This window comes from Fusarium oxysporum, chromosome VII (genome assembly GCF_013085055.1).
Source record: "Fusarium oxysporum Fo47 chromosome VII, complete sequence".
Taxonomy (NCBI): Eukaryota; Fungi; Ascomycota; class Sordariomycetes; order Hypocreales; family Nectriaceae; genus Fusarium; species Fusarium oxysporum.
In genome coordinates, this window is record NC_072846.1 from 2,112,179 (window position 1) to 2,249,392 (window position 137,214).

At 48.7% G+C, this 137,214-nt stretch overlaps 33 protein-coding genes across 33 annotated transcripts; 16 read left to right on the forward strand and 17 right to left on the reverse strand.

The window, feature by feature from the left end:
* Positions 1-3,321: 3,321 nt before the first annotated feature.
* FOBCDRAFT_241851 (uncharacterized protein) lies at positions 3,322-4,318 on the forward strand (the record flags this gene model as incomplete). The annotated part of the gene is made up of 6 exons (XM_059610410.1): positions 3,322-3,508; positions 3,560-3,579; positions 3,634-3,670; positions 3,722-3,756; positions 3,843-3,887; positions 3,941-4,318. The coding sequence occupies 6 exons, from the start codon at positions 3,322-3,324 to the stop codon at positions 4,316-4,318; spliced, it is 702 nt and encodes a 233-aa protein (XP_059465387.1).
* Positions 4,319-8,713: 4,395 nt separating this feature from the next.
* FOBCDRAFT_140589 (Up-regulated during septation-domain-containing protein) lies at positions 8,714-10,763 on the forward strand (the record flags this gene model as incomplete). The annotated part of the gene is made up of 5 exons (XM_059608096.1): positions 8,714-8,794; positions 8,866-9,169; positions 9,225-9,982; positions 10,085-10,660; positions 10,689-10,763. The coding sequence occupies 5 exons, from the start codon at positions 8,714-8,716 to the stop codon at positions 10,761-10,763; spliced, it is 1,794 nt and encodes a 597-aa protein (XP_059465388.1).
* Positions 10,764-13,983: 3,220 nt separating this feature from the next.
* FOBCDRAFT_251822 (uncharacterized protein) lies at positions 13,984-16,889 on the forward strand (the record flags this gene model as incomplete). The annotated part of the gene is made up of 6 exons (XM_059610969.1): positions 13,984-14,144; positions 14,212-14,266; positions 14,331-14,654; positions 14,691-14,837; positions 14,899-15,084; positions 15,135-16,889. The coding sequence occupies 6 exons, from the start codon at positions 13,984-13,986 to the stop codon at positions 16,887-16,889; spliced, it is 2,628 nt and encodes an 875-aa protein (XP_059465389.1).
* Positions 16,890-21,730: 4,841 nt separating this feature from the next.
* Positions 21,731-24,251, reverse strand: FOBCDRAFT_227858 (uncharacterized protein). Its single transcript, XM_054705798.2, has one exon. The coding sequence runs from the start codon at positions 24,173-24,175 to the stop codon at positions 22,130-22,132; it is 2,046 nt and encodes a 681-aa protein (XP_054561773.1). The 5' UTR covers positions 24,176-24,251; the 3' UTR covers positions 21,731-22,129.
* Positions 24,252-25,737: 1,486 nt separating this feature from the next.
* On the forward strand, positions 25,738-29,023 carry FOBCDRAFT_262689 (frequency clock protein). Its single transcript, XM_054705799.2, has 3 exons — positions 25,738-25,793; positions 26,004-26,330; positions 26,390-29,023. Exons 2-3 carry the CDS (start codon positions 26,165-26,167, stop codon positions 28,762-28,764), a joined length of 2,541 nt encoding a protein of 846 aa, XP_054561774.2. The 5' UTR covers positions 25,738-25,793; positions 26,004-26,164; the 3' UTR covers positions 28,765-29,023.
* Positions 29,024-33,014: 3,991 nt separating this feature from the next.
* Positions 33,015-34,152, reverse strand: FOBCDRAFT_241856 (uncharacterized protein; the record flags this gene model as incomplete). The annotated part of the gene is made up of 3 exons (XM_059610411.1): positions 33,015-33,835; positions 33,887-33,936; positions 34,091-34,152. The coding sequence occupies 3 exons, from the start codon at positions 34,150-34,152 to the stop codon at positions 33,015-33,017; spliced, it is 933 nt and encodes a 310-aa protein (XP_059465390.1).
* A 4,235-nt stretch (positions 34,153-38,387) lies between these two features.
* On the reverse strand, positions 38,388-39,020 carry FOBCDRAFT_204254 (RGS domain-containing protein; the record flags this gene model as incomplete). The annotated part of the gene is made up of 1 exon (XM_054705801.1): positions 38,388-39,020. The coding sequence occupies one exon, from the start codon at positions 39,018-39,020 to the stop codon at positions 38,388-38,390; it is 633 nt and encodes a 210-aa protein (XP_054561776.1).
* A 7,388-nt stretch (positions 39,021-46,408) lies between these two features.
* FOBCDRAFT_262690 (uncharacterized protein) lies at positions 46,409-47,656 on the reverse strand. The gene is made up of 4 exons (XM_059611307.1): positions 47,406-47,656; positions 47,115-47,348; positions 46,980-47,054; positions 46,409-46,909 (listed from the first exon to the last, which is right to left on the reverse strand). The coding sequence occupies exons 1-4, from the start codon at positions 47,615-47,617 to the stop codon at positions 46,486-46,488; spliced, it is 945 nt and encodes a 314-aa protein (XP_059465391.1). The 5' UTR covers positions 47,618-47,656; the 3' UTR covers positions 46,409-46,485.
* Positions 47,657-48,822: 1,166 nt separating this feature from the next.
* FOBCDRAFT_186461 (Carboxylesterase) lies at positions 48,823-50,247 on the forward strand (the record flags this gene model as incomplete). The annotated part of the gene is made up of 1 exon (XM_054705805.1): positions 48,823-50,247. One exon carries the CDS (start codon positions 48,823-48,825, stop codon positions 50,245-50,247), a length of 1,425 nt encoding a protein of 474 aa, XP_054561780.1.
* Positions 50,248-53,561: 3,314 nt separating this feature from the next.
* On the forward strand, positions 53,562-54,156 carry FOBCDRAFT_204257 (uncharacterized protein; the record flags this gene model as incomplete). Its single annotated transcript, XM_059609113.1, has 4 exons — positions 53,562-53,564; positions 53,605-53,889; positions 53,952-54,074; positions 54,136-54,156. 4 exons carry the CDS (start codon positions 53,562-53,564, stop codon positions 54,154-54,156), a joined length of 432 nt encoding a protein of 143 aa, XP_059465392.1.
* Positions 54,157-55,545: 1,389 nt separating this feature from the next.
* On the forward strand, positions 55,546-55,880 carry FOBCDRAFT_139764 (uncharacterized protein; the record flags this gene model as incomplete). The annotated part of the gene is made up of 2 exons (XM_054705807.2): positions 55,546-55,601; positions 55,667-55,880. Coding segments are annotated over 2 exons (270 nt in total), but the record flags the coding sequence as incomplete, so codon positions are not given.
* Positions 55,881-58,840: 2,960 nt separating this feature from the next.
* FOBCDRAFT_276924 (uncharacterized protein) lies at positions 58,841-59,357 on the forward strand (the record flags this gene model as incomplete). The annotated part of the gene is made up of 2 exons (XM_059611531.1): positions 58,841-59,287; positions 59,337-59,357. The coding sequence occupies 2 exons, from the start codon at positions 58,841-58,843 to the stop codon at positions 59,355-59,357; spliced, it is 468 nt and encodes a 155-aa protein (XP_059467564.1).
* A 926-nt stretch (positions 59,358-60,283) lies between these two features.
* FOBCDRAFT_241860 (Alpha/Beta hydrolase protein) lies at positions 60,284-61,699 on the reverse strand (the record flags this gene model as incomplete). Its single annotated transcript, XM_054705808.1, has 4 exons — positions 60,284-60,376; positions 60,424-60,709; positions 60,768-60,960; positions 61,009-61,699. The coding sequence occupies 4 exons, from the start codon at positions 61,697-61,699 to the stop codon at positions 60,284-60,286; spliced, it is 1,263 nt and encodes a 420-aa protein (XP_054561783.1).
* A 644-nt stretch (positions 61,700-62,343) lies between these two features.
* Positions 62,344-63,725, forward strand: FOBCDRAFT_241861 (uncharacterized protein; the record flags this gene model as incomplete). The annotated part of the gene is made up of 3 exons (XM_059610412.1): positions 62,344-62,961; positions 63,036-63,341; positions 63,384-63,725. 3 exons carry the CDS (start codon positions 62,344-62,346, stop codon positions 63,723-63,725), a joined length of 1,266 nt encoding a protein of 421 aa, XP_059465393.1.
* Positions 63,726-67,749: 4,024 nt separating this feature from the next.
* Positions 67,750-71,865, forward strand: FOBCDRAFT_138774 (ABC-2 type transporter-domain-containing protein; the record flags this gene model as incomplete). Its single annotated transcript, XM_054705810.2, has 4 exons — positions 67,750-67,864; positions 67,917-68,312; positions 68,370-71,020; positions 71,080-71,865. 4 exons carry the CDS (start codon positions 67,750-67,752, stop codon positions 71,863-71,865), a joined length of 3,948 nt encoding a protein of 1,315 aa, XP_054561785.2.
* A 161-nt stretch (positions 71,866-72,026) lies between these two features.
* Positions 72,027-74,313, reverse strand: FOBCDRAFT_241865 (uncharacterized protein; the record flags this gene model as incomplete). Its single annotated transcript, XM_059610413.1, has 4 exons — positions 72,027-73,722; positions 73,774-73,904; positions 73,972-74,113; positions 74,195-74,313. 4 exons carry the CDS (start codon positions 74,311-74,313, stop codon positions 72,027-72,029), a joined length of 2,088 nt encoding a protein of 695 aa, XP_059465394.1.
* A 1,083-nt stretch (positions 74,314-75,396) lies between these two features.
* Positions 75,397-76,098, reverse strand: FOBCDRAFT_139593 (uncharacterized protein; the record flags this gene model as incomplete). The annotated part of the gene is made up of 3 exons (XM_054705812.2): positions 75,397-75,480; positions 75,549-75,734; positions 75,814-76,098. 3 exons carry the CDS (start codon positions 76,096-76,098, stop codon positions 75,397-75,399), a joined length of 555 nt encoding a protein of 184 aa, XP_054561787.2.
* A 1,063-nt stretch (positions 76,099-77,161) lies between these two features.
* On the reverse strand, positions 77,162-77,329 carry FOBCDRAFT_140657 (uncharacterized protein; the record flags this gene model as incomplete). The annotated part of the gene is made up of 1 exon (XM_059608100.1): positions 77,162-77,329. A coding segment is annotated over one exon (168 nt), but the record flags the coding sequence as incomplete, so codon positions are not given.
* Positions 77,330-77,338: 9 nt separating this feature from the next.
* On the reverse strand, positions 77,339-77,750 carry FOBCDRAFT_276931 (uncharacterized protein; the record flags this gene model as incomplete). The annotated part of the gene is made up of 2 exons (XM_059611532.1): positions 77,339-77,570; positions 77,623-77,750. The coding sequence occupies 2 exons, from the start codon at positions 77,748-77,750 to the stop codon at positions 77,339-77,341; spliced, it is 360 nt and encodes a 119-aa protein (XP_059467566.1).
* A 442-nt stretch (positions 77,751-78,192) lies between these two features.
* Positions 78,193-80,009, reverse strand: FOBCDRAFT_139223 (uncharacterized protein; the record flags this gene model as incomplete). Its single annotated transcript, XM_031193180.2, has 2 exons — positions 78,193-78,660; positions 78,717-80,009. 2 exons carry the CDS (start codon positions 80,007-80,009, stop codon positions 78,193-78,195), a joined length of 1,761 nt encoding a protein of 586 aa, XP_031029801.2.
* A 775-nt stretch (positions 80,010-80,784) lies between these two features.
* Positions 80,785-81,365, reverse strand: FOBCDRAFT_139649 (uncharacterized protein; the record flags this gene model as incomplete). Its single annotated transcript, XM_059608057.1, has 2 exons — positions 80,785-81,086; positions 81,146-81,365. The coding sequence occupies 2 exons, from the start codon at positions 81,363-81,365 to the stop codon at positions 80,785-80,787; spliced, it is 522 nt and encodes a 173-aa protein (XP_059467567.1).
* Positions 81,366-82,695: 1,330 nt separating this feature from the next.
* Positions 82,696-84,669, forward strand: FOBCDRAFT_241868 (lysophospholipase catalytic domain-containing protein; the record flags this gene model as incomplete). The annotated part of the gene is made up of 4 exons (XM_059610414.1): positions 82,696-82,750; positions 82,804-83,565; positions 83,614-84,560; positions 84,598-84,669. The coding sequence occupies 4 exons, from the start codon at positions 82,696-82,698 to the stop codon at positions 84,667-84,669; spliced, it is 1,836 nt and encodes a 611-aa protein (XP_059465395.1).
* A 792-nt stretch (positions 84,670-85,461) lies between these two features.
* On the reverse strand, positions 85,462-86,015 carry FOBCDRAFT_227871 (uncharacterized protein; the record flags this gene model as incomplete). Its single annotated transcript, XM_031195262.3, has 1 exon — positions 85,462-86,015. The coding sequence occupies one exon, from the start codon at positions 86,013-86,015 to the stop codon at positions 85,470-85,472; it is 546 nt and encodes a 181-aa protein (XP_031028841.2). The 3' UTR covers positions 85,462-85,469.
* Positions 86,016-87,847: 1,832 nt separating this feature from the next.
* FOBCDRAFT_241872 (uncharacterized protein) lies at positions 87,848-89,717 on the reverse strand (the record flags this gene model as incomplete). Its single annotated transcript, XM_031195264.3, has 4 exons — positions 87,848-88,321; positions 88,374-88,665; positions 88,714-89,057; positions 89,151-89,717. 4 exons carry the CDS (start codon positions 89,715-89,717, stop codon positions 87,848-87,850), a joined length of 1,677 nt encoding a protein of 558 aa, XP_031028843.3.
* A 4,076-nt stretch (positions 89,718-93,793) lies between these two features.
* FOBCDRAFT_204269 (uncharacterized protein) lies at positions 93,794-95,011 on the reverse strand (the record flags this gene model as incomplete). The annotated part of the gene is made up of 5 exons (XM_054705816.2): positions 93,794-93,826; positions 93,881-93,986; positions 94,242-94,308; positions 94,347-94,503; positions 94,796-95,011. 5 exons carry the CDS (start codon positions 95,009-95,011, stop codon positions 93,794-93,796), a joined length of 579 nt encoding a protein of 192 aa, XP_054561791.2.
* A 4,540-nt stretch (positions 95,012-99,551) lies between these two features.
* Positions 99,552-102,144, forward strand: FOBCDRAFT_227873 (frequency clock protein; the record flags this gene model as incomplete). The annotated part of the gene is given in 2 exon segments (XM_059609757.1): positions 99,552-99,770; positions 99,784-102,144. Coding segments are annotated over 2 exon segments (2,318 nt in total), but the record flags the coding sequence as incomplete, so codon positions are not given.
* Positions 102,145-104,235: 2,091 nt separating this feature from the next.
* FOBCDRAFT_227874 (fungal-specific transcription factor domain-containing protein) lies at positions 104,236-107,196 on the reverse strand. Its single transcript, XM_054705818.2, has 5 exons — positions 106,912-107,196; positions 105,668-106,827; positions 105,486-105,604; positions 105,195-105,429; positions 104,236-105,142 (listed from the first exon to the last, which is right to left on the reverse strand). The coding sequence occupies exons 1-5, from the start codon at positions 107,119-107,121 to the stop codon at positions 104,476-104,478; spliced, it is 2,391 nt and encodes a 796-aa protein (XP_054561793.1). The 5' UTR covers positions 107,122-107,196; the 3' UTR covers positions 104,236-104,475.
* A 957-nt stretch (positions 107,197-108,153) lies between these two features.
* FOBCDRAFT_164901 (uncharacterized protein) lies at positions 108,154-108,913 on the forward strand. Its single transcript, XM_059608424.1, has 2 exons — positions 108,154-108,347; positions 108,395-108,913. Exons 1-2 carry the CDS (start codon positions 108,212-108,214, stop codon positions 108,814-108,816), a joined length of 558 nt encoding a protein of 185 aa, XP_059467568.1. The 5' UTR covers positions 108,154-108,211; the 3' UTR covers positions 108,817-108,913.
* Positions 108,914-110,235: 1,322 nt separating this feature from the next.
* FOBCDRAFT_114269 (uncharacterized protein) lies at positions 110,236-111,048 on the forward strand (the record flags this gene model as incomplete). The annotated part of the gene is made up of 1 exon (XM_059607720.1): positions 110,236-111,048. A coding segment is annotated over one exon (813 nt), but the record flags the coding sequence as incomplete, so codon positions are not given.
* A 246-nt stretch (positions 111,049-111,294) lies between these two features.
* On the forward strand, positions 111,295-112,496 carry FOBCDRAFT_139950 (uncharacterized protein; the record flags this gene model as incomplete). The annotated part of the gene is made up of 2 exons (XM_054705820.2): positions 111,295-111,849; positions 111,912-112,496. The coding sequence occupies 2 exons, from the start codon at positions 111,295-111,297 to the stop codon at positions 112,494-112,496; spliced, it is 1,140 nt and encodes a 379-aa protein (XP_054561795.2).
* A 216-nt stretch (positions 112,497-112,712) lies between these two features.
* FOBCDRAFT_241877 (uncharacterized protein) lies at positions 112,713-113,668 on the reverse strand (the record flags this gene model as incomplete). Its single annotated transcript, XM_059610415.1, has 3 exons — positions 112,713-112,775; positions 113,011-113,248; positions 113,394-113,668. 3 exons carry the CDS (start codon positions 113,666-113,668, stop codon positions 112,713-112,715), a joined length of 576 nt encoding a protein of 191 aa, XP_059467570.1.
* An 8,890-nt stretch (positions 113,669-122,558) lies between these two features.
* On the forward strand, positions 122,559-123,383 carry FOBCDRAFT_276944 (uncharacterized protein; the record flags this gene model as incomplete). Its single annotated transcript, XM_054705823.1, has 1 exon — positions 122,559-123,383. The coding sequence occupies one exon, from the start codon at positions 122,559-122,561 to the stop codon at positions 123,381-123,383; it is 825 nt and encodes a 274-aa protein (XP_054561798.1).
* An 8,103-nt stretch (positions 123,384-131,486) lies between these two features.
* FOBCDRAFT_296034 (uncharacterized protein) lies at positions 131,487-135,489 on the reverse strand (the record flags this gene model as incomplete). Its single annotated transcript, XM_031195490.2, has 2 exons — positions 131,487-131,606; positions 131,668-135,489. The coding sequence occupies 2 exons, from the start codon at positions 135,487-135,489 to the stop codon at positions 131,487-131,489; spliced, it is 3,942 nt and encodes a 1,313-aa protein (XP_031028554.2).
* Positions 135,490-137,214: the final 1,725 nt, after the last annotated feature.

Consider the following 137,214-nt stretch of genomic DNA (forward strand, 5'->3'; position numbering starts at 1 on the left):
GGAGCAAGTCCAGCTCCTCTAAAACCTCCCTTAATATTGCTTTCTGTAATAGCAGCTTGGTGGGCGATATGAAAGGCAGGAAAGAACTCGGTCTTGGTAATATGGGTTATAAAGCATCTGATCAGATGCTCTATTTCTCGACCGTATGCCTTTTTCAGTGGCCCAAAGCACCCTACGTCAAGAGGCTGAAGTAGATGAGAGGCATGAGCAGGCATACAGAGCGTGATAATCTTGTTCTCCTTGCAATATTCCTCGAATTCGACGGAGTGGTGACTTTCATGACCATCAAGGATCAAGAGGCGATAGCGACTGTTCGTTCGCTTAGCTGTAGCCTGATCAAAATGCTTTAGCCACTCAAGGCCCAGCTTATTATCAGTCCATCCTTTCTCACTCAATGCAATAACCCAATCGCCGGGAAGGTCGCATTCTTGGTACCAATTGGCGAGGTGATCCTTACCTGCACCAATGATAAACGGCGGGATCGATTGGCCTTCCGCATTAATCCCCTCGATCACAGTAATCCATTCGCGGTTTCCAGGCTGTACTTGCTTTGGTCTTCCTTGCCTATAGGAGCTTGTAACGACTGTTCCGGGCTCAATTACGCCCATCATAAAGCCGGTCTCATCAAAGTTCCAGATATCATCTGATCGGATACCATATTTTGCGATTGTATTCTCTACGAGCCGAAACCAGCCACGAATAATAGTCGGATCTTCGCATTTAGCTCTCTGATAGTCATATCTCCGAAATTGACGTGTCTTTAGCTCTGGTTGTCGCTTAATGAAGTTATAAGCCCAGCGCTTACCAACAGGTGGTATATCGCGGTTGGCACATAGAGAATTCGCGATATCTTCCACATATGATAGTCGCGAGGGAAATCCTCGCGAATCTAGGTCTAAAATGAATTGGACTATTATCTGCTCTTCCTGATCAGATAGTTTCCGTGACTTTGTGGGAGTATCACGCTTTGAAAGAATGCCATGCTGGCGGCGACCTAAGGTACTACGGTTGACATCGTAGATATTTGCCGCCCGTCGGACTGTAAGTTTAGGGTTATCTTGAAGGGCCTGAAGGGCAAGAAGGATTCTAGCTTCATTTGAGGACTGTGGCATATTTGTTGGTTGAGATATAGCTGACTGAATTATAATGTTGTTAGGTGAGGGATTTTTGGCTCACTCGCTTGTCTGGCTCACTCGCTTATCATACACGTTATATGATATTAACTAGCTTATATAATTTTTTACGGAATCATTAAAAAAAATTATATAACGTGCATGATAAACATGCGCGACAGATAAGCATGCGCGGCAAAAAGGCGGCATATAAAGCGTAATAATATCATTCTCCTCGCAGTAGATCTCAAAGTCGGCCGAGTGGTGACTTTCGTGACCATCGAGGATCAGAAGACGATAAGAACCAATTGATCGGTTAGTTGTGCATCGATTAAAGTGCTTTAGCCACTCGAGACCTGTCTCATTATCGGCCCAGCCATTTTGGGTCGTGGCGATAGCCCAATCACCCGGGAGGTGCTGCAACTACGATAAACGGCGGGACTGCCCAGCCTTCTGCATTGATTGCTTGAGTCGCTGTAACCCATTTTCGATTTCCAGGCTGGATTGATTTTGGCTTTCCATGCCTCTCGGCCCGTGTGATAACTATACCGCTTGAGACCATACCCATTATAAAGCCGGTCTCATCAAAGTGATAGATATCATCTAATCGGATGCCGTACTTTACGATTGTGTTCTGTACGAGCCTGAACCAATTGCGAGTAATAGTGGGATCTTCACATTTGGCCCTCTGATAGTCATATCTCCGCTGGAAACGCGTCTTGAGCTCTGGTTGCCGCTGAACGAAGGCTTGCCAACTGGTGACGCATCACGGTCAGCAAGCAGTCGATTCGCCATTTCTTCAACACCACATGGTCGTGGAGGAAATCCCCGCGGATCTGGGTTGAGAATATGCTGAAATATGATTCGTTCCTCTAGATTAGGTAGTTTCTGTGAGTTAGGGATAGTATTAGCCCGGGCTTGCATTCCGTGCTTTCGATAGAAGAGGGTTGTATAGTGAACTCTGTAAATATTTGCGGCGCCTCGGAGGCTTAGTTTTGGGCTATCTTGATAGGCTTTAAGAGCAAGAGACATATTGGACTCTACGTAATTGAGGCGTGGTAGGTGGTTGAGAATTAATTGACCTAATGCTGACAATGTATGTTGAGGGATTTTTGTTCAATTCGCTTATCTGTTCAACTCGCTTATCATACACGTTAGTCTTTTCACTTATGTCTGTGAGGTTTCTTAGGTTAAGCATAACTCTAGTGAGGAGGGAAGGCCGTCAGAAATGATACGGTGACTCTCTATTATACATTGCGTGTAGTATTCCATCATCAAACCGAAGCGATTGAGGTTCTCCGGTATGGAATTTGAGTTCAACAGAGTTCCCCGGTTTCTAGTAAGTTACGCAAGGAGGATCCGGTGCTTAAGTCGTATCTTTCCATTGGCAATGTCGAGAGTTTGAAATAAGTGGGAATCTGCCCCGCTATCACGGCACGTAACCCTTCTTTATAACTGTTGATAAAGATTTTCTGGTCTGGTATTTAGAGAGCGTCAATTTTCGCACAAGCCCAGGATGATAAGAGATATTATAGGAAATGAAGTCTTGACCTTTACTAATTTCTGTCGATGATTTCCATAAGGTTGGGAAGCTCTAGGTAAATACTTTGCGGGTCAGCCGAATACGACTCTATGATTGAACTGACAATCCAAGCTTCTTGCACAAACACTTCAATATCGCACGCAAGACATCGGGCTATGTATCCGCAAGCACCAGCACCATTCAAGAAGGTCATTACAAGAGCTTTAAGTAGTTCATTTGTCTTAGGACACCACATGAAACCAACTTGCCGAACATGTTTCGTTTTTAGCGTTCTCCACCGACTAAGATATCTGTGCCGATCCCCTCCTTTTATTGGGAACTAAAGTTGCGCTTGAAAATTTCCTCCAACACTAGCCAAAGGTTCAATGTAACGTCGACGATGCATGTCCTGATGATCTTGCTTCATGATCGGCATATCGAACCCACAGTTATGCCGAGTTGTCTGAGGAACTGCCAAGAAAGCCCGAGGCTAAGACATAATGAACCACCTGCCCCAAGACATGTCATGTAGAACCTGAAAAAGTTTGATGAGAAAACTGGGCGCCTCTCCCGCCTTTAGAGGCCGTCGTTCCCACCCTCACCACCTCGTGGCTCCTTTCCTGAAACCTCTTGTTGCTCTCTTTGTATGACATGTAGGTGGTCTATTAAGATCTAGCCTTCTCGACCATGAGCTTTCCCGGTGCAGCGCCTCCACCCTCGGGCGTGGAGCTGAACCTAAATCATCCACAGGATGTGCTAAGGTCACGCAATTATGCCAGGCAAGCTCTTACCATTGCGTTTGTGTCCGCTTTCGTTGTGACTCGTTTTTATGTCAAGACAAGAGTTATGGGAGGAGGGACAACAAGAAATGACTGTGAGTATTGTTGAGGAAGGCCATCATATATTGAACGCTGACCCTGAAGAGTGGCCACTTATACTTCCTACGTATGGCGCCGCAGCTTCCTATGTCTTGTATCTGTGAAGCTCATCTCGTTCTAGGCGTGGATGATCGGGTATTGTATCACAGCCTGCGTTGGTATATCCATCTGTTCTCAAGCCGTTGCTGTTCTTGCTAACACCTCAACAGCTGGGACTTACGGTGGCGGGCTCAATCAATTGGAAGTACGAAAGGAATACGCGCCGATTTCTTTCAAGTAAGTTAAATACACATAATAACATAACTAATCTCTAATATTATGGTGTTACAGTCCGGATATGATGCCACTATCTTCTACGCTCCCATGGCCCTGATCGTCAAACTTGCTCTCCTCTTCATCTCATACGAGTCTTCGGAGATGTCCATAAGGAAACCATGATGGGCATCTCCATTTTTATCGGCATGCTTGTGGCATACTATGTGTCGGGTCTTTTCATCAAGATCTTTATATGCTGGCCGATCAGCGCGTACTGGAAAGGAGAGACAGACAAATGCTTAAACCAAAGCGCCATCATTTTCGCCGATGCTATCATCAGCGTCATCAGTGACTTGGTCATTTTGCTACTCCCGACCCCGCTCACGTGGTCACTACAGCTATCTAGACGGAAAAGACTCCTAGTCATTGGAATTCTTTGTGCTGGAGGCGTCGCGACAGCTTTCAGTATCTACCGATTGGCAATGATCCTGCACGAGGGCAAGTCTGTAAACCAGACCATCGTCTTCATAAAGGCGATATTATCTGGGTAAGAACATCACCCGATTTAGTGAACAGTGGGACTAATGGTCAAAGCAATGCGGAGGCCGGGATCGGCTTTGATATGCGCCTGTCTTCCATCTATAAGCGCTCTCCTAGTTCGACGTAAGAGATAAGCCTACTATAGAAACTAAAGTCACGCAACCCACGGAAACGTTGGTAGACGTGGAGAGATCGTGACGACCCGATCCTTCCACGTCGATGCTGGAAGAACAGACAAGGAGGTACACCACAACGCTTACGACTTGGGGCATGACGAGGCTGGATTATTTGCTAGCGTTCAGGCCAACTCAAAGAGCAACTGTTCGAGTCGAAGAAGGTCCGAATCTACTGGCTGAGCCATTCTACCGCACTATTTAGGCTTATCAGTACAGCCGTTATGCACATGACGAAATCAGACCTCAGAATCGAGGACGGCTACAGTGTCGATTATCAGATTGGTCCATATGGAGTTATTACCTCTGGTGTTAATACAGAAACTGAAACAAACAAAGGACAAAGACTATCAAGGAGGCGGGGACATAAAAGACCTTATTATAGTATTTAGTAACACCAAGAAAGTACTAGCAGAGGGCCCACGTTTTGCACAAGAATCACAATTCTGGAAACAAACTAATGCGACGGTGTCTTGGATGACGTTAAATAAAACAATTGACAGACTCGGCTTTAGCCAGTTAATAAGTACTAAGTAGAATTGAAACCCAGATCATACCCAGAGGAATTGCCTATACCTCAAGGAAGCGGCGGTGCCCTGATTTGCAAGTGTGCTAGAAAGGCGGAATGCCTTCCCCATGAACACTTACGACCGACTGCTGAGAATAATGATCTCTGTTCATAATGAGGGGCTAGAGCTCGCTAGTAACCAATGACAAAATCAACTCTTAGTAGAGTAAAATTTGCATCGTCTTATTTTTACCTAGTAATCTCGGGGATTAATAGATAAGTTAAAGCTAATGCATCCCGCCGCTTATTATACTTAATGGGGCCTGCTACCTTATAAATTTATACTTCAAGTGCAACCTCCTAATAGATTAGGTGATTAAGCCTATTAAGGATAAGTATATAAGTAAAAAGAAAGGCCTAAAACACAGTTAACATTTTAATAAGTATATAGCATATCTTAAGAATGGCATCTATCGCATATTAGTGATTGATAGTTACTTACGCTACCTCTCCGCTGGTTTCGACCGATTCTGCAAAGAGAATAAGATTATCATAAGCTTTATGCCTTCTTATTTATCTCATATTCTTTAACCTCTAGATGATAGATATTTCGGCCCTCTGAAGCGAGCATATAGTCAATAATCGAACAGTTAGTCAGGTCACATATTAACCATATAACCAAGGTTAACTTCTTAATTACTTTTAAGGCCGCCTTCTTTGCTATTATAGGAGAAATAAATATCAAGTCAGGATTAGGGTATTGGAATTAGTACCTCTGGGCCCGGCAGTTATCCTATCAAAGCAAGATATCAAGTTACAGACGCTAACGTCCTGAGTAAGCCTAGTAACAGCGGCGGGACCTTGGACTTCCCAGATACCTCCCACGGGAGCTATTTTATAATCAACGCTAACCAAATATCGAATTGCTCGACACCAGAGTAACTCACAGATACCGATATATAAGGCCATAGACGTGCTTGCGAAAGGTACACAAGCTTTAGCACATTGAGTAACGCTTCTCAACGACCAGGTCTATTCACTATAAAGGACTAATAAGGCGCTTAGTAGGCATCGGAAGGCAAAAAGAACAAGACTATAGCTTAGTGAGATGACTGCTATTCAACTGGGGCATGACATAATATCTCAGAAAGGTACCAAGAAGAGGATCGAGAAGGAAATAGACGGGAGTGGTAGCCAACCTGGAATAGGCGAAGCAAGTAAAGGGAACCGCGGAAGGTACGGCAAGCCCAGAAATAACATGCGGACAATGAGTAAGAGGGAGATTTGATTTACATATATAATTCCGAGTAGCAGCTTGGAATTAGATATGTTGTGGTGGTGTAATTAACGTTGACATAGATGGGGTGGTGGAAAATCCGTCGTTCGCTTATATCCGCTGCTCGCTTATACAAAACGTTACATGTTTCCAATGTTAAAAGAGTACAAATTTGCACCGCTATTGCGTTGCAATCGTTTTGGACTAAATGAGGGGAGATGGGGATTTCGTCGAGACAACTACAGTGGGGTGCAATAAGTTTGAATACACCTAGAGGTACCGACGATCGAGGCTAGCCGAAACGGGCAGCTGTTATGCTGCTGCTGTAATATTGTAATTTTGACCTAACAAGGTCAATTAGAACAGCTTCAGTACTTTGTATACCAACCTTCTGCAGTAATTACAGCAGTAACACGGTTCGGCATAGTCTCACAAAGGTTCTTCAAGACCCTATCTTTAATATTATCCCAAGCCTCCATTGCAGCTAAGACTAAGGCATGTTGTGTAGTAACTGTATCCTCTGCGTGAGCCAGTTCCGGATGTAACCGATATATCTCTGCCTTCATCAACGCCCACAGATTCTCTATAGGATTCAGGTCAGGCGAATAAGGCGGCCAAGTCATCAGGTCAACCCCTAGCTCTTCTAACAGGGCCTTGACGATCCGGGCCGTATGCACAGAGGCGTTATCATGCATAAAGATATCGCCTGATTGAAGGAACCAGGGCAAGATGAAGCTATACAGCTCGTAGATGCCGATGGCGTTGACGTTGCCAACGAGAGGCACTAACAGCGTACGAGACCTGTGACCGAAGGCAGCCCAAAACATCTGCCGCACAGCTCCTAGCCTCCTAGCTTCTTGAACATCCTGTACGCGTAAGGCCTCGCGAGGCGAGAGGAAGGTCCAGATAGGCCTCATGCCCTGACCGCGGCGTACCATACACTCATCACTCCATTTGACCCTTCTCCAATCGATCCCTTGATATCGTATGGCCCAATCGAGCCTTTTGCGAGCCTGTAGCGGCGTCAGGGCCACGCGTTTCTTCTGTATCCATTTCCTCTTGTTTATCTCACGTAGAAGGTATCGTAGGGAACGCTTCTTGATAACGTTATCAACGGAATCAAGCAAGTATCTCGTCGTCACAAGCGGATCGATTATGACGGTATCATATATCTGATCGCGTTGCTCTTCTGTGAGCTTTCGAGGCGCGCCTGACCGTAGCAGGGTTGTGTTCTCGGCTCCACGTTGTGCCTCGCGGCGGCACGTCGTTTTAATCGTCCCAAGAGGGATATAGGGGAAATGCTTGTGAATTTGACTATAAGAATAGCCCTGCTTCTTTAATTCACATATTCGTGACCGTAATGAAGGCGTAAGTTCCTTGCCTCGAGGCATCGTGAGGCGTTGTCAGGCGTTGTGATGTGTGTGTGGAGGAGGAAGAAAGAGCGGCATTGAAAACGCGGTCCCGATCGGGTTAGGCCGGACCGAGATACCTGCAGATGTATTCAAACTTATTGCACCCCACTGTATGAAGACGACAACCCAGAAACCGAGAGTTTTCCCCGTAAAGCCGAAGCACAGCACCACTGGAAGCAAGGCCCGAATAATTGGCATAAAGCTCCGCCGAAATATTCGTGCTACTGGATCCAGGTCGATCTGGATCATCGGTCATGTCGGAGCTTTGAGCTTTGAGCATTGACAAAGGCTGAATCGAGCTCTGATCTAGCAAGTTAAAGTAACGATAATTGGCCAATTCTAGACCCTTAAAACTTGAACTTGGCTCTATTCGAGATAACGCGACCAAGAAAGAGGCAAGATGTTAAGCGATGTAACCCAATGGACTAGTTCGGCACCAGGTGTATCTCCCTCTTTGGCTCTCCTTCCAGATTTGACTTGCCATAAAACGCACCTTCCCCGAGCGCCACTGCCTCGGAACAGGCCCTGCCAATCTATCCCGCTTTTAGCTACGAGCCCGACCCTTGGCAGTTTGCACCCTCCTATGTGGGGCTTTGTTTCGGGCCTGTCAGCCTCCTCTTGGTTCTTGTCCCGCGTCGTCCCCTGGCCATGGCTGTGGTAAAGGGCTCCAATTATTCAGTCATGGTCATCAACAGGGGCAGATGAATGAAACAACCTGCCTTCCGGTGACTGCACGCCTAGCTATCAGCGAAAAGACCAAACTCGACGGCGCTCGATCATGGCGTTAAACCAGTCTTCGGGTTGCCGTCCACACTTTCGATTTGTTATATACCCTCAATTCCACAATCGACGTTGCACTCACGTCCTACCAGTTTCTTCAAAGCCGGAATACTCCGCCCTACAGCATCCCCATTGACGAGTGCTAGGCTCGCCGCCCTAATATCGACAGCATTAATATATTAAGCCGGCGCCATCGATCTCTAGCACTGATCTACCCCCTTTCTAGCCCCTCGACTAAATCGGATCATTTTGACACAATGGCTCATATTGCTGAATACATCGTCAGTATTGATGTTAACCATATAACAAAACCACCCTCTCAGTCCTCAAATGACTTAGTATGAACGCAACTCCCTCGACACTTTAAGTCTTTCGTTTTAGCCCAGGCTTACCTATCCTGACTCTTCAGAATCAGCTTCATCCAGAGAAGCCATTTACTTGGGGAGTGCGACAGCCCGACCCACCGCGGAAATACCAGTTCTTCCCTAAGGAGAGGAGGTTGCCGGTCCTTAATAGCAGGACTAAAGGCGTGGACGTCGAGAAAGCTATTTCTACACCTTCGCTGCCAACGAGTGATAAGATAGACAAGCTCGCGCCAGCTCCCAGTGGCCTGAAAAAGAGGCTCAATCAGTATAGTTTGGTCCGACAGCGCAAAATCAGTGTACCAGAGCTTGGGCCTATGACAGCAGTTCAAGAACTTGACATTGATTCCCGTATGTGATCCAAGCCTAGCATTTGACTTGATCTCGTGAACTGACTGAATACCAGCGGCTATTCCTGGACGCCCGCCGCCCTCACGCGCGCGCTCCACTAGTGTCCCTAATAATTCGTTCGGAGAGTACCAGCTTACGGATACTTTCCTTTACATCTCCAGCGCTGATAAAGGTTCCCAGTCTCAGTCTCTCGGCAAAGAGGCTCCTCAGGCATGCCCTCAAGGCATAGCCACCGTCTCGCCGAAGTGCCTTGACCCTCTGGTCAACCCCAAGTCTGATGTACCATTACCCTTACTGCAGTGCCTGCAATCCCTCAACTACTTCCCTACTAGGAATGAATCTCCTAGACATGGCCGCATCAATGGATCCCCTCAAAGCCGCACGGCCTCCATACCCAAGTCTTCTATACCCGATCTCACGGCACCTAAGTCAGCATCGACCAATGCCACGTCCTGCGGCACGCCAGCTACTCTTGTTTTAGCATCACTAATGGAGTCTAGTGCCGCAGATCTTAACCTATGGGATGGAAGTTACACTCCTCCCACCATCACGACGGAAGTAGGTAATGCCTCCCGAGGCCACCGAAGGGGTGACTTGGAATCATCGGGGACTATGGGCAGAGGCCTACCGAGGGAGGGATCTGGCTTAGGCGCCAACAACGATCCATTCATCCAGAGACCAGAGCCGAGGAGAGGCAAGAGCTTGGAGCAAAAGTCCTTCGAACCGTTGCCTATTGGTCTGAAGCAAGCCGATGCCTTTGAGCAACTCGAGCAGTCTGAACTTACGTTACTTCAAAAGAAAGCGCTCGACCAGGTAAGACGATTTGATATTCTTAAGCCAGTGGATGTCGAGACGCTTTCTAAGGTCAGTCATATAGTCAGTATTGCCAGCGGAACCCGACTAACAATTATACAGGAACTCCATCACTTGGATGAGAGGATTGAATACTTGCGTCATACCTACAATGCTCTTCGCATAGGCCGCCGGAACCTCCACTCACGCATCTGCCAGTACCTGCGCTCTTCTAGTATCGCCAAGTTCAGCCATGAGTTGTTGCTGAAACAGGAGGAAGTACTTGCGAGTCTGGATGCCTCTATTGATGATTGGGTGATGAAGCTGGATCAGGCAGAGAACCGACGAACCCGCGTTCATCAGAAGCTTCTCGAGCATATTGCTGGAGCTGCATGCCTACCTGTTGGCGGATTGACCACTACACCGGAGCCACAGCAGACCAACACTCCTGCTTCTGGCACCGGTGACATATCGACTCCTTTGCGAAGCCCCTCCAAGGAAATATTCACATCCGCTCGTCCCTCAAGCACCTCGCCCTCGCCTCAACGCGCCGTAGCTCGGGTTCTCAGCACCGTCGTGGAGCAGTCTATTATCAGAAAGGTAGCAACACGAGAACCTGAGCAGCATGTGACAAGGACTGCATCTCCGAATCGAGCCGATGTGAACATCATTTGCATCTATGCTGGTGATGATTTGTATGTTTGACGAAAGGAAATCCTGATGCCAGGGCCATCTCTCCTCTAGCGTTACCACCAATGAGCCTGTTGAGGGCGTCATCTCCCTTCTCGCAAATTTCGTCTAATATGGTCTGTAGAAACTGGGCAGCGTCCATCTTTGTCCTTAAACATATGCAATAGATGAGTTGGAAGTTATCGGGAGCGAAGTTGGTGCATGCGTTGCTGCCCATTGCAAGACGATGTATCCTGAATCAAGTCTTCTTTCCTCAACAACAGGCCCGTGCATCAGGCATTTTTATTTCGGCTCGATTGGTGGCGAGGCTAAGCAACGCCACATCGGAGGGCAACAAGAACAAGTCTCTAACTAGGTGGAATACTTTCTATATAAGCAGGGCAATATATGATATCTCAGAACGGTATAAAGTTGAAGATCCAGAAGGAAATAGGCAGGAGTGGTAGTCAGCCTTGGGTGGACTAAGCAAGTAAATAAAATTACGGGAGGTGCGGCAAGCCTGAATATAGTTCGCGGATATCTAAGAGGGAGTTATAATTTATATAAATAATCCTAAGTAGTATTTTAGAATTAGAGATATCATAGTTATGTAAATAATATTGACTGAGATAGGGTGTTAGAAACTCTGCCGTTCGTTTATCTCCTCAGTTGTCATCTCCTCAGTGCCCACAAGCCTCAATTTGTTGAACAGGTGTTTGCGACGTGCAAGCAGGGTTCATCTAAGACTGCGCACGTAAACCGTAAAGCCTTCAAGGGGCAGAATTTGAACACAACACAACATGAATACACGAATCTGCATTAATGGACCGAATACACGTAATGTTTGACAAGAATGTTCAATGAGGTCTACTAGACATTGTCGTCAGATAAATATGCGAAAAATTTCCACTCTTATCTTTACCCGTTGGCTCGAGCCAACGGGTATAGCTATATCTTTAGTTAGAAGAAAACAATAGGGCAAGGTAGCTTAGATAGTTAATACTAACCCTATCCTAACCCTAAGCGGGGTTTGCTTCTCGGCCACCCTATTCTCCTCTTACCCAGAAAATAACAAAGGGGCAAGCGTCTCATTGAAGATGTCAAAGTTTTCACGAGCCCTAAAACGGTCCGGGCTGGGCGAAGCATAGGGAAGACATGGAACCAGCTAAAGGTTGCCTACCCGCCTAAATTAGTACGGTGCATTCTCTTCACAATTAAGCCCTACTAGTGAAGACAGGGTTGAAGTTTACATGTGACCGATATCATGAGAGAGCGACCAAACTAGCGAGGGTTAAGTGCACAAGGGTTTCCAATTTAGAAAATGCTCCGAGCAGGCATCCAACCATCACACGCTAGTTGCGATATTGTGATCGACGGTTTGGCAGCTATATACCTAGCGTGCAACGCTTGGCATGCCCCGCAGTTCTCATCGAGGCTCGCGCCTTTTTACCCTCTCCAGGGACGGATACCTGAGATGGCAACACATAGCAAAGCCCATACCGTGGAGTCTGAGAAGGGAGAGAAACGGCTTGGCTGCGAGTCGTAACGGGGGAGAAAGAAAAGAAAAAAGCAGCGGCGTGAAAAAATGACGAGCTGAAGGTAAAAATAACCTCAACTTGAGTGAGCTACGGTACCGTTATCACGATCTCGCAAGCGGGAGCCGCTCCCGCTAACAACGGAAGCGAGGACATGACGCCAGAGCAGACGTCATGCAATTATCACAACACGCGGCTTCTTGTTCGTTTGTGTACCAACATTGCCCCAGTCTCCATAACAATCATTACAGCTTCATCGTCATGAGCCCCCGAGGGGTTTCAAGCATTTCAGCAAGTCACGGCGCGCAGATCATAGACTCTTGGGTCCACCGTCGTTTCTGCATCCATCTCCCGCCTCGGCCCAGGGCGGAGTTGCATTGCCCCACAAGCCAGGATCAGGATCGCTGATCGTCTACTTTACCTCAGGGAGCTGCTAATCTGAGGAACACCCTCCAGGCTCTGGGCAATCTCCCGATGGCATGGTAAACTGCGGCAGCTGTCTCCAGCGAGTTCCACAAATAACTTCATCCCATCAATTGTCGAGAGGCTCCGCGAAGTAACTTGCCCCATGTAATAAAACTACATGCTGCAGGGTTTTTTAAGCAGCGATAGAGTGCCTATCAGTTATTATCTTATCGTTTGACGACGTGCAGGTCGAGCGAAAATCGGTGCTAAAAGAGGCATAACTAGCCCAATGGTGTGACTTTAATTGGATTAAATCCCTCTGGGAGAGACCGCGTCGGAGCCTTTCGATAATTGACGGGATAGTGGCATCCTTTTCCCTGTTAGAGAGACCGTGCAGAGATATCACGCTCCCTCGTGGACTCTCTTCTGTCCTTGCTCTTGCTCGCTTGGTTGTGTGTCTTGCAAGCCGAGGCTCAGTCTGGGGGCTTTGGCCGTGGGTCAAGTCCTCAAATCTTGAGGAACGCTCCTCAGACAGTGGCCTCTCCCGTCTTTCCCTAGTCCAAGTCAGTACTGGTCTCCCCGCTCTCAGCTCCCAGCTTCCTTGTCCACTTTTCCACATCGGGAAGGCAGAGAAAGGAAAAGGCGTGAAAACACCCTCCGTCCAAAGTTACGAGTCCTGATCCCAGGTTCGCGGTCCACGTCACGCAAGACTGCATGTTCCAAGCTTGTAGTGGATCTTCGTTCATCGCACATGTGCCTGCTTTGTTGCCTTCTAGTCAATAGTAGGTCAAATTCCGCTTGGGTAGATGCATAAAATCCTATCTCTCTGATCGGAGTTTTCCTAATGTCCCGACTGGAGGCACTCGACAGAGTTAGCGAGATGACAAAGCATGTTTGCAGCTTGCCGACACGAGTCGAAGCATCCCATCCATTGTACGAATTCATGGCTTGGTTTAGCGCCCGTATTTTGATCCACGAAGCCTGCCTAGCCCCCTCTCCCCCGGTCGCCGTGCCTCCATTGGCTAACGCCCCGGACCAAAAACACAGATCGCACCTGTAATCAATTCCGACGAGCCCCCGATTGAGCGCCGAGTATCACTATCCCCCTGTCCGCGTCTGTTAGTGCTTACTGCCTGTCTCAGAACAAGCACTAGAGGCCATCTCGACTACATTGGGGTAAACCTAGAGGCCCCGACTACGACTGTCCAATGGACACATCCAGCTCAGGTCAGCTCGGACTCAGGGGAGTGTGGTGGGCTGCCGATGGGTCCCGGTTTCTGGTAGAGCATGTCGGTGTCACTTAAGAACCTGCAGTACCGTGCCAATCCCACTCCCGTCAAGCAAAGATCCTCGCTTCACCCAGCACGGCGGTAGCAACTGACAGTTGCTCCTCCACGGGTTCCCTTGCCCACAATGACTGCTCAAACCTTGCTTCACGAGTATCAGGGCCATATTGTGCCTCAGAGCTACAATGCCGGCTTCGTCGCCCTCAGCTTCGTGGTTAGCTTGGTTGGTGCTGGCTCGACGCTCGAACTCATCAACAGACGAACCGGCCTCCGGGGTCTCTACAATCAGTATGCTTCTCCCTCGGCCGTCTCAAACCTGACTATTATTATTAGACTTGATTGTTGACTGAAACAGTTTACTACTGATGAGCTCCGCCGTTACGATGGGTGGAGTGTCCATCTGGTGCATGGTATGTACTTGCTCGCCTTACACCGGATTCCTTACATATACTTACGAGGTCCTTCAACATGCAGCACTTCGTCGGTAACCGAGCCATCGATCTCGCCGACGGAGAACCAGATATGCAGGTGGCATACTCGAGCGGATTCACTGCCGTATCCTTCTTTGTCCCCATCCTGGTGCTTCTAGCTGCCTTCGTCGCTGTCGGTACTAACAATTCCGTGTCCTGGTGGAGGCTGATCGCCGGAGGAGTTCTCTGCGGCATTGCCGTCTGCGGAATGCATTATCTTGGTAATGCTTCCATTGATGACTATACATGCGTCTATCGACCAGCATACGTCGTCAGTTCCGCAATTATCGCCATTGTTGCCAGCAATGTGGCCCTGGCCATGTTCTTCGTCTTCAGAGCCATGTGGGCTAATTGATGGTGGAAGCGAGTCATTTCGGCCGTAGTGCTCGCCGGCGCCGTGTCTGGGATGCATTGGTGTGCTGCTGTAGGAACTCATTATCGACTTGTCAAGATCAAGCCAGAGGGCAATGAGCCGTCGAGAAGTGCCACTGTAGTTGTGGTCATCTGCTTGGTGAGATCATGGACTCCTGTCAGCATGTATGTAAACCCCGTGCGTCGCTAACCTGCAACAGTCACTCAGTGCTTGTTTCATCATTGCCATCTCAGCCATCCTCAGAACGAGAAACATGAGGCGATCTGCCCTCCGCGCCCAGCAGATCACTCTTGGAGCCGCCATCTTTAACAAGGCAGGGAGGATCCTTGTTGACCCGGATGGATTCATTCCTAGCACAGTCGTAACTGACTCCTTCTTGGAAAAGGTGAGTGTCCACTGCCTGAAGCTCCGATGACTGCAGACTGACCGAGGCAGAATACTGAGGAAGGTTTCAATATTGGCCACCCGCTTTTCCACTGGATGTTTCTAGCATCCAGGAACTGGGGCATGATCTCGAGTCTAGTCGGAGGCATGAGACAGCATGTATCGCAGCTGCCGCACTCACGCACGCATAAAGACGGACGACGTGGCATTCAGCTCGTAAGCGACCATGGCGAGATGATTGAAAGTTACGACATGATCTTCCGGGAACTCTTTTGTCTCGCTGCGGCGGCGCTTGCTGACCGGCTCAGAAATGACCTCACGTCAATCGGAGTGTTGTGGGACGAGATTTTGCCAACAGGTGCGAACGGCAGACGGCCGCGGGCTCAACAGCAAAAACCTGGCCAGGGGGGATTTGCGCCGGAGGCTATCGAGACCAGTGACGATAAACATGACAGCCTCAACATGGCAGAGAAAGGAATCAACATCCGACAGCAGGACTACGAGCGTGGATCGCTGATGTTCTTGATCAGCCATACCAATTCGGATCATGACGCCGAACGATTTGTGTCAGCCGGTTATCGATTTGCCGAGCTGCATCAGGTCAGCGAAATCATCAGGTCGAGGATGCATATCAAGAGTCATGAGTTCGAGACGAAACTACGGGATATGTCAACCTACACAAGCGAGCAGAACCATCTGCTCCCTGGCGTGCATCTAGGCTTCTTTGGAATACGAGCCCGAGTCAGTTCGGGGTTCGAGGTCCTCGCACGAAAGGGTACCCGAAATCTGCTCCCATCCATGGCTCTTCCATTCAAGACGCTCGAGGATTGGCAGGTCCATTTCCTAATGCAGTTTACCAATATGTCGGTCTCCAGGATCCTCCAGAGCTTCAAAGACGACAATGCATCCCAGCGAACCACTCGGGAGGCTGAGTTTGCGGGCCAGCTCTCAGATACTATTAAGGCTCTGCGAGAGTGGACGCAAGAACCCCTTTTCGAAGACGCCGTTCTCACATCGAGTACAGTCCGCGTGCCTTGCCGAGGCGATGGAGGGCGGTCGGAAGCAACCATGATCGCGATGCGGCTGGTGATCCCCATCCATTCAGTGCTGAGCAGCCCCAACTGCGAGTTTGTTCCTCTTAGCTTCTTCAAGATGCGACAGGTGTTGCCACAGTTTAACCAAGATTTCACGCAAGGCGTTCATGTGGAATTCGGACATATTCCTAAGACGATAGATCGTCGCGAAGGATTCCAGGACAGCACCATTGGGCTTTCATCCAAAATGTGGCCATTCGGACGATCCGATACCTTAGTAGGGGCGCGACGAAAAGCAAAATCCGTGTCCGTCGCACTCAGTGGCAGGCGGCTTCAATCACCTGACTCAGCACGATCAAGGTCAAACTCAACCATCAATCTCTGCCCGCCTGGAAGCGTCAACCGGACGAGGTCGCTTGATTCGACAGTTGATTCAGGAGCGTACTCGGCACGGGACGAGCTACCACAAGCAACGCCGTCATATGGTGGCATCATGGTGTTCCAGGAAATCACCATTGATGTAGAGGAAGGGAAGGAGACAGTAAGGGCGCAGAACAACGATACCAAAACTTCGAATACGATCGTCCTGGAGAAGACAAACTCGAAGTCGTGGCCAGGAGCTGGCATCGAGTTGCAGACCATGGGCCATTTTGGAACCAACGTGCAGGCTGGAGCCCGAGTGTCTAAGGACATTGAGGCTCATAGAGGCACGTCAGGTCATGTTGCTTCGTTCGTTGATGTCTTGTTTTCCGAGACAGTGGAGAGTCGCTGAGGCGGACCACGTGGTTAGACTGGGCTTGTAGACCACTCTTCTCCCGCCGTCCCACCTCCTACCTTCGGCGCAGATGGCAACTCCCACTCCGGTATTCAGGAGGATGATGTGCTCATTATTGGAAGCAGTGCTACTGGTGCCTACATCGCTCTCCATGCTGCCACTCGCGGCCTCAAGGTTGCTGTTATCGGGCGCAACGACTTCAGCAGCAGCACCAGACAGCACCCCATCTGAGCTCCTGGCTGCCCATAACGCTACCTTTGACAAGTGATAATCCAAGCCGTTATTTGAATGATGATGCTTATCTCTTGGTGGTCAAGAATACGTATAAGAAAAGGGAAGTGAGGAATTTGGACAATGATCGGCAAAGGAAGATGGCCAACAGGTCTCAGATAGCGTCGGAGATCCTTCTTCATGTCATCAACTGCCGATGATCCTGATGGCTTGCCTGATCCATCATCATATTGTCCCGAGCCACAACTTGGCAAGGAGTTTTGCATTGACTTTCGCGGGTGTATGTCCATCTCGCAATCCCTAAATCTAGCAGGAATCTGCCGATTTCGGTCTGGTCGCCCCCGGGCTAGCTCGACCTGCGAGTTGGTATTCTCTCCAGCTGCCTCGTCTGAAACAGCATGATAGAACAGCTTCCGATCCTCAAGGTGTTCCAGTAAGTATTCCATGCCTGTCATTACCTCCCTCGCTGCCCAACCCTGCATTCTCATAGGTTGCAGATGGAATGGCTCAAGAATATGTTTAATTTCTGTCAAAAGTCTCCAGTCATCCCCCTTCAACATGTCGGCCTCTGGTAACCATTTTCCCACCTCTGGACGGACCAAGAATACCCTGATGTCTCACTGCTTGACGAGCGCTCGAGAGATCATGAGGTAAGTGGAGTTCCATCTCGTGTCGTTGTTCATGACGATCTCTAGCTCTGCCGTCGACTCACTCGCCAGGAGATATTCGTCATTCTCGCGTGAGATCCTCTTAAAGAGCTCACACCTCTGAGGGGAAGATCGGATGAACTTGACAACATTGTGGCGCTTTCCCACCGGCCCTTTCTTTCTCCAGTGTCGGAGGTCATCCTCGCGCCGGCGGTCAAGAAAATGAGCTGTGACTGCCATGACAGCGTGCCGGTTAGGTGATGTCTACAGGTCGAACCCTATATGGATTCTAGTAAGGGCATCTGAGAGCTCCTGCTTGACCTCATCCTTCTTAGACCCGTACATGTCATCCAGCAAACGGCCCATCGATTGCCGGCTCCATGGTATCTAGTCAGATACGTGAGGGTCAAGTTGCCAGACGAGTTGCTGAAAGAATGTATCGCTAAAGAAAGAAAAAGGAACCTTGGTGTTGGTCAGAACTCCCTGGCTCAGTTCTCGGATCATCTTGACTCTAGCACGCGGCACGGCGCTGTACTGCAAGCGTCGTCGCTTAGGCCGTTCAGATTCATCGGTTGACAGATCTGGATCAGCTGCTTGACTGCTCTCGAAAATCCTGTGAGACCTGGCGTTGGTCAATAGTGCTCAAGCTCGCGACGTCACATTCACATTCACATACTTGCGGAGATGGTCCGCTGCCGAACTCGTAGCAGCAGCGGCGAAGAACTCAGGCTGACCCTTCGCGTCACACAAACGACAGGCCCAGTAAGGACTCAAAGGACTATCGTTAGTGTCGATCTCAACAAGAAAAAATTCATGGCGCTTGATCCAGCTCTTCCGGTCCTTCGAGCCTTTCCGGGACAAGGACTCTTCCAAAGCATATCGTTTGTTCCTCCATACTGCTCGCGGAAGATCTGCAACGGTAGGGTGGTCTGGTAAAGCCACCCGCGTCGTCAGCTCGAATTGACTTGCCAGATTTCTCGGTGGGCGGAGAAGAGCAAAGGCGGAGGGTGGAGAAGGAAGCATGATGTCGCCATCGGGTTAGGCATCGATCAGTAAGGAACGGCACGCGTCGAGGAGAGGTAAACAGACTGGCACCGACGCGGTTTGATGTTGAGGGGGGGAAGACGTGAAAGTTAAGAAGCTACCTTCTCTTTAACCAATTTGAAGGCGCTGTTGGGGGTAGCACACTAATGAAAGATCTGAGTAATAACTCTGATTGGCCAGATTCGCTCACCAGACCCTGACGCCCAGCAGGTTCCGGGTAAGCTGCAAGGACGCGCCCGACAGCCTGGCAGATTTAAGCTTTCATCATATATCATGTATCAAATATATCAAGTGTCATTTCAAATCCAGAGGTTTGGATTTGTTTAATTTGAAATAAGATTTCGGCATATTTGATTGATTTGTTTGGCAGTTTGTTTGATTGCATTTGATCTGTGGGCAGCGCTGGATTCGATAGAGTGGTGGCTTCCATGCCAGGATTAGACGACGTTAGGGACTAATTATTTGGTTGCTTGTATATCGGTCAAAGTACTTTAGCCACTCGAGACCCGTCTCGTTATCAGTCCAGCCATTTATAGCCCAATCGGCCGGGAGGTTGCTTTCTTGGTATCAATTGGCAATGTGATATTGACCTGCAACCACAATAAACGGCTAGACCGCCTAGCCTTCTGCATTGATCGCCCAGATGACTATAACCTACTACTAATTTCCAGGCTAACTTAAACTAATTTTGGCTTTCTATGCCTCCCGGCCTATATAATAACTATACTACTTAAGATCTTACTATTATAAACCTGGTCTTATTAAAGTTATAGATATTATCTAATTAGATAACGTAGTTTACAAGCGAGTTGGCCACCCAAGCGAGTTGGCCACTAATCTCAACCTTCCAATTTCAATTAGCAATAAAAACACCACAACCTATCGGATCAATTAAAACTAATTACTATCCTCATCCTCAGTAACTTCAATTACCTCTTGGCAAGTCCTTGCATTATGCCCGGTCTTACTGCATACACCACAACGCCAAACACCCGGTCCGACCGACCTTCCTCGACCGCGACTTCTCGATGATTCAGCCACTACCTGCGTATCTACATCTATCTGATCAATTTGACTCTGACCAGTCCCTACAGTCATCTTGCCGCTATCCTGTAGCCGGGTTCTTTTTACTCTTTTCTTCCGGCTATGTGTTGCATTTGCCTCTCGAAGGTCTCTGACTTCAGCCTCTAGTAGGGCAGTCTTATGCATATTTCTCATCACTGACTTAGTAAGAGACTGAAGAGCTTCACAGATAGACTCTGGAGAGCTACTATGATGTCTTCTGATCCGCTTCTCAAGGTATTCTGAATGAGAATCGGCCTCAGTGATAGTCCTTGGTGTCTTTGGCGTCCAAGGTTGAGCCCAGCTTGTGTCCTCTCCGGGAGGCGTTGGGGCCCGTAGCCGTATATCAAGCTTTGAGATTACATTTTCTGGGTCAAAGGGAGCAAGCCCAGCTCCTCGGAAACCTCCTCGTATATTGCTTTCTGTAATAGTAGCTTGGTGGGCGGCATAGAAGGCGGGAAAGGACTCGGTCTTAGTGATGTGGGTTATAGAGCGTCTCATGAGATGCTCAATTTCTCGACCATAGGCCTTCTTCAGCGGTCCAAAGCATCCGACATCGAGAGGCTGGAGTAAATGAGAGGAATGAGGAGGCATATAAAGCGGATAATGTTCTTTTCCTTGCAATATGCTTCAAAGTCGGTCGAGTGATGACTTTCGTGACCATCGAGGATCAGAAGGCGATAGGAACCAAATGATCGGTTAATTGTAAGCTCACTAAAGTGCTTTAGCCAGTCGAGACCTGTCTCGTTATTTGTCCATCCATTTTGAGTCGTGGCGATAGCCCAATCGGTCGGGATGCTGCTTCCTTCATACCAGTTACGAAGGTGATGCTTGCCTGTAACTATGATGAACGGCGGGATCGATTGACCTTCCGCGTTGATCGCCTCGACTACAGTAACCCATTCTCGACTTCCAGGCTGAAATGATTTTGGCCTTCCTCGCCTCTCTGCACTTGTGACTACTTTGCCGGTTGAAATCATGCCCATCATAAAGTCGGTCTCATCAAAGTTCCATATATCATCTGATCGGATACCATATTTCGCAATTGTATTCTCTACAAGCCTGAACCAATTGCGAATTATAGTCGGATCTTCACATAAGGCTCTCTGATAGTCATACCTCCGCTGATAACGCGATTTGAGCTCTGGTTGCCGCTGAATAAAATTGATAGCCCAGTGCTTGCCAACAGGTGATGCATTGCGATTAGTTAGCAGTCACTTTATTATTTCTTTAATATCATATAATCAGGGAGAAAATCCTTATAAGTCTAGCTTAAGAATATACTGAACTATGATTTATTCTTCTAGATCTGATAGTCTGCGTGCATTTGAGATAGTATCGAGACGAGAAGTAATGCCATCCTGACGTCGATAAAGAGTAGTATATAAGATCTGGTAGAGCTTTGCGGTGCGCGGTGGAGACTTAATTTTATGTCAATTTGATAGGTATGAAGCGCAAGAAGTATTTGAGACTCTTTATTAGATTGTGACATATTGGGTGGTTGATAATTTATTGATTAGATGGTTGGATGTAAGGTTGAGGGATTTTTGATCCGCTCACTTGACTGATTCACCCACTTATCATATACGTTACGTTAAATTTGATTAAAAACAGCACTAAGTATATCAAAAATGTTTTCGGATCATTCAGAAAGGCCGTGTTATTTGTTATCAGATTGTCTTTTTTATCCACAGAAGCAATATGGTCAAAGATCCCTCGCGTAAAATTTCTGCAGATGCGTTCTTCCCGTGCCGGCCGCCATGAAGCCTCACCTGATTTATACGTGCAGCAACCCTTGCGAATTGTCTTTAGAATGACTCCAACGTTCTACCCAGAGGGTGGTATTGCCGATTGTATACTAGATGTCACAGACAGCGGCCTCTCACAAAACCGAGCGGCCCAGAAACGGGGCTTCCCTCAAACGACTCTTTATGACACATTAAGAAGCATGCCGTCCCGAACCGAAGTCACTCAGACAAAGGGGCTGTCGATGGTGGTGACGGTGGTACCAACAGCTCCATCATCGTCATCCTGGATGCTGATGAACGCTTGCTCAAACAAGAGACAGAGACGTTCAGAAAGATCCTTTCCCAGCCAACAACGATTATAAGGCTATTGTGCCCAACATCGAAGATTACTGCAAGAGACGCGACCCCTTCACCGCCAAAGACACAGTCCACAAATCTGCCGTGACAGATTTCAACACTGCTGCTGACAAGTCGAATACTGACAAGGCGGAACGTTCTGTCGCCCTCATGCAGTAGTGGCCAGCACCGCATCGCCCGGGCGTACAAGCCACTTTAGCAGCTTCTTCATTAGCAGTTGCCTGTTCATTGGCTTGGCGATATAGTCATCCATTCCTTTCTCTAAACAACGCTCCATATCACCCCTTAGCGCGTAGGCGGTCATGGCGATTATGGGTAGACGTATGCCACTGTTCCGTATCCGGACCGTTGCCTCGTAACCATTCATGACCGGCATACTGATATCCATCAGTATCAGATCAAAGGCATCGGCCGCCGCGGATAGTGTCGAGACCGCCTCGGCGCCGTCCGAGACAACTGTTATGTACTGGAATCCGAAGCCATGAAGCATTCCGACCAGGACTTTTTGATTGATAATGTTATCCTCGGCCGCGAGGATCCGCGCCATCGGTGAGATCTTCATCAGTTGAGTCAGCTGTTCCGCAAGATCCTCGCCCTGTGAAACCTCCTGTCGCGACAGGTTGCTGCTAGGGACTGGCAGAGTGTCGACGGTTTGAATCTGCTGAAGGCTGTTGAGCTTCTTAAGCTTGACTGAGAACCAAAAGATGCTGCCCTGCCGTTCCGGGTTAGGTTTGTATCCAATATTCCCACCCAACAGCTCAGCGATTGATTTTGCGATGGACAGTCCGAGACCAGTTCCTTGGCGACGCTTCTGATGCGGAGTATCAAGCTGCGTGAATGGCTTGAACAGTTTCTGGGCGTCATCTTCCGTCACACCATGTCCAGTGTCGTAGACCTCAGTCAGGATTGTATAAGTGGCCACATCTTCCGCGAGCAGCGATACACTCACCAGAATGTACCCTTGTTCGGTAAACTTTGCGGCATTGCTGACAATATTCTCAACAACTTGGCGGCACCTCAGAGGATCCCCTTCTGCCCACTTTGGCAAGTTTGGTGACAGGCTCAGTCTCAGGGACACTCCCGGTTGCACAGTGGCCTGCACAGAATGGACGACCGATGTGGCCACACTAGCGATATCAACCTTGTCATTCTCGATGGAAAAACTGCCTGCTGCAATCTTGGAGTAGTCGAGGATGTCATTGATAATCCGCAACAGGACATGGCCAGACTCGTCAATCATATTAGCCGTCTCCCGCTGCTCCTCGGTTAGGCGGCTATCCAGAAGCAGGGAGCAAGCAGAGAGCACACCATGCATTGGTGTACGGATCTCGTGACTGATGTTTGCTAGAAAATCATTCTTCAACTTTGTGCTCTCCTCATAAGCAGCAATTAGCCGCAGTTCTGCCTCTTTTCGCTCAGTGAGATTCCGGGTAACCTTGCCGAAGCCGACGTGGATGTCGTTCTTATATATGGCCGTGATAACGACGTTAGCCCAGAACCGGCTGCCATCCTTACGGTAGCGCCAACCTTCATCTTCCACCCTACCTTCACGCAAGCAAATCTCGAGTTCTCTTTCGGGCTTCCTAGACCGGATATCTTCCTCGCTATAAAAAGTCGAGAAGTGCTTACCGATGATTTCTTCCTTCTTGTAACCCTTGTTTAGCTCGGCTCCCGTATTCCAGGTCATCACGTTTCCGCGGGTATCGAGAAGGAAGATAGCGTAATCTTTGACAGCTTGGACGAGGATGCGGAAAGCATCATCAATGGGCACCCAGCTTTGTGTCATTACACCATCGGCAACTGTAGTGTGGAGTTCGGCCTTATCCCATTCCAAGATCAAGCACAGCAGTTCGTCATCTCTGTGGACAGGCATAATGCGCGCAGTCCAAGAAATACCGTTTGCAGTATAGGCCGCATAGCAGAGACGGAGAGCTCGGGCCGCAAGAGCAGTCTCAATGGCGTAGACGAAGGGAATACGATCGAATCTTTCGGTCAGCGAGCCCTGGTAGAGGGCGACGAAGAGGTCTTGATCGATAAGTTCTTCACGCCTGCGACCCCACGCCTCCAGCAAACCAGACGAGGTTCTCTGTATGCGATACGACGGTGAGACGACAAGAGTGGGGACAGGCAAGAAATCAAAGATCTCGCTCATGGCGGGGACGTTGGCGTCGAGCGCCTTGGTGACCACATTCATTGGTAGCCGATGGACAGAGTCGTCGCTAATACGACGTCTCTTGGCCCTTACAAAGTTGATGCCCGCTTCAACCACTGAGGAGGGTCATGAATGAAAGAAAGGATGAATGAATGTATTCCTCAGGACCCACAACGCCAAATCTCGCTATATTGTTTTTCCGACATCTGGCCCCTGAGATCCTCAACCTAACCAATCCTGCTGCTTGCCACTTTTTCCCAGCCCCGCTTGTCCCCGCGACAAGCCTGTTTGAAAGACAACTTCTCCAAGTGTTCAGCGTCCTATCTTCAGCGGCTGAAGCCTGGTCTGTCTACTAGAGGCTGTGCTATGTTAATTTTTAGTCATTACGTATTTTATGTTTGTGTAGCATCATAACGTCCTGTGCTTATCGCAAATTTAATCGCTGCTCGCACTGTTTGCAGGTTCGGACTCCACTTGTCCCCATCCTCCCAGAAAGCACAGCAGATTGCCTATCTCGTGGCTCGTCCCACCGTGCGGATCGGACGAGGAACTGGTCGATCGATTCTTGTCGCACTGAGCGTGCTCAAAGGGTTAAAGTGAATGTGCTAAGCAGTAGCAAATGTGTTGATTAATTGTTCTTGAGTTGTTACTTGTGCAGGGTATTACATCCCGCAGAATTACGTGAAGCACACAGCTGGATTACTAAGGCGATTGTTTCCTGTGACCGTAAAGATCATGCCTACCCTGCGACATTTCTTCTCCTTGGCCGCGATCGCATATATCTGTCTCCACCCAAATCTTTAACAAGTGCACAACAAAGCCTCAATCTGCGCTTTACGCAGTCGCAAACAGCGGCGATGGCTTCGTCTACGACAATCCTGCCTGCTGCCCCGGACTATTTCATGCGAGGAGTCTTCAAGATGACGGAGTCGGGCTCCGGCGCACTTCATAGGTACAGAACGTATCTTCAACGCTACGATAGGTCCGCGGCACATCGGGGACCCGGGCTCTTGGGTCACCAGGGTCCTCCACTTTTCCTCCACTAGTACGCCTACACGGACAAGTGACAAGTGGCCTACCCCGTTAGCCCGTCTCTGCTGGTGACGTTCGGCCTGCTGTCTCCTCAATCTCACATCCTTTCCCGCTCTCCTTGTTCCTCAGGGCACCGGTCACGATACACCGACTCCTTGTCACATCCATTTTTATGATTAGTTGCCGCCATACGACTATCAGTAGTCAACCCCAGGTACATCGACCTTTTTACTGTCTACCGTAGCAGCTTCAGCGACCCCTAGGCCGGACTATTGACTTGGCAAGTTGCAGGGAAGCATTCAGCAAGACACTATTTCCCAATTTCTATTTGAGTTCATCGGCTACTAAATAAGCCAAGTTCTTGAGAACGTATCGCAGCCAACACATCTCTTGCTGGATCACCTCCTGGCGACTACACCAAAAGTGCCTCACTTTTCAGCAGCCAAGCGTTCACGCAGAAGAGCAGATTCATCTTGCAATTCTGGGCGGATAGTTCCAGACATTTCGTCAGCCCAACGAACCGCACATGACTCAACTATAACAACCCTTACATGAAGCGAATTTTTATAATCTGGAAATTATCTGCAACTCGCTGTCGCCGGTTATAGCTTTATTTCGTTTCGTTTTGGTAAGCATATCAATGACTTTCGGGGCTTTCCCCCAAAGCTAGCATAGAACATTCGCCTCGCCACTGCATATCCCGCGATCCTATTTGCGATGCTTTTGCGACAGCTCGATTCCTGTCCTCATCTGGTTTCATTTATGAGCGGTTTTTTTTAATTTTATTTTATTTTTAATTTTATTTTTTATGTTGCTAACCCACCTTGTTGCTCTACAGGACACTCAGCCGTTGCTAGACGTCTCCCGACCGTATTTCACGGTCGTCGTATCGTGAAAGTCTTACTATCATGTAGCCTATACTCGCAATTCTTGCGACATCGACAATTAAGCAGTCCTATTAGGGTCTTGCTCCGCGTTGCATTGCTCACAGGGGCCAAAATGCCCTTAAATCAAAGCAATCCAGAGAAAACCCCGCCACCACCAACCGATTGTTTTCTCCATCTCGATTCCTTCAGCGGCAGTCGTGAGACGGTGCTAAGCAATCCACCAGAATGGCATAACGACTCAAGCCTCAACGCGACCGCCAACAACAATCCCGCAGATGGTATGCACAACCTATAGCGAACTTGTAGTAACTTAGAAGAGGCTAATCCAAACCTGTAGTTAATCTCTCCTCCTCCCGGGAAGAATCTGATTTATTGGATACAGAGAAGCTACACTTGCACACTCGGCATCATGTCGACCCTCCTGGACCTATCACAGCGCACAGCAGTAGCTCTGATGACTACCGCAGCGTCATCGACGACCTAACGCTGGAGATTCAACAACTAAAGAAGGAGCTCAAGCGCTATAAGCAACCAGGTCCGGCCTTGCTCCATAAAGACAAGCTGTTTGAGATCAAGGTTTATGGGCTGCCCCAAAAGAAAAAGAGAGAGCTCGAAACCATACTGAGAGACCTTGCCGCGGATCACGATGGGTCTCCAGAGGCGTCATCATCGCAAAAAAGGAAAAGGATATCCCCCCACAATCGCGATCACATATATTCCAAAGCTGGAGTTCAGCGCAGCCATGCTCCCTCCTCTACAGGTTCTAGCCTCCGGCCGGCTGACTCCGCTTACGCCTCCATATCAGCCGGTGGCGAGTCTTCGAAAACGCCATTTTACCTCCCCGTCTTGCCTTCAACCAAATCATCAAAGGGCAAAGTGGAGGACTATCTACGAGATGTTCCTGACGGGCTATACCCGCAGCATGTAATCATGACAGACGAGGAGCGGAAGAGTCTTGTTGTTCGTCGCCTTGAACGATTCTTCACAGGCAGAAGTAACAGTACCGATGTCTCAAAAATGTCACCTCTGCGGCCGGGTGGCAGCTTCATCTTGGGGCGCGTTGTAGCGGATACACAAGTGGCAGACTCATCATCCGCCTACCAACCACCCAGTCATGAAACTGAGCCTATCCGGGAAGCCAGATTCCTCCCTCTAGAACAGCAATCTCGCGCTTGGGAATATCAGTGCCATTTAAGTGCCCATGGGTCGGCCTCTGATCCCGAAAAGGACAACATGGAGACAGAAGGCAATGGTAAAGGCTTGGTCTCGTCTACCAAGCCGTTTCCCCCACTCCCGCTTCTTCCAAAACAGCGACCAACGCGGCCTTGTGATCTGGACCCTGATCGTGCTCAGATTCCATCTGAGAATATGAATTATATCCGACATTTGGACCTACTGTCGCCCGACATACTGCCTGGACAGCAGAGTATCCAGGACATCCACCTAGACGCTGAAGGCTGGGTGTCTCTGAACCTGCTATACAATTTGGCCCAGCTCCACTTGATCAACGTAACTCCTGACTTCGTTCGCTCTGCCGTATTAGAAGTCAGCACCAGGTTTCAGCTATCTACTGACGGGCATAAAATCCGATGGCAAGGCGGATCTAAAGATACCAAGTTCAGTAGCCACATCTCTATCTACCATTCGCAAGAAAGTCCTCCTATCAATAATATCGATGGTTCGGAAAAGACACGTGAGCATCAGAAGACGAGCCCGTTCATTAGCAGCAAATCCCAATCCGGAGGCTTAAATAAGAATGTGTCTGCATTTGATCCGCAGTTTTACGCTCGAGTTGAAAGTTTCCGTTACAAGCCACTGTTTGTTCGGGAGGGATCATCAGATGCGAACACATCACAGGATGCGTCGGTTTGCTCGCCTATAGCCGTGGACGACGATAATCCTGGCAAGTCGGACTTAGGCTTGAATTACTCTGGAGCATCGGCTGGCAAATTGCAACGCCGCGAAGGTGCTATCACATACTACAGCGACGTACCTTTCTGCACCGATTTATCGGGTGATCCAGTTGATGTATCACCAACCATTCACACGCCCTTGAGCAGCCAAAACCGGAAGGATTCTCAACAGTCATTAGACTTGGTTCATCCTCATCGACGAACCACATCTGGGTCCTCCATCAGCTATAGGCCATTGACAGATCGAGGCCAGGGTCTACGTCAGCTGACTTCTTCCACGCACGGGGGCGATCATAGAGACCTGGGTCTGATAAACAATGACTGTGAACAAGCCAGCAACATCGAGCTGGATTTGATTTGGAACGACGATCAGCAGCAGTACGTGTCGCAACAGCAGCCTTTAGAACCCTGCGGACTTGGCGGCGTTCTCCCCGATGATCACTTTAATGTAGTTGTCGATACAAAGCGGCCCAAGCAGGATATCCTCCCACAGGCTTCCAAGCCTCAGACTAGGAGACCCAACCAAAGCATAGAAGGGACCGTTGATCAAAGGGCTGCGACGTTGACCTCATATTCTATCCCTGGCGGTTCAGAAACAAAAGTAACCGAGCAATCACCGTCTATCGAGATTGAGTATCAGTCGGGGCGTATCAAGAGATTAACGCCAGTCCCACTGCCAGCACCTGCTATGTTCTTTCCGCCGTTTAGCGTTGATAATTCCACGTCTGGCGAATATGACGAGCTGTCTATAGATGTAGATAACACCGGATCGTCAGAAGAGGATATGAGCTACCGGTAATATTGAGAAAAACCGTGTCGCCTGTAGTATCCGCATCGCCGTTCACAAGGAGCGGCACGTGGAATGCTTTGATTGGCCCCGCCCCGCATTTCAGACATGGGCTCTCGGCATAGTTCTCCGCCTATACGGATACGCGCTAGCGCTTATTGAAGATAATCATTTTATGCCACAAGAATAATTACTATCTCTTTGAGCGGCACAAGACTACAATGTGGTCACGACAGGGGTGTGGAGCCAATCAAAATGAGCGCTACTCGAGGTACACTCGCACGCACCTAAATTTGCGTGTGATAGAAGTACCAGCAGTCAGCCGAGTTACAAATAGCTACATCACATACTTTACAGGCATATCGGGTCTGCACCCTTCGTTCATTTCCTGATATCGGCTGTAGATAACCTCCTTTTTCCTTCCTTTTTTTAAAGGGTCGAGGCTGCCCTTGCCGGTAGCCTTTACAAGCTAGGCAGTCGGAAGGCGTGCCTCGATAGACATGATTGATATCTCTTTGTAGGTGAATTTGCCGTGCTTCTGTATCTTCGATGTCTTCCTCCTTCCCTGTGCGGCATCTCTTCCGTGTATGACTATTAGTAGCATATCTGTTGAAAATGGCGTTATAAATAGCCTCTTTCCAAGCTTGGAGCGTGGTATAGGGCTTCCAATGAGGCTGCCGGGTCTTCTTCTGCAAAATGAAGCTATTTGCAAGTGCGACTTCAAGGAGGAAAGACCACAGCAGCGCCTGCCAAGGACCGCGGCGGAATCGATGTTGATATGTTGTATAGGACCTTATCTGATCACCGCGGTCAACATGATTCATTTCATCGTTATACTGAGCGGCAACAGTAGGAATAGGGATGATCTTGAAGCTATCTCCATTGAAGACCTGCTGCAGGCGGCGTGCCTCTGCCTTTGTGCCTCTTTTGGCGGGCAATTTCCTCTTTTTTGGTGTGCGCTCGTGAGGGGCTCCGCTGTGCACAGTTGAAAGGAAGAGCACAACGCTGCTATCCTTCCAAGCAATTTGGATAACCTAGGGGGAAGGGAAAGAGACAAATTAGTAGGGGAAATACATGTAAAGTTGTCTATACCTGTTTATCTTGTGTCGGGATAAGGTATACCTCGTTATACACCAAAGGTGTGCCGCCAGGAGCCTTTCCGGTCTCTTTTATATGCTTCATCTCGGTGGTCATGCCGCAGTTAGGGCGTGCCGTGCCTGTGGCACCGTGGCCAAGCTGCCGAAGAAGGCGGAAGAGCTGCGGCGAGGAGAAGAGGTTATCCGTAAAGACGTGATGTGTCTGTGTTGATAGCCTTTTTAGTAGGTGAACCACGACGCTCTGTGTATTGCTGAGAGGGATCTCGGTCCGTAGCTTCCCCTTCTTGCCGTACGGCGTTGGTATAAGTAACTCGACTGTAACAGCCTTGTATGGTGATGCCTTCATGTGCCAAAGCCACTGCAGAAAGAAGCCCTGTTGGGCGATAACCCAGACTTTGAACCCTACGGGCGTAGGTTTATTCTTGACGACCGTTGTCTCTTTTGATCTGCCTGTAAAAGGGATCATACACTCATCTACAGTCAGATTAGTCCCTGGAGAATAGAGCTCGATAGACACTCTTTGTATGTGATTAGACCACTCTTCAGCCGCTTGGAAGGTCTTTGGAAGGTCGCTCTCATCCCTCACATCGAGCTTGGTGTAGTCAAAAGTGCGGAAATACCTCGTGATCAGCTCGAACTTCCGTAACGGCATGAACTTGATGATTGAGTGAAGAGGGCGCTGATCTCCTAGGCTAGGGGACTTCCAATGGTCTTTGATCGATATTTCCCTATGAATTCCTAGGTAAATAAGGACCCCAAGCCATACATAAGCTGTTGCGGTGGAGATGCCTTCCCACTTGAGAATGCGGGACCGTTTGGAATGGGGGGTATTCCAGTTGTCAATAACGGCATTTTCGAGTAAGTGAGCGACCCAGCTGTTGGTGTATTCAATCCATGACTGTACAAGGGAAATAGGTACGAAAAGCTGGAATAATTCAAGTGGTTCCTTGGGTAGAGGGTTGATCTTGAAATCACGATATTCTACCGCACCAACTCATGAAATTCGGTAGCGCCTGTGGGTACAGACTAGCCTGATACTAGCTCTCTAATTGGTCAGGATGTAAATAAAGATCTGACATCTTGTTAAATAGCCTTATTGGTCAAATGAAGGAAATGGCTCAAACTAGCGTGTATCCACAGGCGCTACCGAATTTCATGAGTTGGTGCGGTAGTTTGAAAGGTTGAAAATCATCGCCGCAGCCCTCTTCGGGCGGAAAATTAGGCACGCCAGTGGGGTCATCAGCTGCCCTTAAAGGCGGGGTATCAAAGCTGTGATCATCTATATAATCAGGTATCTTTTGGGAGCTCATTGTTTCAATTGAGATGCATTAGGGTCAATTTGTATGAGGATTTTGATGATTTTGGCTGTGTTGAAGGAAGAAGCTGTCTGACGAGAACTTTACGTACCCCGCAGGTACTAGCGGGGTTAGTAAGCAAAGTGGGGCGAGTGACCTACTGTAGTCTTGTGCCGCTCAAAGAGATAACGTACACGATAAGCTTGCGCAACAGACAAGCATGCGCAACAGTATACTGTGCAGCTAAAAACCACTTACCCTATATAAGTTATTAAAATTTCAGCTATTTTAAGTTTAAATTGAATTTTTATGAATTATTTAAAAAACTGCCTTTAAGGTGAAAAGCGGAGTGGTTTACTCGCTTGTCTGTTTTATTCGCTTATCGTGCAGGTTAATCTTAACAAGATTATGGGGTTGAATTACAGCCTGGGATGAGATACACTATGTACGGAAAGGGCACACACACAAGTTTATTACACCCAGTAGACCAGCGCCCAACATCTCTCTCATTGTTAAATCTCCATATTTTCTCTCATTGAACCAATCATGGCCCTGTAACGTACTCCACAAGTGAGTGTCCCATACATGCGAGTGTCCCAAACACATTTTACACCTTAAACTGCCATTTTAAAAAACTACATCGAAAGCCTCAATCAAGCTTAAACTGCCTGAAAACTTAGATTCAGGCGAATGAACAACGGGAACACACAGAAGAGACGTTTTCTAAATTCCATTTGTATTATTTAGAATATTACGAGGAAAAGCTGTGTTCGCACTGTCTTTTCTCCTATTTTCAGGCATAGAACATCGAATAGACCGCCGAATGGTTTGGAGGAACCTCAAATATATGACCTTTTGCTCAGGAGACTATGGATAAGATTTTCAAGAAGCTAGCAGTGCTATAGCGGAATTTGCGAAATCCAATATTGCCATTTTTAGGTGCACAGTATAGGTGGGACACTCACTTGTATGGGACACTCCCTCGTGGAGTACGTTAGATATATAATGCTTAACTTATAGATAACTTAACTGCTAAATCGAAAGACTAATGGCTATATAATAGATATACAGTTACCTTCGCAAGTTACAGACTTAATATATGCAGCGAATCCCGCTATAAAGTCCCTTAATGCGATAGCTTGGTTAACTCTCCCTGGAAGTGATGATAGTGTCAATTTCCAGCTCACGCAGCCGCTCGCCAACGAAAAAAGCAATTAGGAAGAAGGAGAAGAATACGGAACCCTAGATTCATTAAGTAGCGCAGCAAGAAGAGGAGAAGATGCCCTCATCGCCTCCCTGCCTTGCTGACTACGAGTCATCCTCGACGCCTTACGCCTTTCCCTTGCCAACACCATGTTCAAATCACACAATCACTTCGAGATCTCGCCGCAAAGAGAAGAATGGCAACAGAAGCTAGCTTAGATAGCTCAAGAGACTGTGAATAGCTTCATTTTATATGGATAAGGCATCACGGCATGAGCACACACGCAATCACTCCCCTTAGCATTAAGATAGCTTCGATTGGGCCCGGCATCGCTAAAGGCCTCACTTTCTCTTATTTTATGGTTCAATAATGACTCTGGACAGTGTATAAACCTCGTAAGAAGGGCAAGCCGGAAAAACACAGCAAAATCTGGGCCCGGCAGATGTCTCACACTTTTGTGCCCAACCTAGCTTGCTAGAGTTACCCCTCGCCCCATATGAGCCAACTGGTAATAACCTAAACTGCATAAGAAATCCCTTGGCTTTTAATAAGTGACTGAAGCCAATTTCTTATACCCTCGTGTAGGTAGTATTCTCCTTGTCTGTACTGCCTGGATCCACCTCATCGCTTTATATTAATCCATTAAGGTTATATATTGTACTGTGTTCACCTGAGCCCTAGAGCGTCAGTATAGCGATGTGCTTCTTTCTCAATGTGATGATGTATTAGGGTGCAGTTACAACTCGTGTGCTGTAACAGTTGCGTCTTGAGATATAGAACCTCTTCTTTCAGGTCATCCACGCAGCTAGATAGCATCATATGGCGTTGCTCCATTGCCTGTTCATCGAACTGGAGTCTCGTCTGATCCTCCTTCTTTCTCATGCGGCATTTATTGGCAGCGATGCGATTTCTCTCTTGCACTTGCTTATGTTTCGCGTGTTTGCGACTAGTCGTGTCATTGCTGACGTTGATCCCATTTCCGTTAGCAACAATCCCCTTCCTCCTCTGATCATCTGTATTGTTGTCTCCTTTGGCCTTGCGTCTAGCGGATATTGGAGCTGCTAGTTCACTGAGCTGCGTCTTCCTCTTTCGGCCAGGCTTTTTGAGTTGCTCTTGCGACAACTGCGGTGGAGGAGTCAAGGTTGAGGGTGGCTCGTCAGCGACCATTATCATGTTTTCGGGTAATAGAGACTGGTTCTTGACGATGGAGTATTCATCGACCCAACGGTCTCCCGAACCAACATCTTCGTAAAATTCGAATTGTTCGTGGGAAAGGCGTGCTTGCCTGGATGAGGTAGTCAAGTCAACTTCATCCTCGCTGGCGCCCACGAAGGCTGACGAATACATCGAGTCCGAGAACTCCCATCGAGGGTGTGACGGAACGGCAGCACCGCATACAGTGAGCCCGTCTCCAATAGTCTCTGGGATGTAGCCGTCGAGCATTGCCACCCCTTCCAGGTACAGAAGGGGGTTCGTGTGAGCATCTGCTTCAGAATATCAGATCATACTGGTCCGGCATGGTTGCAAAAATAACTTACTATGGCCCATTTGTCTGCCGAGGCTAGTAACAATGGCGTAACGATAATCTCTATAAATGGCTATTGGTAGCAGGTATAGGGGAGCATCTACAAATGTTTGGTAACTTGGTAAAGTCAAGACTTTGGGCTTGAGTCCGGTTTTGCGGGAGGTTGACGCGCGTGGAACGGAAGTCCTATGGCTTCTGGATTGTCTCCAGCACAAACCGCTCCAATCCTAAAGCGCAACCGACTTGCTTGAGTGACAACTCAATGACACCTGGTTGCATATGCGTAACATCGAGGCCCCTACAACACGCGGTCTATGATTCAAGAGGCGACCAAGAGAGGGCACCAATGAGCGGCTGGATTGCAGGCTAAGGCCTTTAAGTTTCCGGAACACATGTCTTTTATCCATCCCAAAGTGTCAAAGGGTGCGTGCAGCCCTACATCTGAGCACCGAGTGGGGGAGAGGATTACTACGTACTAGACCTCTGTCATCTCATTCTCAGAGTCGAAGTCTGGACCTGTGCATGGAAAATGCATTGCAAGTCGACGAGTTCTTGCTCACTGCAGATCATAGTTTTAGGTCAACAATTGGCTGGTTATTGTGGCCCAACGCTCCACGCCCCCACTAGAATTCAACCCCGGTCTACCCCTATTGTGATTGGATAGAAGCCCTCGGAGTGCATCTGGCCCTTGTGATTGGCCATTGGAAACTGGAAAACAAGGTGATGTGAGATCCATGACGCGCCATGACGCGCCATAACGCGTCGTATCAACTGAATCTGCAAAGCTTAGGAGCCTTTCAAGGAAGCCCACGCTTCTTACCACGATCAGCCGCAAGACACGAGCGTCGCACCAAGGATTATCCGAAGAGGAGAATGAGATGAGTTTATCTGGGCAACTCCGTTTAGAACCTAAGTCGATTCCCATGTATTAATAACACAGGACCTTTGAATGGCTTATCAATGCGGCCTTCGCGGCAGACCGTGGCCCAATATTGTTCTGAGGTGTAAATCTCCGTTCACAATGTAAAGCCATCGCCAGCTGGAATTTTACTACCTGCCAACTGAGCCCTCACCTGGCTCACTTCGCTAGTAAGCCCTTGTATTCTATCTGAACGCTTTGATGCTGTCTCTCTAGCTTAATCCCTGTCTCCTCCTTATAACTAGCCTTCTCCATCTTTTTCTACCGATTCTGTCGACGCTTTAGACGCAGTTGACTTGTTCATCTCCACATTATTTCGCTATATTTTATCCTGAAGCTTGTCTTCATATCCCCGTTTGGAGGGCTTCCCCGACTCTTATCCCTTAGCGGTCGCTTTAAGTTTCAATCGCACCAGTCCCGTCTCGTCCGTTGCTCTTCCCAGGATGCAGTTACCATCAGTGAGCTGATAAGTGTCGAGCTTTGTCTGAACCGCCGGCAATCTCCTCTATGTATTCAGGCTAGCCATCAAGATTCTGATAGGTCTAGAAACGCTGTTTCTCGTTAGACATATTCTGCTATCAACAATGGCGTTTTACCTATCCCTTCAATTGTCGAGGAGCTCCGGTCGGGTCACAGCAGGGGTGGGCAGCCAATAAAAATGCATCGGATTAAAGATACCTAGCCCCTCACCTATTTTAGCCTATGGTAGAAGTACCAGCAATCTCTCGATTACAAATCGGTACATCACAACCTTCTGCTCCACATCTTAATACACTCACCCCATCGTATAGCTATGTATCTAGCAGTGACCTCCTGAAGGGCTGTACCGTTCAAAGGGATAAAATAGCCATTATCTGTTCACATGCCTGGTGAAACAGTCCGTGCTTCCCAAGTCGCCCCTAGTGAAGCTATGGTAATGGAAAATATGTCGCAGCTAATGCATGTACATTACGGTAGAGGCCGTCGTGGCATAGAAGCTTGGCATAAACTAGGCAGAATTGATTTTCATTGGACACGAGGACGCCAAACTTAACAAATAATGGCAAATGGAGCACTAATATTCCTTGCTTGCACGAGACACACGGCTTAGCTGCCGCGTTCACCGATGAGAGCCTGAAGGGGACGTATGCATCAAGCGGCAAATCGCAAATTCCAAGAGATACTCAGAAGTTATTTATAAGCTTGTTTATTAACATAAGATTGGTCTATATGGCTATGAACTTATTGACATTCCTCTCAGGCTGTACACCTGCTTCCAAACTGTTATCAGCCTTTCGCAGAGGGCAAAGGAAGGCTTCCAGATGCTACAAAGCTAGTTCTGTCTCGTTGTCTAGATTAAAAGTTAGATATCTACTAAATGAATACTTGCTTAAGAATGAATAACGATCTGGGATGCAAGAGGCGGCTATAAAAAGGGTAAAAGATATCGAAATAAGGACCAGAAAGATAGGATCTGCTGCTACTTGAGTTAAGTAGTATAGAATAGGCGACCGAGATGGAATATTGACAAGCAGCTCCCAATAGGTGATGGCTTTGTTTTGGCTGGCTACTGTTCCAGTGGTTTTCACTCCCACGTGCCTGATTACCGAAATATATGGCTTGGATCTTGCACTTTGGACTCCTTTGGATGCCGTTATCACATCAGGCAAAGGTTTTGTAGTCGGGACTCTACCTGGATTCCGCGACGGAGGTACAACTGAAGATTTTTTTGTTTGCTCGGGATAAACGGTGTAATGATGGGTGTATTCCTCGCACCGGGGATGCCGCATGGTAAGCTCGTTTGAACAAAGGGGGATAGGGCGGGCCATGCTTTCGAGAGCCAGACCGATCAGCACTGCAATTTTGACAAGGTTCATCTCGTTCACTCTTCTGGTTCTGCTGATCGACTGTAGCGATATCCATAGGAGCGTTCTCGGTTCATCTGAGAGAATAATGAGAATGTAAATAATTTCGCGATTGAAGGCTGAAAACAACGTTGTGCTATTTATGTGCACTTCCATGTAGCTCACCGTTTCATCCCTATTTTGCGCGCCTAGTGGTGAAATGAAGACATTTTGTGCCACTCCAGAAATTTCCCACTGTGAGCTCGATGTCCTAGCGACGGAGCAAATACCTTGCGTCATGATGCAATTTGGGCCAAGCAGGAGGGAGATTGCGTATGCTCAAAGGGAGGCTTGTCGGAGCTTTCCGTGAAAGGCATCAGTGACGTACAGCAGGATGTTGCTTTTTTAGTAGTAAATGTCTCTTCTTTCACTTAATGCATGTGGATTAACATAGTAGCAGGAGTGGGAGAACTACGTTGCGTCGAACTCTGTTGAGGCAGCTAAACGCTTGGACGAATGGGAGTCGTTGAATGACGTGCGTCAAAGCACCTCGATACTATTCCAATTGAAGTGTACTTGCGCTCCCCGCCATTAATCCTAGAGGCTCAGGCCCCGCGCCTTAGCCGCTCAGTTCCTCATTGTATTGGTGTTCTACAAGGGTCCCGACCGCTAGGCCAGCCGCCCTGGAGAAGTTAGGCTGATCGTACTCGTACTCCTGCAGCCAAAATGAGGCTAGGAGTTTCTGTTCCGCTTGACCAACACAAAAGTGCCGCGACAAATCTAAGATATCGTATTTGCTACACACAATGAGGACGCGTCATCAGGAGAAGGGATGTCATGAAACATCTGATCTACTGGACCTGTTGAGATGGACTGCCTTATGTATTTGCTCCACCCGAACCACAAACAGTTCAATTTATGAATTACTTGAACCAAAGTGGCCCTTGAAAAGTTCGATCAATGCGAGAAGAAAAGCTATGCCTGTCTTTTGCCATTGGTGTCCTTGCCAATTCTCTCCATATGCTTATACACTCGCGTTGCAGCAGTCTCTCTGTTCATACACGTTAAACACAACACATGGTGAAGCATTCGACTTACTTCTATCTTAAGAGTCTAGCCGGGGTTGGCGAGTATGAGCTGCTTCCCTCACAAACAGGAAGTGGGTTATGCCAAGCTGCTCGCCAGTTGCCACGACCAAGACCGCGACAAAGGTGGATCAAGTTCTGGTCTACTGCCGTCTGTGGTATAATAATAATCATGTGGGTTAGACCGAGCTAGAAAGAAGACGTACTGCACTCTAGAAAGAACAATTTGCGTTACGTATAATACGCCTACTTTTCTTTACTCATTCGCTATGTAAAACAAGAGCTTTTATCTAGTTCTCTTTTATTCCCCGTTTCATAAGGTATGTGGCCATCCAATCCTTAGAAGCAGAACTCACGAAAGCATTTACGGATAAGAACGTCGTTAGAACAATTCGCCCCAATGGGAATTCAATAGCCACTGTCGATGTCAAGACAGTCAACATTCTGGGCCTATAAGCCGCAAGTAGCTGGTATGGAATAGCGGAATAATCTACCCCGCATGTGGTGTCATATTTCGATTTCTCCACTCGAGCACTATGAGAATATATCTTAAAATGGCCTCTTCGCAGCATTTCCAAACGTTGAGGGAGAAATCTGCCTCTATATTTGTAACCTTGAACTTTCCTAATAAAGGAAAATCCCACTCACTATAGCTTTTGCATGAATACTGTCTTCAGACGCGATTGATCATGGCCGCAGTAGATGGCTGTGAGGTGATGCAGGGGCGCCTCCTAGGAAGCGACGGCGTGTACAAAGAGTGGCCTCACCGTCTTCTCTCGAACCGGAAGCCTGCGACCCAGAGTCCTCCTCGTAGCCCCGTTCTGACGTGGGTGTTTGGATTTTCCGCTGAAGTCTGCCGAAAATCCCCCTCCAGCCACCACCCCCTCTATCTCCCGGTTGATCCAGTGACACATAAGACCTCAGGAACCCAGGTAGGATCGAGTCCTCCATGAGTTCAAGGATGATCTTGACGGCTTCATCCAATCCCGATGGGTGTGGAGGAAGTGCAGAAGAACGTAATCCAAGAAGTCGAGCCCTAACTTCAGAGGGAAGGTTGACCTCGCGATGTCCGCTATGGAGGATATAAGTGCCGAGAAGATCTTCCCATAGTTCCTGCAGGTAATCGTAATGGCGCCTTAGATATGCCCAAGGGATTTCTTTATCCTCGACTATCTCTGCGTAATAAGCTCGGTATCTCGAGGCGTCTTGGATGAATTGAAGGGTTTCTAGGCAATGATTTTTTGAAAGATAGGCTGTAAAATCATTTGATCCCCTTGCGTCTGAATTTGAATTAGAGATAACTTCAGGTAATGATTGCATTATAAATGTGTCTTCGGTACGAGGAACAGTTTGTAATCTAATCCTGTCGCACCTTAGGCCTTTCCCGTCTTATGGGATGAATACCTCTTCTCTCGCCACATGCTCGGGATGGCTCCGGCTCCTCTTTATTGGAGGACTGTGGGTTTCGGGCGGAAAAATACATCCGATAACCAGCCAAAGCTTAAGCGTTGTCACCGCCACCACGGCCTACTACGTACCTTAACGCCCACTTAGCGGCCGCTCCGGCTCCAGAGACCTCAGGTCTGGATGCGTTACATGGTAATGGATTCCAGCTCGCAGCCACTTCATTACTCAGAGCGTGGGGAGTTCCGCATCAAGCCGAAATCGGAGATGCGTGGTTCTGCAGGTCTTCATGACTCGAGATTTCTGGCAGTAAAACATATTGCCAGCTCAGTCTGAGCGAAATTTTCTGGTGATGTGAAATGGACATCCTTACCGGAACGACCTGACGCCTGCATGGAGGTTGTAGAGGTCGAATCTGACAAAGGCGGCGGCGGATTAACCATGGGCGGCATCATTGGTGTAATCATTCCATCGCTACATATCCTAGTCTGGAGGCTCTATATCAAGCCTAAGAGGTCACAGACTTCCACATCTATCCATGTCGACGATGTGGATCCTGTGCAAAGCTCCGACAAGGATGCCGCCTCGAGGGGAACTTCTCTGCCATCGACATACCGTTCGCTCTATCGCTCCCATCGCCCTTACTCAAGCCTTCAATATTATCCGGATCGCCTACATCCCTGGCGTTATCAAGCGGGCGAACCCGATGTCACTTTTCCGCTCAGCCGCAGATGAACAGCGGTTAGCGTCGATCGTGGAAGTAACTGATCGTCTATTCGATCGATGCGGCGAAACAATACGGTGCGAAAGACCTAAGCGGGCGAAAAATGTTATTCATACTGATTAATATGTTTTATATCGCTTTGACGCACCGTTTGAAATGACCTTCACCTTATCTTATTGTGTGGTCGAGCTTTGACGGCACGGATTGTAAGCATGCTTTCTGGGCGACACTTGACTTTGATAACGGCATTCGCGATCCTCCGACTAATACTATTATCGATAACCGATTTGAGATGAAACTGACAGAAATAGGATGCGTGCAGTTAACAAACTCTGATTATGTAGTCTTATCATCAACGAGATAAGGGCCTGATGAGATGCATTCCAAAAACCGCCAAGCCCGCTTAGTCTAGTGTCGATGATCGTCAATGGCGAGAGGTGCTAAAGCGTGCGGGTTGACTTGAACCAGTTGAACAGGTGCTGGGGGTATCACATACAAGCAGTGATTCTTCAAGAATTCGTGCCCAAATAGTTGAACCTTCTGGGGCATATTTTACTCGACACAAGATGAATACACGGATCTGCATCAATGGGCCAAACACACGTCATGCCTGGCAGGAACCGATTCTCTATTGACACAAGGCAGTTGCGATTGGGTTTGTGACTTTGGGAAATACAGCCGTCACATGCGCCCAGACAGTCGCAGAGCAATAAGCGCTTAGAGAATCGGGTAGATCAAGGTTTAGGCGCGTGCGCGCTGAAGATCTGACTGAGTACGAGGCAAGGCAGATTTAGATTGTAAACCTGTCAAGGCTTAGTCGATTAGGAAATGGATTAGCGAGCGACCTTCTAGGATTTGCTGCCCTCAGGCCGAGCCCCAGATAGGATGCATCAGCATAGGATAAAGTGACCCACGTTGCCCGAGCGATAGTGGAAGGCGCCTTACTCGTTCTAAGGCTGATTGAATGGACACAAAAAGTCTATGACAAGGCGGCTGCGACGTGATATAAGCACTAAATACTCGCTTGCATGATGCCACACTGTCATGCTGTTGACGCCTAGCAGACAGCCTCACGTATCGGATGGTTAATAGTTCAAGCCATCACGTCACCGGCGGCGATCACGAAGGAGGCCGCTGGCTATTGGATTGGCTAGGGCTTTGCCAGATGGCTGCCACTCTTGCCACATCACTACCCCGTGCCGAACCCTCAGGAAGACATAATAATATGACTTCTTAAAGACTTTAAGCCTAAGCTATAACAAAGATAGATAATCTTTTATTAAAGTATTACCTACTTAATATCAACTAGTTTAAAACATTCTACATTTTAGATTTTTCAAATACTATGCTATGTGTCGATTTTATGATGACCCGCCTGCAGCGCTGCCCACAGATCAGCGCTCATCATAGATCAATCAAATCAACTTTGAGGTAAAAGTTGATTTGTTTGATGGGGCTTCGGTCCAAAGTTGATTTGTTTGATTTGATTGGCTCGTCTCAATCAATTATATGGGAGGCCTATATATTGAGCATGTGAAGGTATTACGCCGGATCCAAAGCCTCAATTACCGACCCAACTGCCCAGCTTTACCCCGCCGTGTCGGACCCAGTTCCTCAGACAATGAACTCGCTCCAGCGTGTCGGCGCCCATTGCAAGCCTTTGCGATGTTAGTGTCAGCTTGGCTAGGCTGAACTGCCTCTCGCAGTCGGTTGCCATAGCCGGAATGGCAAAGACATCCAAGGCAAAGCTGCTTAGCACCGGGAATGAAGGCTTGTGGTCCCTCCACCATTGGATTGGCTCTTGCGTATCTTGTGGCTCAAGACGGAGGTATTTGTCCATCTCGCTAACACTGCTGCTCGTTGCAAATGCCTTTTTCGTTCTGCTGTTGATCCATTGCGTGTAGTGATCATCCTCTTTACCCCTGTTCGTTAATGATGAAGCAGACTTCACTGTAAGTCGTCCGTCCGCTGGTTCGATTGATAGCACCGCGCGAAGTAGTCCTTTATGCCCGCCTTCGCATCGCGAACCCAGGCCAATTGCTCCTCAGTGGCCCAAGTAGCCTCCAACCAGCTGATGCCGAATCTCGGATGAAGGATGACTGCTACCGCAAACAAGGGAGATTCTCCGAGCTTGCTGTAGTATTCATCCAGCTTCTTCCAGCCGTTGTTGATCGATGCCCGAATATATGCTCGGTGGTCTGCTGGTAATGAGCTCTTCTGGGAAATCTTAGACGCCGGTGGCTTGTCAAGCGCCGCATACTCAGCCTGAGAATGCTCCGGCAAGGCAGCTACCGTGAAAGTTGGCGCTTGACTTCGCTGTTGGGATACATAGACCTCTTCCCCATCGAAGCGAGCAGGGCGACGGCGGGAACGGGCCGACCGGATGTTAGTCCCCCTCAGAGGCGCAGACGCTCTTCCAATTAGTTCGGGATCATTTAGATTCGTCGCCCTTATTGTTTCGGTCGTGAACTCATTGTAGAAGCCTTTCCAGTCTTCAAAATGCTCGAGCAGGTATTCCATTCCTACCAGAACTTCCCACAGGCGCCCATGGCTGTCGCCTTTACCCCAGCCTTGCGTTCGCATTGTCTGATGACATAAAGGCGTAAGTATCTCGTTAGCCTCACCAAGCACGCGCCAATCCTCGTTGGATAAGATGTCATCAGCAGGGATACGTTTTTCTTCGTCTTTCTCGCCTTCGAGTGCAAAGATGTAGGCCCTGATGTCAGTCTGCTTCCGCAAAGCCCTCTCTATCATCATATAAGTAGAATTCCACCGCGTCTCATTATTCAAGATGACCTCAAGCTCGGCGGTTGATTCCTCGCAAAGATGGTACCCTTCGTCCTCCTGCTCGTGAGCGATGCGCTTGAAATATTCGCTGCGCTGAGGTGAGGATCTGATGAACTTGACGATATTGTGCAGCTTCCCAATTGGGCCCTTTGAACGCCAATGGCAAAGATCTTGCTCCTGAAGACCTCTCATGCCGTTGATATCTGACTCTAGCTCGAAAGATTCGGCGTCTTTACCGAAAAGAAACGCGCGGGCAACAAGGTTAAGAACGTGGCCGTAGCAACGCATGCGACGGGCCTTGATATCAGCCGGCCGGATCGAAGGGTCGAGCTGCCGGTAGAAGTAAGAGAGACAGGTATCGTTCGTAGTCACGTTATCAGAAATGACCGTGCCAACCTGTCCTCGGATATCCCACAGTTGAACGATTTCGAACAATGTCTCGGCAAGATTCTCACCACTGTGGATACCTAGCTGACGGCGTAGAGCGAGCAGCCTGGATTGTTGGTTCCCGAATTTGTCGATGAAGTGTGCAAAAACTGCCATTATCACAAGACGGTTCGGTGATGTCCAGAGATCAAAGCTGATGTGTATTTTTGTTAGGGCGCTGCCTAGCTCCTCTTTGATGATATCCGCCTTAGACTCGAAGATCTTCTGTAGCTCTCTGGTAATAGAACTGCTACTCCAAGGAATTTGGCGTGCTAGTTCATGGTCGAACTGATAGAAGAGCTCCTTTAGAAACTTGTGCTCGAATATTGTGAAGGGCACATCACTGTCAATGACGAACCCAACACTAAGTTCTTGTACAGCTTTGACCTTTGCCTTTGGTATTATGCTCTGGTCAAGCCGTGGTCGTTTGGGGGTTGCATGGGACTGGAGATCGATCGCGCTATCGTCGCTGGGGCTTGATTGACTCGCTGGGGTGATCCGATGGGCTCTGTGCAAGTCAGTATATGGGATATGTTGGTATAGAGGACGGATCCATACTTGCGAAGATGATCTGCTGCAGAAGATGTCGCTTGTACTGAGAAGAATTCTGGCCGACCCTTCGTGTCGCATCGGCTGCAGCACCACACATGACCGATGGGCTGATCCTGGTGATTCAATTCAATGGAGAACATGCCGTGCGATCTGATCCAACTTTTTTTGCCTTTTGCACCTTTCCGAGCTAGCGAATCTTCTTGAACGAAGCGGCGGTTCTTCCAGACGACCTTCGGTAGATCCTCAATAGTCGGGTTAGGGGGCAGCTCCCCGACCGAAGCCTCCTCGAGCTGCTTGGCCACGGTCCTTGGTTGAGACAGTCGCGAGAACGCAGAGGGAAAAAGTGGCGTGGGGCAAGGCGCCGAAATCACCGGCGAGCCTTTCGCCGGTGTAGAGGGTGGTGGCAAGTCTGACATCTTGTCGCTGGTGCCATGTCTTGTTGACAGCGAAATTGACGCGCCGCGGTAGGGTGCAGAGGGAGCGCGTCATCCTGCCGAGGGTTGGTGTGCGTTAGGCGGCGATAGCAGGTACCAACGAGGCTACGGCTTCATATAGGGCTAAGAAGTATCGCCTATCTGTGGCCATCTTGTACAGGGTAGGACTGGGCGGAGGGCACGTCCAGGTTTAATCTTTTTGGGCAGTTCAGATGCAGCATGGCATATATCAACTTTATCAAATCATGTCAACTTACAAATCACTTGAATTGATTTGATTGAGGCAAGGAATTGACTAAGTTGATTGATTTGACTGGGGTGATTGATTGATTGAGTTGATTTATGATGAGCGCTGAACAATTATGCAAAGTTATTCTATTTTTAAAACACATTCTTTCACACTGTCTCTGAACCCCATTTGTTTTTCACCTTGAATGCTTCAAGATTATTCACGCAAATTAGCTACATGGAGAAACTCAATTTTGCGAACTTGTAAATCGCGGCTCGTTGACATACCGATACCCATCTTTCGTATGAAAGAGGGCCATTGGGCTTGCCATATGGCGTAATACCGTACCCTAGACAGATGGTAATCCTGTTAGACATTACGTGTATTCGGTTCATTGATGTGAATTGGTGTATTCATGTTGTGTTCTGTTGAAATCTACCCCTTAGAGGTTTTACCATTTCGGCTGTAATCTTAAAGTATCCCTGCTTGCACGTGAGGCCCCAGCACCTGTTCAACAAATCCCTGTTTCAGATAACCAGGGTGTGTTCACGGTGGATCTCCATTTTAGAACCGGCTTGCGACTTATCTTGCTACGGGAACGTTATGCATATTAGTAATACCGTGAATGCGGACGCACTTGAAAGTAGCAGGGTCACGAAACTGGATCGATGGTCCGTTAGGCATGCATTTGCCGAACATAAAGTTTTACCAGCATGCAGCAGCTATTATGGTGCCATCCCCGTAGGGTGGTTGATTGGTTTTGCCAGGCTCCTTCTGCGCGATTTCTACTCGATGGAAGATTCCCTAGAGTCTTTAATTTCTTTTAGCAGTGTATTTCATGGCTCATCTTGGCCGACTCGTAACAAATTGCATGGTTCAAGTGGTCAGAACCAACCGTGGTTGTGACGAGCTACTATTACCATGTGGTCTCCTTGATGCTTCTGAACTCAGATGGAGCGCTATATGCTCAACTGAACTGCACTATAACCATCGTGAAGACTCTATTTTCTTTCTCACTACTTGCTATCCCTGACTTTACATTATTGGCTTCGAGGTTACTGCTAGGGCCTAGTAGGCAACATGAAACGTTCGATCAACATGTCGCCGTGAGACGCATTCGGCAAGTACCATGACATGAAAACACGCACCCTCTATATAGAGAACCACTGCAATATACAGACACTTTGCGTCCCTACATGGGAGCGCGGATAGGGCCCTCTCTGACGCTACTGTCTAACACGTTTATGTATAAAACCGCAGCGACACATGACGCGTTGCGGCCTAATCAAACACGCTCTGTCCCTTGACAGCACTACGTCACTAATAAAAGAAACAAACAGGCGTTTTTCCAAGGCTTGGGTTTAGAAGTGTCCGAATTCCATCACATTGTATGTTGTCACACAAACATACAATCTGTGCTGTTTAACAAGGATAGCGTACTAGTGCCTATAAATGACAGGGGTAATATTAGCTCTACAGTAGATGTGATCTTAACGGCCCCATCATTGACCCCGCAGCCTCGCGAAATGGCCCAGATAGGAAACTTTGTTTGTTACGTGGATATCTTCCTGCTCGCTTATGAAACGACGATCACGATTACGTAAAGCAACTCCACCAAATTAGCTTTACGAGCTATTTTCCTCCGTGGGCTAGATTGTAAACCTTTTTCTTGGTCTGTTTCGGAGCCCAAGGTTCTCTGGTTGGGTCGTGATACGGATAATCCGCGAGTAATGGAATGCTTTGTAAGCTCGAACTGGTTTACGTAACCTCTAGCTAGGTCTTCTCCAAAAACCCAGTAAGTTAGTGTCGCACTGAGCGTGCTTAAAGGGTTAGAGTGAATATGATGAGCAGCAGCAAATGGGTTGATTGATTGTCTTCTGTGTGGGGTATTCCAACCCACAGGTTTTACTTTAAATCACCCAGCTTGATTACTAAGGGCTGTTGTTCCTGAGGATCATTGAGACCATGCCCGGCCTGCGACAGTTAGTCTTGTGAGCTAAAGACTAAAAAACACTACCGAAAACCTGTCGGCGGTGGAAAAGAGCGACGGACCTCACACGAAGCAAGTGACAATGAAGATGACTAGTCGACAAAAGTCTTTAGATTTTACTGGCTTTTCATCACATCAGGTCCATGCTAGACAAAGTACCGGTACGTCAAAACTTGGCTGTATTCAAATATGTTTCGGAGAGTCTGCTCTTACTCACGGGTAGCCGAGCAAAGGGGTGTTCACGAGAACATAGCCTCTTCAAGATACGGTAGATACCGGGACAGATCCCGATAAGGATTGACCTTTCCTTCAACAATGAGATCGTCTACCGTGGCCTTCCGGTACCCCGGAACATTCCAAATATCAGAGCCAAGCATACTCGTTAATTCGCCTGTTCCCCAAAGCTTGCGGTAAAACCAGGCTGCAGAGAGAAGGGAGAGGACTGGATGATTGGAGGTACGGTGAGTGTGGAAGTCCGCTGTAGCCTTTTCAACGCTTTGGGTGAAGATCTTAGGCTCCTCGCCGTGTTTCTTTCGGAGGGCTTCGGCGATCTCTTCGCCTGTGGGGGCGAGCTCGATCACACCGATGGCTCGGTTGCTGATTTCGGAGATAGGATTGCCGGTGAAGATCGAGACGTATGCAGCTGCAACGTAGTCTGCCGTACTGTTTTACACCATTTGGTCAACTGATGTCCCTAAAAACCCCGCCCAGGTGGTTTGGTCTCGAAATTTACCTCATGACCGCCTTCTCCTTCGCCGAATTGCCGGTGTAGAGAAGCCTGTTTCCCTTGATGTCAATTCCCATTGCGCTACGTCAAATCTTGTCAGTAATCATGGCGACGATCGCAGGTGACCAAGGAAGAACTCACATAGAGCCGAGAGTATACTCTGCGAAGTTGGCGATGAGAATAACAGCCAACGGAATACCCGCTTGTCTAGCAGCCTCCTGAACGTCCTCTTTTTTCTTCAGGAGGGGGATCAGCATCCCTTCTTCACCGTAGCGAAGCCCGAGGTCCGACGGTACGAACAGCTGGACCTGGGTTCGGGGGATAGCCCGGACGAAGCCTTGCTCCGCGTCGACACCCCTGTCCCCTACCAGAGAGCTGGCGATTTCTCAGTTCTTCTTCTATCCGGTACACGGCGAGCTCTTTCAAACTTACATGACAATATCAATGTCGTGCAAGGCTGCGACCAATGCATCTTCGTCGAAGGGATCTACTTTGATCGTGGGGACGCTCGCGTGGAAATTGGAAGCGTCCGATTCAGGCCGGTACAGAACGGTGACAGGTGCACCAGACGCGACAAGTGCAGCAGCAATTCGAGAGCTGAATAACCCGCGATGGCCGTAGATAGCGATGCGGTTCCTAGACATGATGTATGATTAGCGTACGTAATTGGAAGGTTGGACAAGGAGGATGGTCGTTGTGAATTGAATGGTTGAATGGAGAGAAAGGGGAACAATCTGACCAAGTACTTATACACGAAGACTCTGTGATGTGGGGTTGATTTGAAAATGAGGAGCGTACTCCGTGTGACGTAACGTTGAAAGTTAAAGACGAGGTTAGACGTGGGGTCTTGTTTTGGGACTGCACCTAACCCACGTAGGTTGAGCAAAAGTTCACCATCACTTCAGGGCCTATGGATTTAACTTCTCGTCAGATGCCATACAAAAATCGAGATTTTTTTTAAACGGGTTTAAATGATGATTGGATTACTGAAAATTATAGTCATGTTTTCAAAGTTCATAAATTCGGAGAGTGAGGTTCTACATAACGCAATCAAATCCAAGGTTCACGAGGAGGACGGTGAGTTCTGTGCACCCTAATTTCTCCATTCTATGCTTGGCACGGTGCTTTCCATCGACGAAAAGGACCCGATGACGGAGACATGGACCATGCCTGTCACTACCAAAGCTTATTCCTGCATGCCTTGTGAACCTGACCCATGATGCCAAACACAAATAGCGCAGCTCTTGATTATCAATAGTATCTCTGCCCATCTCTGCCCAAATGCTTGTGTCGATGTAACCGCGCACGGCTGCTCTAGTGCGTCCTTGTGTTGGCGATGTGGTCATTGTGCTCCTCAAGGCTCATGGGGCAGGGTGACTTATGATAGGGGGTGGAAGCCGTTCAGTGCGCTTGGTGGCCTGCACATGTGGATTTCGAGGGTACTTGCGAGGGTGCGAATGACAGCGGGTAGCCGTGCTGAATTAAAGTCGTCTCAAGGTCGTTATGTGAACGCGGGTGCAAACGGAGCGGGCGGCGCTAATGACCTGAGGCGTAGGTCGCCAGTCAGCGTGCCCTTTCGCTGACCTATGACACGGGTGAGTGTTTTCAAGCGCCGATCCCAATGCGGTAATAATGTAACTGCCAATCTTGACCGCCCATTCCGTTCATCCCGGCATCTGTTTGCAGCGGCACAACTAAGCGTTGCTGGCAAGGTATGTATACGGTGAGGAGTGCTCTGACCTCCAGTCGCGTCTCGCAGTTCCATTGATTACTCGTCCATGTCAAGCACCATATCTTAGTTTCTCAAAGTTTCTCAACCCACCATCGCCAATTCAAGGACCTTGTCAATATGAACACTACCACCATTTGTTCGGTCCGCTCATGGTTGGGCATCCCCTACGCCAAGGCAAAACGCTTCCGTCGGTCCGTCTTGCTCCCTTTTAACCCGGATCTGCCCTACAATCAGAAGGGGCCGGCGCCAGTGCAAGCCGGCAATACCGACTGGCTCGAGGCCGACAACGGACTGAGCGAGGATTGTCTGAATCTCAACATCTGGGCCCCCGAAGACGCAAGCAGAGCCAAACTTCCCGTGATCGTTTACATCTTCGGTGGCGGGTTCGAAGTCGGTGCGAACACGACGACGACCTCCAACGCCTCGGGTCTGGCTGCAACTGGCCGCGCCGTTGGTGTGTCTCTGAACTACCGTCTCGGACCGCTCGGCTGGTTATCGCTGTCTCAGTACGGCGGCGTCTTAGCCGAAGCGACCAACCTCGGCCTGCAGGACATCATCAGCGCGCTGCGATGGATACAGGAGAACATCGCTCGCTTTGGCGGGGACCCGCAGCAAGTCACCGTCGCCGGCCACAGCGCTGGAGCGTACTCGACCATGGGGCTCATCGCAGCTCCGGCCGCCGACGGTCTGTACCGGCGCCTCGCCGCCTTCTCCGGCGGTGCATCCCGCATCGTTCCGGCGTGGTGGGCCGAAGAGCTGGCGATCAAGGTCCTCGCCGAACTGGGCATTGCCGACGACCCCGAACAGCTGCTGACTGCAGACGCAACACTGCTCGCCGAGACGCTCATCAAGGTCAGCCCGCGCGACATTGGCGACAGACACGGCGTCGACAACACGACCATTGGTGTCGTGAACGATCACTCCCAGCCCGGGGCAGTTCTCACTGACACGCCGCTGCGTGTGCTCGCTTCCGGCCGTCGTCGAGATGTCGACATTCTCCTCAGCACTGCAACGAACGAGGCCGATTGGTGGGTCATCAATGCGACTGAAAAGTTCGACCCTGGCAGCATCGACAACTTGGTCGATGAGCTTGTTACCAAGTCGCGCATACCCCGAAGCCGTGCCAGGAAAATCGTTGCAGCCTACGACGTCGACGGACGCACTCCAGTCGAGGTCCGCGGGGCTCTTTTCACTGATTACTTCTTCACGCTTCCAGCTGCGCGCGCAGCACTCGCGCATTCCGCCGAGGGCGGCAATGTCCATCTACTCAGCATCGGCCCCGTCCAAGATGCGCCAGCCGTACACGGCACGGAGATGTACGGCATTGTAGGGCAGCAACGCCCCGAACGCAGTGAGGAGCAAGCCAGGCGGGACACGTTCGTCCGCGACGCACTCCTGGACTTCGCAGAAGGCAATCATGACCGGCTTTGGAAAACCGTGGCTGGAGAACCTACCACGCACGGCATCGGTAACCCCCCGTACGACCCGACCATCCATGCGGCCGACGTTCTCCGAACCTTTGAAGGCATTGAACGGACATAACCTCCAGCAAGGGGCAAACTAGATGCGAAGCAGAAAACTGGTGATGACCGTCGTGCAATCACCGTCCATAACATACTGATAGTACATGGCTACATTACTTCGTTATCAGGTTCCCCTGTGATTGCATGTATGCTTGTGACTGTCGAGACATCGTAGCCTGGCTCTGTGTGCTACATTTAAAAGTCTGCTGTATTGACCCGGTTGCCGAAGAAAGAGGTCCTATCTCGGACGACCTCGGCTTCCGCTACCAGCGCAAGCAGCTCCTTTTGCTCTACTACCGTAATCTATACCATGCAGTACCCACCTACCGGTAATACCCACCAACCGGTAAGCAAAAAAAATATTTCCCCATACAAAATGCCTAGTTTCACTTACACAGTACTTTGTCAAAAGAAAAGATATTTTCATGAGAACATGCCCGTTGTCTAAATCATTGCATGGAATTGAATATTATAACATTGCTTCTTCAGTGACGCATGCGGCATGGTCGCACGGCACTAATGTGAAATGTCTCAAAATGGCCCCCTCGTCAACCAGCCTCCCTGAAGCTTCATTCAGAATTTTCTCTTTCCCATCTTTCCTTCCTCGCCTCCAACATGCCTCAATTATCTTATACGGAGGATGAAATTATCCAGGCTATGCTGGATGTCACAGATAATGGCCTCTCCCAGAACCAGGCTGCCCAGTAGAATGGCGTGCCTCAAACCACTCTCTCTGACAGGTTAAGAGGCCTACCGTCAAGATCCGAGATCACACAACCTGCTCAGCTTTTATCCACGTCACAGGAGTCCAGATTAGTCACCTGGATACTTCGACAAGAGGCCTTGGGCTATGCTACTTCCCACAATCAAGTTCGCGCCACCGTCGCTGCCCTCTTGAGACAGCAAGGCCGGAAAAGGCATATCGGTGTACACTGGCTAGCCAGGTTCATCAAACGCCATCCCGATATCAAGACAAAGGTGGGAAAAACGCCAGGAAGCTGCGAGGTTCAATTCTTTTACCCCAATGGCCGTCAATTGGTACTTTGGTATCCGGGAGAGCGAATATGGCTGGATCAAGCCGGAGAACACGGTTAATGTTGACGAGGGCGGCATCATGGCTGGTTTTGGTAAGTATTGATCACTCTTGCTACAAACCTCACTAATCCACTAAAAAACTAGGCTTGGATTCCTTGGTCATTGGCAGTAGCGATCCCAGGAGGAAGGCCTTCCTCAAGGGCTCGCAGTCCCGCACTTGGACTACCTTTATCGAAGCCATCACCGCAGATGGCCGTCTTCTGAAGCCTGGGATTATCTTTAAAGGCAAAGAGCTTCAGCAGCAGTGGTTTAGGGACGAGTTCAGAAAAATCGCCGACTGGTATTATATCACGTCCGACAACGGCTGGACAGACAACCATATCGCAGTCGAGTGGCTCAAGGAGGTCTATCTGCCTCAAACACAACCAGCAGATGAGTCTGATGCAAGGCTCATCATATTAGATGGCCATGGAAGCCATGTATCTGTGGGTGTCTACCTGTTCTAGATCGGAAATACCGCTGACGGCGCTGACCCTAAATCCAGGATGAGTGGATGGCTACGTGTTTTTTGAACAACGTATATTGCTGCTACTTGCCTGCACACTGCTCTCATGGTCTGCAGCCACTGGACAATGGTGTCTTCAATGCCTCCAAGGCTGCCTATTAAAAAGAACTGCAGAAACTCACCAGCCTGACCGATTCTGCGCCGGTGGACAAGGTCAACTTCATCAAGGCCTATGCCAAAGCCAGAGCAGTGGGTATGACGAAGAAAAACATCCTCTCAGGCTGGAGAGTGACTGGAACTGGCCGATTTCACGACGGAAAGCGCTCCTGCATCCTGAGATCAGTCGGACAAGAAAGAAACGACGCCCGGGTCAGACGGCCACAGAGACGGGCAAGTCGACTCTGATCATACGCCAACGACCAGCCGCCACATCAGGGATCTGGCGAAGAACAAGAGCCCATCAACAAGGAGGCGCTATTCTGTGATATCGAGAGGGTTTGAAGCTCAAGAGTCAAAGATCGCCTCTCTCGGCACCAGAATAGCCAGTCTGGAGGAGGAAGTTGGCCGGTTGAGCAGAGGCAAGAAGAGGAAGGCGATACCGAATCCTAACAAAAGGTTCATGACATTGGCCGAAGTTCTAGTGGCTGGTGGCGCTATTTCGGAGCCAAACGAAGCAATTGAAAGGGCAGATGCTGTTGAGGATGTGATCGAGGTAGGAGGGATGGAAGAAGATGAGAGGTCAAATTCGGAGGAGGAAGAATTAACTGTGGTACACACGCGGGCAGGACGCGAAGTTAGAATACCGCGAAAATACTAAAATCCACTTAACCCTAAAACGAAATTCGAAAATTATTTCACTCTTATTATTTTTGGTGGATTTCTTACATCTGGTTGAAAAATTGCATTTTGTATGGGGAAATATTTTTTTTGCTTACCGGTTGGTGGGTATTACCGGTAGGTGGGTACTGCATGGTACTACATGTTTCTCGTCTAACCTAGAACACACTTAGCAACGTTATAAATGACATTAACATATTTCGCAAGTCTCTCGCTTGTAATGAAATTGTGTAGTTGTACATTCTTATCTTTCTTACTGAACAAATACAAGACCAAGATTTCAGAATGGGGCTCTTAATACCGGTATGTGCAGGCAGCCTTTTACCTGATCACTTGTGCTTGCTCCTTATAAACGAAATAGAACCCCCTTTCATGGTGGCCATCACTCGCCTGAGTGAGTTTGGGCAGGCTACTAAAGGTGAAGTTATTGGCCTCTCTTTAGTCAACGGGGCCCCTGATATGTTGTGGTGCATCAAGCTCGTGGTGAAGTTCATAAAAACCCAGGCACATTAGAGGTACGCCACCAAGGAACAAGGAAACCTAATTCCAAAGTCCTAGCATCCTACACCCATCTCCCTCTTTAAGGCGAGAGTTGCAATAGAGTTCCCAGCTAAAGATGCATAGTTGGCCCGAACGGCGATATGAGCCGGTTTCTGGAACGCGCCGCCCCCAAAGCTTCCTCCGCAGACTCTCCGCTCATGTCCGCTTCTTGAACTCCGTCAGCCTATCAAGCGAACCTCAGATACAGTCGGCACCAACAGTATTAACTCTGTTGTGTGTAGTCAATAAAATAGTCGATACAAAATAGGCTATCTTAGTATATAAACCAACGACAATTAGCTTTATCCTTTGAACCTTGTTCGCCGTAGCCTTCAACCTTTGACTGCGTCTCGGTTTGAAATATTCTTACCAACGTCTTACAAGAGTGTTGTTCTCGTTGGCGTGAGTGTATCCTGATGGTACTTTCTATGCTGAGCGCGCGATAATGACGATAAGTAGGCCAGCGGCAACTTGGGGAAGCCGACTATCCCAAATTTCCTCAACTCGCAACTCAATGTCACTACTCTTGTCCGCACCGCATCGCAAGCTACTTTCCCCGACGGTATCAATGTTGCTAAAGCCGATTTCAATATTGACTCATTGGGAAAGGTTTTTGAAGGCAAAGATGCGGTCACCAGCTTTATCCCAATCACCTCCCTAGATGAGCAGGCTGTTGTCATCGAAGCCGCCATCTCCGCCGGCGTCAAGAGATTCATTCCTAGCGAATATGGTTCCGACTCTACTGTGGGTATCTTTGACGTGGAAAGTATTGAAGAGATAGAACGTGACACGCTGACATGACATAGAACCCAGCGGTTGTAGCAGCTGTGCCCTTCTTTGAGGCTAAGAAGAAGTACTTGGACTTTCTCCGGACCAAGGAGAATATCCTGAGTTGGACCGCGCTGATTACTGGGCCCTTGTTTGATTGGGTAAGTGCCACTCACACACGGCGGTCCAGTCTTGTGTAGTGCTAATGCTGTTGATGTCTAGGGACTTCCGTTAGGCCTCTAGGGATTTTACTTGACCAACAAGATGGCGCAACTCATGGGTGGAGGCAGCACTAGATTCACAACCAGCAATGGAGCACAAGTCGCTCGAGCCCTTGTTACCATTCTTGCCAACCCTACCAAGACAGCCAATAAAGTTGTCTCCGTGGAATCCTTCACTACTACGCAGCTGGAGGTTCTTACCACTCTGTAGAGAGCCACGAGTTCCGAATGGGAAAGGGCTGACGTGCCTGTTGACGAGTTGAGAGCGGAGGCCTTGAAGCTCCTGAGCAAGGGCGATCTACTTAACGGAGGCTCACAATTGATTGGCGCACTCGTTTTTGGTAATGAAGGTTTTGGAAGACTACACCTCGATACTGCTCAGTGAAACAAGGAGCTGGGCCTTCCGGTGGAAACAGTCGATGAGACCGTTCAGCGAGTGCTTAAGAGCTAAATATAGCTTGTTTGGGACATGCTGCCCTGGGTTTTCATTAATTAAACGAGAATCCTAAGAGTAGTAGTAAATCTTGATTAATAATGTACTACAAACTACGATTTTCAAACGCTCATCTTCTTTACGACTATTTAGTATCCATAATGACCTTTGGATAGCGATGGGCATAGAAGAGGGAATCAATGATTTCTTCCTCAAAGTAGAATCTCTATAATAGTATTCCCGTAGACTAAGAAGCCGACTCCCGTTTCAGTTCCGTCACCAGAGAGGATTATATGATAATCGGTGAACATTAGAGTATAAGGGATGCTTGGCCGCTAGCTTGCCAGCACTGACCTACCTGCGATGTAGGACGGCTTATTGTTATTATAGGATGACACCGCATTTTACAAAAAATAGTGTTTTCTTACAAATGCTTAACCTTGATCTATCCCACAGAGATTTATATCGAGTGAAGCTCTGAGATCTATTAATACTTCATATAGGCGGTCAAGGAAGATCGATATAAACGGACTAGCAGTACTCTGTATCTCGTAGAAGAATATTGGATTTCCGGCAGCGTCGGACGGATCGTCGGTAGTATCATAAGTGGGCGAATGTCGGATCCATTGTGAAAGAAACCCATAGTAATCCGGTAGTATTATAAACGGGCTAACTTTGCCCCGATGTGAAGTTTTGAGCTCAACATGGCCTATCGGTTTCTTACCATACCTCGGCTTGCTCGGCTATTATAAATCACTCGATTTCTCTCATCGGGGTATCCGTAGTTCGAATTAATATTTATATTGATTGTATTGACGCACTCCTCAAGCTCCTTAGTACTCAACACATCCTTAGTTTCTTCCTCGAATCCTGTATCTATTTCAACATCTTCATATCATTTCTTTTGAGGCATTTAGCTGAATAGTCCACCTCAGCAATCCAATGGCAACCATCATCATCCAGTACCCTTAGGGTGCCGGTCACGACTTCGATGTCGAGTACTATGTGAAGAATCATATGCCGCTAGCAAAGAAGTGAGAGACCCTGTCCAATTTATGTCCCTGGCTGTACGACAGAATGTGACTAAAACCAGCCACAGGATCTGGCGGTTGGGAGGCCTGAAGAGTTATGGGGTCATCAAGCTGGGAGGAGAAAGCCCGTACCAGATCTACAGCATGCTCCAATGGGACAGCCTTGCTTCGTTCGAGAAAGCTTTCACTTCAGAGGAAGGAAAGGCAATTCAAGATGATGTGAAGAATTTCACCACAGCAATACCCATCATAGTCGTTGGCGGGACTGTCGCGCAGGGTTGAGTGTATCATCTGTTGTTTATATTGCGCAGTAGTGCTGGGTGAAAATGTATATTTTATGAAACTTGATTGTTCATTAGTGAGATGAGAGTTCTTCTCAGGTTTATATCTCTAAATGATTTCATCTAGGACTTTAAACCTTAAATCTAGGACTTTCAGACTGTTAGTCTGAATCCTGAAGGGAAGGGGGATCCCCGGATATTCTAACATCATCACCAACTGAGATTTCTAGCGGTAGTATCATTAATGATAGTCCAATCTCCAGTTGCATCAACGTGGCCGAGAGAGTAAGGAAGAAGCTATGTTATATAGTGTTGAACATGAGCTTGGGTGTCACGTGCAAGCAGGGATACTTTAAGATTACGCACCGAAATGGTAGAACGTTCAAGGGGTAGAATTTGGACATAACACAACTGAATATACAAATCTGCATCAATGGACCGAATACACTTAATGTCTGATAATATCATGCTCGCTGGCAAGGCGAAGCAAATGCGCCACCTCGGCAAGGTCTTAGAGCGCGAGAGGGCCTTCCGTGAACACAGCAGCCTGATGATAGAGATGGTAAGCTCTGTTGATCGGCACGTGGACGACGTGCCGTACACAGAGATGTGACTGAGGCTCGAACGAACGTGATGGACGTGCGTCTATAGGAACGTGGACTGCCGGCTTCTCCGGACCCAATGCACTAAGACTCTCTCCCTCTTCTTATCCTGTACCTCTTGAAACATGGATGGCCTGCTCAATTATGTGAGGCGGTATGACTAAGATGGTCCGATCTGATGGTGGTTAGGATGCGGATACTATGTAAGGAGCTGTGCTCCTCTCAGACACATGCAACTTAGAACTAACAACAACACAATCAACCCTTTTGTGTTTCATCAAATTACTCAACGTACATTTGATTCCCGCATCATGATTTAGCCGTCCTGCGAGGTGCCCGGAAAGACTGCTTGTTCTCCTTTTTCAAGAAGTTGTAATCCTCTTTCTATCGAGGGCATCTCCCCGACGCGTTACCGAGAGGTTTCCGTCATTCGTACTCCAATTTACACTCCAGGGACTTGGTCCTACCGATCCATTAACTTTGTGGCCAGTTTCCTTGGGCCTAGCCTCAAGAACCACCCGTGGTCCCATTTCCCCTGCATTATAGCTACCGCCCTCATATTCCCAGATAAAACTCAGTAAACGGCAAGGATATAAAAACTAGTACGTGTTTATGGGAATGCTAGGAATTGTTGCATGTAATAGTTAATTATTCACCATTTGAATAGGAAGAAAGTAGGGATAATGCTCGGGGCATCGTGCCGTATGCCGAGGGCTTGAGCATCGTAGATTGAAAGGCAATGGCCAGTGCAAGACCAACATTCATCCACTATTCTATCTATGCCACAGCAAATTGTGAGTTTTCGGACAACTGAACAGCTAATCCTAAACATACAACTAGCCATAACCTGTACTATTTCCGGCCGTGATATCTACGTGGTCGGGGTGGACAATTGGGGCACCCGATGAAGTGCGTTCATCGAGCTTAGGACGGGGAACTTGCCGCCAGTCCTCCTGGAGACGCTTCGTAGCCTCCAAGAACCTGTCTATTAATTAGCACTTCGATATCCAGGAGCGCGAGTATAGCTAGATCAAGCCTGAGAACACAGTTAATATTCACGAGGGCGGCACCATAGCGGGATTTGGTGGTTATATAACGTCTTTATTATAAAATTCAATAATCCATTCCAGAATCTAGGCTTGGATTCCTTGGTTATCGGAAGTAGCGATCCGAAGAGGAAGGCAGTCCTCAAAGGCTCTCAGTCCCGCGTTTAGACTAACTTTATCGAAGCCGTGACTGCAGATAGCCGTCTTCTGAAACCTGGGATTATATTTTAAAGCCAAGGACTTCAGCAACAATAGTTTATCAATGAGTTCCGGAAGATAGACGACTAGTATTACATCACTTCTGACAACGGCTCGACGGACAACCATATCGCAGTCAAGTGGCTCAAAGAGGTCTATCTGCCTCAAATCCGGCCAGAAGATAAGTCTAATTCCAGGCTTATTATATTAGATGACCGTAGAAGCCATGTATCTGTGAGCATCTGCCTGGTCTGAAGCATAAATATCGCTGACTCAAAATCCAGGATCAGTGGATCGGTACCTGCTTTTTTAACAACATATATTATTGTTACCTAGCAGTTCACTACTATAATGGTCTCCAACCACTATAAAATAGAGCTTTCAATGCCTCCAAGTCAGCTTGTCGCGGGGAACTCTAAAGATAGCCTTGATAACTGCATGAATCGCCCGTATGGAGGAGGAAGTCGGCCGGTTGAGTAGAGGCAAGAAGAGAAAGGCCATACCTAATCCTAACAAGAAGTTCATGACATTAGCCGATGCTCTAGTGGCTGGTGAAACCATTTCCGAGCCAAATCAAGCAATTCAAGAAGCAGGGGCTGGTGAGGATGTGATTAAGGTGGAAGGGATGGAAGAGGAAGAAAGCTCAAACTCGGAGGCGGAAGAGTTACTCGCTGTACGCACTCATACAGGCCGTGAGACTAAAATGCCAAGAAAATATTAAAATATATTGAATTCTAACCTGAATACTGGAAATAAGTTTATTTTTGCTAATTTTATTAAGTTTTTCTCATGAGGTTGAAAAAATGCATTTTGTATAGGGAAATATTTTTTTTGCTTATTGGTAGAGGGGGGTCTTATCGGTGGAGGGGTATCGCATGGTATCTCAGTATAAAAGCGGCCTAACGCAACGAGGCTTGTAGAGAGCCAAGGTCTTGTATACTCCCGAGATCCCCCCCAAGGAGATTCATTAGAACCTTACTGGCCAGATAATCGATACTATCCCTTCACGAGCGAGGAGATTGGGTTACTCGAAAAAAGCCGGAAAAGATCTCTTTGCCATGTGTTGCGAGGCTGCCGATTATCTTGTAGGGCGACCCGAGGTAATCACAAACAAAATGGCAATCCCTGCATTTGCACTTCAACAAATCAAGGAATCGTGGAATCGCGAGCCCGCCTGGGGAAGCCTTTATAGACGGTTTGACGTCTGCTTTGGAAGCCTCGATCATCACGGCCCGAGGCTGCGAGTGCCGAAATGCTACGAGTTCAACGCGGATACACCCACGTCGCTGGTAGAAGCTGCGTCAATCCAATGGCTCTGGCTCGAACAGACAGGACATGGAAACGATCAACTCAACTCCATCACCGAGAGACCTATTGAGGTATGGAAGAGGAATCTGACACTGATCGAGCAGAAGTTGGGGCATCGCATTACTGTGCATTTCGCGGTTGGAAGTGGAGGGCCAACGGGTGAGGATGCCACGAATACCCCCAAGGTCATCATTTGGCCACATAAGCTATCTACCACTTCCCCCTTCAGGCCTAAAAGACCCAGCCAGCCGGGTGTATACCAGTCCACCTCGCCGGTGCAAGGGCTGACTACTTACGGGCCAGACAGCTCGCTCCGCACCCTAAAACCCAAATTAACGAGACCAGGCCGATTGTCATACATGCTCGATGCTCTTTGGGAGGGGTCTGGGAAGGGGTCCCCAGAGAGAAATGTAATGAAGGGGGGCAAGAAGCGGGCAAGGGGGGTTCTAGGCTAGCCGTGAAACAAAGAGAGCGTACCCCGGCGACGCAGAGTGCTTGGAGGTTCGTCCGGGGGTGGCAGTTCTGCCAGGAAGAGGCCCAGAGCGGCTGTAACCATCTTTGGGAATCGTCCAGGTACCGCTCGCGTTACCGGTTAGCATCATCTGGGTAACTCCATGCGTCGCCCACAATCGTCCACAGCGGTCATCGCCACTCACCCGCACAGCGGCAGTTGGTATTACATCCAGTCGACTACCGAGGGATTCACGGCATGGCTTGACATCAGGCCTAAAGCAACCTCCCTGAAATGGACGCCTTTTGGACAATCGTCAACATACTCGGCGAGTAGAGGAACCCCCGTCTCATTAGTGGCATCGAACTGCTTGATGAAGCCGGCAAATGTTTAATTTCGTCCCGAGGTCACGTTGATACGGCGACTGGCCTTGTATCGCTTTCCCGAATTTGGATAGCCCAAGATGACGTCGGCTGTCCGCCGAACCCGACTCGTTACTTGTTAGGCATGCTGACGACCACTGGACGGCCATGGATCCATGGCCTAGATTACCTCAACATCAAGTTGATCTTACGCTTTGGTGGCACATACGCTTCGTATGGACCATTTGGTAGCGTCACGGAACCAAATTGGTCCTAAGGTTCGATTTAAACTATGTCCAGACACACACTCATCGCACGACCAGCCTCTCAAAACTCTACCATCCCATCACCAACTATGCTACACCATGTAGTCCACGGCCATCACGCCACGGCTCGACGACCAATCTCTTCCACGCTGCAGCACGCCGCACCTCGAATCAAATCCCGATGCTGGGCCTAACCTGCTTCAAGAAGGTTTCCACCTCCCGAAGAAAGATCTCAGGCTGCTCCGCCGCTGCGAAATGCCCTCCCTACAATTGTCAGCGAGAACTCGGGAAGAAAACGGGTGGGTGCCAACCTTTTCGACCCTGTTGTAATAGACCATGTTCGGATAAATATCCTCCGCATAAGCTTCTGTGAGAAACAGGTTTTCCGCGGGGAAAACAGAATACCCAAGCGGCTTTTCAAGTGAGGTGGCCACCGGTAACAGTTCGTTTCGACCGGCAGCCCTTGCTGCCGCGGGATATATGTACATACTCCTCGCTGACGAATCCGTGTACCAATAAAATCTCACCATGGAAAGGACAGTTTCAAGAGCCAATGGGTATCGTTCGTCTGACCACGCGACCACCTTCTCGCCGATCCTGCCCAGAGTGCCGTATTAGTACGAGGTCTGAAAGAAGACTTTCATTACCGGCTCACCAAGCTAGCATCGCAAGTGGGTTGGAAGAGAGAACAAGTCCAAAGGTAGACGTGCGCTGGCCTTGCACCATGATGTATGCACTCCCGTTTGCGCCGAAGTTGATCATTTTCTCCAGGTGCTCAACTTCAACCTGAGTCGCGTTGACGCTTATGAGGGGGATCTCATTCAACGAGTCGGGAGGGAGAAAGTTGACTTGTCTGTTAGTTCAGCCGCCCCCAAAGTTGTCCTCGAGTCACTCACCGTGGAAAGCTTTGCAAGCTGCAGATGTTGCCGACATGATGCGCGTCAGGAAGCTGCCAACGTCACCACCTTGAGCAACGTAACCCTGGCCAAATCCCAGGTCGAGCATGAGCTGGTCCATCACTCGCGCCGCAGACTCTACCGTGAGCTCCACATCATTCGAGGGACCACCGGAGAGTCCAAAGTCTGGCAGCGACGGTACAATGACATGGTACGGCAAAGTGTCGGCCGTATACTTTTCCTTGAGAAGGTCCAGAGCAGGTAGGAACTCGAGGAAAGAACCAGGCCATCCGTGCAACATGATCAGTGGCAAGGCGTCTGGCTTGGTCGAAAAGAGAGCCGTAAAGTGAATCTTGACTGACCCGAGCTCGGGATCATCGACAGTCGTCATGAAGTTGGGGTTGGAGTTGATGAGCTTTTCTTCCTTCCGCCAGTCGTGCTTCATCCACGCGGCCTTGGCTTCGATCAGCCATTCACGGCTTACACCGAATTCATCGTCGTCGCGAGTGTTGTACCATGTCTCGGATCCGATATTGGACAATGAAAGAAGCGTTTTGAACTCCTTTGTTTGTCGATTCGGGACACCATAGGTGAATTCTTCTGGAGCCTTGACGACACCGGACGGAATCGCCCGGTATGCGTCGACGGCATTGCAGAATGCAAAGTATGCGAGAAGGGCTCGGAAAAACATGACGGGAATGTTTGGCTGGCTGAGACAAACCATGCCACGGACTGCTAGAGGATGCTGTTATATAAGCACTGACGAAGCATCGCCACGGAAGCCACGGAAAGAAGCGCGACTCTGTTAGGATGGGGATACAAGCAGGACCATTAGAAATCTGGCCGCCTTCCCAGAACAGGGGTCGACCTGGAGTATCAACCGGACACCGAGGTGTCTTGTCGTCCAAAACTGCTCCCACAGTCGCAGCGTTGTAATTTGTCAGCCTATGATTGCAACGATGTGAGATATCCCGCCAGCCGGCATGTCAAATTGACCCAAGCTGTTGGGGGACGACCACCCAGCATAACGTATAACGATAACTTCAGTACCTGGGCACGGACGGAACCCAGGGGTGACACCTGACTTAACCATAACGTCGTTGTCTTGTGAGCACTCGTGGGATAGGGGATTGAGTCGGAAACAGATCCACATGGAGGTTTAGTCTAGTGTGCGGAATTCCGCATCTTAGTCAAACTTACCTAGGCCGGGACTGCGGGGTCCGGCGCTGACCGACTTCTTTTCAAATGCCTCGTATCCTCGCACCCCGACTCCCTTTTTCTAGCCGTAACCAGTCAACATCTTGACAAAGCGTCACATTTCTACCTTACGGAAATATGATATCATCAAGACGAAAATCCGGCTCCGCTTGTGCCCGGGGTAAAAGGCGGTGCGACCTCGGGTTCCCGCAGTGTGGGCGCTGTCTTGCAAGGCGAGTCACTTGTGTGTATGCTTGGATATCGCCTCAAGAAGCCCAAGAGGTAGTGAAAACTATCAACCCCAGTCTTTGGGTACCGCAAGAGAGTCCACATAACTATCTCGATCAAAGCGGCCCTACCGAAACATCTCAGTCGAGTGACGACTTGCCCCGACCAGGAGAACGCCATGCCAATAATCATACCACATTTGGCCCAGCTCCTTTGACTCTCTCCCCGGCCTTGGTACCTCTAATAGATGAGATTACTGGCCGAGGGAGTACCATATCATTCCTTGCCCCAGGCCCCCAACTTCAATTCCTCGACAAGTCATATCCAAATGCGGGCTCACATGTACATACCCCCCAACCTCCACATAACATTGGTATTCCACCGACACCTTTCCAAGGAGCCGGCGGTAGCTCCATGTATACAGGCAAGATCTTTCAGGCACGTGCAGAGTATGCTGCCAGCCGCCTAGTCCGTCAGGTTAGGACTTTAGCAGAAACGGGACAAACATCCATTATCCACCACTCTCATGTCGACGGCTCTGCTATATTGAGAGACGCTTTCACTGCTTGCTCCTAAACATGGCACGCAACTCGGCAAATGAGTCGCTTATTCGGTCAGAGATTGCGAGGCGGGCAGAACTGCTTATAGAAGCTACAGAGACAGCCATCTCCCTGACGCCGCCCAGTTCTCATTCGGCCATGAATTTTGACCTCCTACACGCTGTACAGGCCATGCTTATTTACCAGTGCATGCGGCTATTCTCAACTGGCGACATTGCACAGCAGACACAGGCGGAGCTAGACGCTAAGTCGCTTGCCAGATGGGTCGACATCTTGCAAGAACAGACTCAGTGGTCGTGGGACAACTTTTCCAGTGGTACACAGCTCGATTTTGTCTGGAAAGACTGGGTCCAAGCAGAAAGCATCCGACGTACTATGATCTTTTCAGAGCTGCTGGACGGCATCTACACCTTTCTTAGATTCGGTTGGTACCAACCCAGTGCGAGGATGGCCAATCTGGGCTTTACAGGACAAGTCGCTATATGGGAAGCAAGGTCTCCAGCAGAGTGGCACCAAGCAAGAGGGCAAAAGCCTTGGGTCGAGTTAAATATCTCGAGTTTCCATGACGGCATCAAGGCGGCATTTCCTGACGACCTTGATGAATTGGGAATCATCATCCTGGTAAGTTATAATGGTGTTGACGTGTTGGAAGAGTGGGTGGGTGACGACAAAAGACTGCTTAAGAAATGGGGCTTAAGCGCCGGGAATGACTTCTTCTCTTCGTGCTATTGATTCACCACAATTTCAAGTTTATTAGCTTGGCCAACTCTCTGGTGTCGTTTACTTTTTCTAGCTGGTTCTCATTTTCCTCATCAGCCTCTTTACTATCACAGTACGTGCATGTCATGATATATTCAAGCATCTTCAGGCGTTAAAATAACTACCAGTCACAATCCTGTATTTAGAGAGCTCTGCTATTAGCTACGCTTACTCGTAGCAGTAGAGGGCATTGTTAATTAGTAATTTGCTTACTTAAAATGGAGTAACTGCGTCACCCTTCATACGCGTGTAATGAACTTGGAGCTTGTGTATATAAATGAACACTAGTTATTGGATAGTCGCTAATTCTGTGTGAAATGTTGTTTATATTGCGCAGTAGTGCTAGGTGAAAATATATATTTTATAAAAGTTGATTGTTCATTAGTGAGATGAGAGTTCTTCTCAGGTTTATATCTCTAAATGATTTCATCTAGGACTTTAAACTTTAAATCTAGGACTTTCAGACTGTTATTCTGAATCCTGAAGGGAAGGGGGATCCCCGGATTTTCCAACATGAAATAAGCAGGCGGTTAAAATGTGGAAGTGGTTAATTCTATACAACCTCGCCTCACGGCCCTCTATATATTCCTATAAAATTGCCCATAACACTCAAGGTCGGCTCAAGCTACTATGGTTGGGACTTTGTCCTAGATACGTTACTGATTCCTCGGGTACAAGCTTCGCATGTCGCAAAATAAATAGAGCCTTGAGCTTAGTAGACAATATTGAAAAATCGCAGAAACCTACTTGCTCAATCAATCTCCTTAAGCCACTACCAATATACGCCTTGTTGTGATAGCACACGTAACACAAGGGGAACCATTCCCCATGCTGACAGAGATTCTATTTCTTAGAAACTATTGCGCACCGCGACCGACTTTGCTTGCCTTGAGCCGGTAGTTGGAAAGGAAAAACTAGTTACAATGAACTGAACCGACATTCTTCTGTCTGATTGTGGATACCGAATGAAGGGAGTTGATATCAACGTCTGTTGAAGATGAGCAGATTGAACTGGTTTGCTCATGTTCTGGCTACGTATAATCGACTGCATTGAAAAACCTAGTTTAGTATTGACTTGTGAAACTTGCTATGCCCTATATATTCTTTTGGCCTAATTCTGCGCTTATAATTAGCATGTATGCAAACAAAGATCCAACATCCATACTGTATCCGTAGTATTATGAAACAGAAATAGCTAACTAATGTCTAGTGGAGAGGATTAAAAGGGACCCACGGCCTTTCAGGACGATCAAGGTTGGACGCTTTTAGCTTTCGGTCAAGTGTTTTAGTCCGGAGCTCCTAACTCCGGCTAACTCCACTAGTAAGGACTTGAAAGCAAGCACCAGAGTGTGATACAGTGGGGTACAATAAGTTTGAATACATCTGCAGGTATCTCGGCCTAGGCTAGCCCGATCGGGACCGCGTTTTCGGTGCCGCTTTTTCTTCCTCCTCCACACACATCACAACGCCTAATAACGCCTCACGATGCCTCGAGGCAGGGAACTTACGCCTTCATTACGGTCACGAATATGTGAATTAAAGAGGCAAGGCTATTCTTACAGTCAAATTCACAAGCATTTCCCCTATATTCCTCTAGGGACGATTAAAACAACGTGCCGCCGCGAGGCACAACGCGGAGCCGAGAACACGACCCTGCCACGGTCAGGCGCGCCTCGAAAGCTCACAGAAGAGCAACGCGATCAGATCTATGATACCGTTACAACCGATCCGCACCTAACAACAAGAGATTTGCTTGGTTCTGTTGATAATATTATCAAGCGGCGTTCTTTACGATACCATGCAGTACCCCTCACTCGGTCATACCCCTCTACCGGTCAGCAAAAAAAATAGTCTCCCATACAAAATGCGGTTTTTCAATATGACGGCAAAAACTTGGCAAAAATAGCAAAACCAAATTCACGTTTAGGATCAAGATTAGAATCGACTGTATTTTAATATTCCCTTGGTCTTTTAACTGCGCGGCCTGCGCGAGTCCGTACAACTAGTAACTCTTCCGCCTCTGAATTTGAACTCTCATCCTCTTCCACTCCTCCCACCTCGATCACATCCTCGACAGCCTCTATCTCTTCAGCTGCTTGGCCTGGCTCAGAAATATTATTACCAACCACTAGAGCCTCGGCTAGTGTCATGAACTTCCTGTTGGGATTCGGTATCGCCTTTCTCTTCTTGCCTCTGCTCAACCGTCCGACTTCCTCCTCTAGACTGGCTACTCTTGAGCTTAGCGAGGCGATCTTTGACTCTTGCGCTTCGAAACCTCTCGATATCACAGAATACCGTCTTCTCGTTGAGGGACTTTTGTTCTTCCCCAGATCCCTGATATGACGGCTGGTCTTTGGCGTGTTGTCAGAGTCGCGTTGCCCGTCACTGGGGCCGTCCGAAGTAGGCGTCGTTTCCTTCTTGTCTGACTGAATTTCTGGATGCATGAGCGCTTTCCGTCGAGAGATCGGCCAGTTCCCAGTCACTCTCCAGCCAGAAAGGATATTTTTCTTCGTCATGCCCACTTCCCTGGCTTTGGCATAGGCCTTGATGAAGTTGACCTTGTCCACGGGCGCAGAATCCGTCAGGCTTGTCAGTTTTTGAAGTTCTTTACGATAGGCAGCCTTGGAGGCATTGAACACCCCATTATCAAGTGGCTGTAGGCCATGAGAGCAGTGGGCTGGCAGGTAACAACAATATACGTTGTTCAAAAAGCACGTAGCCATCCACTCATCCTGGATTTTGTGTTAGCGACATTTTTTATTCAGAAGGCTCGGAACGGGCAGATACGCACGGATACGTGGCTTCTATGGCCATCTAATATGATAAGCCTCGCATCGGACTCATCTTCCGGTTGTGTTTGGGGAAGATGGACTTCTCTGAGCCACTCAATTGCGATATGGTTGTCTGTCCAGCCGTTGTCGGACGTGATATAATACCAGTCGGCCACCTCCTTGAGCTCTTCGATAAACCACTGTTGTTTTAGTTCTTTGCCTTTAAAAATAATCCCCGGTTTCAGAAGATGGCCAGTTGCAGTCACGGCTTCGAGAAAGCTAGTCCAAGTGCGGGACTGAGAGCCTTTGAGGAAGGCCTTCCTTTTGGGATCGCTGCTGCCGATAACCAAGGAATCCAAGCCTGGATTCGCAATGGGTTAGCTGAAGTAATGGGTATAACGACAAATGCTTACCAAATCCAGCCATTATACCGCCCTCGTCAACGTTAACTGTGTTCTCAGGTTTGATCCAGCCATATTCTCTCTCCCGAATAGCAAAGTACCAATTGACGGCGGTCGGGGTGAAACAATTGAACCTCGATGCTTCCTGGCGTTTTTCTATCTTGTTCTTTATGGATGGGTGGCGTTTCACGAACCTGGTTAGCCAATGGACACCGATAGGCCGTTCCCTGCCTTGTTGTCGTAGGAGGGCAGCGACGGTGGCGCGAACTTGACTGTGGGATGGAGCATAGCCTAGGGCCTCTTGCCGAAGTATCCAGGTAATCAACCTGGCCTCTTGAGACTTGGATAACAGCCGGCTAGGATGGGTGACTTCAGATTTAGGCGGTATGCCTCTTAGTCGATCAGAAAGAGTGGTCTGAGGCATGCCATGCTTCTGGGCGGCCTCATGTTGCGAGAGTCCATTATCTGTGACATCCAGCATGGCTTCGATAACATCATCCTCTGTATAAGGTAATTGAGGCATTTTCAGCGTGGTTTTGAGAGGCTGGTGTAGATAAAAATCTGCTGAGACTTGGCGGAGGGAGGTTGATGAGGGAGGCGTTTTGAGACATTCCACATTAGTTCTGTACGGTCATACCGCAAGCGTCACTGGAGAAGGAATGTTAAAATATTAAATCTTATGCAATTTTAAATACGGCAGCTATTTTCCCACGCTAATAGCTTCACTTTTGGTCAAATACAATGCAAGTGAAAAACCGCATTTTGTATGGGAGACTATTTGTTTTGCTGACCGGTAGAGGGGTATGACCGAGTGAGGGGTACTGCATGGTACTACTTGTTCTAGGGCGTCCCGGCAGTGGTTGCTCAACTTTCCTGAAGATCATTACTGGTCAGATGCGAGATTTGGATATTGACTCAGCATCTATTTTACAATACACAGGTGCGATATATACGAACACTGTAATGTACAAGAAGTTGACTGAAGTGGCTAGGCGTACCGCACCGAATAATGACTCGACAGTTCAAAGGCGAGCTGATCTACAATGGAGAGGTAGACGAGAATCTCCCGTACCTGACGGTCGGACAGACTTTGGAGTTCGCCGCCGCCATGCGTACGCCCAGGGCTCGTCTACCAGGGATAACCCGGAAGGATAGAGTCAAGCATGTGGTGCAAGTCATGCTGACCGTGTTTGGACTTTCGCACACGAAGAACACAATAGTGGGAAATGACTATGTGCGAGGTGTTTCAGGTGGTGAAAGAAAGAGAGTCTCAATAGCAGAGACAGCACTCTCTGAAGCCGCTATATCGGCGTGGGATAACTCTACCAGAGGCCTAGATGCCGAGTCTGCCCTGCATTTTGTTAGTCGGCTGCGGACTCTCTCTGACCGTAAGTAGCATGAGGATTGGAGTTGTTTGAAAGATCTAGCTTCTAATCACTTCGTAGTAACTCAATCCTCCAATGCGGCAGCGATCTACCAATCTTCACAATCCATTTTCGATCTATTTGACAAGATTCTGGTCCTATATGAGGGGAGAGAGATATTCTTCGGCCCTGCTTCGTCAGCCCCAGATTACTTCGAACGGATGGGTTGGCAACGCCACGCAAGGCAAACATCAGGAGACTACTTGACCACCATCACCGACCCAGAGCAAAGAATAGCAAAGGAAGGGCACGAAGACTCGGTGCCTAGAACACCTGAAGATTTTAGTCGTCACTGGCTCAACTCGACTGAATATGCTCGTTTGATGGAAGAGATTGATAAGTACCAGAAGGATTTCGATCTCCAACAAGAAACGACTCGGAAGCAATTCGAGTCGATTCGCCATAACCTCAAGGCGAAAGGAATGCTGAGAAGAGCTACACAAACAGTCTCGTTTCCAATGCAGACCGCACTTTGCGTCAAAAGAACGACGCAGCAACTTTGGAATGACAAAGGTTCAACCTTTACGACACTGATTGGAGAGATTATCATTGCACTTGTCGTCGGATCCATCTTCTATGGTACTCCAGAGACCTCCGATGCCTTTTTCTCTTATGGGTCCGTCCTTTTCTTCTCTGTACTTCTCAATGTCTTGATGTCCGTGACAGACATCCACAATCTATACAAAGGCCGTCCAGTCATCATAAAACAAGTATCCTATGCCTTTTATCGGCCGTCAGCTGATGCGCTTGCAAGTGTTTTAGTTGACATTCCTGTCAAGTTTGTAATTGCCGTGTTCTTCAATATCATTTTGTTTTTTTTGGCCGGCCTTGCGTACACAGCATCTCAGTTCTTTATTTTCTTCCTTTTTGTATTTATAACGACGTTGGCAATGTCTATGGTATTTCGGACTATTGCCGCGGCGACTATGACCCTCCCTCAGGCTATGGCTATATCTGGTTTCCTAGTACTTGCATTGGTCACATACGCTGGTTTTGTGCTTCCCAGTCCGTATATGCAACCCTGGTTCAAATGGATCTCCTACATCAACCCACTTTCTTTTGCTTTCGAGGCATTATTGGTCAATCAAGCACATGGGACCAATTTTCCCTGCTCCAACATCGTACCCTCCTATCAAAACTTGACCGGCGACACTTTTATCTGTCCAGTCCCTGGATCCGTGGCCGGGCAGACCTACGTGAATGGAGATGCCTGGTTTGAGACAAGCTATGACTATAGCTATTCGCACCTGTGGCGCAACCTGGGCATCATTCTTGGCTTTTTATTCTTCTTTCTCTTTACATATCTGTTGATTTCTGATCTCAACGTCAACACGTCTGTAGGTGCTGATGTCCTTGTTTTCCTCCATGACCGCATCCCTGGTCTCACAACGAAAGCCGACTCCAAGCTTAAAGGCAAGGCAGACGTGGAGCAGCCACTAGTGGTTAACAGTACGCCGGTCCAGGTCGTTGTGAATAAAGGAACAGCGCCACAAGCGGATCAGGGGGTATTTGCATGGAGGAAGTTGACCTACGACGTTATGATCAAAGGAGAATCGAGGCGTTTACTTAACGACGCCTGCGGTTGGGTGGAACCAGGCTCTATGATCGCCTTGATGGGAGTATCAGGGGCGGGTAAAACGACGCTGCTAAATGCATTGGCCCAAAGAATGCCCGCAGGTGATGTAAAGGGCGAATTCTATGTGAACGGGAAGCCGTTACCAGAGTCCTTCAAGAGTGACGTTGGCTATGTACAGCAGCAAGACGTTCACCTTGAAACCTCGACTGTACGCGAAGCCCTACAGTTCTCGGCAATGTTGAGACAATCCCGTGACATACCAATACGCCAGAAACTTGAATTTGCGGAAGAGACGATTCACCTTCTTGGTATGGATGATTTTGCCGACGCTATCGTCGGTTTGCCCGGCAAGGGACTCAATGCTGAGCAGCGAAAGCGCCTTAGTATTGGAGTTGAATTGGCCGGGAAGCCATCCCTACTTCTCTTTTTGGATGAACCTACTTCGGGACTTGATAGCCAATCATCCGAGGCAATCTTGGCTCTACTTAAGAAGCTAGCCGCAAGTGGCTTGGGCATCCTGTGCACAATTCACCAGCCAAGCGCCATGCTGTTCCAGCGTTTCGATAGGTTGTTGCTGATGGCACGGGGCGGCAAGGTCGCTTACTTCGGGGACATTGGGAACTCCTCGGAGGCTGTTCTTCGATATTTTGACGCCCGCGCACCGAGGAGGTGCAAGGACGCTGAGAACCCTGCTAAGTATATACTCGGTATGATAGGCAATACGGACGGCCAAGGCATCGACTGGCCTGGTCTGTGGGACAGATCTACAGAGGCCAATGTAGTTTCAACTGAGTTGGAACGCATTTCGAAGTCTTCATCCCAGACAACATCACCGGAAAGCGACCTAGGCCAAGGTCGAACGCATGGAACTTACCGAATTCCGTTGAGCTCCCAGCTACCAATTGTTTGTCGGCGAGTCTTCCAACAATATTGGAGATCGACAACGTACATTGCAAGCAAATTCATATTGGGCATTGCAGGCACACTATTCATTGGTTTCTCGTTTTTCCAGCCCGGACAATCAATTCTTGGTGTTCAGAACGCCATTTTCTCTATTCTCATGGTTTGCGCAATGTTCAGCAGCTTGGTCCAGCAGGTAAGAAAGCAACGATTTGATGGCCATGTAGGTGACATGCAGCTGACACGACGGTCCAGATCATGCCCAAGTTCATCATGCAGCGGACAGTCTACGAAGTTCGTGAGAAACACTCCAATATGTATTCATGGGTCGCTCTCATCTTTGCCAACATTCTTGTCGAGATACCATACCATCTTGTCCTTGGTATCATAACCTTTGCGATATTCAACTACACGGTATTCGGCATTAGATCGCCTGAAGACCAAGGTCTGGCCCTGTTGTTCTTCACCTATTTTTATGTCCTTGTGGGCACCTTTGCAGTCATGGTCACTGCGCCTTTGCCTGATGCAACAACAGCTGGTCGTATAACGACAGTCCTGTTCTCAATGATGATCCTGTTTGCGGGTGTCTTCCAGACCCCTACAGCTTTGCCAGGCTTCTGGATATTCATGTACCGTGTCTCGCCCATGACATATCTTGTTGGCGGTGTTTCTGTCTCGGGACTTTCAGGCGATCCGGTCGTCTGTTCTCAGTCCGAACTTGCCGTCTTCCAGCCCCCTGCCGGTGACACTTGTGGGTCATACATGCAGCCATATCTTGAGCAAGGCGCCACGGGGACGCTCCTGAACCCGAGCGCGGCTGCTAATTGCTCTTATTGCCCTCTGCAGTATGCTGATCAAATCTTGGCTCGCTCCGGTATGTATTATCAGGACAGATGGCGGGATTGGGCCTTTGGATTCGCTTATATCGCTTTCAATATCCTTGCTACCTTCGTTTTATACTCCTTGCTACGACTTGGACTTTTGGGCTCGGGATTCAATAAGGTTAAGCAGCTTTTCCGGAGGAAGAAGGCAGCCCAGTAATATGTTGCGTTTGTCAATAAGTGTTTTGTTTTTTAATTCATATTACGAGTAGCGCCTAAGATTGCGTGGGAATAGGCTGCTTATAATATGTCAGATTAAGGATTATTCTATAGAATTGCTTATATCAACCCTATTCATATAATTCTGATCTTGTTGTAGGACTATTTCTCCTCAAAGGTCGCTCCAGCTGTGCCCTCTGGTACGGTTTTGTCATCCAAAGGCTGCAGTCTTTTTGCAAGTAACAAAGACTCTCGCAACCTATTTATCAGCCTGTTCAAGATCCATTCACTTTCCTGCTGGCCACTCAATAGAAGGCTTTGTGTTCCTATCCAAGACCACTTCAGGTCACTGCTTGAAACGTCCTGACTGATACTGGGTTGATCATTTGCAAGGTTCACTCTACAGTGCGTCTGTGGGCTGTGTTCGTCCTCACCAAGGAGTTTGAGGTACCATACCCATTGATCGAATGTGTAATGGTGTGGCTCAGACTCTTGAATGTGATTTGTAACGGTCTGAATCTCGGAAGTGAGCAGTAGTTGGAGGTCGATCCCAGTAGCAAACTCTCGGACACCATTGTCTGCATTAGTAGTAGAGCGCGAGGGAATGTCAGTGTTCCGTGGTCCGGTGAAGGGGGAAACCAGGCCTGCGGTAAAAGACGTAGTGGCCAGGCCTCTGCTATCATCATGGTGATAACTGTCACGAAACTCTGTCATGTTCCTTATCGATCCTTCGTGAGTATCCTTGGCACATGCCACCGAGACGGAAGGGTCAGGTTCCGGGTCGGGGAAGAATCTACCAAATGTGATTTTGCTGATCAGGCACTTCACGTTTCGAAGGAAGGCTCTATCGTTTGGCAATATAGTGATGTTTCCCGCTAATATCGTAATGTCTCGAACAACCCTAACCACGGTATTACTTGCGTTTGAGATAAGCACCGTCATGATCGGCAGGGCCAAGAGAGACCAAAAGAAATAGAACGATCTACCCGCGTTAGAAACTGGAGCTAGATCGCCATATCCTATGGTCGTCCAGGCTTCGAAGCAAAAGTAGAATGCGTCAAAGTACGACCAGCTTTGGTATGCCTCCTCGGCCTTTTGGAAGACGTAGGCGCCTAAGAACCACAAGATAAGCCATGAGAATGTGGAAATAGCCATGGCTACCCATCTTCTGCGGGTGGAAGACTCTTTCTGGATTGTGCGCATCAGAAGAAATTCAGCTTTGCGGCGTTCGAACTCGCTTCGGCGTGATGCATCCGGTCCTGTGACGGGTATCTGAAGCTCATCACGGATGGGTTCAAGGGCATCGCTGCCACCCCTGAGAAGCATCTTCTTGATGGTCCTTTCCCGCCTCCTTTTGCCGATCCTGGCCGTGACACATTGGCTTCCGGTTTCAATAATTAGGTTTGTTACTGAGCTGATCACCAAACCCAGAGATACAATGCCAGCCAGCGCGAACGGTATCAGGAGAGCCCTTCCAAGGTCCGTCGTAGGGTGAAAATCTCCGAAGCCCACAGTAAAGAGGGTGACAACAGCCCAGTACACAGCATCGAGGTAGTCCCATGACTCGATTTCGGAAAATAAATAAGCGCCAAGAAGGTGATATATAAGCAGCATGATACTCTGCAGCATTAAGGTGCGTTCACTAGTGCTTAGCAACAAGGTTTTCCGATAGTGAGCAGCGCATGCTCCCCAAAAGGTAATGGCAAGAAGCGAGGCATCCACGAAGTAGAGTATGGCCGCCCACATCCCATAATAGAAAGATTGTGACCATACTACAGTATCTTCAGACAATTCAAGGTCTTTGAAAGGCCTCGCGATAAGGACAGTTAAAGTGATACGGCAAATAGAAGAGGCGTACCTATTTATCATATATTAGTACTGAGCTAGAGGGTTGATATGTTCATAGTACCATCCAAATATTGTGACAGGCAAGGCCAGATTGAAGCGAACCCTTTTCGCCATACTAAGCACAAGGAACAGGTTCGAGATAACGCCGACGAGAAGCTGGATGGCCTCGGTAATCAACAACCTATATGTAAGCTTATAGTGAATATCCATTCCAAGACCAATCAAACTAACACGTGGCGTACTATGAAGGATCAGCAACAGAGGGAGCGTCTTGAACATTCTCCCCAGGGATAAGCTCTTGTCTCCATGGCTCAACCATGGAACAGATACTGAATGCAGAAGCAACGGGACCCAAAGTACCGGCAATCATAGGGAAGGTCGTCGAGAGAAACCACCAACGACTAAGACCAACGATATGTTAGATATCAGTAGCAGTCCGTGTGTGAGCCTCCAACGGCAACCTATTTACTCCAGTGGCTTACCTCTGATCAATATGAATATTACCCTCATGATTCTCGTTGGTATTTGAACCGTTATCTGCAATTACCCGTTGAGAATCATCAGGACTTTGCCTATTGCCCTCTTCGTCGTTGGCGACCATAGCGTTATGTTATCCTATCTGATATCGCGGAACTCAGCAATGAAAACTGTTAGTTCCAGCATTTAGTTCAATGCCCTCTACATAACTATTAGAGATGCGGTGAGTAAAACTGACTAATTGACCCTTCTCCAAATAACAAGCTGAGTTGCCAACAAGCCTTACCCCACCTTTACTTAACAGACTTCTGTCACCGTGTCTAGCCAGAACATAACGGTAGGTCCTTCGCCGATGCAGCCTGAAGATAAGGAAAGTTGGTATACTGCAGCCGACATCCTACTGAACGTAGAACGACGTTCCCAAATTCACTTCGCCATTGATATGCCAGCAGCAATAGATTCCCACCGCCCTGGCATTCCAATTCGCTCCGGTATGTACTCCGGTTTTCCTTCGTTCCTGGTTCAGAATTCCACTTCCGCTTATTTACGGACCCCTTATTGTTCTGCATAACCACTCTCTCATCGAACTCGGTCGGCCGCCGATGTAACCCTACCCCTTGATCTCTGGATGATAGGGTTACACTGCGGATCTGGATGTGTCACTGTGATCTGGCATATTGTTACAAGCTATGGCAGGGTCAGAGAAGGTAGTGGTGACATTGCTGTTCTCAACTGGGACGTTGTTGGTGTGAAGATTAATTCACATATAATCTGAGTGGCTGCAGACTCGCTTGATTGGCTCAAACTCTGGATATAGTTCTGATGCACCTCATGATCTCCCTTCTATGCAAGTCGCAACATGGTACTGTAAGCGTATTCAAAGCTAACTAAATGTTTGAGATTCCGAATTCGATTTGCTGGATCCTTAATTTCAATTACGTTGCCGAGCCATTGCCTGATTATTAGACTCCTCCGACAATGAAACAGTATCAAACCCTTCTCTGCTATGACTTTCTTCTCAGCAGTTCGCCCCCCTTCCTCAGTCCTGCTTAACCAGGTATAGCCGTAACAACTAGACACTAGTAGTCTCGCTATTCTGCTGCTGGATATTTCGGTTGTAACCGTTTGCTCGAGGGTCAGGTCTGGTGACAAGAGGTATTAGCCCAATATTCAAAATCGTGCCAAGGCTATTCTCGCAAAGCAGTTCTTACTTGGTGAGCTTCTCCGCATGATTCTTGATGTCGCGTTTTGTCTCATCGAGTTTGACATAAGTACGGAAAACGTAGACACCCTACAAAATACCACATCAGCTTCTCCCCTATTCCTGGGAATAGGGAGTGTATCATCCGGATGACTCACAAGTATTCCACTCAAAAGGTGGAGGAACCAAGCAATAAATGAAAACGCCAGTACTGTCCTCCACGAGGAGCAACCCGCTCCGTTGATGGAAACAGTCCCAATGGGTCCGACTTTGTAGAAACGGCCCCAATAGTAGCCCCAATAGTCGTAATACCAGCGTGCAGAGCAAGAGCTACTACCTGTCTTCTGTGAATGGTAAAAGTTGCGTATCATTAGTAAATGGGTTTACTTCCGAATAGCGTAAAAGTGTGAAGGAGCACAATACCGTTTGAAGCAAGCAATATGCCACGAGCCACATCACAAACAGCAGGAAGTCGAATGGGAAGCCTAAGAACATGCTCCTGAATGGTGGGCAAAAGAAGATGGAGTACATGATGCCGAGACATGCGACAACGATGGTATAGATAATGCGTCCATCGACACTAGCTTCCGCGAGGCCAACAAGATAGGTGATGCGTGAGAGAATTCCCAGAGCGATTATAGCAGAGGCAAGCTCCGAGAGACGGAGGATAACAGAAATGACTTTGTGCGCAACTCCAGATTCAGCCATTTTGAAGTAGATCAAAGGTAATTGATTGGAAATGAGATGTTGTAGGGTTACTTGAATTTGGATTGCTTATATAGTTACTGTCGCTGGATGGCTTTACCCCTTAGTATTCAGAGAAATGTAAAGATAAGCGATGGTGCATGTGTGCTTGATACGACTGGGGGACGTATTCATGTAAGCTTATTATGATGCAATCCTTGCACTATTTCATGTTTTCATCACATTCAAGCTCTTGATTCTTGTCTTATCATATTACAGAGCAAACGCCACTGGTTGCCAAACCGATTATGCTGAAGAAGTATTTAGTATAATTTGGACTCTAAGAAGTCGGCCGGCTTTAGTAAATTGTCTAGACTGGTCCTTCAGATCGCTGCGAAGCGCCACTTAAAGTATATCGGATCATGGCGGCTTACAGCTGTGAGTTGAGCGAGTTTGAAGTGTTTCTATTGGAGTAAAGAATGTCATCGGAGTGTGGCAGGTAAACACACGTGCTGGAAGAGCAACTAAGAATCTTACCAATCGCCCCAATATCCTTATTCTATCTTACCATTAGCTACTTTTACAAGTATATGAAGCTGATGGAGGGTGATGATCGTACTTATGCATGTGACGTGGTTGACGGTCAGGGTTGTTCTTCCTATAGGATGGCCCGGAAGATTGCGATCCCAGTGACAAATACCGGGACAATATTAACCCGCACCTACCCTCTTGTACATTCGTCACAAGCGACCGATTTCAAGGTTGGCTAGTCTAAGATGTTATTGCCAGAAATGACGCTTCCTCCGCTCATTGACGGAGGAACCCACCGGGACCCCTGCAAATCACCCACTAATCCAGGAACCGACAAGAACCCCTCCCTGCCCACAAAGTCATTCATGAAGTTTAAGGGAAGGGACATGGTATAGGTTAGCCTTCCCGGAATCCGCTGGGATGCATCTCCCCGAGATGGATGGTTGAGATGTGCTTCAAGCCACCAGATTGAGGGTCCTCGTACAATATGTGACAAAGGCTGGCTTTAATTATACTTTGTTCCAATACTGAATGAAAAGTTTGAATCATCCAAAGATTAACATGATGCATCGCTGACTGGCCGTGCCACATAAATTGATTTGCATAACGGACACGTGAAATGCCGCCCTCGGAACCAACGGTCGATACATTCCTGATGATAGACATGCTCACACTTCAATCGTCGCACGGTCTCTGAACTATCAAATACTTCGAGACAGATCGCACTAGCTATTCAGAATTTGAACGTGAAAGGCGGAAAGTGGCCAAGAACGTACCAGAGTTCTGCCGAATCAATAGTGTGCGATTCCAAAGATGGCTGCGTCTTAGACGACGGGGGGAATTTGTAGCTTTCAGCTGGGCTTGTGGAGTCGAGAGTTTGCAAAGTCATTATGCCGCCCGGAGCGACATGCCGGCTCTCAATATCCCCTTGTGCTTGCATGTGCTGTCTTCTACGTTTCACGATGCTAGTTGATTGTCAGTATAGAGAAAGACTTATTCAGTGGGTAGGATACTGACGAGCGAAATCCCATGAGGCCTATTGAAGCCAACCAGACCGCATCGAGACCGGCGAGGATGTATGAGATCTGAGTCCCAAAATGAGATTCGTCTGCCGGCGTTGAATCTGGGTCATGGGTCTCGTCCATTGAATCCGCAGAGGGTCGGGCATGTGGGTATTCATTGCGAACGATGTGGAAAATGACGGGGATGAGCTAACATTTAAACGAAGCTTTCATAGCGACAAGTCATCTTATTTCAGCTTATCATAAAATACTGGGCGAATCGGACCATAACTTTGACAAGGGAACCAAAGACGCCCGCCCGGTCAGCCTCAGAATATGAGATCGGGGGTTTCGACAGGCTGGATAAGCATGTCCATGGGCTGTTAATTTGTCACCCTAGCCTTCTCTGCTAAAGAGGCAGCAATGGCTGAAATGTATTATACTCTGATTTAACTATAGGCATCTATTTGACCTGCTAGCTTGTCTTTCCCTTTCACGTTGAATATCGCCGAGCCTAGATCGAACATCTTTCAAGAGCGAGCGCGGCAAAACTGAAACCAAAGGGCCGCGTCTCATCCAGAACGTGCTAGGTGGGAGAATAATGTTCAAGGCCGTTGAGACAGGTGCTAGCCACAATGTCATCGTAGTGTGGTGGGAGTTCGTCGTTGATGAGTGCGGGGACGGATGGTGGTATGATGTCGTCATCGGAGCTAGAAAGGTCGAAGGCGTGGTCCCCCGATACTTCAGTGGGTTGCCAGGAGTTGGTGGTAGGGTGCGCGCTATGCCCGTCATCGACAAGGTGGCACGCAGCCAGCCCTCCAATGGAATGGCGGGGTGGCTTTTCGATCGGTATGGTCAAAGCATCAGGGCACCCACAGCTTTTGTGATAGCTCAGAGACGAAAACGTCTCATCGGAGTAGGAGGGAAGGCTCATGTTAGCCTGGTTGGCTCGACAGTTGAGAAGAGCAACCGGCAAGTATGTGATGGTATCTCGATAGATGCGCTTTTTCCCAGCTGGGACATTGGCATCAAGACGGCTGATATGCAGTATGATCTGTTCGTCAACATCAGCGTGGATAAGGCGGGGCGGGAGAATGCTGTCGAATTTACCTTCAGGCAATGCTTTGCAACGACATTCTTCCAGATACACTTGGGGTGCAGCCTTAACTCCCCCCTCCTCAACATCATACCACACGTGGGGATCTGCACAGCTGCTTCGATCTCAGTTGTACCCCAGAAAGTCGGCAAATCCAGATCCGAGTTGAACAAAAGGCTGTCTCGTCTCTCTGTCACAGTATCGGCCAATGTCCGCTCCCCCGATGCCTCTGCACTCCTTTGTTCGGTAGCCATTTCGCAAGTCTCGTTTCTCGGCTCCGGGGTGAATTCGCCATCACGGACGGTTACGAGGCCCGAAGTCGCCCATGAAGGGAAAATAGCTTTCTCAGCTGTCTTCTTGAGGAGAAGGACGGTGCGACTGGGAGTCCTCTTGATAACCTTCTTGTTATTCGACGAGTATTCTATAGATTCGGTTACGAAGACCTCGAACCCATGCACTTGGACCTTATCCAGAGGCCCCAGCCTAAGGAAGATAGGGATCATGCTGCCGATAGGGTAGCTTCTTCCCCCTACGATTATATCGTAGTATAAAAAATCCTCCCATTGCCGGCTGAACAGGATCGGCTGCATCGTCTCCAGAGATAATGGATCTGGAATTCTCACCAATGTAACCTCTTTTCTGCCACGAAGATTGGTGTTGAACATACCAGCGCGAGCGATAGTCGCACGTAGCTCCCACTTCACAGAGCCATATGGTACCTTGATCGTCTCCAGTTCGTCTTGTGCGATTGAGAACGCAAAGGGATAATCGTATGTACCCGGGTAGAAAATCTTGTAGTCTTGTACTTCAGTTCCGGGTCGAATCATATTGCCATGGTTGTAACATTGGGCTTGAACGTTGTCAAGAGCCAAACGTCGTCTCTTTTTGGCACCCATGATGCTGTGAAGATTTAGATCCAACGGTGCCAATGTATTTCCTTCATCCATAAAGTTGCTGTCGGAGCCTGATGCGCTCTGCAACTGGTATCTGCACTGGAACCCAAAATCATTCTTTTCATGGTTGTTCAAGGCGCTGAAGAATGTTGACACTTGCGTTGGCAGGTTACATTCCTCGTGGAAGTCTGGTTGCGTTTCCTGTTGCCAGTCCAAGCGAGTGCGTCCCACCAGCTTAAGCTGCACTGACTTGATCTTAGTGTTTCTGCTGACATGCAGCTGGAGTGTTCCTCGTAATACTGCGGTGTCATTCTGCTCCTGATAACAGCACAAGGATTCAAATCCTGACAGGAAAAGACTGGGTTCATCAAGGTGAATGGAACAGGTTGCCCCATTCCCAAGAGTAATGGGCATGAAGGGCGAATGATGGTGATATGGTTGACAAAACAAATATGAAGCTATTGCTGTTGGTATTATTGAACTTGATGGTCGGGTGATACATGAAGGCTCAGGAAGGTACTGTAGAGAGTTGTTTCAGCTTTTTACCGTAACAATTGGGACCTGCATATGGTATGTTCTCCATTTGCCACTATGGTGCTATCTAACTTTAGAATGTTTGGCTCTGTACTTCTTGGCTCTATACTTCAGCATGTGTCCTCTATCTAGCACAATGCATAGCGATATACCTTGGTAATTCGAGACCGGTCCATTTGTTGCAGATTAAACCTGACAAGGCTGGGTCTGGACTTTCTATTTCTCATCCTTTCGTTCCTCAATTGGTGCGATACAGCTAGATGTCATGCGCTACGCCACGCTGACAGGTTATCGTTGAGCCGGAAGCCTGTCAAGGAATAGCATCTTGTGAGGATCGAGGCTAGGATCTCTTTGGACCCCGTAAGGCTTATCGAGCTGAATGACATGTGTATTGTCGCCACGTCACCAAAAGCTTAGCACGATAACTAGATTGATTAGTTGCATCAGAAGATGGTGTTCACCACAAGCATTACAGGGTCTCCGGGTCTGAAGAGATCGGAAGTCCCTGTCTTTGCAACCATAATCGTGTTATAGTGTCGTCAATGGCCCCATACCGTTTGGCAAATAAATGATAAGGTTACAATCCCTCTAGTCTAGCTCCCAAACCTAAAAACCTTTCACAGTCAGGGCAGAAAAATATCGAAATATATATGTTTCAAAACTTTAGCTTACCATTTATAATTCTATCTATAATAACCTTCTCAATCATTGAAGCCACTGCATACCTTAGTGGGTGGCTTTTGGAATCAGTGCCCAGTAATAAGTCAATGGTTGCTGATGTTATGGCCGCACTAACAACCTTGATTGACTTCTCACCAGCCCAAGGCCCTCTATCATTTTTGATACGGGATGCTACTTCCGCCCCCGCACGGACACCCTTACGCAACGCATGGTGGCTTTCATTACGAATCTCGGAACCCCTCTTTTCTCCATGACCGCTCGCTTCAATCGCCTTTGCTGATGGCATATCTTGTAAGCGAATATAACTGAAGTAGTTAGACGGAGATGAGCCTCACTAATTAACGTCCCTAGAACCGATGGATCAATCAAGTGACTCCACCACTCTGGCCCTTCGTACAGTCTCATGGCGTTGTCATCCATTGGTCTGCGGTGAACATGATGATGATGGTGGTGCCAGTGATGATTTGGATCATCTATACTATCATGATTATGATGGTGTCGCCGTCCTTCCTTGGAGTGTTGACCCTTGTCGAGCCTGTGATCAATGGATGTCATGTCAGTGTTTTGAGTGCATAACATTTATAAAATCAAGACCTCGAAAGAAGCGACACCGTGGCCTATTTTATAGATCTTAGTTGTAGCCCTGGTCAACCAGATATGTTCACTGATCATAATTGTAATAACTTAATTTTTGTCTATCCTTGATAGTGGTGCTGTGCCATACCAGAAAGGGACTCGAGCCGATTGCTATATCTTTAAACGGTAGTGTCTCAAATTAGGGTTCCTTTTGATAAGGAAGCGGCCAGTTGTGGAACTCACAACTCACTTCAGCCTGCCGATAATGGCCCACGTGGTGTTAATTGCAGCTCTAGACATGTATATAAGGCTGGAATAACTTCATACAACATCGCCAAACGTTAATGATGTTCAAGACTAATCTCTTCTATTATACTTACAATCTAATAATTACGCACCCCATGACAGCGCAAACCATCATTTAATTGTCGCTCCAAGTCAACAATAACATGGCTGCAAGGGAGTTATTAGTTGTCATTCTGAATCATACTAACGAGGAACTCAACATCGAGGCAGACTCACCAAGTCTAGATCATGGCCATTGGATGGACATGCCAGACTCGCGGCCACCGCAAGAGATACTGGCAGGGGAGAGCGGCATGTTGCGATGCCAGTCAAGCCACAGGTATGGGGTGATTACTGGTTCTGTTTCCTACAGAGTCGTCGGCTTCGAGACCAACAATAAAGTGACCTTTTCGTGAAACATACCTTACGTGGGACCAAACAAATACGACTGCTGTTGCCCACGAGATGCTTTTAACATCAAAACTTTGGGTGGGCGGGGAAATCAGGCTGTTGTTGTCTTCGTATTTGGTAAGCTAACTATTTTTGGCAATGACCAAAGTCTGACAGCCACTACAGAACCAGTTTCAGGCTCAGGCTCAGATGCAGGATTGGATGATGGTGCGTTTGCTGCTGTCACTTGAATGATCCGAGGGATTAGTACATAGTCTGGCAAACAGCTACGTTAATGCAAAGTTCAGCCACGTTTGTCTTGCATGAAGCCAAACATGTGATGTTATTGGCTAAGATGGAGTACTAGTCCATAAGCACTAGTCAGTGGGTTGTTACACAACTTAAACTCACAAGAAGGCATACGTAACTGTGACAAATGTGACTAATAGCCATTGGCCTTGAATAACACGCCTCAGAATTACATGATATTCCAATAAGCACAAGGACTTCGAGGCTGCTCTTGTCTCCGAGAGATATTGGAGTCTTTCTGTTCCCGTCTGTGTCGCCATCCTAAACTGAGCTACCACTCGAAATCATCGACTCTGACAATTCGAACCCTACTTGACAGTGGAAAATGATGTCATGCGGTCGCTTGATCCAGTTGGCAATTTTGCTGGCGTTGTCCACGGGTATGTTCATGTATCAATTACCAAAGTAGACTTGGACTAAGTCTCTAATCCAGCAACACACTGCGGCTTCCTTAAAGGCGGATTCTTCCCAATTCTTAAGCCAAGAGCAGCGCCGGATGCCCCTGATAGTTATACCCCGGCTCGTGTCCCATGCCCCAAGACACGGCCCGCAATTCGGCAGGCAACGTCATTGTCGACTGAAGAAACATCATGGCTGGAGCTTCGCGATAATAGCACTTTTCCGGCGTTGGAAGAATTTCTTACCCGTGCAAATATCGGAGGCATCGACATTGAAGCATACTTGAATGGCATTGTGAGCAATGGCACGACGTTGCCACGAATTGGCATTGCTATCTCCGGTGGAGGTTATCGAGCCATGATAAACGGTGCTGGTGCCATCGCTGCATTTGACAACCGAACCACAGGGTCGACAGGTAAAGGCCAATTGGGCGGTATTCTCCAAGCTACAACCTACCTCAGCGGTCTATCTGGAGGCAGCTGGGTGGTTGGAAGTCTGTATGTACAGAACTTCACGACAGTGGAATCTATCATTTGTGGTTCCAATGCTTTCCTGGTTCCCTTTGGCAACTTGATGATTCAATCTTTAAAGGTTTGTTGCAGCATAGTTACTTATTCAGGGCTCTTGCTTACTTTGATAAATACAGGCCCAAATGATCTATCTGTAACGCGATACTACCGTGAGCTATACCAAGATGTCCAAGGTAAAGTGGAGGCAGGTTACAACAAGTCCATAACCGACTATTGGGGAAGGTCCTTATCTTATCAACTTGTCAATGCGAGCGATGGAGGTCCAGGTATGAGTTTTTGACTATAGTCTGAATAGGGAATTAACCATCACTTAGCATATACCTTCTCATCGATTGCAAATGATACCGAGTTCGCGGCTGCGAGGGCGCCTATGCCTCTTATAGTTGCAGTAGAAAGAACAACGGGACAGCTTCAAATAGCAAGCAATTCCACTATCATAGAGTTCAATCCGTGGGAAATGGGATCTTTCGACCCAGAGCTTGCCGCATTTGCACCTCTGAAGTATGTCGGCTCTGCCTTCCAGAACGGTACAATCGGACGCAATGGAGACTGTGTCGCTGGGGCCGACAACGCTGGTTTCGTTATGGGCACCTCAGCATCGCTTTTCAACCAGGCATTCTTGCAGATCCAAAAGGCCGACAATGTTCCAGAGTTCCTGCTTAAGGCTATAAATAATACTCTGGCGGATATTGGCGAGGAGAACAGGGATATTGCTAACTGGCCAAACCCATTCTACAAGTATAACCCTAAGAACAACTCAAACGCGGACAGCACCATCCTTACCCTTGTCGACGGCGGTGAGGACCTACAGAATGTTCCCTTCCATCCATTGCTCGTATCTGATCGGCAAGTCGATGTCATCTTCGCTATCGACGGCTCGGCTGATACCAAGACACGTTGGCCGAACGGCACATCTCTGGTAGCCACATATGAGAGATCTAAAGCAGGCGTCTCAACTCAAAACAACGAGTTTCCAAAGGTCCCAGACCAAAACACTTTCATTAATCTCGGTCTCAATAAACAACCGACCTTTTTTGGTTGTGACACAGACTCTGGTAACTCGTCAGGGCCACTGATTGTCTACCTTCCCAACGCACCATATTCATATGAGTCTAATTTCACGACTTTCGACCTTGAATACAGCGACAGTGAGAGAAATCAGATTCTTCGCAACGGTTATAATGTTGCAACTATGGGTAATGGCACAGTGGACTCAGAATGGCCTGCCTGCGTAGGTTGCGCGGTGTTGGCTCGTAGCCTAGTTCGTACAGGCACAACTGTACCATCCAAATGCGTAGACTGTTTTGAGAGATACTGTTGGAACGGCACGACGAACTCGACAGTTCCCGACACCTACGAGCCAGACCTGATGATTTCGAATGCTGTTAGGGATTCGGTGCTGTGGTTGAGAGCGGTCGGAATTACTTTACTAGTCAATCTCCTGTTTATTTGTTTGTAACTGAATATGTATCTAACAATGGATGAATTTATGGATATATTTCTGATACACATCCTACACTCTATACTTTTTCAAAAATGATTAATATCATCTCAATAGGTAGTAACTAGGGTTACATGAAAGTGAAAAAAAAAGCTCGAAGAACTGTACAGGTCGCAAGGGTAATAAATTACACACTAGATACGTAAGATGCAATTGGCCAGTCCCAACTGATGGGCTCCAAACAAGTCTCAGTAGCTCTAACAACAAATCAGCATCAAGCAGGTACAAAGGTAAGTGACGAAGTGTGTGCTTTATTACCTTTGCGACCTTTAATAATTACTATAGATGCAATTTCCACAGTAACTTAAATTAACAAGACTGTCAGGCTGCAATATCTCCACCATTGACTCCATAGCTTGGCTACTTGTGGATAGAAAATAAAGACCCACGCTGTTCCCTGTTGTACCTTACCTGTAATATTTTAGTTAGTCTAGCTGTTTTATTCCATTACAGGCATCCCAGTTTGCATCATTCACAGCTGCAATGAGATTACTACTAACAGAGTATCATATGATTATTATAAAGAAGCGGCTGAAATTGAGTTTGAGCCGTAATCAGCCTCACACATGAGAACTATACCTTGGTATCACCACCCTTTCACACCATCCTTCTAGTGTCATTTGAATTGGCACCTCTTTCCACCAGAAGAGTGCCAACTAATCAGTTGACTCACCCTACCACGATCTCTCCAGCCGCTTGCCTTGCACCGCACTGACGACAGAACCTATCTGTATCTTGACAAGAGAAGCCGCACTGGGTACAGTAGTGAACTCTGGATCCTGGCACTGGACCCTGGACTGGACCTTTCTGAGGTCTCCCCTCCACAAACTGAGGTCCCACCTGGTATGCTGGTGCTGGTTGAATTATGGTGTTTCCGTCGTTGGCTGGGTTGAAGACTCCCAGATCCCGTGTTTGGGCTTGCACCATTGGATAGGCCTCATCATATCGCGGCTGAGGCGGCATCATCGCAGCGGCGCTCTGTTGAGCGGCTTGTTCTTGCAATGCAGCCTTTTTCATGGCTTCATCGACGGCACGCTGTGTTCGTAGTTCTTGCTCTTCTTCTTCTCTCCTCCGAAGATCGACCTCGCGTTCTATCTCGCGATCACGTTCACTGGCCATAAGCTCCTGCTTTCGTACCTCATGCTTGGCGGCTGCTCGTGATGCACCGTAAACAACAGCGGCGCCAAGAATAGGCCTTCGTCGACGTCCGAACATCTTGGTCTCTGCAGTTGGATGGTGGTGATGCGTATGTGGGATCGATAAGAATTGTTTAATATTCACAGCGTTGAAGAACTCAGTCTCAGCGAGTGTGCGTGAAGCCTTTTAATAAGAGTTCAACGGGCGATGTCAATACCCATGTGCTCTGTATCTAGTATGCACCAGCGATTTGATTATGGCTTTTACTCATTAGAGTTCCAGTCCCTGACCCTGTTATGAAGATGCAAGCCAAAGTTACTTCACTGAATAAACATAGCAGCCAGTGCGGTGTTGCTCTGATAATCGTGTTGTTCCCTTAGATGTTACGACTTTAGGTTTACCCAGTTCAACAATGACACGTACCAGCAACTTCGTATCTCTTGGATGTCCCGGCTATGTATTTTTCATCCCTCCATCTTTAGGTACTCAGGTTTCTTAGTATTATCCCTTTGAGTGCCACAGCCCTTCAGAGGGGTCACGACAGGGGTATATAACCAATCAAAGTAAGTAAATCAGCTGCTACAGGCCAACTTGTACTCAAGCTGCTATAGAGGGTTGTCAGCCAATCGAAATTGTTGAATTAGATGGCTATACCGCCAAAGAGGTAGCCAAGTTACAGGCGAAGACAGCCCTTTCAACTGCGTTTGCAGCGGAGCTTTTGTCACCTTCTTGTACGTGGGGTCAAGTGGGTCGAGATACCTACTGAAGGGCTGTGGCACTCAAAGGGATATTAGAGATTGAAAGCATTGAACCATGTGATAGCGTATGATTGGGATAAGGGACTGGAGGGGCGGGTAGCCTTGCGAGACGTTGCTAATGCTGAAAGTGAGAGTTAGAGCACGTCCAAGTGATAAGGTGGCTTTGGGGTGCTATTCCCCGCATCTGGGACACGTCAAAATGACAAGATGGCTTCAAGGCTGTTCCCAGCATCTGTCACACCATTGGTCTAGGTGTAGTTACTCCACTAAACTTGTAGACTTAGGCTTCAGCTACTCTCAGCTTCCCTTGTATAATAAGCAGCAGCATACCGGTATGTTGTTACGCCCACTAGGCGCACCTGAACCACCACCCTTACGTCTATTTACACTTAATCCGTTGAAAGTTCCCACGCGAGATTTATTTGTCTTTAGCATAAGCCCTTTTGACTCCCCGTAGCGCTTATTCTACTCTCGAACTGACGGTGCGCTAGGACATGAGCTTCAGCTGATCCAATTGCTAGTCACACGCCTATACAAAGTAGAAAGTTGTTAGTACTTTCAACTTCTTGATCATAAAAAGCTGTTGTAGTTGGTCACAAGTTGAATCTTTCGGTCTCTAATGAAAAGATAAGAATAGTGTTCCATTTTCGATTGGGGCTAATCCATCATTCAAAATCTACATGGCCAGCCCAGTGTCATTTGAGATTACTCTATTAGCTCCGGAAACATATTCAAACTACAATACAATGGCCCCTCTCTACAAGAAAGCGCTTGTCATCGGTGCTACCTCGGGTATCGTGAGCGGCCCTTGCGTCTAAGCTTGTCGCGACCGGCACCAAGGTTGTAGTAGTAGGTCGCCGGCGGACTCGCCTAGAGTCTTTCGTGAAGACACACGGCTCAAACGTTTCAAGTGCATTTGTCTTCGACGTAACGAACCTGACTGGCATCAAATCCTTTGCAAATACAGTCGTCCAATCTAATCCAGATCTCGACTGTATTATCATCAGCTCAGGTGTCCAGCGCGGCTTCAACTTCTCTGAGCCAGGCTTTGTCTAGGCCATCAAAATCGTAAATCTTCTAAACGGGAAGAGGAATTTGCTAGGCCATTGACGCTGGGGCCATCGAAAACGTGGCTGCAGTGCGATGGGGTTATCATGACCCTTGTTTCGAGTATTTCGTCAATGAGTTTGGGAGTGAGGATTGCGCGATATTGTTATCGAAGATAGGTAGGTTCAGGCTGGGTCCTATGAATACATGGATCGGCCGCTGAGAGTCATGGACGACGGCTATCTCAGCGGAGGAGCGTGGGTTTTGTTGACCACTGGCAAGGTGTGCAGCCCGACGCGGGGAGGAACGGTCTCCGCTAATTAGGTTGACACCGGCCTGTGTTCTGGTGCAGTAGTCGGTCGAGCTTTCGGTTGGAATTTTCAAGGCATCGGGGCATCCACAGATTGACTGGCAGGCAGTAGATTGGCAGATCTTGTCGGAGTAGGTGGGAAGATAAATGTTCATGGGAGTGGTTCGGCAGTGTAGTAGAGTAAACGGCAAGTTAATGCTGATCTCGAAAGTCCGGCGCTTTCTTCCAGTTGGATCTACGGGATCGAGGCGACTCGTTGGCAGTATGACCTATTTCGCTAACATCAGTCTGCGGTTAACTGGAAGCATGGTACAAACTCACCTGAATCCAGTGGCGGATATTGACACTCCTCCAAGTACACTCGGGATACAGCTTCAAGTTCTCATTTCTAGCCATCATCCCACAAGTTGGGATCTGCACGTCGACTTCAATCTCGGTCGGGCCCCAAAAACTCTCTAATCCTAAGTCCAAGTCTCCCACGAGGTTAGTACTCGGCTCTGGTAAGGGCTGAACCGCAATTCTTTGCCTCGACACCTCCGCAGTCCGTTGTCTAGCGGCCATTTCACGGGCCTCGCGACGCTGTTCGGGACTGAGTTCACCACCTCGGATAGTCCTCAGGTCTGAAAACGCTCATGACGGAGCCAATGCTCTCCCAGCTAACTTGCTGAGAAGTAGGATTTTACGACTTGAGGCCTTCCTGGCAGCCGTCCTGTCATTAGACCAGTATTCTATCGACTCGATCACAAATACCTTGAGCCCGTGCACCTGGACCTTGGCCAGAGGCGTCAACTGGAAGGTGATTGGGATCTTGCTACCGACGGGGAAACACTTCCCGGAGATGATTATATCGTAATATAGCTGATCTTGCCATTGCCGGCTAATTAACATAGACTCCGTCATCTCCAGAGACAATGGGTCAGGCACTCGCACAATTGAAACCTCCTTCACGCCGTGCAGGTTAGGGTTGAATATGCCAGCACGGTCGACAGCCGCATGCAGCTCCCACTTCACAAAGCCTTATTGTACCTTCGTGGTCTCAAGTTGGCGGTGATCGATCGGAAGCTCGAAAAAGTAGTCGTATGTGCCTGGATAGAAAACCTTGCACCGTTTCATTTCCGTTGCCGTTGCAATCGGGTGGTCCTTGTTGAGGCTTCGCACTTGAGCATTTTCAGAGGATAATCGCTTTAGGTCTTCGGTGCCATCATTGCTGTGGTAATGCGGCGATAATGACTTCGACCGGTTTAGTTCATCCATAAGATCATTGTCGTTGGGCGATGTGCTCTTCAGTCGGAATTTGCACTGGTTCCCATAATCGTACTTCCACTCATTGTTCATGGCATTAAAAAATGTCACTACCTGTGCTTGTAGGATTTCCTCTTCGTAATAACCCGAGTTCATTTTCTGTAGCCATTCCGTACGGGCGCGACCCAACAACTCAAGCTGCACGGCCTTGATCTTGATGTTCTTGCTGACAGACAGCTGGAGAATACCTCGCAGCAATGCGGTGCCACTCTGGCCCCCGCGATGGCCTTTACAATCGTGGTCAATCCCGGATAGAAAAACATCATGTTCGGCGAAGAGGATGAAGCAATTAACGTCGCTCCCAGAGGCTACGGGCATGGGGGCGAGGGAGGTGGCAGTCAACTTGGCGGATCGGACGGGCATGATGCTATTGCAATTCGCACATTGTACGCTCTCGCCGCCCGAGGGATGGAGACTCGGACAGTTATGGCAGAGAGTTGGCTTGATATTGTCTCTGCGTAATATGACCTTCTCTTCGGTCAGACTACATTTGCCTCTGTCGTCGCTATCCGGCATCTTCCGCTTGTGAAGCAAGTCTGGCCTTTGACCCTCAACCACGCATTCGTAACCTGTTACGGGAAGCAGTGCATTCACTTCAGGCAGGGGTCTAGCAAGGTTTAATCTGGACCCTCTGTCTTTTAGCCTTCCGCTTCCTAATTGGTGCCCGTCTAGTTGGATAGACACGCCATAAAGAGTCGCTCGGTTCAAGACGAGACAAAAAAAGGAAAAGCCTGTTTCTGCGCCCATGACAGAAGGCTGATGCCGCTAAGAGCGCCACCATTGCTACACAGGAAGTGAGTAGTGTCTCACAGCTTCCCCCTATGTACTGTACACACCCAGAACAGGACCACGGTCCTCTCAACCCTGGTCTTTCAATTTCAATGATAGTGGTAATATTATTAAAAAAAAACAAAAATAATAAAAATACTGCGGTGGATGTGCTATTCCTGACCCTTATTCGCCATTCGTAATGCTATCGGTAACATGTCCTTCAATCAGCGAAACCGCAATCCGCGCCAGAGGATGTTTCTTTGGATCAGCACCCAGCAGAAACCCGATGGTTGCTGGTGCTGTCGCCGCACTGGCAACCTTGATCGTTCGAAATGCCACTTCCGCTCCCGTACCGATACCCTTTCCCATGGCCTGTTCGCACTTGCTGCGCGCCCTTAGAGTCGGCACAGCCGTCTGACGTTGATGGTGAGACGATATGGTTTGTAAATGTGCCTCACTAATTAAGCCCTCAGAACTCAAGCAACCACTAATGTGTTGGTAGCCTCTTGGCGGTTGGTACCTACCCCTCACGGGGTTATATAGTGGCTTGCCATGAGAATGATGATGCTCTGACTTGTCTCTATTATCGGGTGGGGACGACGTCGCCGCCCTCTCTCGGTGTGTCGACTTCCATGACGGGGGGAATCGATGATGATAGTTTTAGTGGAGACCTTTGGAGAAGTAAGATCGTAAGAGACGAGAGACCTTGCAAGAAGGAAACCACTTCATGGGCTTGGCTGATGGCTCAGTGTCAAACTCGCAAGATTCTTCGGGAGACTGACATCTGTTCAGATGTAGTTGTGCCAACAAAGATGGGTAAGCCGTAGTACCCACATCTATGTTGCAAGCTGCCAATGCCAGCCGAGACGTTCTCAAGCGTAGCACTGAACCCATATTAGGCCGGACATGGACCACTCTCAAACCCCTTCGTCTGCCGCAAAAGATTGCGAGGATGAGAACATGAGTGAGCTTGGTCGGGCGGGCTCCCATTGTATATCGACTTCCTGAGATCCTGTAAAGAGTCTTCGTCCTAGAGTTATCAACACTATCGATACAATTTCCGAAACACAGCCAAACCAGGGCCCCGAGAGACCCTAGGACGCCGTCTTGTCAAAACTGGGCATCTTCGACCAAACCGCAGATCCATCTAACGTACATGATAAGCTTGCGTGACAAACAAGCATGTGTGACAAAAATCCCTCAACTTACATCATCTCTATTTAATCAATAGATTCTCAACCACGAAATATGTCAGACCCTAATATTGAGGGTAGAATCCTTCTTGCTCTTCAGGCCCTTCAAAATGACCCAAAATTAAAGCTCCGACGCGCTGCAGAGATCTATAAAGTTGGCCGTATGATCCTATGGCGCAGGCAGAAGGGCATTCAATCTCGAAGCGATTGGGTCCCTAAGTCACGCAAACTGTCTGACCTGGAGGAACAAATCATAGTTCAGTTCATTCTAGACTTAGATTCGCGAGGATTTCCCCCGCGACTGCGTGGTGTTGAAGAAATGGCTAATCGATTGCTCGCCGACCGCAACGCGTCACCCGTCGGCAAGCGCTGGGCTTCCAACTTCGCGAGGCGGCACAAAGAGCTCAAGACGCGATTCTTTCGTAAATATGATTACCGGAGAGCCGAATGCGAAGATCCGACTGCTATTCGCAACTGGTTTAGGCTTGTGGAGAACACAATCGCCAAGTACGGCATCCGATCAGATGAAATCTACAACTTTGATGAGACTGGCTTTCTTATGGGTATGATTGCAAGCGGAATGGTCGTTACGGGTACAGACAGGCGTGGAAGGCCGAAATCAGTGCAGCCTGGAAACCGAGAATGGATTACGGTTATTCAGGCGATCAATGCGGAAGGCCAGGCAATCCCGCCGTTCATCATAGGTGCGGGCCAATATCACCTCGCCAACTGGTACCGAGAAAGCAACCTCCCGGGCAACTGGGCTATTGCGACGAGCGAAAATGGCTGGACAGATAATGAAACAGGCCTCGAGTGGCTAAAGCACTTTGACTGGTGTACAACTAAGGGATCAAAAAATCGCTATCGTCTTCTGATCCTCGACGGGCACGAAAGTCACCACTCGGTCGACTTTGAGAGATATTGCAAGGCAAATAAAATCATCACGCTTTGTATGCCACCTCATTCGTCTCACCTGCTTCAGCCTCTTGACGTCGGGTGCTTTTACGTGCTTAAGCAGGCGTATGGTCGAGAAATCGAGCATCTGATCCGATGCTCTATAACCCACGTTTCCAAGACCGAGTTCTTTCCAGCCTTTTACGCCGCCTTTCAAGCAACTATGACAGAGAGAAATATCAAGGAAGGCTTTAGAGGAGCCGGACTTGCTCCTCTCGACCCAGAAAGTGTAATCTCGAAGCTCGATGTGCAGCTGCGGACTCCGACGCCTGCGGAGGAGGTAGTTAGCCTCTCGACCCCTTGGGTCTCAAAGACCCCAAAGACTATCCTTGAAGCCGACTCTCAGCTTGAATATCTTGAAAGGAGAATCAAAAGGCATAAAAGTAGCTCTCCAGAGTCGATTCTAGAAGCATTGAGGTCTTCTTCTAAGGGAACAAAGATAGTTATGCATAAGGTTGCCTTATTAGAGGCCAGGGTCCAAGATCTTGAACAGGCAAATGAGATACTAAGCCGGCGGCGGAGGGCAAAAAGAACCCGGCTACAGAAAGGAGGAGTGATGACAGTAGAGGACGGAAGGCAAGTAATTGATCAAACGGATGCTGATGCGCAGGCGGTGGCTGGACCATCGAGAAGTGGTGGTCAAGGAGGGCCTGCGCGAATGAAGGAAAGGCGCTGTGGAGCGTGCGGCAAGACAGGACATAATGCAAGGACCTGTCAGATAGTTGTCGCTATGTCTCTGGAAGATTATAGCGATTAACTTTACTTAATTAATAGTCTGTTGTGTTTTTATGGCTATTTCTATCTGAGATGTTGGGATGTTGTGTTGCACTCGCTTGTCTGTTGCACTCGCTTATCATGTACGTTAGTCAAGTTTAACCCAACACCAGAAGACAGTAGAAATGATGAAACCTGATAATTTGTGCTCTCCAATCGGAAAGCCTCTATCACAACCAAAGACAACGAGTCTCATCACTTTACGAACGAAAACGATGCGGTCTCCTGCGTAATAGAGTTCGCCTTGTTCTGCATGGAAAACCAGACCTTATTCTGACGCCTGCGCAAGACCAAGATCTGCTGAAGGGGGGTGGCCCGGCCTAATTGCTTCTACACTGCAAGGGAGATCTTGTTAGTGAAGCTGGCTTCACCGCCTTTGCGAGGATGTACCTATGAGTCGACAGAAATCTAGCGAATCAGATGCCACAAATGTCATGCCCGTGTAAGAGTCATGCCAGTGTAGTCAAAACGTCATGCCCGTATAGCACTGCTCTATATATATTTATATCTTAAGTTAAAGATAATTAGACAATAATATAAAAACCAGTATAATATATCTGGCAACTATTGCAATTCCTCTAATAAGTTTTAAGGTACTATAGCCATATAGGCAGTCTAAATAAAATGCAAGTCTACCTAAGTATAATGTAGTTGCAAGAAAGCTAAAGGCTATTACGATATTAACTAAGTAAATAGTAATTTTACTATAACTTATAAAGGTAGTATTGAGGATAGTAACTTGAGAAACTAAAATTTAATTGCTGATAGAAACCATAAAGGCTATAAAAGTATCAGTATGCTTACTTCAAGCTTTAACTACCTTTTTGCGCTTACTTTAGGGGAATTGCTCCTGATTCCGCTGTACAGGTGTCGACGTCCTATGGTCTTTGATATTCTGCTGGTAGCTAGTTTGGTGAGTCTGACTCTTGCTTGGTCATGGCTACCGGAGCATCATCATTGACAAGAATGGAGATATTAATTTTCGCAAAAAGGCATAGGCAATAACCAAGACCTTAACAAGATTTACAGTTATGACTTGAACTCCAAGAACATCGACACTATTCGCAAAGCCTGGAAAGGGAGTGGAGAGATCGCCTGGTAGAAAAAGCCCATTGACGATAATGGGCCGGAAGGTAAGTCTGACAAATTCTGGGAGGAAGGTATGGCAGATGGTAAGCAGGACGGTTTGACTTACAATTGCATCCACTTTACCCTGGGAAACTGTTCTTGAACTGAACGCAAGAAGCATGTCACCGTCAAAGCTATGAAATTCCAGCAACAAACTTGCTTTCCCTCTCACGGTCAGTTTCTAGGATACACAAGTGCAAAGAGCCACAAAGGATCTGGAAGTATTCTCCAACTGGAGAAGCTGCTATGGCGCTTTTAGTGATACCCATGAGAGTTGCAACGTCTGGGATGCCGATGTTCCTCAATGTTAGGATTTTGATGTGGATAACCTGTTGCAGTAAACAAAGTGTTACTTTAACTCGCAACCTAACACGAATCACACATTTCATCGCGGTTAGGATGAGGACTAAGCAATCGATTGTCTAGTTTTAGATTCATAGAAATCTGGTACAATTAGCATGGAGCTTTTGTGGTGAATATTATTCGTCCCTCAGCTGCAGCTCCATCTGTATCACTAATGATATCAGTAGCATCCGGACCTTCTGTTTCACGGATAATGCGAATCTGTTGCCGAGCGTTCTCTTGTAATTCCATCCCCAGCCGAGCCAAATCCCCACGAACCGTGTTAAAAGGTTCATCTCCTATAGACCATTGCTCAATAGCAACCTGGTGTTTTGCTCCTCCATGAATGAAACTTCCATTAGTTAAGTGCAGGGCAACGGGTATTTGTGTCTTTTCTCCATCCCTGTTGAGCTTTTCCAGGTGTCTCGAAGTTTGCGTTTGCGTTTCTTGAGAGGCCAGGTTTTGTGGAAAGAATGGCGTGTTAGGTAAGGCCATACTGTTTCTTTTCTTGCGTTTTCTTTTGCCACAATTTGAACACGAACCACTAGTATGTGCCGTAACTCCATGAAAAGGGTTTAAATGCTCAGATGGTTCGGAATGAACATTATAGCTACAACTAGTAGCTGCACTATTCAATATTTTGTTATCGGCCTTAAAGCTTTTCGTTAAGCTGTGCAAACTCGTTTTGACTGTTGGTATTTGGTCTTTTTTTGTCTCATGGTCATCCGTAAACTCCGAGGTTGACGAAGTATGTCTTTGTTCGGTCATACTGTGAATCAATTGATTTAGATAATCGGAGGTCCATAAGCAGCTCTACTGCTATATTTATATGTCAGAAGCTTCTATCTCCATGGCTGTGCATAAATTCGGCGCTCGCCGTCGAAGGAGCCACGCGCTTAGGGTAGGATTTGACTCATCTGACCGGATCAGAGGTGTGGGTGTGAGCATGGCCTGATTATACCAGACGTCGTCCGAAAAACAGCGGCTTCCGACATGTCGTCAATCGACTTCATTGATTAAGCGACTGGTATTGGTTGGCATGGCTTTTAATGTCATTATTTCTAAATTGTGGAAAAATGGTCTCGAGGTCTAGATTTTAGAGTCGCTCGACTTTCAGAATCCAGACCATTCGAATTGCTGGACTAAGAATATGCGCAATCTAATTGGCCAGGTGGACCCCCATCACCATATCGCAGAACCAATGAATCTACGGGTATAGACCCACTCGGAGCATTTAAGCCGGGTTCTCTGCTCAATAAAAGCAACCGAGACTTTGGAAATGTTCAGCTAACTCTTGTATGTTTAGTATAAATACCCTGTCTAATTGGATTTGCCTATACTGACAGCTTTCTCGTTCTCGGGTTTCAGGAAACCACCTGGAAATCCTGCATACAGGGTAATGTTATCGGGAACATTCTAAACAAGCCTAGTACATCATCAACGTAGTTGGTTTGTTTGGCAAATTGCAGGTCGTTAGCTGTAGTTTATCAAATCGTCTTGGTTTAGAGGCGCTTGACAAGACGATCTACTGGCACCCATTTCTGTTGTCTCGAGAATTTACAGAATCCTGCGTTTAGACACAAAGCGAGTCGAAAGGGCCTTTATTAGTCAAAACCAGAATTCTGAAGAGGAGTAAGCTAAGCTTAGTTATATGATTTCTTAACATGTGTAACTATTATAAACATTATTTCAAGTCCAACTTCCCCTCCGGAAGTTATCTGCAGAAATATTCCACGTTAAGCAATTATTTAGGACAAGCAGAATGTAAGTTGTATATTAATATTTTAGACTTCTAACGTTTAGCATATCCTTCCATAGCTACACGTCTCATTCTAGGAGGCCTGCATGTTCATTGATCCAGGTTAATATTATGTAATAACTCATCTATGATTAGAGTATATTAATGTTGTAACAAAGGCCGGTCGCTTTTTACTGCTTGGTCGCGGCTGGGATGGCTTTTCACTACAGCTAGTTATGGCAACGCAGATGAAGTGGGAGACCCTACTCAACAACACTGAGCACCGTACCTGCAATTCCCAGCACCTCTTTTACCGCTGTTCTCAAGCACATTCACACCAAAGTGGAGGAGGAGAAGGAGGAGGACTTCCTCTAGGTAGCTTTCTCGACGAAGGAAAATAATCTCCAGGGCGAGTAGGGAGACTACAGCATGGATAGAAGTAACTCGCTTCCCAGTCTTGTCCCCCCATCGTTAATAACGATCAGTCATAACACAGTTCCTCCTGCTATGCCCTTATTCCTGATAGTCTTGAAATAACTTCCTTTCTAGTGCTGTATCCTCGTGCCTTATGGCTCTATTATTACTCTTAGATGTGTCTCGACGTGTTAGATGAGGATATCGACGACGGCTCTCGGCCAGGAAGACAGTGGTTAAATTCGCCCGTGTCGTAACACGCGTCGTGCCGAGCATTCCTGTACATATGTGCCTGTCGCGGCTGGGCACACGAGAAACCGAGAAACAGGCGACATCGCAGAAGAACCTGCAAGCAGAGTCTGAATCTGGATCGCTACCCAGAGCTCGAATGTCTCCTCTGTTCCGTGAGGGGCTCTCTCGGAACTGTTATGGTCGAACATCCCCATATACATATATGACGGTACAAGTTAAGCACAGCGACGCAAACACGGAAGGCTCTGGTAGTGAAGATGATATTGACGTTCAATAATGAATTCATGTCGAGGAGTATTGTACTTCGCTGCCAGATGCCCCGGGGTATGATTCTGATTATGAACACGATTCCGAAGAACTGCATTGTCGCAAGCGTCGCAGGGTGCCCCGATCCCCTCATGCCTCAGTTCGCAGTACCCTTGCCAGTGCTCGGAGCTCTCATCAGCGACGATCGACAAGACGTACTGCACAGTTACCCAGAGGGCGCCGAATATCAGTACGCGGCAGTGAGAGTCCAGCACCATCACAAACAAGTTCGGTCTCCTCTGACGCAGGTATTTTTGCTCGATTTGAGGAATGGCCTCTTAGAAATGTTTCTTTAAGGCGCATTACTGAAGAAGACAAGACAACGTTCCATTTTGCAATTTGGTTGAACTCCTAACCCAAGTCAGCCGCATGCTGACGGGTCCATATCGCATTCTAAGGAGGGCAGAGAGCCCCCTAAGGCCTCGCTTTCGGCGACAAATCATCCGGTGGGAAATGGACGCTGGAAGAGGATAACAAAGTACGCACAATGAGGCAAGATGGCTTAAGGCGTCAGCAGCATGATTCCACCTTGGTTGGTCAGTTACGATAGGATGCCACCCCGCTACATGTATGGTGGTCTAGACCTTCGGTCGGCCGCGGGACTGCGGTCTAGAATCTCGCCATCGTATCACAGCGCTCCGGATATAACGGAGCAATGTCTCAGTATGGGGATACAATAAGTTTTGCATCCTCTTTTACTGCTAGTCTCATTAAACCCGCTACTACGTACATATTAACTTTTGCAGTGCTAATGAGGTATTCAAAATTATTGCATCCCGCTGTAACTGACGCGAAATTCCCAGTTGTCCCTCGCTACTGCTGTCGAGGCTTATTAATGGTAACTATTATCTAACATTTCTGTTGGATTCAGGCTCTCGTAAATTGTTCCCCCCCAGCTTTATCAAGTGAGTGGATAGCCCCACTCCGTTGACCCTGGTTCCTTGGATCACTGACGTTCCACCTAAACTCTATAGTCCCACCAATCAATGCGTCCATACTACCCAGTCTCTGTCGAGACGATCGGCATCTCCCCTTCTCCTCACATCTTTGCAAAGCCACGCGCACACTCCACCCGGAGCATTACGGCCGCCGTTGTTTCATTTCAACAACTAGCGAGATGTATGTATTTTTAGCTCATAGAGCCCTCTGGGCAATGGCCTACCGGGCGTAATAGACGTGTGTGTGTGTGTGTGTGTTTCATTTCTTGCCGCCATACGATTATTCGCGTCGAACGCCCAGATATATGAACGTTTCAGCTGTTTATCATGGAAGTTTCGGTAACTTCTGGGCCTAACTATTGACTTTGTATGCTACAAAAAAGTATTTCTGGCGACACTATTATATCAGCCCTTAAGCACGCACCGCAGCTAAATAGATCTCTTGCTAGATCATTTTGCTGTGACTCGAGCTCTCCGTTTCCATTGCTGGCACTTTAGGCTTGGACGATACACCAAACGTCCATTATCTTTTCAGTAACCGGACCTTCACCGAGAAAAGCAGATTCATCCCATGATCTCCTGACCAGATATTTCCGAATATTTTATCAGCCTAACGAACCAAGACGACTCGATGTCGACAAACCCTCTTTCAGAACAAATCCACATAATCTAAAAAATTATTTGCAACTCTTTATTGCTGGTTTGTAGCTTTACTTCGTCTGAATACGTTTCTCAAAACCTGCTGATCCTCTTCTTCAAAGCCAGCATAATATACTGTAGCAGTCCCCCTTCTACACGTATACAATTCACGGTCTTGGCCAACTGATTAGTGACTAGTCACTGCCTATATCACTTTTTGCGACTCGTTTGCGACAGATTGATTCTTGCGCTTAGGCAGTTTCATATGTAACTCCTTTTTTTTATTGCTAGTGCACAGAACACTTGATTATTGCTAGACGCCTTCTGACCGTATTACCAGTCTTCAATCTTCGAACCTTAAATATTTACTATAATGTAGCCTGACAATAGGCATGCTTGGGATCTTTGCGACATCGATAGTCAAGCAGTCATATTAGGGTCTTGCTATATATTCTATATGTTTACTAGACAAATATGCCTTTGAATTAAAGCGGTCCACATAGAACCCCACCGTCACCACTACCACCACCACCAGCCATAATTCTCTCCACCGTACCTCTCCCATCAGCAATTTTGAGAGAGGGTCGAAGGACCCACTGAAGTGGCTTAACAACTTAACCCATAATGCGATCGCCAATCGCAATATTATGGATAGTAAGAATTGACTCTCGTGGGCTGAGGGTAGTTTAGAAGACGCTGATGCAGAATGTAGTAAATGTACCCTCTGGAAAAGCGCCTCATTCATCGAATATGGAGAAGTCATACTCAAATAGTCAATACCAGCCTGGCCCTCTTATGCTCACCACAGCGCATAGCAATAGCGTTGATGACTACCGCAGCATCATTGACGACCTAACACTCGAGATTCGACACCTGAAGAAGGAGCTCAAGCACCACAAGAAATTGGGCCCTGTCACGCTTCATGAAGACAAGCTGTTTGAAATCAAGATTCAGGGGCTGCCCCTCCAAAAAAAAAAAAAAAAAAAAGAGAGAACTAGAAGCCATACTAAGAGATTTTGCCACCGACCTCAAGGAGTTTCCAGACGATTCATCATCGCAAAAAAAGAAGACGGCATCCTCCCACAACCACGGTCAGATATACTCGAAATGTGGAATTGGCTACAAACATGCTCCTTCCTCTCCAGGTACCAACCTCCGGCCAACCGATTCTGCTTATGCCTCTTTGTCGGCCAGTGCCGGGCCTTCGAGTATGCCTCTTAGCCTTCCCATCATGAGTTCAACTAAATCATCAAACAGCCAAGTAGAAGACTATCTACGAGATGTTCCCGACGGCCTATACCCGCAACACATGATCATGACAGACAAGGAGCGAAAAAGTCTTGTTGTTCGCCGTCTCGAACAGCTCTTTACAGGCGGGACTAACGGTGCCGACATTTCGAAGGTGCCGCTTGTGCGGCCGGGTAGTAGCTTCGTTGTAACACATGATGTAGCGGATGCACAGATGGCAGACCTGTCAACAACCTACGAACTACCCACTCATGAAACTAAGCCTATCCAGGAAGCAAGAATTCTCCCCTTCAAACAACAATCGCGCCCTGGGGGAAACAAGTGCCATCCTGGGGGTCGTAGTTCGATTACTGATCTCAATCCGGATGACCTAGAGGCTGGGGGCAATAATAGTGGCTCGGCCTTGAGTACGAAGTTGTCTCCTCTAGTCCTGCCTTTGCCAGAACAGCGACCCATACGACCACGTGATTTGGACCCCGATCGTACTCATATTTCGTCTGAGAATATGAACTACATCCGGTATTTGAGTCGACTGCCGCCCGAGTCCTTACCTGAACAGCAGAGTATCCAAGACGTCTACCTAAACACTGAGGGCTGGGTATATTTGAGCCTGCTGTACAACTTGGCCCAGCTCCATTTGATAAACGTAACATCAGATTTCGTACGCTCTTCCGTCTCTGAGGGCAGCACCAAGTTGCAGTTGTCTCCTGACGGGCACAAAATTCGATGGCGAGGCGAATCCAAAGATACCAAGCTCAGTAGCTGCAGTTGTAGCTGCGACTCGCAAGCTGGTCCTTCTACTGATGATATTGATGGTTCGGAAAAGAAACGCAAACGCCAGAAGACTACCCGTTTTACTACCAATAAATCCCAATCTAGCGGCTCAAGTAAGGATATGCCTCAATTTGATCCACAGCTTTGCGCTCGAGTTGAAAGTTTCCGTTACAAGCCACTATTTGCTCAGCAGAATTTGTCAGCTAGGCACACTTCACTGGGTTTAACGGTTTGGTCTTTCACGGCGGTGGACGACGATAATCCTGGCGACGGGGGTTTGGGTTTAGATCACTCCAGAGGGTCGGCTAGTAGATCGCATCATCACGAGGGTGCTATCTCATACTATAGTGGCGCGCCTTTTTGTATTGATTTGTCAGGCGATCCAGCCACCATGTCATCAACCAGTCGCACTCTCTCGAGCGGCCAAAGCCAAAAGAATTCTCGGCAAGTACCAGACTTCCCTCGGTGTCCTCGACGAACAGCATCTGGGTCGTTCATCAGCTACAGGCCGTTGACGGATCGATGCCAAGACCTGCGTCAGCAGACTTCAGCCATGGGCGAGGATAATGATGAAGCTCAGGGTCTGATAAACAATGACAATGAACAAACCAGCGATATCGAGCTGGATTTGGTTTGGAACGACCATCAGCAATACATGGGACAACAGCCATTGGTTCCCTGCGGACTTAGTGGTGTTCTACCCGCTGATCACTTTACGGTTGTTGTCAATACTAAGCGGCCTAAAAAAGACCTCCTTCCATGCACTTCCGAGCCTCAGACTGAAAGGCCGAATGAAAACATAGAAAGGATTCATCAACGGGCGGCGATGTTAACTTGTCCTGTCCCCGGTGGTTCAGAAGCAAAAACAATCGAAGAGTCACCGCATATCGAGATTGAGTATCTGTCATGGCGCATCAAGAGACTGGTACCAGTTCCACTGCCATCCCCTGTCAGTTTCTTTCCGCCGTTTAGTACCGATAATTCCACCTCTGGGGAAGATGACGATCCATCTATAGCTGCGAATAATATAGGGTCATCAGAGGGGGATATGAGCTGATGGGCGAACTTGTATTATTCCAGTAGCAACCCCCATGACGTCGATGCTAGCAGCGGCATCAATGCAGATGACGCTCTAGGCGAGTGGTCCTACAGAGAGGACCTGTCCATCAATCAAGAAACGGAGGCGAATATATCATAGTTGCCAAGAAAGATCCTAAACAAAGGATGATTTCCCGGAAAGGAATTACGGTATGAATGTTCTAAAGATAAGCTTACCCTTAGGATTAACTGATACTATGTGCGTCTATTGATCTAATTACCGCTTCTCTTTTAACTTGAACGTAAGGCTTATGTAGTATATGGACATGGTGAAAGACATCATTTCGGGCTGCGGCTGATTTTCGTACTATTTAAACTCTGCCAGGTCTTAGGGTTCTAGTCCCACATAAGCCAACAGGTACTACAGACACAGAAGAGATCTTATCATTTGTTCAGGGTATATCGATATCCAGGCAAAGATGGTATCTAGATGAAATTGAGAAATACACAGTACACTGCCATAATGTAGATTACTATACACTTAGAACATTATCAGCGGTGATCTCATTTCAATTAAGCTATCCAGGAGTTGCCAACTTGTCGTGTTGTTGACGAAGCTTAGGCCTGTTTCTGATGTTTGTATCACATAGTAACGTAACATAAGACAAATAGAAAGAGGATACGAGGACTACGGTCGGGCGAACACTAGTATTCCTGACGCGAAGGCTTTGTTAAATGTCAGCTGTCTAGCCTGGATTCCTTCTCCTACACAAAACACCATTATGACTTAGAGAGCGGCATTATTTCACCGCTGGACGATATCGAATCAGAATCACAAGCAAATATAACATAATTCTCAGTATGCGGAAACCCTTAACATCCCTACAATCAAGTTCAGGATTCTCAATAACGAGTAAATACTAGCCACTACTTCGTAACCCTGCACTAAGATTGAGTTTAATGGAAAATAGCTCTAACTCTTAGTCTTAATCATTTATCTCAGGGCTGATCAAGGCCCCTCGAGGGGAGCGGGAACTCGCACGGCCTGTGAATTCTATAGAAAGAAGAAGCCGAGAGTACGACCTCATTTGACTTACTTATTGGTTTAATCAAGTAATCATGCAACCTAACGCAAGTGCAGTGCAATGGCGGAAGGCCTATGTGCAAACCCTGCATTGAAATCACAGCTTGCGTCTACAGCGCCGATGAGAGCGAAGATATGTCAGTCATGGAAAGGCGCAATGACGAACTGATTACTCTGTTGGAAAAATACACGTATTATACGGCATGACAAACTCACAGTCGATCGAGGAAGCACGAGAGATTTTTAACCACATACAGACCAACGATAATCCCATTGCGGCCTTCCAGATGGTCAAGGCCTCAGATCTACTACTGCAAGGCACCTCGAGTAAAGATACAATGCTATGATACGCTTCACACGGAAAGCATACAAGTCCGGCTCAGAACCTTTCGTGATAGGGGGCAACTTGTTCGACCTAAGACTCAGGTTAAGGTTTTCAGGGTAATTATGGATGCTGACCTCAAGCGCAAGGAGAATATTGCACGGAAAGCGACTAAATCATTGAATGCAGCCATAGAGCTGTAGAGGCTCAGTTGTGTCACTCCAGGATCAGCAAGACAGCTGTTTACAGTCACAGTAACCCCATTTATGGATTACGCCTTAAACGTCGGAATGCATGCCTGCTAGTACTGAAAGCAAGCTCTATCAATCGGGCTCAAATAATTCGGGCAAATCCAGCCACCGGGACTTTCCTCACGGCGGCAATAGGTGTAAAGAAACACAGGCACACATCGTCAGTGTATATGAGCGGCTCAGAGCGGGCAACCACTGATCTACGCACCGTACAAACCCAGCCCTAAATGCTACATTTCGCATCCGAAATTCGAGAAGATAGAATCGCTCGCCATTTTATGAGGTAGCAGTAGAACTTGATAAGACTTTAATAGAGTAGCTAGAAATAAATAACCCTTTTATGTTAGCACCTTGTATAGAATAAGTGTAAACTATAGTTAATAATCAGGATAGCTTGGGAATAATACAAGCCGGTATAAGACAGGCAGTACGCACCTCATTAAGAAGTTTTGCACGGAATATGGTAGTCGGAGTTAGTAGAGTCATTGGGATTCCTGCCTTGGCGCATAGAAGGTCAAAGCTTAAGTGCTTCTACTTCACACGTGGCATGAGAACGGAGCAGAACTCGTTCTCTGGGGAACTGGCAGCAATAGCATACCTATTAAGACAATTCTCTGATCATAAGTACCAAAGTGTAGGACTATAGGTAAGCAACAAAGTCATTATGCTTATAATCAGTAACCCTTACTAGCAGTCTCGCGAAGACTATATTAAGTGCCTTTACAGTTCGATTAGTATATTGAGATTTAAGAGAAATATAGGGGCAGTCATATAAAAGCCTACTACGCTGGTATTGACAAGCATAGCGAAGTCGGATTCATAGTAAACTTCTACAGATGCTTATCGGCCATGGGCATCACAGCATGCAGTGATACGCATTTTAGTGACCCAGAACACATACGCGTAGGGACGAAGCTATTCACCTCACAGGAACAGACAAGGCATGAGCAGGTTTTCATAATACGGCAAAGCCTGCCTCCGCTAGTGCCTCGTCCTTTGAGAGCATTGGAAGCCCCTGCATAGCGGATGGCAAAAAGAGCAGGTCCTCCAAGTTCTCTACTGCCTTTCCGGGTTGACACGGCGCTGTTTCTCTAACATCTTTATCCGTAATGGTGTCGGGAACAGAGACCTGGGCAACCATAGTGGGCGCAAAGAAATTGACAATACCACCGAATGATCTGCCAAGCCTCTCGTACTCCTCTAGATCTAGAGCAGCGCCTATCTCAATATTGACATCAGTGTTCCACTCCTTAGCCAGATGGCGGAGAAGGTGGAGGGCTTGTTCGGCAACGTGATGGTAACGCGCCATTTCTGCAAGTCCATCGATACCCTGCTTCACTGCCTCAGAGAGGTGAAGGTCAGTCCTCGCTGCCGTGCCTAACTTGTGTGCCTGTACCGTTCCGGCCATGAGAGCAAGGTGGATGATGGATGAGGCCAGCGCGAAGTATGGCACGAAAGACGGCGCCAACTTCAGTGGGTATATCCGCGAGTAGGATGTGAGAAAGCCCTGTATGGCATTTGCAGCCTGTAAACAGACGTCTCGCGGTGATACCTCAGACTCGATAATACGCAAGTTAACAAAGGGCCAAAAGAGTAGTAAGGTTGCAAAGTGGTAGTACATGCTAGAGCAATGGTTAATAGTTTAAGCCATTTTAATAAAATAGTTTTTCTTACTGGGCGAATAGCACTGCCGGAGTAAAGTTGTGACCGAGCCGCAGGACTTCGGGCACTCCGTTGTACCAGTCGAGGTACTCTGTATAGATGCCCAGTAGGCCCTGTGCTGTTAAGGTATTTCTAGGTGAGTGCAGAAGGTATAGAGATTTGTGTACCCGTTCACTTAGCTCACAGAGGCACTTATATACCGACCGCTCATTAGATGGCTGCTCATACTGTAGCTGCAGTGGCGCATCTAGGCCGAGTCAGTACACTGGTCGAAATATATCATCTCTTCCTCCGGCAGCTTACCGTCATCTGTGTAAGGAACCCAGACTGATGCCTCAACATCTCTTACAACAGCAGGCTTAGATGGCAAGTGCAGGGTATAAGAACAATTAGGCAATGAACCCGTTACCAGAGAAGACACACTAGGTAAATATCATTTGTCAGCTTGATGGCTACTTAGTACTTCTGTTGTTTAGCGTTCTTACTTATCTAGAGAAAATGCGCCCCAGAAAGTCGCCAACTGAACAGCAAGCTCCTCCTGATCTCCATTATCGGGGGTACGATGCAGGCCCATCTCAAAAGCCAGCCGTATGCTCTGTCCCGCATAATACCGACTCTCTGAGCCTCGACCACAATTAGCTTCTCGAATCGACATGATTCCCAAGGCTTGGATTGTCGTTAGAGAGTGGTGATCTGTCTCTTGGTCAAAGAGCCGCTGCGCCTCTTTAAAGAAGTGGTCGCCTGCCGACTGTGGGTCTTCAGAATCAGTCCTAGTAATAAGATTGGTGGAAAAGCGGCAGCCAAGGGCAAGCAACGCATTAACAAGTAAGGGCGAGCAATATCTGTGTCTTCCATCGCGAAAATCTTGAAGGAAATGCCTTTTGCTAAGAGGTGCGAATACTGGATACTCCCAGCAAAAGTACAAAGCAAGAAGATGTAGTATCAAGTTGATGTTATTGGTAATGGCGGTCCATGCCGAAGGATGATGCTCCCATTCTCGTTGGTTTAAAACAAATGGAACATGATCTAGCCCATGGGATCGGGGTAGTCCAGCAGGCATATGGTCATCCTGCATGCCCTCGACCCATGATGCATTCCGAGAGTGTGACGGCCCTCGACGATTTTCCGAAGAGCTCATTACTTTCGGGTCAGGATTACTACCCGTGGCGTTCCCAGGTCCCAAGCTTAGGGGACAAGATGCGGCCGCCGAAGTACCGCCCGCAGGCGTAGAGGCGGAAGCGTCACTGAGGTTGGCGTTATGGCTACCTGGCGTGGCAACGACAGACAACCCACCACCACCCGAGGGCAGCGCCCCACGAAGCCAATCAGACAAGTTTTCGACGTCTTGTCCCTTGCACGGTCGTGTATTTAACGCCGATGCTACTTGTAAGAGAAGGTCGCCGTCATCCCCCTGCAGAATGGTTGTGGCACCATCAGTGCCTTTGCGAAGTCTGCGGAGGATGGCATGCGAGTCTTGTTCTGGTAGATTCATCAGAAGGTCGTAGAGCCGTTCGTAAATGTTGGCCCTTTCCTGTATTTCATCGTGTTTGCGCTTTAGGTCAAACAGGTCTTGATCGGAAGCCTGGTAATGGCACTCGAGACCTTTGTTGATACAAGCTTTGCATTTTGGACGTTCGCCACAACACTGCGTGGGAGAGATAGCGGGTTAGCGGGCTGAATCTGGCTGATTTCTCACAAGAAATATAAAAGTATTGAGCTTCGCACGTACTTTGGCCTTTCGTCTCCGACACGGTTCGCAGGCGATTTTTGTTAGATTGGCGCGGGGAAGGAGACGAGGTTGGAGCGATGGTCCTTGACTGGAGTCAGAACTAGTCCCCCCAGAACTCGGCCCTGGAGCTGGTCGAAGTTTACGAAGTTTGAAACCGCTCAAAGGCGATTGGTTGTCGCTAATAAACGGGTGTGAAGATGAGGAGGACATGTGTGAGTATGCAGAAATTCACTGACGTGAAATCATGCGGAGAATGACAAAGGGATAAAATAACGTCATAAGAGGGGTAGACAGCGTCGTGCCAAGAATTTAAAGTACAACAGTGGTTCAGAATGGCAACCAACCGCGCCCCGAATATTAATCCGTGACGCCCCACTTCACCACCTTGACTATCTGCCGCAGGGTAGGCATGATCTGTTAAATAGGCAGCTGGGAATGGGCTCCATGTTCCTTCATCGCAATATTATTCTTGTATCTCCAAAAGGAGGGGGAATTGAACCAACCACTCCCTGGCAGACGGATCAGAGAATCAAGTCGACAAATAATAACATCACCACATTCTGGTCCACGTCTTATTCGCTTACGTATCGAACAATTAAAAGCCTCATCCGCTTACCAGCCATCTGCGCAGTCCAGAATCTCGCCACCATATGAGATGAAAAAACCAGTTTCGAGAATAAGAGGTTCACGAATGACACAGAGCTTTATCAAGCCTTGGATCGCATATCACGTGTTAAATATATTAAATGTTATTGAAGTCCGGGATCTTAAATTTGACTGATTGAAATACGATGTCGGCATATTTGATTGATTTGTTTTGATCTGTGAGCTGCGCTGAATGGAAACAACGACGCCCTGTGTATTGCCTAATAGCAGCTGTTAGATTACAGGCTGGGAATGGGATCCACCTCTTTTTTTAGCACAATATGATCCTTGAATCCAGACAAGGAGCGGAAATTGTACCAAACCCTTCCTGATAAACGAATGAAGAAGAAAAAGATAACAATCAAGTCCACGATTAACAAGATCACGACATTCTATTCCACGCTTCGAGACACTCAACCCGGCGTATTTGTGCGTTATCCAACAGTAGTTTTAAAACTCCTTGTTTGGCCCTTATGGGTAGATCATTCAAGCCCCGGCCAAGCTTCCAAATTGAGTTAGCGCATAAGAAGTTGTCACTTGTGACATCATAACATCAGGGTGAGGGACACATTTTTGTCGTCGCACGGTCCAGGATTTATTCAATACAGCTTTTCCTCAGGATTTACCTCGCCGCTAGCTTCCAGTTGCGAGTGGAATGCCAACCTCTGTTGGCCAGCCCGACATGGCCCGTAATAATGTATCACGTTCACGGGCCAATCAACCTCTGTATCGTCTTATAGATGACATAATTCGGTCTGCTGGAGAGCCTGCCATAGTACGGCAGATGATCCGTGAGTGAGGCTGAGGTTGTTTATCAGCAAGAACTAACGACAGGAAGCACCTGGGACTAGGATCGATTGGCCAGTTGAAGACCTAGCAACATATGAGGCTCGATGTCATTCGATGACCCCACTGCAGGTTAATAGCATTGTCGATTTTAGCGCTCTCGACTTTGCTGGTGCAGTAGATGATTGTTTGATATGCCCTATATGCATGTTTACTATTATGACTCCGGTTGTAATACCATGCAATCATATCTTCTGCCTCGAATGCTTACAGAGGCACTATGAGATCAGCCAGACGTGCCCAATCGATAGGAAGAAATTCCGGGCAAATCGAATTCGGCTCTCAAAGGATATCGCCGAGCAGCTTGGCAACCTTATTGTGTTTTGCCCAAACTATCCTCGTGGATGCACGAAGCAAACGAGACGACGGGACGTGCTCACTCATGCTTTGAACTGTTCTCATATGTCCTCATAGTTTCCCTGTTTCTTAGGTCTAGGTATTAGCTACGTATACTCCTACAACCTCGTGCTTCAGCACCAATCGATCATACAAGTTTTGTACTATTATTTTCTCGCAAGGCGCAGCCGCATCCCTCGCTCGCTTCACCACCTTTACCATCCGCCTATGACTCCTTAAGTGCATGCCTGATGGGCTCCGACGTCGAGATGTCATTGTTGGAACACGAAATCGGCCCTCACTGTAAGCGATCGCGTAACCCCAACAGCAATCAGGGCAAGACAACATCCGGGAGATCTATAAACATGCCGAACAACTTGAAAAATGCGGAAACACTATTACGATGCCTTAGGTATTGTTCACAAATACCTCTTTCACACTAGGAGCAAGAACAAAGACCGAAGCACGAAGGGCAACAGATAGCGGATGTCAAGCAACAAGACCGCCGCATCAGACTCGATCGACCTAACTGAGTGTACTGCTGACACAGCGCAGACGGTGTATGGTGCTACCAGAATGCATAGGCAGCTATTCAAAGCGGCTCGACAAGCTGCTGCCCGGCAAACGCAAGCGCACACCATATGACGCCCTGAAGAGACGCGAATCTGACATCCTGGTGCAACTATGGACGGGAATGGCACGTGTCAATAGGTATCTACACTGGATAGGCGCATTGGAAACAGACATATGTGGCTGCGGGCAGGAAGAAGAAACGGTGGACCATTTCCTCTTCCAATGCCCACGGTGGGACGAGCAACGAGAACACATGCGAAATGATGTCGACCGGGAAATGATAGGCAATCTATCGTTCTTCCTGGGAGGCAAGACAGCAGAGGACGGGCACAGGTGGAGCCCGAACTTGGAAGCGGTGCGAGGCAGCGATCAGGTTTGCGATAAGCATAGGCCGTTTGGATGCTACACAGACATGAAGAAAAATACTAACGAAGCAAGCAAGATATTAAGAACTAACACAGCACAGCCTCTGGTAGATAGACCAGGCTTCAGCCGCTGACGATGGGACGCTGAACATTTGGAGAATTTGGCCTTCAAGCAGGCCTGTCGTAGGGACAAGCGAGGCAATGTGGCGAGGAGTAGGGATTGGTGAGGTTGGAGGGCCTCAGGGCCAGAAGTCCGAAAAACAATGTAAAGATATTTAACGTTGTGGGCCCTATGAGGCGTATCCTCCCAGGCGGAATAAATTCAGTCAGTCAGACAGGGGTGGGGGCGGGACGGCGTCGGCACCAGGAAGAACGAAGATCCGCGGGCATGATCGCAGCCGGCTGGCCGGAAGCGAGCAGGCCCTAATATACTAAGATCAAAATCACCACCCTTTTTATTGTTCATTCCTATCAGTCCAAGCCTCAACCACTCCATACGGTGACTCATCAACCTTGACAACTGATTCTATTTTAAATTTTCATTTTTTATTTCCTAATCATGACCCCTAAGCTTCCATCTGCGCGCAAACGCGGTAGGCCGTCACTGAACGGCGCCTCATCACCACCAGATTATCCAACCCAGCGAGCGTTACACGCAGCGCAGCGCATTCATCAAGCATGTGGCATGTGGCCAACTGAGTTCTGCAAAGGTTTTGTACCTGAGACTTGGGGTATTCGACTTATCGAGGGCCTTTCCGCGTTGGTCTCTCTGGTAGTGGCTGCTGAGAACGTGGAGCTCGACGAGCTGCGCCGTAGATTGAAGGTTTTCGCTACTAGCCATCCGCGCTCAGATCGACCGCGACTTCGTAAGTCAGATATTGCAAAGGTGCGAGAGTGGTTACGCAGGATGGGAATTGATACTAAACAAACACGGCGATGGAATGGACGTGCGGATGATCAAGTTGATGAGGATAAGACTGCGGACAGTGAAGGAACCAAGGCAAACTATGAACCGGTTGATGAGATTATCGCGTTAGGCTCTCAACAAGATCTCATCGAATACGAATATGAAGATGAAGAAGAGGCTAAAGAAGATCCCGACTTGAATGTCGAAGAGGAAGAGAGCGCCTCTCATGAACGAAACCTTTGGTCGCGAAGCAGAGACATGGGTGATATTCCGGATGATGAGCCTATGGAGGGCACCATGGCGGTCAATCCTAGGTCTGCGCCGGCCAAAACCAATGGGCAATCCAGAGGCAGTCCTATCGCCTCCAACTCAGGCTCCCACGCAGCCGAGTCGAGCGCTCGCCTTCGGCGCAGCTTTCGACCACCATGTCGCTTGGTCCATGATACCCCCCAGAGCTCTATTCGCCGTCCAGGGGGACCGGATGAACAAGCTTCGGCGTCTTCTGCTGCTACAACTCCACAGGCTTTTCAAAACTCGACGCATCCACTCGAACCACCAAGCTTCCAAACGACGGCGCCTCTCACCTCTGCTTCTCAGATCGCCCAGGGTGCTCAACGATCTGGTGTGGAATCGCTCAAGCAAACAGCGTCATCTGTTCCGGACAATCCTCAGACTCCTGTGTCTCTTTCTGCGACAACTCCACAGGGTACTATGCGCCCTCCGCAACAACCAGGCAGCCAGGGATCAGCAACCGCAGCTCAGAGCTCTGTACAGCTTCGCGCACAATCAGCAGCATCTCCACCTACACCCCAGAGCGCGCGACAGCCTGACAAACGATCAAGTAGCCAGCCATCAATACCCGTTACGAGTTCTCAAAGCTCCTCGCCTCCTCGCGCACAAGCAAGCTCGCAGCTAGCACTGTCTCGTCGTACCAGTACTACTTCTCAGATCTCCCAGAGCTTTCAGCAACAACCGAATAACCGGCCATCGGCGTCTACCATTGCGATTCCTGAAGCATCTCTATACTCCCACATAGGAGGCAATCAACCATCGATACCTCGTCCCATCGCCCCTGCTGGGGCTAACAAGCGCCCTGCTCCGTCATCGCCAGCAACAGCATTTACATCCAGCAGCAGCTTCATCAACCAGACAGCGGCGAGCATTACAGAATCACTCACAGCCCCTTCAACCAAAAGAAAAAAGACTGCTGACATTCAATGTCCAAGTTCACAGGTGACTGGGTCATTGGATTGGAACGCTCTTCTTGTAGGCAACACTTGCAAAAACAGTGAATCCGATGCGGTCATCATAAACTAACTTCCTTTCAGCCCACCGGAGACGAATTCAGTGCAAGCTTGAAGGCCGCTTCGGCTGCCTTAGAACCTCATATCAAGAGCTTCGAAGAACTTTTAACATCCATCAACGACGAACACCGCCGACTCGCCGCCGTTGAGCAAAGCCTCAGACTTACAAAGGACGAGCAAGCAAAGGACCAGGAAAAAGCCCAAGACGCGCTCAAGGACGTAGAGAAATCAATCACAACCGAGAACAAGATGCTCAGGGACCTGGAAGATCTCTACAACAAATATCCTGGGGACAACGAACTTCGCACGTTCCTGGATAAACGAAAAAGAACGGTTCTCGAACATGGAGAGGTATATACCGTAGTCAAAAGCCAACTTGACAAGAGTACTGCTGGACTTTTCAAAACCGACAGCAAGATTGCGTTGGTTACCAAGAGGATTGGGCAGCTTGACGCTGAGAAGGCCGAGGTCATGAAAGAGAAGATAGGGATTGACACGGCGGCGAAACGATTGATGTTTATGTCTCGTTTTATGGAACCCGGCTGGCAAGCTAGACTAGCTATGGTTGAGGAGGCTTTGGGGGAAGATGTTATGCGGTCTGCATTTTGATGGGGGTTTCATTGTTGTGAGTGGTGGTTGAAGTTGTAATATAGGGATATCAACTTTGTTAAGCGTGGCGTTGGTGTGGAGGGGATACCTTTAGTTTATTGGGACAAGTAACGTATTAAAAGAAAAATATCGAGATTACATGAACTTGCTATCATGACCTAAAGGTTAAAAGTACTTCATGCAAAAGACTAGGCATTGAGTGCTATTACGCTGAACTCATGTTAGAGCCATGATATATTTATGAGATGGTTCTTGAAGAACTGACACTCCAGTCAATACCTAGTTATGAAAGAAGATGCAAGCCACTAACTCTAACGTCAGTCTGCCAACAAGATAACAAACAACACTATCTGCAGTCAATAGACTGTCACTAGTGTCTTGACGCCATGAATAAGTTTTGAGTAATACGAGATCAAGTCCTTTAGGAAGATGCAAGTGGGCGGGATATTCTAAGCTTTGAAAGGCTTGTCTTGCTTAGTCCTTGGCTACTCACCCTACAACTCTTCCTCGATACTTTCATCATCCGCATCAATCCCTTCCGGCTGCTTCCACCTGCTTCCATCTGCTTCGTGATATCCAGAGCTATACCGTTCCAAAACGCGCATGTGTTTGCCGTGTTCTGCTCATCCTTGACCAGCATCCAATGCACATTCTTCTCGGCTGGAACTGTACTGCTCACATTTACCTTCATCAAATTGTGGAACGCATTACCTCCTCTACCAACAACCGGCCACTTGGTCTCGTCCATTGTGCTGCTGACAGCAAATCATGCAAAATACTTCAAAAATTCAGGCTGGTGATCATTTCCCAGCCTCAAACTTAGTCATCCCAGTGGCGTTCAGCAAAGGTATGCTCAACAACACTGCCTTGGTCATAAATAGTGGGATTAAATCTTACACGTGATAAGCTAGCTTGTCGTTGGGGAAGCCATAGTACGTCGCATACGTCTTCTCAGTGCAAGAGTCTATGAGATCTCGGGTGTTGTATGTGAAGGACGCATCGGGGATGATGTATCTTAGGCATAGGTTGTAATCGCCACCGTAGCTCTTCTCGCAGTCATAGTGTTTACCAATCTGGTCTCGCAGTGGTTCCAAGCTTTGTCTTGGGAGGAAAGTCTCGAGGAATCTGTTGAATGACGTTTGGCAGTACGTCACGGTAATATCGAGAAACATTCCGAGTTAGCTCTTGTTGGAAACTTCGGGAATCCCCCTTCCCTTCAGGATTCAGACTAACAGTCTGAAAGTCCTAAAGTTAGAATCCTAGATGAAATCATCTAGAGATATAAACCCGAGAAGAACTCTCATCTCAACAATTAAAAACCAAGTTTCATAAAAATATATATATTCACCCAACACTACTGTGCAATATAAACAACAACTGGTGGAGGCTGCTTTTGGAAGATGCTTGAATAGACATACTGAGAAGGTAAGATATTCAGGGAAAAGACTGGTACAAATGGTAGGTGCTGAATCGATAGTTAAAAATAAGAGTCACGGTAGCCAACAAGAGATGATAATTGAAGTCAGCTAGCTATTTAATACAATACAAGTCTATTACGCCCGGTAGGACAACGCCCAAAGGGCTCTGAAGCTAAAGATACATACAATTCGCTAGCTATTGCCTTGCTCTCGCCAAGCCCATACAATTCTCACCTTGTTCCTTCCAGTCTAGCCATTGCTTTCCTTCTTAGTCCTCGTGATTGTTAGTAGTAGCAGGTCAACTTGAAGCCTAATCCCTCCAAGTGTTCAGTTTCCTATCTTCGGCAGCTGAAGCGGTGCCTGCTGTTGACTATTTGAGGGCATCGTGGGTTATAGGTTAGTGTTGATAAAATGTTGCTAGGTGAGTGGTGTTCCTGTCATCTCTGTTCTAGGCGACCTGTAGCGATCGCGAATCTGATTGTGGCTCGTACTGCGTCCATGTTTGGCGTCCATTCCTGACCGTCTGATGCTGCCTTACCTCCCAGATGAAAAGAGAGGTTGTCGCGTTTCTCATTCGTACACTGAAACATCTCTTTGCGTTGTGTCGTCCATTTCACGCACCGAAAGAGGAAATGTTCTACCGTTTCCTTTGCCCGCCTACATGGGCACTCATCCGTCGGTGCTGCCCTGATCTGATATAGATAGCCGTTCAGTCGCGCCATTCCGGTTCTAAGCTGCACCAGCACGCTGGCTTCTTTCCATGATAACTGGTCGTATAGCAGGCGGGTATGTTTACCGGGCAGAGCTGAGTCGACCTTCCTCGAATGCCTGCCAACTCCTTCTGGCAACTTCCTCTCGCTTCGCAAATCTGCTCTTGTTCGACTGAGAATTGTAGTCTTCGCTTTGGCAACTCCCTTTTGCGGCGTGATGTATGGCTCTGTTGCATGACGGGCCGACATCTGGGCTGTCCTTTGAATGTTGAGCTCACTATTAGAGGATAGCCAGATGATATTGACTCTGTTGCCGTTTCCTCGGAGCTTCTCTACAGCATCATATATCTCTCGGATGTGCCCTTGGCCTGATTGTTGGCGAGGATTTCCTACAGCTTGTGCCGCCGATCTGTTACTCGTCACGATCACAACGACTCGATACTTCATCTCTGGCAGACAGTTAAGCCCATGGGCGATAGCTGCCAATTCGGCTGCGTAGGGGTTGTGTTCTTCTCTCGTGCCCAGGGTGACCGAAAAGTTCTCAATGATCTTGCCGGCCCTCGCCACAGCTACGGGAATCCGAATGGTTCCTCCCATGCCAACGAGATCGTTCCTCGCGGAGCTGCTTGTCGCTATTCGGACCGCCCATCCTGCTTTGGCTAGTTCTTTGATCTGGTCTTCGTCTTCCCCGTCCTGTCCGCTCAGCACGGCTTGCATACGTGACTCCCACGGTGCGAGGGCGAACGGCTGAATGACTTCCATGGTATTTCTTGGTAGCTCTCTGCATACGTCTGCAATGCGCCTAAGAGGAGATATGAAGCGCCGAAAAGCTTTGATCCCTCGTAAGAGGTTTCGGACTGGGTTAGTCCGCGGCAGCGTATGAATGTCTACCCAAAGCTTGCTTGCTCTTCTCCAGAACCGTTCATGAATGGTCGCTATGTGAGCTTCCGCTTCAGCTACCCCTGTAGCCACGCTTGTAAATGATCCTATGACTGCCTGTGCTCCTACTCTTTGTACTCGATGAATGGCATATGCCGACGCCGTTTTGCACGCATGCATCCAGACGTTGGAGGCATAGTCTACCACGGGAGCTACCATGGCTGTAAAGAGCTGTCTCGTTGTCGAGGGAGCCATCCCCTTCAGGCGTTTCAGTTCCATTGCAGCTTCTAGCCCCCTAGTCGCTGCCCTGTCCATGTGCTGTTTGTAGTGCAGGCGCGAGTCCATGACGAGCCCAAGGACCTTGACTTGGTCTTTGGGAGAGACTTTCTCGCCCTTGATGGTGAACGGTTCCGAGTCTACCCTGCCTGTGTATCTAGTAGAGTGTATGATCGCCGTCTTTTCCGCTTCAAAAGTTGCGCCGCTGCGCTTCTCCCAGTCCAGAGCCTTGTCGATTATTGCTTGTATTCCTCTCCGGTTGCTCTGGGCTGTGGGCCCAGACACCCACGCAGTGTAGTCGTCAACAAATGCGATGGCTCCGCCATTCTTGTCGATCTGCGTTTGCACTAGGTCTGCGTTGAAGAATAGGAACAGCACCGGTGATAACGGCGATCCTTGCGGAAGTCCTGCTTGCGGTAGAGGCCTGCTCTCGGAACTTTGTCCATTAATCATGATGGTCGCGGTTCGCTCGGAGCAAAATGAATCCACCCAGCGTAAAATCCCTTCAGGGATCCCTCTTGCTTGCATCCGCTGTAACAATCTCTCCTTACATACACCGTTATATGCGCTCTTCACGTCGAAGCTGATGAGACTCACAACGTGACGTGAGCGCCATGTCGAGAAGATGTGCTCGTGTAGAAGTACGAGGGCCTGCTCTGCCGACAGCTGCTTGCGCGCACCGAAATGATTGGTCGGAAGAAGTCCGTGAGTCTCGACCGCATGGGAGATCCTCTCGGCAACAACCGACTCCAGCACCTTACCCAGCGTAGCGAGAAGCGAGATCGGTCTCCAGGCTTTCGCGATCGTATAATCATCTTTGCCTGGCTTCTTGAGTGGGATGATTCGAGCATGTCTCCACTGTCTTGGTATAACGCCTTCTTTTAGTGATGTTTGAAAGATGTCGAGGACGTCGTGTTTGACCGATGGCCAGATCTGCTTCCAGACAATCGCTGGTAGTCCGTCTTCCCCTGGCGCCTTCCATGACTTTGTCGCCCATAGCTGACGCTCCACTTCCTCCAAAGTCAGGTGGGGCATCGTTACAGGGGCTCTCCGATGCTGCAGCCCTTCGTCTTCGATGTTATCTGGTAGTGGCGGGAAGAACTTGTGTTGAATGTTGGAGGGTTCACCCTCAACTTCAGGATTGAGGTTCAGGATTAAGGTTTGACGCCCTAAACTTAGATCGTAGGACTTTCATCTAGGACTTTCTAGGACTCAAGTCCTAGAAGGAACCAGTCAAAGATATAAGGTCTCAATGGTCCTTCGATTGCGAAAGGATCAAGAAATATACACAATTCACCTTAATATCTGACAACTTGGCAAGAAGCTCTTCAGCTTGCTCTCGATGATTTGTCGTTTTTGTTCCATCCGCCCTACCGAGTTGGGGTACCTTCCTAAAAGCGGCATCGTCCCCAGACTTCATGTACTTGGCTGCTTTCCAGATATTGTCGTTATCCGCTAGAAACTCCTTCCAGTGGCTATTCTTGCGTTTTCGGATGGCATCGTAGTACTGCTTTGCTGAAGCGTTTGCCGTGTTTTTGAGGACAGCAGAGCTCTGCCCGGCACGCCTTGCGGCTCGAGCACGGTTCCTCCAATATGTATAGACATGCCGCAGTTGTGTGAGGTCATTGGTCCACCATCGTTCCGCATATGGTGATGGTTTGGCTCTGGGTGTTAGAGCCTGTACCGCTTCCAGAACGGCCGTCATCAACCTATCCGTTTTCTGCTGCACTGTGTTTCCCCTCGGCTTATCCCTCAACGTGTCTACAATTTTCCCCTTGATCTCCGTCCAGGGGGCGTTATTGAACAACAGTCTCTCTCCCTGTTTCGGTGCCGGGACCGAACTGTCGAATGTCGCCTCTATCGTGCGATGATCCGACCCGTGCTCCGTACCGTGTATTGCGCATCTGATGGTTGCGTCTGCAAGCTCTTCGGAAGCTAGAACCAAGTCGAAGGTTGTTTCGTAATTTCTGCCCTGCCATGTCTTCGTGCTCCTGCGGAGGAGGCTCCTGAGCATAAAGTCGTTCATAAGGTCAATGATCGGATCGGCCTCGCCCTGTCTTGCCACCGAAATATCGTCCCCTCCCCACATTTGGTCGTGCCGGTTGAAGTCGCCGGTAATTACCACATCCACCGTTCTCCCTGACCTCCGCCTCACCTCCATAATGGCCCTGCCAAGCTTACCGCACGTGTCCTGCAGAGCTTGGGCATCTCCCCCCGGTACGTATACAGACGCCGTGAAGACCAGACGATCTGGCAGTCGGATGACCGCTGCCGTCACGTCTGGAGACTCTATTGACACCTGCTCCGCTTCTACCTCTCTGCTCACCCAAAGCATACTCCGTATCACCCATCTACCTTCTTTCTCGGCCGTCGGTACCATTTTGGCCCATCTGTGATGCCCCATCGGCGTGGTCAATAGTTTCCCCTGGACCCTTCGCGCGTGGGGTTCTTGGATGGCCAGCACGGTTGCATCTTGAATGTCTTTGTCGTTTATTAAGCTCTCATGTACCGGCCCTTGCTTCCCAACATTCAGTTGCAACAGTCGAAATACGCTATTCATGATGTGATGGATAGAGCTTCTGACAGTTTCTGCTAAATGACTCATGAGGACCCCCCACACGGGACGCATCTCAGGATCGTTTCTGCGCATCTGCTATGGTGATGACCTTCTCGCGCACACTTGCCGCAAACTTGCAGTCGGTCACACTGGTAGGCTTTATGGTTCGTGATCTGCTGGCAATTGTAGCACTGTTTTTGGTCGGTCACGACGCTCGAACACTTTTGTGGTGCCGGATTCTCCTCCAGCCACAAAAACCCTTCGCTGATGAATCGTCTGGCTTCGGAACGTTTCTTAAGGTATACGACCATCGAGCCGTACGCTTTGGGGACGTCTCTCTTGCTGGGCCATGCTATTTTCGCGACTTCGGTATCGTTCTCTCGACCCAAGGTCTGAGTGGCCTCTGCTCGAACTTCATTTCTCTCATCCAATACCGCAATGCGACTACCGTTATCGACTCTGATAGGGTAGAGGTCATCTCGCAGGATGCGGGTTCCTGGCGCCAATTTCGTTTTCGCTCTCGTTTCTACAGGTGATCCTAACACGATGGGGATACTTTGGATCCCTCGTCACCGCTTGGCATCGCCACGTGGGATTATCTAGCTCGAGGCAGACTTCATTCTCCACTGTCGCTCGGATCGTTCCAGCCGAGGCCCTAGCCTCATCTTCTGTTCTCGAAACGTCGATCGTGAAGTAGAGCGCGTCTGTGGCGATTGGAGGGGTGGGCACGGTTCTTGAATGGCTGTCGGTTAAGTGCGTGACAGTCGTATGACACCAGCGTACGACCGTTGGGGTTCTTCCGCTGCATTAAACACGATGGTCTCAAGCTGCTCACGGACTCGTTGTAGTTTCTCAGCCATATTTTTCTTGATCTTGACCATCTGCTTGCCCATCTCGTGCATTGTCTGTTCCTGTTTTGCAACGACTTCTGTGAGTTCCCTTGTCATCTCCATCTGTTCCTTCAGCGCTCCCTGCAACCGTTTGGTCTCTCTGCGCGACTCTACCAGGAAATCCAGGGCCTTCTGCAGCATTGCCCTTCCATCGCTACTTCCGCTGTCGTTTCCGCTACCGCTACTCCTTCGGGTTTTGGTCAGTCGGTCAATCTGTTCTTCGGTCGGTACACTTCGCGTCGTCTGCCGGGTAATTTTCGCGTTTCTTTAGCGGTGTCTTCCAATTGTCGCGCCGTGTCTCGGACTTTGCTCGATGGCCTCACCACTCGACTCGATCGCTTTGACGTCAAAAAGGGGGCATCATCCTGACCACGATCTCGGCCCCTATTGGATCCGCCATGATGGGCAGTCTCCACCACGAATTTCCTCCCAACCGACAACAATTCTTCTGAATAGAGATTTTCGCAAGTGTCCCCTAGGAGTCAATCCGTATCGCCCTTGCTATAGTAGGAAGTCAGAGCGAGCGACCCCGCAATGTGATGTCAGAACTTTAACCCGTAAACGGAGAACCTCTCCGAGGCCTCTTATTGGACAACAAAGCTGTAGGAACACCAATAGAAACGCTGGGCTATCCCGTGCCTTGACTGGCCAATTAAATAAGAAGGTGCAAGAATCGTAGGCTATGTGTCAAGACGGTTCTCACAGTGCCAACATTTCACTCAAATCGAGACTATGCCCTTTTCACCCCAAGCCTCAAAAGACATCAATATCTCTTTGACTGCGCGAAGGCTCCCATTGGGTATCTTACAGGGATCTTAGCCAACTACGATCAGTATCTCTCTACCCTCACCCAAATCGAGATACTGGACTAACACATTGCCACCAAGCTAGCGAGCGACTTAGATAGTGACCTAGTAGTGGAGACTGGTACCGTGTGGGAGCCTTCGCGCAGTCAAAGAGATGCCACTAGAGAAGCGTTGTATCCGTAGAGCTTCTCAGAGGGCTGTTCTAGACTACCAATCTTGTAGGGCCACATATCAATTCTCCAACTTCCAGTCGACAATCCTTTATTTAACGAGTTATATAGCTTTAGACAAGACACGGCTTTCTGATCTTACCCCTGAAGACAGCATACTGATTGTTTTACTGATGTGTTCTGCCGGCCTTTTTTCCTAATGTATCTTCCGTCTCCGCTAAATAATCCGATATCGAACTTGCCGTTGGTCGATCTTACCGCAGCCACCGGATGTATCCTACGAATCAAAGGTGACGGAGTCTAATCAGTAAATCACTCAGGGGAAGGCCCACTTACTATCTCACATCCCAAGCCGTTCTTGGCTCTTTACTGTGGGCCGACCCAACAAAAGCCTTGTTGGACCCTGTCGTTATTCTCTTTTATACGTGCCAAGTGCCTAGTAGTACTCGGGTAGGGCCTAGAGACCGGCCCCCCGTGCTTTTCATTCAGTCACCAGTGACCGTGCCTCAAGCACGGGGGGTACGGTGACTAGGAAAAGGTTCGGTTGACTGAGGAAATTTAAGATACATCTAATAGTAAGGCAAGGCCTAGGAAAAAGAAGTACCGTTAATATGTCAAAGTCACGTGATATATGCGGGGAAATTTGGAGATGAAGGATACTTCTGATAATAAGGAAAGACCTAAGAAAAAGAGGTATCTTAGATTTCCTCAGTCAACCGTCCCTGTGCCTAGTCAACGTACCCCCCGTGCCTGACCCTCTGGCACCACAGGTGGAATGGGTTAGGCTAAGGGGGGCCGGTCTCAAGGCCCTACCCGAGTAGTAGTAGTAGTATTTATTACGCCCGGGAGAACGGACCTCATAGGGCCTGTGGCTACGCTAAGCTATTCACGTATTCCCCGCTTTTCGTCCATTCTACACAAAAGAAAGCCCTACTGCTCTTCCAGTTCTTACTTTTCTAGCCCCGTTTGCTTGACTCTGCTTGACAGACCTGCTTGAAGGCCAACCAATACCATCTCCAAGTGTTCAGCATCCTATCTTCAGCAGCTGAAGCTGTCAAGTGCCTATCCCTTTGGAGCGGTACAGCCCTTCAGGAGGTCACTCGCCCCACTTTGCTTAGTCACAAGGTTAGTACGTGCGGGGTACAGGAAGTTCGTGAGATATTCAATTTTTTGCAAAACACCACCAAAAACTCATGCTAATTGATATCTATTGAAACGATGAGTTCCCTACCGATTCTTGATGAAATACAATTGAAGGGATTTGACTTCAATAATCATAGCTTTTACATACATACACAGCAAAGGGGCCTAGGCACCGCCGGAATAATAATTAACCCGCCCGAAGAAGCCGCCGGCCACAGCTTCATCCCTCTCAACGTAAAAGATCGTGGTAAGGTAGCTCTTTGTAACAATCAAAACTGCTGGGACTTGTCCCATTATACAAATTAGTATGTGGGGAGAAGTACCGTTAGTCGTATCAATTTTGATTGGTCCTACACCTGTCGTGACCCCGCCGAAGGGCTGTATCGCTCAAAGGGATAATTGCCTTCCCCTTGTCGCCAACCCTGGGTCTCGGAAGAAAACCTCCGTTGTCTCAAAAACTAGCTCTCTTCAGGCGTCATTCGCTTGAATTTGCGCGTCACTTCTTTTGAGGCGGTTTTCTTCGTCCCAGCCTCCGTTTACAGCTCATATTGAGTTCTTTGTTTATGCCCCCCAAATCTCGTATTTATTGATTTAGATTAGCTTGTGGTACGCAGCGTGGTGCGGATATATAGCAGGGCTTCAGGGGCCAATACCCTGGTACACTTTATATACTACGGCGCTTAAAATCACCTCTTATACTAAACGTCTTAGATCTGTACTCACTTCGACATAACGTCGATCGCATGGTTGCAACGGTCCTGTAAACCAATCGCTCCATTGTGGGCGCCTCCCATGACATGTTCCCCAGCAGATCGTCCAGCATGTCCTGGCCGTCTAGCTGCACTTGCCCGCTCCTTCTCCTCCGGCCGATCCCCCCTCCCTGCAACCTAAGCTCCTCTAATTAACGTCACTTTTAAAGTGGCTTGCTGCTTAACCATATGCTACAATCGTCATTCTGCCATTGCTTCTTTCCTTTTTTATTTCCGCCGAGATCATTTAAAGTCTCTTTCGCTTCTTCCCTTTACTCGAGCGGATCATCTTACATCAACGTCTCTACCCAGCTCACTCCCGAAGATATCAGCAAGTCACGTCGAGGCCAATTCATATATTTAGGTGCAAGGAGTATGACCTTCGCTTGGTCTAACACCGCCTCCCTTCGTGATCGTTCCGTGCTTACGCTAAACCCGTAAACGGGCATCTCCCAGGCTTCGCCATGGCTCAAAGCGCCGCTCCACCAATCGATCTCATGTACGAACCGCCAGCGATTGACAACTTTGGCACCAGGCCTCATCCTGAGTGGGAGCAATATTGGACCGCTGAACAGCCCAGCTTCCCAGGCCCGTCTGAAACCGCTGGCGGCAACTCCCAGCATGAACACGAAATCGAGGATTTCGTTTTCAACTACGCATATACTCCTGCCTCAACCAATTTAACCGGCTCTATCTTCTCCCAGGAGTATCCCATACCACCACGAACTTCCGAGTTAACGAGCCCTGAAAAATCCCCTAGCAATTCGGACGATCGAGGACGCTCTTCAACGCTGTCGGGCATGCAGAAACGAAAACCCGACCACACCGAGTGCGCCCCGGCAAAGTCATCGAGGCGCGGTTCCTCCAAGCACGCAACAGCAAAAGCAGCAGCAGAAGTTCACGGGGATACGAAAAAGCGTGGCAGTATCGACGAGGCTGCAGCGGTGAACCTTTCGTCTCCGTCTTTTAATAATAACATATATACCAGAAAAGTTCAGGAGAGGAATCGAACCGCGTCAAATAAGCTTCGCGCCAGGAAGAAAGAAGATGAGAGGAAACTCAAGTCTACCGAGAAGGACATGGAGCAGATTAATCGCGACTTGTCAACCTGCGTGACAAACCTGACTCTTCAGGTTTATAACCTTAAGATGAAGCTCCTTCAACACGCCGACTGCGACTGCACTCTTATCCAGGAGTACATCACTAACGAAGCCCATCGTTATACCCAAGGCCTGGGAGACAAAAGGCAATGCCAGCAACCTCAACCACACGATCACTGTTCCAATTAGACGCAATACTGGTGAAAATAGTAGGCATGCGATTTATAGAAAGCGACGACAATCTTTGACGAAGGACACGACCTAGCGTGATGACGAATATTCTATCATTACAATGGCTGAACAATCAGGAGGCTGGTAGAAGGAGAACGGCATGGGGTAGCGTCTGTTCAACCATTGGCATCTTGGAAAATGATCTGAAGAAATACATATATATATATCTACGATGGTTGGAGAGGTCAGGGTTGACCTGTGCGTTCAAACAGAGCAAAAAAGCAGATCTCGACGCAACACCTTCCAACCGTAGTGATGCGCGCCCTTCATCTGGTCGAGAACAGGTGAGAGAAAGACAAAGTAAGGAAGAAAATGTGTACAAAAGAGATGTGAAAAGAGAGGGAGAGAGAGTCGCAGGTGCTTCTCTGGTCGTCGTCGCCTAATGACGAGGGCATGTTTTTCCAAAGAACGCGGTGTCTTTGGACAGGTCGATGAACTTGGTGAAGTCTTTTCCTATTGCTAGATTGACTGCTGCATTCAGTGAGGGTGCCAGCCTCATCCGATGACGTGGCGGTACCTTTCTGCAGTAGAAGATGTGATCCGGTGCTTTGCGTCGGCCACATGAGCAGACCAGACGTGCACCGACGTGGTTAAATCTTTCGTGGTATGCGGCGAAGTCTCCGTGGAGAGACCTCGCTGCCAGCAGATGGTGCAACGCTGCACGTGGGAGCGAGAGCTCCGGCGGGCAGCCTGTGGTGGCCTTGAGATTGAGTCTCTTGTCCTGCTCAGGAGCGGAGGTGGACCACCATGCTTCGAATGCTTCTTTCGGTTGTTGTCTTGCAATCCTTCGGAGGTAAGCCAGTGTAGGTTGAGCACCTTCGGGCTCGGGTAGCGATGATGCTGCTTTTGCCAGTTTGTCGGCCTGTTCGTTGCCGGGGATGTTAGTGTGTCCTGGTACCCAGCGAACCTGTGTGGCTCCATGCGATGCCGCTAAAGCCTGGAACTCGAGAAAGACGTCTTGAGAGGAGTCGGATGGAGTACCTCGCAGGCATGTGGCAGCCGCGAGGTTGTCTAGGCAGATGAATATGTTTTGGGACGCTGATTCTCGCAGGTTCAGGGCGGCTTTTAAGCCCTCTAATGCTCCAGTGGCTTCAGCGTCAAAGACCTCAGCAGGCCCAAGGCGGCCTGATCCGTCAAAGATGGGTATATTGTGCTGATGAATGGTGAAGCCGTAGCTGGCAACGCGTTCCGCGGACAAAGAGCCATCCGAGTATACAACCAAGGTGAGCGGGTCGAGTGACTGAACCCAGCGGAGAAAAGCGCTAGCTGTTTTCTCCTTTGATGCTGCCTGCAGCGGTAGCATTTGTTCTTGTTGGAAGCGACGCCGAACGAGCTTCGGTCGCGTACAGGGTGCGAGGAGTTCGTCTGTGCGTCGAAGACGTGTCCTGAAACCGTTTTCTATCTGTACTTGATATTTTCGTTTGATGAGGTCATGGTAAGTAGGTTGGCTAGGCGAGCGTGTCCGGCTCGCCAGAGGGTGAGCCTCATCGAGCGACTTGAGCCGCGCGGATAACCTAAGTCGCCGTGCTTCGAGTAGTTGGTCGACTGGCGGTATCCCGCTTTCTCGGTGGAGGATAGTGATGGGTGTCGTCTTCCAGACGGGGAGTATGGCTCTCATGGCCTGGTTCATGGTTTTGGTCATTCTCTGTATAAGATGCTGGTTTCTTGATGGTATGTCTTTCGTAGGCTGGTTCCACCGTGGCCTGGATGTGCCCGGGTACCACGCCTCGGAGCCGTGGAGCAGCACTGGCTCGACACATGCTCTGACGGCGCCTCGCACGGCGCTCGGTAGAGGGCCGTGTACCGTGTTGGTGAGCCCCCGCAAATGATAAGCCACTGCCTTTGCTTTGGCCGCCCACTTTTCGACATGAAGTCGAAAAGATAGTCTGCTATCCAACCAGATACCAAGCCAGCGTAGAGCTGGTTCAGGGTATTTCTCGACATCGCCGTGGCGTACTGCCGGCGCAGTCCTGAGTTTGCTGCGGGAGAAATGCATGACTTCGGTCTTCTTCGTGTCGAAGGACACGCCATTCTCCGCGCCCCATCGCACCATCTCGGCGATGGATCTAGATGCCATGGCAGAAGTCTCGTCTACTGTGTCGCCTATGGACAGGATGGCCGTGTCGTCTGCATAGCCGAAGCGACCCTGAGGGTTCCCTAATCGATAGATTGGCTCAGTGTAAAGCAGAAGAGGATTGGCGATACCGGCGACCCCTGAGGGAGGCCGCACTGAAGGGGAGAAGAGGGCGTGACTGTGTCTTGGTACCTGACACGCGCCGACCGGCCGCCCATGAAGGAGCCGGCCCAGCGAGCCAGATGATTAGGCCAGCCTTGCTCACGAAGACGCAGGACGAGCCTGTTGCGCATGACGGTGTCGAAAGCACCTTGGACGTCCATTGTGACTAGAGTCGCCACCTTCTTGCGTGCAAACGCTTCTTCAATATCATGGACCAGATCAGTTACCAAGTTTGTTGCCGACCTCTTGGGGAGCGCCCCAGCTTGCTGCGGATGAAGGACACTGTAGTGAACGGCTGCCCATGCTAGGCGGCGCGCGATCAGTCGTTCTAGTCCCTTACTAAGACAGGAGAGCAGTGAGATGGGTCGCCATGCTCGTGGTTCGGTAAGGTCTCTCCGTCCCGGTTTCGCGATCATGACCACCTCCGCCTCCTTGAATGGTTTTGGATGATGGCCCATGGTAAGGCATCTTTCGAAGAGACGGCGGACGTGTGTACCGATGGCATGCCATACTGCTTCAAGAAGTTTAACTGTGATGTTGTCTGACCCTGGGGATGTATTGCCTGTGTGACAAGTCGCATATTGCGCCTCCTCCAGAGAGATTTCGGGAGAGAATGGGATCGATCTAGGTGGGAATACTGGCGCCCATGCGTTTGCGATGTCGTCCTCCGCAGTTCTTCGTTCAAGCGTGGCCTGTCGGAGTGCGTTGGCTTTATCCATCTGGCTTTCGTACACGACGTTATCGACCTGTAGAGGTGGCGGCTGGAAGGCTCCTGGGGACTTTAGCCACCGGACAGCTTTGAAAACATCGCTACTGCTGGAGAAACCATCGATGAGGTTACGCCAATAGCGCCTCTTGGCCCGACGGACCACCCGATGAAAGCCTCTTTTGGCGATCTGAACATCCTGGTTGAAGCCGAGCAGGTAGCTTCTTCTGATGGCTCGAAAAGCAGCCGCGGCGTCGGCGCACTCCTCCGTCCACCAGGGAGCCGGACGTCCGCCTTTCCGTGCGGGCCTCCCAGACGCTTTTGCTGCTGATGTTAGTAGACTCGCAAGTGAAGAGGCAAGCTCGTCCAGCTCCTCGGGGGTCGAATCTGTGAGGGGGATTCCTGTAGCGCCAAGCTCTACGATCTCGACGAATCGTTTAAGCTCGTCTTCCGTCGTCACTCGAATCTTGCCTGGCTGCACCGGAGTCGATCTGACGTCTGGGAAAGTCAGGCTGAGCGTGAAGTGGTCAGAGCTGGTGGCGAGATGGTCCTCGACGATAGCTTCAGCAAGTGGTAGGTTAGTAAAGGCAAGATCGATTGTGTTGCCGTACGGCTTTGTTGGGATATCTAAAGTGTTGAGAAGGCTGAGGTCATTCTCAGACACCCATCCTGCTATCTCTTGGCCGCGGTTCGTAGCTTGGCCTGTCTGCCAGCTACGATGTCTAGCATTGAAATCGCCAGCAACAAAGCAGCGTTCCGGGACCGACTACCGAAGCAGCGTGTTCAGGGCGTCTTTCTCGTCGTTCTGGCGATAGACGTTGACTACAGTCATGCCGTTGATCGTGAGCCAAAGGATATCGCGAGTCTGGAAGGGTCGAATCTGGTCAGCCAGAAGTCTGGGGTCTCGCCGGACATATGTCATGACTCTAGGCCGAGTATCATTGCTGTTCCACATGTCGACCGGCGTAAATGTGTCGTATGCAGGGTGAGTCTTGGTTAGAGAGCGGGTCTCTGTATGAGCCGTCCACGGCTCTTGCAAGAGCACAACGTCATATCGTTCCGAGTCGGCCAGCGCCAGAGCGCAGTCGTGGGCCGGAGGGATCTTGCCGACGTTGGCCTGGAAGATCCTGATCGGCTTCCTGTCGTTCTTTCGTGTTTGGGAATATCTATTCCTGGTCATGAGAGCGATTGATGAGAACGATTCGACGCTTTCGCGGTGAGCCTGGTCTGGGCTGTTCGGGTTCTTCTTCTGCTTCATAGCCTGCATGAGGAGTCGTGGCTACCATGATGCACGAAGGTGCTCCTGATACAGCTGGGCTGGGAGCACGAGTGTTCGGTCGTTCTTGTGGTGTAACATCCTCGTTTTGTCGCTCAGCCATGCCCTGCTGGGCTTCCTGATGCGATCCCGACTGTGGTTCTGGGTGTCGTTGTCGGTATGTCTCCGCGCCTACGGTCCGAACATGCTTTCGTTGCTCTTTAGTGAGTCGGCGGAGCACGCCGTGCACTGACTTTGGCCGAGCTGGGCACCTACGGAAGTTGGCCTGGTGGGGGCCTAAGCAGTTGATGCACTGTTCTCGTGCGATGCAATCGTCTACAAGATGGCCGGTCTCACCACAGCGTCGGCAAACTGGCTGTCTGTGACAGTTGCGGGCAAAGTGGTAGCCCCAGCACGTCTCACACTGTCTGGGTCGGTCGGTTTTGTCGACGAGTCTGGCTGTGCTGCTGCCAAAGAGCGACCAGAATCTCTTTGTGGGCTTCAGGAAAGACACAAGCAGGGCCTTGGTCAAGGGGTTATCCGAGAATTGTCTTCCGGTACGTACATCAATGGGCTTGAGCCCAGTCTGGATTTCTATCTCGTCGCTAACGACGCTGTCACTATTCACCTCATTTCCGTAAAAGTCAGTCAGCCTTGTAGGAACGTCTGAGATCACATAGGTGAACCATTCCTTGTTCGTTTCTACTGCTGTAGCTCCCAGTCCAGGGGCCCACTCAGCCTGCTTTTCTACGAGGAAGTCGCGTGTTGCAGAATCGGCGGCCAGGACGGCCCATCCAGATCGGACCTGGAACACCTGTCGAATCTTGTCCGAGACGGCGCCGAGTTTTTCCCGTATCAGAGTCCGGATGGCATAGCCACTGTGGGCCCTGGCCGGAGCCTCGGCTTCTAGACGGATGATGACACGGAGGTCTTGCCGGGGTGGGGCGATGAGGTGGGTCTATTTGTCGGCGTCCATGTTGTTGTTGTCCGTGGGTTAGACGGTCGTGGTCAGTGGGAGGCACGGCAGCGGCCACGCTGCTGTATGTAGGCTTGGGGGTCGCGGGTCCGGAGCAGGAGAGCTTTCGTTTCCAAATGCCGAGGAAACTATCGGCGAATTGCTGAGCGAAACGTCGCTGCGGTCCGGTGGCGAATTGCTGGGCCGCTTCTTCAAACTTGGCACAGAAGGCCTGGAAAACCATCAGCTTGGTGTTGTACTCTTCCACGCGTTCTCGCGCGAGATCATTGGCTGATTCGATGATAGAGATTGGTCCTTGTTCAAAAATCGATGCGGGGCTGGCACGCTCAGCTCCTTCCATAGCTGCAGCGGTGGTGGCGGGGTTGAGTGGTGAGGATGGTGTCTGGGCCATCCGACCGGGTCCAGGTGAAACACCAATGGTGCCGTTGACTGCCGGACTGTTCTGCAAGAGGGCTGCACGGGCTCCTTGCTTCAGGTTGACGGGAGTGTGGATCCCCAAATCGAAGGGATCCGGGGCAGCGGGCAGGATCGTCGTAGACGAATCCATCGCCGCGGCTTGAGACTGCGCAAAGCGCAGATTGAGGCGTTTGTTGTGCACTTGTTAAGGATTTAGGTGTAGACAGGGCTACTTTCTTAACACTTGTATGCCAAGAAAGTGTGATGACAAAGGAAGGTGTTTCTAGCTAGTTATTTTATTTATGGATTTAAGTACTATAGGGTAGGCTATTTTTAGCTACACAGTAACGTCGGATACGGGGAAATCGGCCACCCCCAGAAACCGGCCACCCTCAGCAAAACACCAAAAATGAGATCGCGATTGTAACTCAATTAAAAACACACCACCACATTTTTTATATTAAATAAAATATCTATCAGTGAATATTCAGATGGAACTGAGTACAAAGATCCTCGAGTTTTAATTTTTTAATGCGATATGATGTTCTTTGTGGCTGTAATACTTTTCTCATCTGTTCACGAGCTTTTAAAATCGCTGGAACCTTTGCGAACTCGGCATTTCCATTATATATGACGTTCTTCCTCTTTTTCGGCAGATATTCCTCCTTTTCTAATTGCATTATCATGATTTCTCTTCTTTGGCGTTCAATCTCAAAGTTATGACTGTCTAATTGACTGCCAATCTTACGGAAAAGCAGCCTGACAGCAGGGTCTTCAGAGACAACGCCTGGGACAGCCTGGAGGGTCCGACGAAGCTGTACAGATGATCGGGGCGTCATAAGAAGACGGGAATTCTTTCCTTTGGCCGGGGAAATAGCTGTAACAACGGGAGCTGGTGTCTTAGGAGGCTGAGTGACCATCGGGTTCATCAGGACCTTCGCCAGATTAACTGGCCACAGTCCGGTTGCTTTCCAGCCGGCTAGGGCGTTCAACTTCGTGATAGCTTCTTTCCGAGCTTTGTCGTAAGTGTATAGGAAGGTGATCTTGCCGATATGACTGGAATCTGCGACAGAAGCAAGATCTGAGAGGAATTTTCGATATGCCCTCTTCAACGGTCCAAAGACTGCAACATCCAGCGGCTGTAGGACATGAGAAGCATGTGCTGGAAGGAAAAGCACGAATATGTTATTATTATAACACTCAAACAAGAAGTCTTCAGTCATATGACTTCCGTGACCGTCGAGAATTAGAAGACGCGGTTCTTTTGGATTCTCGGGCTTTGTCGACGGAATAAACACCGTTTTCAGCCAAATCAACGCAATATGATTATTTGTCCAGCCCTTCTCACTGCAGGTGAATTCCCAGTCTTCCAGGAAGTCCAATTTCTCAGGAAAATGTTGTTGTTGGACCGTTTTCCCTTTGAAGATCACCAAAGGTCTCAGGACTTTCCCCGTTGCCGAGATACACTCGAGAATTGTGATCCAAGACCTTGAACCAGGCTGACGAATAAGTACTGACTTCTTGTCCTTGCAACCAAGGAATAAACCGTTCAGTCCTATCCCTTCCATCATTCCAACTTCGTCGACGTTGTATCTGTTCTTCTGCTTGACTATTCGAACTGCCGGCATCGACAATAACATGAAGAAGGCCTTGATAAGTTCAGTAGAAGCTCCGTTATAACGGTCAGAATCCATACTCTTGCCCGGTAAAGTCTTCACTTCTTTGTTCCTGTCCATAAAAGACTGTAACCAGCGTTTTCCGACGCCTTCTGGGAAGCCGTTGCGTATTGCGATCTGGTTTGCAAAGTGTCGGACCTGTTGGTGCGAAACAGGGCACCCTAGGTCAGCTTGGACCATAATCCAGTCTCGTAATCTTCTTTCCTGAACAGCTGAGAGCTTTTGTTCAGGTTCATGAGCTTGTCTTGGTATTGTGGCACCTTTAATTCTATCTTGGAGCGTTGAACGGTTGATGCCATAAGCCGCTGCAGCTTTGTTTATGGAAACTCCTTCTGAAACCATCTGAAGAGCAGCGCTCATGTCTTCTTCAGTGAATTTCGTCATTCTGAATTGATTGGTATACTTTACAAGTTCATACGATTAAAATTGGTGGAGTTGTGAATTTTTTAAGATATCATTAATTGGGAGGTTGGGTCAAAAAGCGGGTGGCCGGTTTCCCCGTATCCGACGTTATCCTGTTTCGCTGATCGTCCACTTTCCCCAAGCCTACAGACCAGTCAGGTCGTTATTGATAGTTGGGGACGAATATAGCAATCAAAGTCAATTTAATTAATCAGATACAGAGAAAAGTGCGCCACATTCTTGTCCGTGACACGCTGATCACATACGTTACATAATAAAACAGTTTCCGTCCTTCCTGAAGACCAACAACTAAACAAAACAATGACTCCTAACTATCGTACATATTACTTTCCCAAAATTCACAAAAGATAAAATTCATTGAAAGACAATCTTTAATCAATCATGTTGCTTTGCTTATTTCTTGCCAGTGACGGTGCCGACAACAACACCAAGGCCAAGGCCACTGAGGATCTTCTTGAGACCAAGACCTCCGAGTAGACCATCAAGGAGGCCACCAAGACCAAGACCGTTCAGCTGAAGACATTGTTAGCCGGATGATCAACGAATCGTTATAGAACAAATGATCATGACTTACCAGAGGGCTCAGGATGGGACCGAGAAGCTTGCCAACAAGGCCAAGTACACCGCTGAGCAGGAGACCAACAGCGGCGACGATCTGGAAGAGAGGCTCTGCGAGAAGAGCCCAGAGAGGGTTAATCTCCTTCTTGGCATGGGGCATACCTTCGAGCTTGCGCTTACCCTCCTCAATGGTGGTTTGGATCTCAGTGGAGAGCTCCTTGAGAAGGTTGGCAAGTTGAGCTTCCTCAGGAGTAGCTTCACCAGCAGCAGTCTTCTGCTTGGCGTTGCGGGAGATACGGCCATCTGGGTCAAGACCCCGGATGATACCGTTGGTCTCAGTCAAGATCTTACCACCTTCCTCGATCAGAGGCTTGACCTGTCGGACAAGTTCCTCCTCATCACGGTCCTCAGGCTTCTGAGCTTCAGCGGCGGTAATCTTGTCCTTGATGGACTTGCAGATAGGTCGGAGTCGCTCCAGAGTCTGCTCGATCTGGTAAGCGAGCGACTGGGCAAGCTTCTTGTTCTTCTCCGCCTCCTCAGCCTGCTTCTTCTCATCGGCCTCGGCCTGCTCGCGTTTGATGCGCTCTTCCTCAGTCTCACCCTCAGGCTCGGGCTCTTCCTCCTTGGGGATATCCTCGAGAAGAGAAACGTGACCAATGACGCTCCCCTTCTGGTTGAAGACATCACCATCTTCATCAATCTCCTTGCCGGCGCAGTCAAGGAGCTCACCACTGGTAAGCTTACCGATGATGTTACCATCAGCGTCAACAACGTTGCCCTCACGGTTCACCTTGAGGCCAGCAAGAGGGTTGTGCTTCTCCTCCTTCTCGGGCTCCTCCCAGCGCTCGGCCTTGCCAATGACATTGCCGTTTGAGTCGACAATCTCGCCATCATCATCGACAGCACGTCCAACCAAAGCCTTGGCATCTCCAATGACAAGTCGTCCAACAGTCTCGCCAGCTTGGTTCACAACCTTACCATCCTTGGAGACGATGCAGTTCTTAAGCCCAGCGAAAGGACCATCCTTCTTGCCACCACGCTCGCCTTCAGAAACAAGCTCGGCCTTGCCAATGATGTCGCCAGACTCACTTCGGATGTTGCCCTCTCGGTCAGACATGCGTCCGACAAGCTTCTTGACATCACCTTCAATTACACGACCGTAGATCTCGCCAGACTCGCTGACGAGGTTACCGGCCTTGTTGACACGCTTACCAGCAAGTGCAGAGTTGTCGATGGGCTTCTCGGGCTCCTCCTCAGGGGCCTCCCAGCGCTTGGCCTTACCGATCGTGTTACCACGGCGGTCGAGGATGTCACCATCCTCATCGACCTGGCTACCCTTGAGCTCCTTGGGGTTACCCTCGATGACCTCACCGACCTGCTCGCCCTGGTACATGACACGGCCATCAGACTCGACGGTGGCACCAGGGAAGTGCTCGAAGGGAGCAGATGACTTCTCCTCGCGCTCTGCGACGGAGACAGGCTCGCCCTTACCGATAACCTCCCCGAAGTCATTCCAGATGTCACCGTTCTCATCGGATCGCTTGCCAAGAAGCTCCTTCAGGTCACCCTCGATAACCTTACCGAGAACAGTGCCGTTGGAGCCCACAAGCTTGCCGACCTTGTTGACCTTGGTGCCCTTAAGGATGGAGTAGTCCTTCTTTGGGACGCGGTCCCACTCAGGGAGAGGCTCAGCCTGGCCGACGACCTTGCCGTCTCTCCAGATCTTTCCGTTCTCGTCTGACTTGAGACCAATGAGCTGTCGGATCTCACCCTCAGTCACCTTGCCGATGGTGTCGCCTTGGTCGTTGACAAGACCGCCCTCCTTATAGACAACGGCATCCTTGAGGATGGAGAAGTCCTTCTGCTCACCACGCTCCCACTCAGGGAGAGGCTCAGCCTTACCAACGGCCTTGCCAGTTCGGTCCCAGATAGTACCCTGTTCGTCAGAAGTGAGACCGATGAGCTGCTTGATCTCACCCTCGATAATCTTGCCAAAGAGGTGGCCCTTCTCATTAACGAGGTTTCCGTTCTTGTCGACAGTAGTGCCATTCAGGATGCTGTAATCTTTCTGCTCACCACGCTCCCATTCGGGAAGAGGCTCAGCCTTTCCGACTTGCTTGCCGGTTCGGTCCCAGATAGTGCCCTGGTCGTCGGAAGTGAGACCAATAAGTTGCTTGATCTCGCCTTCAGTGACACGTCCGATGAGGTGGCCCTTCTCATTGACGAGGTTTCCGTTATTATCAACAGTAGTATCCCTGAGGATGGAGAAGTCCTTCTGCTCGCGGTCCCACTCAGAGATGGGCTCGGCCTTGCCAAGTTGCTTGCCGGTCTTGTCCCATATAATACCTTGGTCGTCAGAATAGAGGCCGACGAGCTGCTTGAGCTCTCCTTTGACGACCTTTCCGAGCTTGTCACCCTTCTCGTTGACGAGATTACCCTCTTTGTCGACGGTGGTGCCCTTGAGGATGGTGAAGTCGAGAGGCTCTTTGGCAGCCTCTTCACCTTCGGCAGCCTTGTCCTTAGCCTCCTCGCCAACGCCGCCAGCGACTTCTTTGCCTTCAGCAACCTTGCCTTCGGCTGTCTCTTCTCCTTCGGCGGCCTTGCCTTCAACATCCTCGGGGAGATCGCCAGCGGCCTCCTCGCCTTCGGCAGCCTTGTCCTTGGTCTCATCCGTGAGGTCGGCAGTGGCCTCTTCACCTTCGGGCACTCTGCCTTCGGCTGTCTCTTTTCCTTCAGCGGCCTTGCCCTCGGTATCTTCCTCGCCTTCAGTGGCCTTGCTCTTGACCTCGTCGGTGACGCCAGCAGCTTCCTCTCCGGGAATCACAGACTTTAGATCATCACCAGAGGCCATAGACATGTCGTCGTCATCGCCGGGAGCTTCGCCGCTAGGTGTCTCGTCACCGGGAGCCTCAGACTTAGGAACATCACCCTCAGGGACCTCAGGAGTCTCGGACTTGGGGACGTCGTCCTTAGCACCCTCAGTCTTCTCCTGAAGCTTATCCTCGACGTCCTCAGGTTTGGGAACGTCTTGCTCGTCGACCTTGGAAGTGACATCGTCCTTGGCTACTTCAGTGATATCTTTAGCGTCTTCGAGGGCATCCTTGGTGGTATCTTTCGCCTTGTCGGCTATTTCCTTAGCCTCCTCTGGAACAACCTCCTTGGGCTTATCCTCGCCTTCGGCGGGAACGTCACGGTCCTCGAGGCTGGTATCCTTCTGGTCCTGGTCCTTGTCCTGGCCCTCAGACTTGACATCAGGTGCCTTGGGAGTTTCTGCGGGTGTCTTTGTGTCGGTGGCTTGAGAAGTAGCGTCTGACTTGCCTCGGAGGCTGTCAGTTACGCCGCCAGCGGCATCCCTGCCTGTCTCGCCCAAATTTTTAGCTGTTTCACCGACAGCTCCTCTGACACTACCGACGGTGCCTCCCAGGCCGCCGGACTTCTTGTCTTTAGACTGGGTTGTATATTCGCTCTTTTCCTCGTCGTGGGAGTCGTCCTCCTCCTCAGGCTTTTCTTGTTCAATAGGCAGGGTCTTGCCTAGGATATTGCCTGAAGAGCTGACAACATCACCGGCGGTGTTGACGGTGTTGCCTACGAGGTTCTTGAGGTTATCGGTGTCGGCGATCTTGCCGACAATGTTGCCGGCGTCATCTAGGACATCTCCAGCATCATTCACGACGCCAGCTCCGCTCCTGGGGATTGACTCAAGGTTGACTGCAATGGGGACGATAAGCACTAAACTTGGTTGGAGGACTGTGAACGCACCAGGGGATTCCTGCTCTTTGGAAGCTGTGTCTTTTGTTGTGTCCTGAACCTGAGATGACAGATCCTTTGTCTCGGACATGGTGATGTTTTGTTATTTTTTGTTGTCGGTGGTCTTCGTCTCTTCAACTCCTTCAAGATCAAAAAAGGGTATCTTTCAGATAATAGAGGGTTTGGGGGTATCCTTGTATTGTTTTGATTGCCGCTGTGTAAGTTGGCTAAGAATGGAATGAATTGATACTTTTGTCGAAATCGCAACCCGCACCACATTTTTGACTACTTCTACCGACACATGCCGCATACAAATCAAGTTTTACAGCAGCCATTCAATCACGTCAATTAACAGTCACAGCGTCAGTGTGAGCACCACATCGAATTAGCTATGATACTGCGCCGCACCTGTTATCGAACGAGAGCTGCAACAGCCACATGTCATGATGAAAATCGAACCGTGGGATGGTGTGGCGAGAGCTGTTGGATGATGTATCGAGGAGCACTCCTAACTTGAATCAAATGCACCAAGAGAGCTCTGTGTGCTGAAAGCTGTGAAAGCCCACCAGGATGAGGCTGCTTCTCCCCTGGTCGCTACTTTGTCGACGAGAATGTCGGGGGTTGGGATTAGAATGATGCATTACTGACCTCACCATGACAATCGGCCCGCAAGCTTAAAGTTGTTGATCATGTGCTTCATACAAACTGGAATTCGCCATTCATCAAAAAGGCGGGATCAGCTGCGAGGCAGCAGTGACACACATATCCCCTCAATTGTCGAAAGGTCTCAAAAAAGTACCTTACCCCACATGGCCCTTGTTACTTGACAGGTACGTGAGGAGAATATAAAGATAAACTTGTCCGAAGGGGAAAAAGAAGCCAATTACGTTGCTTTTCAGGGCCAGCGGGTCGGGCAGCCAAGGTCAAGAAGCTTAAAGAAGCCTTTGGCGCCCGTCAGCAATAATAAGAACAGGTCTCAATTAAAGAAGAAGAGGCCTGAGGCATCAATCAAATTGGGGGTGAGCAGTGTGATGTCACGATTTGTCAAAATATTGTTGGAACATCTATCATAGGCTAATTTAGGTAGGGAATAATGGACCCTCTATTCTTGCTTTTTAATTGGGCAGAATCCCTGGAGTGACCTGGCGGGAGCCCTGCGACAATTCAGGGGATAGATAAGCATGCATCGAACACTCAATTCGTTGGGCGGTAACTTCTGTTCTGCCCTCAGCTGGCATGAATCGATCATACTTTGTTAACTTGACGATGATTGGTTGTGTTTTTCGACTAGGTGTTGGAATGGCTAGTAACCCAAGGACGAGAGAGCACCAGGGTGCAACATAACCACACACATCCTACAGAGTACGCTGCATAGATACATATTCGCATTCCCAAGGTCCCGAGTTACCCAACACCGAGCATTCCACTGAAGTGCTGCGGTATGGGGGTCAGGTCTCGTCCAAACCCTTGCCTGTTTCTTATTCTACCCTTTAAGTGCAGAAAATGGTTCCTTCTAGTCCTCGCGGGGCTTAGAACAAGTCGATTAAATCTAAGAATCACGTCAAGAGCTAGACTTTATTGTTCTATAGCAAACAGAATGTTTCCTGTAGATGCAAGTAAAAAGGGCCTGCTAGCTCTGCGCCATATGTTACAGATGAGGCTATAATGATTCCACGAGCCAAGGAATAAATCATCATAGTGACCATAACAACATTACCCGATTCGTTAGACCATCGACATTATCCGTTCTTACTGCTTGCCCGGCTTGAGTGTCGAGCTATGACGTAGGGATGTGGGCAAAGCGCCAAGCTCACGT

Excerpts from the sequence above, each read along its gene's own strand:
- FOBCDRAFT_227858 (XM_054705798.2), bottom strand. The coding sequence starts at position 24,175 with ATGAATGTGGTCACCAAGGCGCTCGACGCCAACGTCCCCGCCATGAGC.
- FOBCDRAFT_262689 (XM_054705799.2), top strand. The coding sequence starts at position 26,165 with ATGCCCTTAAATCAAAGCAATCCAGAGAAAACCCCGCCACCACCAACC. Across the intron at positions 26,331-26,389 it reads CAACAACAATCCCGCAGATG|TTAATCTCTCCTCCTCCCGG; the intron begins GTATGCACAACC and ends CCAAACCTGTAG.
- FOBCDRAFT_262690 (XM_059611307.1), bottom strand. The coding sequence starts at position 47,617 with ATGTCTAGGAACCGCATCGCTATCTACGGCCATCGCGGGTTATTCAGC. Across the intron at positions 47,349-47,405 it reads CACGACATTGATATTGTCAT|CTCTCTGGTAGGGGACAGGG; the intron begins GTAAGTTTGAAA and ends AGAAATCGCCAG. Across the intron at positions 47,055-47,114 it reads GAGTATACTCTCGGCTCTAT|CGCAATGGGAATTGACATCA; the intron begins GTGAGTTCTTCC and ends GATTTGACGTAG.
- FOBCDRAFT_227874 (XM_054705818.2), bottom strand. The coding sequence starts at position 107,121 with ATGTCCTCCTCATCTTCACACCCGTTTATTAGCGACAACCAATCGCCT. Across the intron at positions 106,828-106,911 it reads GTCGGAGACGAAAGGCCAAA|TGTTGTGGCGAACGTCCAAA; the intron begins GTACGTGCGAAG and ends TCTCCCACGCAG. Across the intron at positions 105,143-105,194 it reads CCGGCAGTGCTATTCGCCCA|CATGTACTACCACTTTGCAA; the intron begins GTAAGAAAAACT and ends CCATTGCTCTAG.
- FOBCDRAFT_164901 (XM_059608424.1), top strand. The coding sequence starts at position 108,212 with ATGCCAACCTCTGTTGGCCAGCCCGACATGGCCCGTAATAATGTATCA. Across the intron at positions 108,348-108,394 it reads CATAGTACGGCAGATGATCC|CACCTGGGACTAGGATCGAT; the intron begins GTGAGTGAGGCT and ends AACGACAGGAAG.